At 50.1% G+C, this 135,242-nt stretch overlaps 12 protein-coding genes and 1 non-coding gene across 21 annotated transcripts in view; 5 read left to right on the top strand and 8 right to left on the bottom strand.

The window, feature by feature from the left end:
- Positions 1–8,186: 8,186 nt before the first annotated feature.
- Positions 8,187–19,929, bottom strand: PEX5 (peroxisomal biogenesis factor 5). Of its 4 annotated transcripts, XM_030020373.2 has the most exons (16): positions 19,851–19,929; positions 19,122–19,325; positions 18,548–18,583; positions 18,239–18,371; positions 17,397–17,531; positions 16,169–16,274; positions 14,883–14,973; positions 14,431–14,547; positions 13,954–14,046; positions 13,659–13,778; positions 12,947–13,090; positions 10,720–10,790; positions 10,335–10,550; positions 10,029–10,194; positions 9,676–9,833; positions 8,187–9,308 (listed from the first exon to the last, which is right to left on the bottom strand). In XM_030020373.2, exons 2-16 carry the CDS (start codon positions 19,269–19,271, stop codon positions 9,107–9,109), a joined length of 1,938 nt encoding a protein of 645 aa, XP_029876233.1. In that variant the 5' UTR covers positions 19,272–19,325; positions 19,851–19,929; the 3' UTR covers positions 8,187–9,106. The 4 variants fall into 4 exon arrangements, with proteins under 4 accessions (XP_029876233.1, XP_029876232.1, XP_029876234.1 ...); XM_030020372.2 differs by lacking the exon at positions 19,851–19,929 and having other exon boundaries at positions 19,122–19,408; XM_030020374.2 differs by lacking the exons at positions 13,954–14,046; positions 19,851–19,929 and having other exon boundaries at positions 19,122–19,776.
- Positions 19,930–24,240: 4,311 nt separating this feature from the next.
- LOC115343651 (solute carrier family 25 member 36-like) lies at positions 24,241–33,653 on the top strand. 2 transcript variants are annotated; one of them, XM_030019867.1, is made up of 7 exons: positions 24,241–24,337; positions 29,809–29,985; positions 30,447–30,524; positions 30,844–30,944; positions 31,567–31,633; positions 31,833–32,116; positions 32,216–33,653. In XM_030019867.1, exons 1-7 carry the CDS (start codon positions 24,297–24,299, stop codon positions 32,413–32,415), a joined length of 948 nt encoding a protein of 315 aa, XP_029875727.1. In that variant the 5' UTR covers positions 24,241–24,296; the 3' UTR covers positions 32,416–33,653. The 2 variants fall into 2 exon arrangements, with proteins under 2 accessions (XP_029875727.1, XP_029875726.1); XM_030019866.2 differs by lacking the exon at positions 24,241–24,337 and adding an exon at positions 25,034–25,147.
- Positions 33,654–33,716: 63 nt separating this feature from the next.
- Positions 33,717–49,293, bottom strand: CLSTN3 (calsyntenin 3). Its single transcript, XM_030019865.1, has 18 exons — positions 49,080–49,293; positions 46,241–46,363; positions 45,078–45,273; positions 44,383–44,591; positions 43,921–44,070; positions 43,072–43,257; positions 42,340–42,609; positions 41,937–42,049; positions 41,691–41,853; positions 40,522–40,578; positions 39,579–39,736; positions 39,248–39,396; positions 38,550–38,776; positions 37,264–37,434; positions 36,513–36,658; positions 36,258–36,393; positions 34,508–34,725; positions 33,717–34,423 (listed from the first exon to the last, which is right to left on the bottom strand). Exons 1-18 carry the CDS (start codon positions 49,159–49,161, stop codon positions 34,253–34,255), a joined length of 2,925 nt encoding a protein of 974 aa, XP_029875725.1. The 5' UTR covers positions 49,162–49,293; the 3' UTR covers positions 33,717–34,252.
- Positions 49,294–49,759: 466 nt separating this feature from the next.
- On the top strand, positions 49,760–52,308 carry RBP5 (retinol binding protein 5). The gene is made up of 4 exons (XM_030019868.2): positions 49,760–50,199; positions 50,437–50,615; positions 51,089–51,190; positions 52,146–52,308. The coding sequence occupies exons 1-4, from the start codon at positions 50,127–50,129 to the stop codon at positions 52,197–52,199; spliced, it is 408 nt and encodes a 135-aa protein (XP_029875728.1). The 5' UTR covers positions 49,760–50,126; the 3' UTR covers positions 52,200–52,308.
- A 4,381-nt stretch (positions 52,309–56,689) lies between these two features.
- C1R (complement C1r) lies at positions 56,690–64,244 on the top strand. Its single transcript, XM_030020357.2, has 11 exons — positions 56,690–56,879; positions 57,671–57,899; positions 58,135–58,327; positions 58,509–58,652; positions 58,802–58,998; positions 59,415–59,562; positions 59,643–59,764; positions 60,360–60,438; positions 60,848–60,988; positions 62,645–62,719; positions 62,950–64,244. Exons 1-11 carry the CDS (start codon positions 56,872–56,874, stop codon positions 63,750–63,752), a joined length of 2,139 nt encoding a protein of 712 aa, XP_029876217.1. The 5' UTR covers positions 56,690–56,871; the 3' UTR covers positions 63,753–64,244.
- A 2,784-nt stretch (positions 64,245–67,028) lies between these two features.
- Positions 67,029–76,354, bottom strand: C1S (complement C1s). The gene is made up of 12 exons (XM_030020358.2): positions 76,193–76,354; positions 75,672–75,737; positions 75,038–75,242; positions 73,661–73,838; positions 73,270–73,395; positions 72,406–72,605; positions 72,033–72,186; positions 71,683–71,798; positions 71,371–71,449; positions 70,979–71,116; positions 70,390–70,464; positions 67,029–68,261 (listed from the first exon to the last, which is right to left on the bottom strand). The coding sequence occupies exons 2-12, from the start codon at positions 75,674–75,676 to the stop codon at positions 67,468–67,470; spliced, it is 2,070 nt and encodes a 689-aa protein (XP_029876218.1). The 5' UTR covers positions 75,677–75,737; positions 76,193–76,354; the 3' UTR covers positions 67,029–67,467.
- Positions 76,355–84,788: 8,434 nt separating this feature from the next.
- On the top strand, positions 84,789–99,793 carry LPCAT3 (lysophosphatidylcholine acyltransferase 3). Its single transcript, XM_030019434.1, is given in 14 exon segments — positions 84,789–84,830; positions 84,832–84,985; positions 93,818–93,925; positions 94,042–94,148; positions 94,302–94,395; positions 94,517–94,554; positions 95,613–95,791; positions 96,204–96,312; positions 97,030–97,116; positions 97,434–97,600; positions 98,223–98,370; positions 98,907–99,065; positions 99,184–99,310; positions 99,443–99,793. Coding segments are annotated over 13 exon segments (1,509 nt in total). The 3' UTR covers positions 99,301–99,310; positions 99,443–99,793.
- Positions 99,794–100,019: 226 nt separating this feature from the next.
- On the bottom strand, positions 100,020–102,258 carry EMG1 (EMG1 N1-specific pseudouridine methyltransferase). The gene is made up of 6 exons (XM_030019435.2): positions 102,066–102,258; positions 101,880–101,981; positions 101,422–101,563; positions 100,982–101,040; positions 100,660–100,809; positions 100,020–100,341 (listed from the first exon to the last, which is right to left on the bottom strand). The coding sequence occupies exons 1-6, from the start codon at positions 102,192–102,194 to the stop codon at positions 100,228–100,230; spliced, it is 696 nt and encodes a 231-aa protein (XP_029875295.1). The 5' UTR covers positions 102,195–102,258; the 3' UTR covers positions 100,020–100,227.
- A 155-nt stretch (positions 102,259–102,413) lies between these two features.
- PHB2 (prohibitin 2) lies at positions 102,414–108,571 on the top strand. 2 transcript variants are annotated; one of them, XM_030019440.2, is made up of 10 exons: positions 102,420–102,590; positions 102,674–102,758; positions 102,853–102,932; positions 103,028–103,212; positions 105,069–105,198; positions 105,682–105,785; positions 106,240–106,317; positions 106,876–106,952; positions 107,188–107,193; positions 107,992–108,571. In XM_030019440.2, the coding sequence occupies exons 1-10, from the start codon at positions 102,464–102,466 to the stop codon at positions 108,023–108,025; spliced, it is 906 nt and encodes a 301-aa protein (XP_029875300.1). In that variant the 5' UTR covers positions 102,420–102,463; the 3' UTR covers positions 108,026–108,571. The 2 variants fall into 2 exon arrangements, with proteins under 2 accessions (XP_040980764.1, XP_029875300.1); XM_041124830.1 differs by lacking the exons at positions 106,876–106,952; positions 107,188–107,193; positions 107,992–108,571 and having other exon boundaries at positions 102,414–102,590; positions 105,682–105,915; positions 105,947–106,309.
- Positions 108,572–111,722: 3,151 nt separating this feature from the next.
- PTPN6 (protein tyrosine phosphatase non-receptor type 6) lies at positions 111,723–126,280 on the bottom strand. Of its 4 annotated transcripts, none has more exons than XM_041124917.1 (16): positions 125,901–126,273; positions 125,602–125,699; positions 120,624–120,746; positions 120,122–120,316; positions 117,140–117,362; positions 116,503–116,619; positions 116,218–116,331; positions 115,708–115,804; positions 115,213–115,292; positions 114,972–115,121; positions 114,721–114,852; positions 114,294–114,448; positions 113,929–113,996; positions 113,384–113,535; positions 112,566–112,663; positions 111,723–112,445 (listed from the first exon to the last, which is right to left on the bottom strand). In XM_041124917.1, exons 2-16 carry the CDS (start codon positions 125,613–125,615, stop codon positions 112,337–112,339), a joined length of 1,827 nt encoding a protein of 608 aa, XP_040980851.1. In that variant the 5' UTR covers positions 125,616–125,699; positions 125,901–126,273; the 3' UTR covers positions 111,723–112,336. The 4 variants fall into 4 exon arrangements, with proteins under 4 accessions (XP_040980851.1, XP_029875296.1, XP_029875297.1 ...); XM_030019436.2 differs by having other exon boundaries at positions 125,602–125,702; XM_041124918.1 differs by lacking the exons at positions 111,723–112,445; positions 112,566–112,663 and adding exons at positions 112,670–112,980; positions 113,166–113,217 and having other exon boundaries at positions 125,602–125,702; positions 125,901–126,280.
- A 722-nt stretch (positions 126,281–127,002) lies between these two features.
- On the bottom strand, positions 127,003–127,812 carry C7H12orf57 (chromosome 7 C12orf57 homolog). The gene is made up of 3 exons (XM_030019441.2): positions 127,664–127,812; positions 127,417–127,593; positions 127,003–127,329 (listed from the first exon to the last, which is right to left on the bottom strand). The coding sequence occupies exons 1-3, from the start codon at positions 127,710–127,712 to the stop codon at positions 127,181–127,183; spliced, it is 375 nt and encodes a 124-aa protein (XP_029875301.1). The 5' UTR covers positions 127,713–127,812; the 3' UTR covers positions 127,003–127,180.
- Positions 127,807–127,866, bottom strand: LOC115344191. The gene has a single exon (XR_003924480.1). It is a non-coding gene; the product is annotated as a U7 small nuclear RNA (small nuclear RNA).
- Positions 127,867–128,637: 771 nt separating this feature from the next.
- Positions 128,638–135,242, bottom strand: part of ATN1 (atrophin 1) — a 9,460-nt gene continuing 2,855 nt past the window's right edge. Inside the window, 10 exon segments of the mRNA XM_030020487.2 lie at positions 128,638–129,734; positions 130,302–130,482; positions 130,762–130,905; positions 132,211–132,928; positions 133,040–133,262; positions 133,815–134,338; positions 134,340–134,684; positions 134,686–134,781; positions 134,784–135,122; positions 135,124–135,242. The exon segment at positions 135,124–135,242 is cut by the window's right edge and continues 607 nt beyond it. Of these exon segments, the coding sequence (XP_029876347.1) occupies positions 129,701–129,734; positions 130,302–130,482; positions 130,762–130,905; positions 132,211–132,928; positions 133,040–133,262; positions 133,815–134,338; positions 134,340–134,684; positions 134,686–134,781; positions 134,784–135,122; positions 135,124–135,242 (2,723 nt within the window). The 3' untranslated portion in view covers positions 128,638–129,700.

The raw sequence follows: 135,242 nt of genomic DNA on the forward strand, positions 1-135,242 counted from the left end.
TAGTTGATTCTGGGAAGGGATGTGAGAAGATCAGATCTGCCCAAGTAAGATTAAAAGTCAGACTAAAATTGCAAGACCTGAGCAACAATCAACATTAAAAAAAAGATCTCACTTAAATCTCACTTAAAAAAAAAAGTCTCACTACATGATTAAAAGCATTTAAGTGTTTTTTCGCAGTTATAATTGAATTTATGGAGGCTGTGGGTACCTGAACTTTAATTTACTGATTGATTGAGCACTAGTATAATGACCTTGTGCCTGCTGAAAAAGTACTAACAATAAGCCAGTTAATTTTGCTGACAGAACATAAAGATCCTATGCCCAATATTAATTATTTAAAATATTCTCACTTTCACCCCTTGGAATTTTGTAGCAATGGCTCTCTCCACCCTCTCCCTTTGTAAGGTATGCTTATCCTGCAGCTGTTTTCTCATCACCTGAAAGATGGGTCAAGTTTCTGCAAATCCAGACATCACATCCTCACATACATGTTGCAGCTCTCAGCCCAACACTTAAACATCTTTCTCTTCAACTGCATTTCACAGTAGCTGCCCAAGAAGCCATCGAAAGTTTTTGTGTAAAAAGTGTGCATCTCACCTTGATGGCAGCGTCTCGGATGGGGAGAGCTGACGGCACTTCCTCCAGCCCGGTGCTGCTGTCCGCCAGAGGTGGCTCGCTTGCCTACATTTATAGCTTGCACAGAAGTCTTGTGAAACACCCTCTTCCGAGAAGTGGCCCCTATTACCCTCCGGGATCAAAAACCATTAACTGTTTTGTTTTGGTTTTGGTCTTCCTACAACCAGCCATCTCATTGCTTGGGTTCAAAAGTCCACTGAAAAGAAAACATCTTGATAATCCTTAGAGCTTTGGTTCTTGTTTGTCTTCATTCTCCAGAAGCCAGATGAATCACAGGAATAAAACCACATCAAAGTATTTTGTGATGCATGGGCTGTAGAATTTTTTTTCTTGCTGCAGCTTACATTTTTGCTTACCTGGGAAGCACATCTAATACACAATGTTAGTTTTCCAAAGGGTTTCTATGTGAGATGTCCAGGTGACATTTAAGTAGCTTTTTTTTTTAAATTCACTTTCCCCCTTCTCACCGATGTAGCCATTTGAGCAGCCACAGGGATGCAGAGCTGGTAAAGCAGGGCAGGGAGGCTCTGACAGAGCTGCAGTGGCAATATTTTTGCTTATTTTCATATTGCAGGTTTATTCTGTAATATATTTTCAGACATGTTAATTGGCTATCATGCTGGCAAGCCGTACTACAGTGGGAGGAAACAACAGGATCTTTGTTAGTGCAGAGCAATCCAGATCCTGCAAATACCCGCAGCAGTAAAAAGAAGAAGCTTCTTTTAAAGGCTGATTTTGCCTTGGCCACCTCCGAATTTTGAAATCAAGCAACAGTCTGATGAATGATAACAACTGTGTAAAAAAGGAAACAGCTGCACTGCCAATGGAAGCAAATGAGCGACCACTGAGCTTCACAGGAAGATACAGGTGGGAAGGGACGTCTGGAGGTTTTGATTCCACCGCCCCTTCCTCATAGCTGGGACGAATCTAAACCTGCCTGGGGCTGGTCAGCACCTCGCCCAGGTGACTCCGAACATCTCCAAGGTTGGAAGTTTCCCAGCCTTTCCAGGTGCTGAACCACCCTCAGAGGAAAGCGGTCCCTCCCGTTACCACCAGACGTGAGAAAGCTCACAACAAGGACTCGGAGGAGATTTAGTGGTTATCGGAGCAAACAAATCAAATAACCCACAGGCTCAGTAGCGGTAGATCTCAAATATACCTTGGATATGGGCAGACTGGCCGGGCACTGTGTGCAGACCTCCAAGGGGAACCCAGGAGGCAGGGGCTATGAGCCAGTTCTTCATACACTAGAACTCCCGAGAAAGAAAATACATAGTTGTGCTTACAGCTACAGAGCAGATGCTGCCCTAGGCTGTCGTTGAATGTAATGACCTCGATGGGCAACATCTGACAAGCAGAGCTTCTTTCAAGGTCACTGTTCGGACATGCCCTGCTGTGGGATGCTTCAGGGACCCCTGCTCTGTCAGGTAGGATGCTGCTGGAGAAGCTGGGGAGCTGGGAAGGGAGAGAGCTCACCCCCGCCAAAACAGGCAGCCTGTACACTAGCTCCAGCCAGCTAGAGAAACCCACGACTGAGAATTCTTTAACACCAGATCACAGAACTAAGCTCGCACAAAAATACATGGGGGTTTTTCCACATCGTCCGTTCTTTCGCTGCTCTGCAGAGGCTGGAAGTAGAGCAATTGAAATTTGCATTTGGGGGTTTGGAAGAGAGAAGCAAGACCTCACTTTCTAGCAGCAGCTAGACGTGAAATCAGCCTTGCTCTACTGCCAAATCACACCTTTACGGCACGGTTTCGCGTGTTGCAGTGAGCAAACCCTACAGTTCAGTGCTGCTGGAAAGGGCAAGGCCCCATTCCGCTCCTGAACCATGGTGTCCACCAGGATAGAGAAGGGAGAATGAGCATGCCAGTGGGAGGACTGTTTGCAGAGGGACTAAAACAGCCCAGAATAGGATGGATTTATGCTGTCATTGAACAACATTAAGTCTTCTTACCTTGCTAGTGTATTTTACTGATGAAATTAATTTAGTTGTGTTTCTGAAAAAAAATATTTTTTATATATACATAATACATAATTCATCACAAACTAAACATTCCCATCTTTCTCAGCACCTGCAGACTCAGAAAAGCCCTTTGGACAAATGTATAAGCCATGAAGGCAACACAGAGAGTGAGTCTGAGCGTGGCTCAACTGTCACCAAAGCTGGCAGTGGGGCTTTTCATGGTACCGAGGAAAATCAAAAGGTGATATATGATGGGATGTGTTGACACAAAAGCTTGACAAAGGATCTCTGTATAAACACTCCCAAGCTCACAGAAAAAAATTAGTTCCTGGTTCTAATGACCATCTTTCCTAGTGTTATTGGCATTGGAAACTAAATGGATTTTAATATCGCTCATCTCATTTATATGGTGCTTTATGCACAAGGAAGTAAGCCACTGAACAAAGCAGAATACAGAGTGGGGCTAGGAGTTTGATATTGGAAATATTTATGGCTTGGGGGTTTTATTGTAGGATTAGGGGGTTTTTTCCTTACGGGAAATTATGTTTCCCAAACTTCCCCCCTCCCTGCTTCCTGCAGAAATAGCAGTATCTCAAAATGAGGAAAAGAAAGTGTGTGACAAAAGTGAAAAGAAGAAGAAGAAAACTCAAAGAGGAGAAGGATAAACACCTCTTCCTCTATTGCCCTCAGCAGACAAAAAGCAAAAGAACGATCAAGAGGAATGATGAACATGCAGAGTCTTTGAAAGCATCGAGAACTACATTATGCAAAAAACACTTGAACAATCAAAGACTTATTCTGATTTGGAGCAAAAATTACTAAAAGATTTTTATCTTTTTCATAAAACTGGCTTGCCTTTTTTTTTTTTTTTACAAGACTAAATCATGAGCTTATTTTTTTGTTCTCCTGTAGAATTGTTCCCAAATATGTCAAAACTCTTATGTATTTATTTATTTTTATTTCCCTGTGGTTGGCTTCATCAACATTGCACTGCAGTAGTCTATTTTCCGCTAGATTGCAGGGTGACAAACAATTTCACTTAAAGCTGTGGATGTCACATATGTACCCACTTCACAGTGCTGGAAAAGGTAAAATGGTAAAAAAATCAAATTATCAACAAACTCCTTCCCCACTCTAGACCCTCTTGTGTTCCCACCCTTCTCCACCACAGCGGATACCTTAGTTTGTATCTCAATAATTATGCATCTCTTTTCATTCCTTACTTTAAAATAAGGGGGTTAAAAAAAAATAATAAAACCACATATGAACCGCATCTCCCCAGTTTCTGACTGCTGTTTTGTCTGGTAGTTGTGGACTCAAGGCAGCAGGACACTGGTTTCTTTGTTTTGGAGGGGTTTTTGTGGCTGGAGGGGGTGGTTTTTTGGTTGTTACCCTCTTTGCACTTGTTAGGGCTGGTAGAGTAATTCATCACAAAGACAGAGTCTGTTTCTCACTTTTGGCTCTAAGACTTCTGTTTCTCAAACAAAACAGCCCCCAAAGATACAACATAGGAACATGCAACTGGACCACAGAGCCCCAAGCTGTGAACAGCCCACCCACCAATAAATACACTCACCGCCAAACCCTTGAGGGAAAAAAGATGCCTCCTTTTTTGCCTAGCACTTATCTCACACACACTCCCCTTTTTTTCCTTTTCTCTCTTTCTTCGCCACTGTGTTTGCTGCACTCCCCAATTGCCAGTGCTCAGTAAAGTGGACTGAACAACACTACTTTTTCAGCAAAGACTAAAAAAAGGGACGACAGCACCCTGTCGGACAAGTGCTGCGTATCCACTTGCAGCACTGGGAGTGAGCTCCACAAAAGATGTGCTGGGAAGAGAGGCACAGCAAACACAGACTGACAAAAGCCTCATAAGTCCCACTTGACAAGACACAGAAGCCAGAAAGGAAGGGTAAGAGCTTTTCTAACTGTTATTTCCTTCCCAAAGTCTCCCCTTCCCAGAGAAAGGAAAAGGCAACAAGACTGTCTATGAATAATTGTTTCAGTTCAAAATGTCACAAACCCAACTGGGTTGCTTTCTGTCCCCGTCTTTAATAAATGTGCAAGTGGGTTTCCATGGCATGGTTGCTAAGCTGGACTCCACAAACACAAAGGTCCAGACTAATTAGATGCTTAGTACCAGGAGGAAAAAAAGAAAAAAAAAAAAAAAAAAGGCATGACAGACCACCAAAAGGTCCTAGGTTCACAGCACCACATTGGGCTGGGAAAGCCTCTCCAGCTCCCAAGAGTCACATGTTCAGAAAAGGCATCCAGCATTTTGTTCCTCTCCTGTTTTATTAGCAGGTTGTGCTCCTAAACCTTTTAGTGGCCTGGTCCAGGCAAGTGTGACAGACACGGACCTGCCCTCGACTCAACACTAGGTGTCACTTCTGCTTAAGAAATGCAACAGAGAAATTGAACAGTTTCAAAAAAACCCTACCTCTCAGGCATCAGATTTTCAGGGGATGTCTGTACCTACGACTCTTCCTAAAGTCACGGACAGTTACAGAGTTTTAAAGTTTCACACGTCTCAAATCAGGCATCCAAACGCATCAGAAAATACCATACAATGCTTTGCCATACTAAGCACAAAGGTGACCAGCAAAAGGTTTTAATTCTTATCTTTTGTGGGAGCAAGGAAACACATGCCTACGTGAACAAGGGACTACCATATGGAGAAGCTGCCAGAGTCTGCTCTGACAAAGCGGTCTGTCTTGCTGGCCTGTCTCTGTTGCCGCTTTGCTGCTTTCAGTCCTTCCTCAGTAGCAGACTTGCCTGCCAAAAGATTTCTGAGCATCAGGGACTGACTGAGAGGAGGAGAAAGAGGCATGGTGTTTGGCGTCAGGGCCCCTCAGCAGGCTAGGGCGTGAAGAAAATACTGCCAATAATACGGTAAAAGTAGAAAAGATACAGAAGCATGAGGTACAGAGGTAGGGAAAGGGCTCCCCCTGAGGAGACATGGACTGTACTAGAACCACATTATTTGCTATGTCTCACAGTATCAGAAGCACGAGGCCACAAAGGAAGAGGTAGCAGGCTTAAAACAAAAGAAAATACTTTGGATATCTAAACACAATTCTTCTGTGCATCCACAAGACATCGTAGAGACCAAAAGCACCAACTGGTTTAAAAATCAACAAGACACAGGCAGAGAATAAATTCACCAAAGGGTATTAAACAAGCATACTGATGCAACTTCTGGGTCAGGCAGTCTTTAAAGCAGCAGATTCCTAGAGAATATGAGAGTACCCACTATATGCTTGCCCTTACACTCTTTCCATGAACACCCACTTCAGGTCACCACCCTTAGAGCATTCCTCTAGAGGATTGGCCTGAGCCCTTTCCAGACTGGAAAGACTTCAGCACACACAGGCAAACAGGTAGGAGCCTAGGACCCAAAACAAGAGGTTGGGGGTTGTAACTCAAGAAAACCCAGGATCGTAATGAGGCTCAGCAGCTCAAGATGAGGAAACTGCAGTGGTAAAGGAGAGTATGCAATGGCAGCACACCCACCTTCTTGACCAGTATGGAAGCTAACGAGGAGCGCTGTGGCTAGAGGTGTAAGGATCTCAAAGCACAAATTTTCTTTTGCTGGGATCTCCCAGCTGGGCGTTGACTAAGGCCAACACCAGGAGGCAAGAGATCCTAAGACTTCTTGGGGCCTTAAGCAGCAAATAAGTAAGACACTGAAAGAAGAAATACAGCAGAAACACAGCAAGAAGCGTGGGTGGAAGAACAGGTACTGAACCATCCCCTTTGACCACAGGTCCAGTGCCCTGTGAAAGATCTAGTTTGTGTCCTGTGATGCCCATGGATTTGGTAAAGAACAAAGAAGGGCCTGCTGGGATCCCTCACACGCTTTTAGTAGTGATAAGCCCTGCCACTGTTCTGTAAGTTGGGGAAAGTACAAGAGGAGAAAGTACAGAAAGTGCAAAAATTGCAGAGCACAATCGCTTATAAGGCCCTCAGCTACCTGATCTAGCAAGCATTCAAGTCAGACCTGTTGCAAGCAGGGGGTTGTATTAGGGACCTCCAAACATCCCTCACTGCCTTACCTTTCCGTGAATCTAAAATACTCAGCACCTACTACCCACCCCTGCTGTACAACAGGGCTTGGCAACGGAAGGTGGATGCGGCTGGAAATGCAAACTAGGATCAAGATACTTACAGAGCCCCAGCGCGAGCCTGGTTCGGAGATGGCCAGAGAGGGTTGCAGAGGGCAGGCAAAAGGTGTGAACTGGAACCAGAATGCAGATACAATCAGCCAGCTGCTGTTCCCTGCACCAACACTCCATTCCAAAGACAATTCTTAACAGGACAAGGTTAGACATGGCCTGGACAGAGGCAGCTCAGTCTTCACTCAGCTCTGGCAGACTAAACAGGGACTAGTGTCTAGGTGAAGATCTGGCCTCAGCAAAGGTAGCACAGATGCTGCACAATGATTTAAGTTGGGAGCGAGGGAGGGAAGAAAGTCAGAACGATTTACAGGGAAAGAGGACAAACGGTGACAGCCCACTCTAGCTACAGGGACAGGAAGGGATGTGTGATAGGGAAGGACACCAAGCAAAAAGTCAAGAGATTAAGCCAAATGTCAAGGGAAATTGAGACAACTTGAGGAAGCCAAGGAGAGGAGCACCTGAGGATGAGAAAAAGGGAAGGCCAAGCAGTGGTAACGGGAGTGTGAACAGAGAGGAATGTGGTACAGCAAAGAGGCAAAGGAAATCAGTGGTGAGAGGGTCAGCAGAGACCTAGGGGAGGGAGAACACCTGGGCAGGAGGTGGGGAACAGCATAGGTACTCATGTTTTCTTTTGCTGGGCAGAGAAGAATCTGACAGAAGGACTGAGATCAGTAAAAACCAAAAGGCACATCTCTGACCAGGAGCAGTGAGTGTGAGCAGGATGCAGAAGCAGCATTTCCCTTCCTTTTAGACAGCACAAACAGCAAATTGTTTTGCATGCATGACAGCAATTTCAGAACAGTGCATGTAGGTTTCAGTGCCACAGGGCTGGATGTGAGACACAGGGGAAGCTAGAGCTCAGAAAACATACAGCAAGAACTATTCTCTGCACACACTTTCTGCTCCTGATTGTTACAGTAGCAAGAGAAAAACAAGCCTGTGCAGGTAGAGGTATGAAGAAACAGGTGCCTGGTGGAAGAGGAAAGGTAAGTGCTCCCTGCCGAAGCTCCAGGTCTCGACTACTGCAGCAGTCAGGTTCCTCAAAGAGGTGGTAAATGTAACACAACTTCCCTCACTGCAGATGGCGAGAAAATGAGGAAGAAAAAAAAAAAAAAAAAAAAAAAAGCTTCACTGACCCCTAAACCTAGGCAAAAAACAAAAGAGAGATCTTTGGCACAGGGAAGCTCTTCTGCTGGCTCACAGAACTGAAGCCTGAGGCTACAGCAAAATGAGGTCCTTTAAGCTTCATCTGCATATCAGCTATCAATAAAACAAAACCTGGGTCAAAAGAGAAGACAGAAACTGAGAGAGACTCTGATGTATCTTTTGAAAACCAGTGGGCTAATACCCCCAGAGATCTGTACTACTCACTGCATGCAGCTCCAACAGAGGCACAGAGAAAGACGTCATTTTGGCAATTTTAATTCTCCCCCCTTTATTATACAAAATACTTTACAATTAAAAAACATTTTCCCCAATAGAATCATATACAGATATTTATAATTAACAAGATTCAGTTACACACAAGATGGGGAACTTCTGCACAAAGGAAAACAATGACAGATGATCAAGTGAAAATTAAGACTTGACCCTTTCCCCACCATATGCTGGGAGGGGAGGTTACATTTTAGTCTTTTATTCCTATCACATTCCCTCAAGTCTGAACTCTGGGATCTCCTCTTACCCTAACAGGGTAAGGGCCTCCACCTGTATCCCTAGCATAAGTACAATACTCTGCTCTTAAAAGGTACATGAAGAGACACTGAAAAACTAGCATCTGGCTGTACCGTAACATTACCAGTATTGAGAAAAGAGGACTGCTGGCCCCCCATTTCCCTAGCAACCCACATATACACACATGCAAGCACATACATGGGGGAAGCATGCTCAAAACCCACAATTTTTCACCCTTTCACCAAATGGCAATCCCACCCCACCAAAGCAACCTGCACTCGAGACGCATCCAGCAGGTAGTCTCTGCAGAATGGCTGTCATTAAGTCTCATAGCCAAGCTGGGCATTACTGCAAATGCAGCCTGGCGAGAGGGCTGGGTGTTGCCGTCTTCCCCGCTTTGATCACCTGCCTACCAGCAGAGTGTCAGCCCGTCATGGAGGTGAGAACGTGAACCGCTCAGAGATGCTCAGGCCACAACAGACAGGTAGGGGAAGTTGCACGCTTCAGCGGGAGGTCCTTGAAAAAACAGTTGCCAATGATCTGCCCTACCAGAGCAAAGATATGTATGAACCCTACGGAACATTTCTCTCTCTAAGGAAGGTCACCACTGGGCTGGGCCAACCCTGCACTCGCAGGGGAGCCCATCCCAGAGTCACTGCTGGAGGCCAAATGCCTGAAGCAGTGTGGGAAGATCATGGGCATCAGCTGCCCCGTACAGGTCACTCTGTCCCAGCATGGAGAGGGCCATGCGGAGGGTGCTCCAGATGTTGTCAGACATTGCGCCTTGCTGCCCCCGTGGACCTCGGCTCTTCTGCTGCATGTGCAAAGCCTCTAAGAAGTGCTCCACAGCCTCACTGTCAACATGAGAACACACACATGCTTACTGGAGAAGATGGGGGAGGGAGTATGAGATGTACCATTTGCTTCTAAAGTACTTCCCCTCCAAGAGGGTCTCCTCCTCTCCACCAGATCCTGCCCCGCTCTAGAACCATCAGCAATCCCCCTCTTCCCTCTTAACAGAAACTGAAGTCCAGATGGCCCCTACTCCAACTGCATCCGCATGACACTTTGTTCTCGGGGCAGTCCACACACTCGCTCTGCTCTCCTATGCCAAGGGAAGGCTGCAGGCAGCACGGCACTGCCCTAGCGACCTATTGCAGTCTCTCCCCACAAACACACGCACACTCATGGTCACAGCAGATCTGCCCATCCTATGCTCACCGGTGGGCACCTAAGTTGATGCAACTGATGCCCAAGTTGTAGCGAGAGCGGATGTATCCTGGCTGGAGCTCCAGGGCCCGGCGATACGCAGCCACAGCTTCCTCACTCCGATTCCCATTGGCCAGGGTGGCACCGAGCTTGTTCCATAAAAGATGGTCCTGGAGGAGGGGGCAGACAGAAAGGGCTGAGATAAACTGGATCTTTTTAAGCTTCAAGCCAACCCTCCCTTCCCCATGTGTCTGTTTTATTCCTCCACTCCAAAAATGTACCCCTCATACAAGCAGCACCTCCACCCAAACCTTCACCCATAAACCTCCAGGTACCACCAGCATGCACAGCCTGCCCTTTCTTACATTGGGGCGCACACTGAGTGCGGCACTGAAGCAATCCACAGCCTTCTCGTACTCGCCACTAAGGTTGAAAAGGACACCCAGGCCACACTGAACATCAGGATCCACAGCTGAGGGGTTGCTGCGCACAGCTGCTAAGAACAGCTCTTTCACCTCCATGAACAGCGAGCTGCAAGAACACAGAAGAAGGATATTGGCATACTGTGGAGAGAGCTGGCTTTGGGTTGCTCCCTCTGCTCCTGCCTGGCCCAGTCCCAACCCTCCAAGAAACGTCTCAGCTGAAGGCTGAAATTTGTAACCCTAACTCACTCAGACAGCAGGGAACCTAGGACACGCTTGGAAGGCCCCAGGATTGTCCCCGAGACACTGTCCTCCGGTTCCTTCTCCAGCAGGTGGGCATAGTCCGGTTTATGGCGTAGCCAGTCCCGCAGGGTCTCACATGCCTGTTTCTGCAAGGACTCGTTGGTGAAGCTGACTGCTAAAGCCATAAGTGCCGTGAGGTTCCCAGGCTGCAGTTCCAAGCACCTGCAGGTCAAAGAAAGAAGAGTGAATACGGTATTCAATCAGTCTGGGAGACACCCAGATACAGGCGGTAACACAATCGAGACAGAGCACACCATGCTAGCCATATGGTCCTTGTGGCACTATGCACTAGACAAGGAGCCACGCTCAGAAGCTCTTCCGCAACACTCACTGTCTGAGGGCACTGATTGCCAAAAGCTCCTGTTCATTCTCTGCTTGGGTGGTTCCCAGATATTGCCAGGCCTGGAGAAGATAAAGATGCACCAAGTCAGACTTCTTCACATCCAGAGAAAAAGATCAGCTGATAAACCACAGACACAGAGATTAAATCCACCATATTATCCCACATATTTTTAGAGTGACACCAAATGTATGCAAGTATACACATTAGCCACAGATATAAGTTTATCTCGAAAGACACAGACTTTATGGCACATAGGTCCTCAAGGCCAATAAAACTGGTGTTGTTACAGTGAGAAGTAGTAGTGAATGTCTACCTGGAGATCTATCATCAAGCAACTGTTGGCAGTTTTACACTTTTAAGTCACAGAATCTCCACTTCTAACTGTGGTCAAACTGCAGAGGAAGGAGGGAAGAAAACAGATCTCTCATTTCCTAAGAACAAAATGGCATAGCAGCAGTGCTAATAATAAGGAGCCCCCCAAGGCAGGCAGTTGTGTATACTTGTGCAGTGGTCCACTAGCAAGCAATAATCCTGGGGAGTTGACCATCAGACCTGGAAGTAGCAGCACTGTTATTTTACTGGATCTTCAATCATCACGACACCAGTACATGAAAACCACTTCCATCTCCAGGCTGCTGACATAGGGAATAGTTAATTAAGGCACTAAATCCAAAGTACCTCTTCACTTTATGTTGATAACCACAACCCTTGCTCAAAAATGGGCTAGAGATAGTTAGCGGGATGGTCAGCATGAAGTACCCGCTTTTTGAATATAAGTCACAAAATGCAGCGTCCACTGTCTCAAGGAAGGAAACTGTTTCATTAGCAAAGACCCAGACACGCTGCACAAGACACCACGAGCAAGAGGCAACCTACTGTCTCAAATCTCTAATGCCTCACCATATAGCTAGCTGCAACTCAGCAAGATCTGACCAGTGGTAACTGCACAGCGTTCTGCAGGCAGAAGAGCTGAGATTCAAGGTAAAGTTGTGATTTGGACCAAAGCAAACATGACATTTCTTTCAGAGCAATTGTTCAAGTCTATTTGATCACTGTACCATTTGTGAAGTCTTGACTTCTGTACTTTCTGCAGAGTCGTGGTAGAAGAATTCAGAATGTTTTCAATACAGCTAGCGAGAACTGGCCTAAGATTTCTTCCCCTAAGGTTTCAACTGCCTCTCCATTATGCTCAGCCTGCAGCCCACACTGCCTATGAGAAGACAGTGCCAATACTAAAGGAATATTAGCAACACCTTTTGACCACTTTAAAGCTAAAGTGGATCTCCAAAACCTCTGCTTACTTTTCACCTATTCCCAGTGCCCAAGAAAGTTAGTTGCCTGTATTCCCAGAAGCCAAGAACCTCTGTTCCGACACGTCACTCTCATCTAAGCCTCAGGATTAACAAATCGGGTATTTCCAATCACATACAATTAGCAGGGCTTGAATCAGACACACTGAGAATTCAGCATCCATGGGTCCTTGAGGCAGGCAATCCAGAAACAGACAACATGACTGTATATGCATTCTTCCTCCTGAGAATATCCACATCCTCTGCCTCTGGAGAAAGGCACACACACTATTCCATTTCTCAATCCACCCTGCAGAAATTGAAGTGCTTTATGGAAGTAAGTATTCACTGAATTAGGAGCTGGAAACTTGTCTTCAGTATAAAAATCATTCCCTGGCCCACAGCTTCAAATGAAGACTGTGAAGACACCCAAGCCATCCCTCAACCCTTTTGGGTTACATCTTCTGGCATCTAGACAGAAAACCTAACCAGGACCCCTAGTCTAACAAGCTGCTCAGAATTCGTCTTTAATACAGATATTGAAAACAGTTATCATCTGTCATAAGCATCTGCAAACTTGCAATGTCAATGAAGAATTCCACAGAAGCAACTTAAGAGACAAGAACTCCTTGTCTTGGCTCCATGCACAGTTTCATGTGCTCCAAAGATTTTACACAGCTCTGGGCCAGAGCCTTTGCACTTTTTGTAACTGACATTAGTCATAAACCTCCTTGCCCACAGCTCTCCTGGGGATTCACATACATCAGCTACATACCCAGAGCCACAGAAAAATGACATGTTTTTGTACTCCCGGCACAGCTCCCAACAGTGAAGTGAGTTTTACACACACACCCTGACACCTCACAAGGGAAGGATCCAAGTAGCAGGACACCTGGCCAAGGCCTGTTATCTCTGCTCTCACTCACCTCCATATGATCTGGCTTCTGTTGCACTGCAGCCTCAAAGAGCAAGACAGCATTGGGGAGGTCACCTTCTGCCAAGCGCTTCCGCCCCTCTTCAAATGCATCTGGGTGATCTCTCATGGGATTATCTTCCTCAAACTGGTAACCCTAGCAGGGAGGACAGACAGGTGGCTAATGCTAGGAGACAGGCTTAGGGAGAAAAGCACTCTCTACAGTACAGCACAGTCTAGTCTTCCTCCATCAGAAACACTCAAACTGCAGACCAGCCAGCACCTCGCCCTCTCTGCCAATTTGTAGCAGATCAGAGAACAACGGCTCTTCTTCCTGCTTGCTCTGTGCTGAAAAATTCCCCCAAACCAGACCTGGAATAAGTTGCAACGGAGACTAAACATCTGGTGCAGGTACTATCAGCTTGCGGTTGGGGTGAGGGGCGACAACACTTGCGCACTCATTGCAAAGAATCCCAGCATTAACGGGTATTTGGTGTTGGAGAGGAACTAGACAGCATTTGCAGACAAGCACAAGTGAAAACAGTGTTTGTTTAACCCCTAGCTGATCTGGGATGAGGGTGCAAGTGACAGCAAAAGATCAGTGTGAGAAGGAATCCTAGCAGCATTTGGGGTCTGTGGAGCTCACCTGTGAAGCAGACACACTGCCAGTCTCCTCAAGGCAGTCCATCACAGCGCTAGGGCTGAGAGACCCTGTTCTCTATTACCTTGTCATATGATGAAGAGCTGAGGTCTTCATAATCAGAGAGCCAGGGGTGAGCCTCTGCATCTCTCTTGGCCATCTCCTCCCATTCTGCCTGGAGTTTGTCCCAGAAGTCCACATCTGACTAAAGGGGGAACAGAACGTGACTAGAGTATCTCAACCATAAACTGAGCTCTACAGACACCCCAGAAAACACCCTCGTAAGTGTTTCTAGCCCTCCTGTAGCATGCAAAGGAGAGAGGCAACCCTACCATGGGCTCTCAGTTGGTACCCCAGTCCTCCTCCTCCGTCAGCTTTACCTCCACAGCAGTCTTTGCCTGCTCAAATTCCGTATCAAGAGTTGACACGTTCCCAGATCGCGCAAATTGATCCACCCAGGCATCGGATGCCCCCTGGGAGTTTGGAAACAGAAACACACCTTTCTTTTTAGAATTTGGCAACCTCAGGGCACATCCCAAAACAGCAGGAGGGTCTGTGATGACCCCTCCTCCCATCAGCAAGAACTGATGGCCTGTAAAATGGAAAAGAGTGCACTTGGATATCCCCTTTCTCCCAGGTGCTACGGGAGATGAGAAAACTCACACTGCCCATATACCTTCCCAGCTTCTGGCTAGACTCTGCTAAGAAGAGCCCAACAGCCCCTCCCTCGCCTCCCCCAGCCTAGTCATTATTAGAGCATTGCTGAGAGTTGGACTTGCCATTCTCCCTCGCTCCCAGACTGCGCACTGTGGCAAAAACCTTTCCTCCTTCAGAGCACATAGGGCTGGGGCTCCTACCTGCTGCTGTATAAACTCAGCTGCCCATTGCTCTGCCTGATCTTGGTCTCTGTGGGTCACCTGATTAGCTTCGATCGATACCCTCCCATCTCCGATCTGGCGGACAAACTTTAGGAACTGTGGCAGAGAAATGAAACAAGGGTGGAGCTGGGCAGATGCTTTGTCAACAAGCCCTCTGCCCACGCCTCCCTCCTTCACTAAGAGGACTTCTCTCTGCAAAGTGAGCACAAAAGGCCCAAAAAAGTGGGGAGGACAGGACTTCACCAGAGCCATGTGGTAGAGATGGACAGTATCTGGATTGGATTGTAGGGTTCAACTTCTAGGAATCAGGGAAGAAATGGAAACATGGGACAGGAGGAGGCTTTATTCCTTTACTGTCTTCCCCCTTCTCAATTCCCCACACCCCTTATTCACACTAGGTATCTGTCAGCCCCAGTCAGGGAATTTCTTACCTCAGAATTCTTGAGTTTCGGATCATCCACTTTAGAGAGGAAATCACTAACGGTTTTCTTAAGATCATCCTCAGGTTGATATTCCTCATACCTGTGTTCAGAGGCAGTAAAAGGGAAAGAGAGAGTCTGATACCAGGCAACAGTGAACTCTTTCACTAACAGTGGTCTACACAGTGGGCCAGACAACAATATTGAGTGATAGCACCCCTCCTCAGAGACTCCGGGGTTCTCCTAAGTGATTCAGTACCTTTATTCATCTGTAAAAATTCAAAATTACTACACGGTTAACTGTGCAAGTGACTGAACAAACAGCAGCAGAATTAAACAATTACAGTGACAGCACAGTTCTGCAGAACAGTCTGGATTCCTTTTCAAGCTCACATGCTATCAGACATTGCAAGTTTTAGCACTACCAAAAACAAGGTCATATATCTAGGAACAAAGAAAGTAGGTTGTGCTCATGGAAGAGGAACAGTGTCTTGGAAAAGCATCAACTCCGCAGAAGATTGAGGGCTCACAGCAAGCACATAACTCAATATGTCGTCTGGCTTACAGCAGGATAGGACCAGTTCCAGGTGCTACCACTACATTCAGTCTTGGTGAAGTCTTTGGAACTGGCAGCAATAACTCAGGAGTGTCCATATTTGCAGAAAGGTATCAGAAAAGGCAAGCGTCAGGAGGAAGGAGAATCCAAATGCGCAAAATCTCTTTTAGGGAAAGATCTAAGAAGCCCAAATTGCTTGCTTGTGTTTTGCTTCTTTAATTGAAAAACTTGACTGTAGTCAACAGGCTTACAGAGAAGATCCGTGGTAGTAGACTGTTCTTTAATCTACCACACAAAAACACATTAAAATAATGTCTGGAAGGCTGGAAGTGGTTTGTCAGATAGGGAGAATAAAGTGATGGAAGTTAACAACTAGTAGAGTCTAGTACTCGAGATCTCTAAATCTAAAAAAGCATCTGTTGCGGAAAAAAATTTCTGCTTGATTAGGAGTTCCTGAACTCACTCCTGCAATCACTTTAAGGAGCTTTGCATTAGGCATGAGGTTAAGTTAGCCTACATGAACACTGTATCTTCCTGGAACTAGAATATAGAAAAGCTAGGATCTCTTACAAACTTCAGTCTCCAAGCACTGTTTCCTCCTTTCTCCAAAACTGCCTGAGAACATCAGTCTAGGTTAAATGACTCAAAAGCATTCAGGCCACAGCAGATTTCTATCACCTATCCAAACTTCACCCACCCAAGTGCCTAGCAGCAGTAACTAGTCTTGAGAAGACAGACTCACCATTTATCTGCCAAAGACTGGTCTTCCGATTCCCCAAGCCACAGTTTCTCCTCTGACTGCTCTAGGTATTCTTCTGCCCACTTGGCAGGAGACACAGACAGTGGATCTGCATAGGACATGAGGAAGAATGGGGAGAAGAGTAAGATAGGCAGACCATCACTCAGATTAACTTCAGATTTTGCTCTCTCACAGTTAGCTAACATACAGAGGACACCTCTTCAAAGAAAGATTGTTTACACTTGTTTCTTCTAACTTTGTTTATTCTGATCTAAAAATCAAGCCTTAGGTTCAGACCATGTATTAGTACAGATGCCACTGTGCTGCCAATAACCTTGTGATTTTCTACTTTCATTTCACAACTTATTTGTCTGCTCCATGTGGGATACTATGTAGGTCAGGAAAATTAGCAATGCATTACAAGTCTCTGTCAAAAGCACCACCTACGAAGCACTAGGTTTTCATCAGAACTTTCTCAAACACCTTTGTAAATGCTGACTTATATTCCCATAAGTATAAAGAGTGAAGGTCAAAGAAAGGGACTACCTGGCTCTCTACAGTGGCCGCTCCTGGACAAGAGAAGAGCATCTCTTTAAATCTTACTCATAACTTCCAGATTAGGTCACGAACAGTAACAGGACCCTACGCCAGCCCCAGCTCTATCCACAATGCAGGATGGCTTTTCAGATAAACTAATAGCTTGCTTGAAAGGGAAAGCTTAACCGTTGGGCCAGAAACATTCACTTGGCACATTTCCAAGGTGCAACAGCTCTCCACCTCCACGAAACTGACAAAAAGTATTTGGCCAAAGCACACGAAATATTTGCCTTTGTACCAAAGGCAAATTTAGCCTTAAGAGAGGGAATTAAGGAATATGTAAGCTAGAAGCAGTACCAGACCATCTCCAGAATTTGCATCAGTTGAGTCATAATACTTTTGCAAAAGCAGTTTGAATAGCCTGCTTCTCCTAAATTCTCCAGGTAACCTCAGCTAAAAACAAAAGACCCTTACACCTGAATAAAAGCTTCCACACCACATTGTTCACAATTTGGCTAAGCCATCGCAAAGCAGGGTTCCCCCCCCCCCCCCCCAACCCCGTTAAAGCTGCTGCAGTAAACACTGACTTCTGGGCCCAAAGCATTACTCCAATTTCACATTCAGTAACTCTCCACTACACACAGGCATGTGACTGGGCAACACCTTGACAGTAATTCCAAAAGGGACCCTTCACCTGTCACTTCAGCAATGAACTCCTGTGACCAGTCAGCCTCATTGTAATCGGAGGAGACATCACCAGCACCATCCGCTGCAGCCAAGAATTCCTGGGTCCAGTTTTCAGACAGTGCCAGGGCTGCCACACCTGGAGCTACAAGAAGAAAAAAACAGTAGTGAGGACTGGAGGACTCAAAGGCATCATTTAAGTATCCCAGGCTAGCGCTCATCATCTCTGATCTTTCCCTTTCTCTTTGTTAGTATAAAATCACAGAAAGATTCCACTTGGAAGGAATCTCTGGAGGTTGCTAGTGTTCTCACAGCAGGTTAACACTAAAGCTAGAGATTAGGTTGCTCAGGGCATTCATTAGGTAACTTCTGAACTTGTCCAAGGCTGGCAATTCCCCAGCCTCCCTAGGCACCTATTCCAGTACTGAACCATCCTCCAAGGGAAGAAATGTTTCCTTACATCTAGTCGGTTCCCCTGTCCGCAAGTTGTGTCCATTGCCCCCTGTCCTTTTGCTGTGTATTGCTGCGAAGATCCTGGCCGTGGCTGCTGAAAGACAGCAACTAGACACTCCACCCTTCATGCTCCCTGCCCCTTAGACTCCTCTTTCCCAGGCTGAGCAAACCCAGTTCCCTCAGTCTTTCCTCTTAACACCACATAGTCCAGTCCCTGGACACCTTATTGATCTCCACTGGAATTGTTCCAGTACGTCAGTGTACTGGGAAGCCCAAATCTGGAAACAATACTCCAGATACAATCTCACAAGTGCTGAATAGATGGGAACCACCCTGCTAGGAGCTTAACCATAACACCAAGATCTTTCCCAGCTTTCCACCTACTCTAGCTCCCCTCACCTCGCTGAGGGGCCTGTCGGAAGCTCGACTGTTCAATCTCTTGCATCTCAGCCAACAGATCATCCATCTTAAAGGTCTGGGGCGCACGGGAGAGTAAAGGGGCATTCTGCTCTTGCAGGAACTCTCCAACCAGCTGCCAAAGACAGAGATGGATTACACACATCGCATAGAAGATAAGCAGGCAGAGCCATGGAGCATGACAGAAAGAAATGGGCTTGTCAGAAGGGAAGACTAGTATCAGGTAAGGGGAAAAATAGCAAACAGTGCTGATGAGAAAAGCAGTGAGGAGATGCATCAACCTGTTCTTACCTCATCTTCGGTGGCCACCCCCAGCGGTTTGGATACCTACAGGGAATAGTGGGCAATTACCCCAACAGCTTGGACCCCATACCCCTCTCCACACGCCCCCCGTGACCCAATTAGTTTACAGCTTCCTTGAGCTTAGGCTGTCAGCATTTTCTTGCGTTAGCTGCCTGCTTACGTGGAAGCTAAAGGAGCGGGGATACCCCCGAGCGATACCATCCAACCCCCCTCCCAGCGCTTTCTGGGTTCGGGCCGTGGCAGCAAGGCACACAGCTCACCGCGGCCACCGCCGTCCTCCGAGCGCCCACCAACGCAGCTTCCACGAACGGGCCCTCGCCCCACAACCCCGCAGGACAAATCGGGTGACCCCGGGGCCTCCCTCCCCAGAAACAAAACAAAAAAAAGCAACGCTGCACCTATTCGCACGACAGTCCCCCCCCCCGTACCCGCTCACCTCACACACACACACACACTCCCCCTCAGCCAGCATCCCCCCCCATCCCCTGGCTGACTGACCCAGCGGCGGGCAGGCCCCACACCCAGCCCCAGCTCGGCAAACCGAGCGACCGGCAACACTCACGGCTGCGGCTCCCGGGGCCCCGGGGGGCCAGGCCAGCGGGCCCTGAAGTCCCTCCTGCCGCAAGGCTTTGTCCTGGGTGAAGTGGCCGGCCAGCTTCATGAGGGGGTTGGAGCCCCCGCACTCCGGTTCCACCAGCTCCCTCATGGCCATGGCGCCAGGCAGGGAGGGAGGGAGGGTCGGCGACAAACCCCGCCGGGCCTGCACCTGGCCCCGGGGCGGCACGGACACCGGGGTGAACGCCAGGCGGAGGGACCGGCTACCGGGGACGCCCGGCCCCGTGTCCCGACCCCACTACCACCCGCCAGCCCCCCCCCCCCCCCGCCTTCCCCTGCCGGGGCGGGCGGGGAGGCCGGCCGCGGAGGCCCCGAGCTCGGACCGGAGCCCGCACGGGCGGGGACCGGGCTCAGAGCCCCGCCGCCGCGGCGCCAGCTCCCCCGGCCGGGCACGGCTGCCGTGGCCGGGAAGAGCCTCCGCCCCGGGAGGAGCGGGACACCCACCCCCCCCACCCCCGGCTCCCTCCGCCCGGCCCCGGTTCCCACCCGCCGCGGGCCCGGGAAAGGACACCCGCTCGCCAGGACGGCAAGGCCGCGGCCTCCCCAAGACGCCCCGCGCCCCCGCCAACCGCCCAAGCGGCGGGACCCCCGCCGGGTGCCGGCCGCGGCCCGGGCGGGCGGGCGGAGGGACCGGGAGGGGGCGGCGCGGCGGGGCTCCCCCCGCCCGGCACCGTACCTGGGGCTGCCGGGGCTCACGGGGTTCACGGGGGGGGCGGGGCCAGCTCTTAAAGGGCCAGGCACCCCGCCAACGCCGCACCGGAGCGCCTTAAAGGGCCAGAGTCCGGGCGGGACCCTACCGCCCGGAGGACGGTCCCGGTCCCGGTCCCGGTCCCGGTCCCTCCCGCCGCCGGCGACATGCCGATGCAGCTGGAGCTCCGCCCGGGTGGCTTCAGCTCTGCGGGCGCCGTCCCCGCCCCGGTGGCTGCACGGCGGCCGGGCTCGTCCCGCCTTTCTCCCGCAGCTCCTGGTTCCCCAGCCCGGTAGTTCCCGCGCTGGACCAGCACGGGTGGCGGAGAGGACGGGCTTTGACAGCGCCTGCGGCCCGCCGCGTCGTCCTTCTGCGCGTGTGATTCCAAAGGGAGAGCAAACCGCCTGGAAAACCAGAGCTCATCCGTGTATAGCCTCCGAAAGAGTGGGAAAAGCACAAAGAGGGGGTTGCGTGATGTGTACCGCCTGCTGTGACATTAGGGTGCTAGAAATAAACTGTTTTCAGAATCTAATCCCACCTTCCTTTTCAAAAGGAACATGCTGCTGTGCAGGATCCTCTCCAGACTTCCCATCTATCCAAGAACTGATGTCTGGTGCTGTTTTAGGTACTATTCTTTGGCAGCAAGTCTTCTGGAGCACACTCCTTACAGCTTTCAAATGCATGTGACAGCTACAGCCACTTCTGTGCTAGCAAGTAGCACGGCTCAACAGGAGCAAATCTTTAAAGTGGTAAGAGTTGGGGCTGGAAATCCAACATCCACACCAAACATGTTTGGGGAGCTTTACTTTGGATTGTGTCTTCCCTGGTCCCGTGGACTGCACGCCAATTAGTGGCTGAAATGCATGAGGTGCGCTCCTATGTACGGCTCGCCTGCTAGCTTAGCACCACCTGAAAGGAATCTAGTTTGCACACCGAGACTGTTCTGCAGTACAAACCAAAGCCCAGCAAGCGGGAATTACTGGAAGATTCACTCTGAAAGCGCGCTTCAGACACCCATTCAGGCGCTGATGTGGAAGTGCCCTACATCTGGCAGGCAGCTGCATTAAGATGGCAACAACACTTGAAAAGACGTTTACATAGCCACTCTTACACTTACCGCTCTTACACTCTTGCCACTCTCTTACACATGGACACTGAGGCCGCACACGCTATGTCACGTTGGCACAATACATTCCACACTTCCAGATGTCTGCCTTATGCTATTGTTCCCTACTTGCCTGTAAGTTGTAGTCATCCCAGGACTAAGAGTGCATTTCCAGAATGAAGCCCCTGGAATGACAAACAAGACTCACCCACTATTACCAAATGCCAATCCTGTATACACTCAGTGTGATCAAGGTTTAGTAAGAGCACTTGGAGAAAGAGACAGAGGGAGGAGGCTTTTGGACAGAATCCCGAATTACTTTCAAGAAGGACAGATGGACAATGCTGCTCCTAGGAAAAACAATAGACTGCACAAAGACATGAAGAAGGGGAGTAGGCATTGAGATAAGGCATGGGCACAAATCCAAAAGCCGTCAGAGACTGAGCACTGAAGAAGTCAAGATGAAGCAGGTTTGATTTATAAACATGTGTATCAGGCCCTTGGGGTATGCCCATGACACTAGCCTATGATACCCGTCCAGCCTGGCCTACTGGTTCAGGACAGGGACTCTGAAAGACTGCTCTGTAAAAAAACACCCACAGCCTCCCTTCTTCGGTCTGAGCAGCAAGAACAGGTCCCACAGGGAACGCACCCAGGGTCATCGCTGCTGCCTGCAGGGACAAGGCACGCTAAAGAAAAATGTATCCTCTCTTCTTTTCTCTTCCCCTCTTTCTCTTCTCCTGGGAAGACAGTTGCGTTTCCCTGGCTCTTGGCTGCCTTCAGGCTCACCAAGGCTCTTGCAAAGCAGCGCTCATCACTGAACCAGTTCCAACATTAAGCAATCCTTTGATCTACTGAAAGTGTCGTGCTATTATTTGCACTGGTCTGAAGACAGTGTGTAGGAGGCTTTCAGAAAGCATCTTCCAGGGCTCAGTCACAGTTTGCCATTGCCTAAGAGTGAGGCATGGGTGCCCCTCCACCTGAAGGTAGAGAAAGAGACCTTGCAGAGTGAGGCTTTCTAGGTCTTAGAGCCAGAGCAAAGGAGACAGAAGGAAGAGTCCCTTACAGTCCCGAAAGACTGTAAGACTAAAGGAATCAGAAGTGGCAGTGGTGGCAGAGCATCCAGGACAACCACAGCTATAGCTGTTGGTGGGTAAGTGTAGAAGATTTTAGAAATTTAGGACTGTAAGTATTCTGGTGAAGCCACAAGTATTTCTGTTTGCAGGTGGAAAGCAAAGGGTCTGATCTAAAGTCAGCAGGAAAAGGAGCAAAGTCAACAGAGCCTTGCATGCAAAGTGTAAATATTTTGGCAGTAAGAACTGAAATATCAGGGGGCCTCAATAATTCTCGGAGAGCTGAGAAAAGCAAATTGTACAGTTCCTGAAAAGGCTATTCTGGGCTCTGCATCCTTCAGGCAGTCTGAGTTTGATAGTAGCCAGTACTCTGCTGAAGGTCCTGGGCCCGATGGGGACCAGTGACAAAATGGAGGTCTCTGCCTAGCTATTCCCCATCCTAACTTTGTGAAATTCATTATTTTTTTCCAAGTGCAGAACTTTGCACATGCTTTTATTAAATGGTGTTCCACTCTTTCAGGCCATCTCTCCCATTGATCAAGGTTATTTGAATACTAATTTTGTCTTCCAGATATGTTGCAACCCCTCTCAGGTTAGCGTTGTCTGCAAATTTAATGGGCACACTTTCTAGTCCACTGTATAAATCACTGAAGAAACTATTAATACCACACTGAGAACAGATCTCTGCAGGACTCCTTCTTGATACTTTTTCTCCAGATAGACAGCGTACCATTGAAAACCAAACTTGGAGTTTTCTAATCAGCATCAGACTCTCCTAACAGTGATTTCAGAAGATCCCGTTTCCCATGTATCCTAGCTTGTTTGTAAGACTGTCAGATGAAACAAAACAGAAATCCTTACTGAATTCAAAATATATAACATCTATTGTTACTTCCTTAGCCACAAGGCCTGTTAGTCTACCGTGAAAGATTGCTTTGACTTGATTTCTTTTTTTGGCAAATGGAAAATCAGAGTTGTCTACTTAAAGTTTATTTGTTCCAGTATTACAGGGGGAGGCAGTAAAGTAATGCTGGCTGGCCAGTAATTCCTCAGATCCCCCCCCCCCCCTTTTTTTTTTAAATAGCCAATATATTTGGCCTTTTCCAGTGTTCTGAACCTCTCCATTCTCTAGAGATCTCAAAGATAACTACCAGTGGACCTGACATTGCTTCAGCCAGTTCTCCAACCATCACAGAATGAGTTTTATCAAGCCTAACTGGTCTGAAAGCATTGACTTTTCTTAAGCACTTAGAAATCTAGAATGACGTTTACCCACTTTTCTATTGGTGCTATTTAAGGTATTCACCTAGCCACCATCACAGTGGAGACAAGTGAAAAATACTTGCAACTTCTTGGTATCTTTGGCCGGTTTTCCATTTCACTGACCAGAAGGCCAATACTTTTACTGGTCTTCCCCTCGCTGCCCAGGCACTATTGATGGGCTGATAGTTCTTTTCTTCTCCACCACAGATAAGGTAATTACTCCTTTCCCCTTTGACGTATTTCTGTAGGGTCTTGAAGTCAGTTGCCACATCTCCCCCAATTCCTTCTTCTCTGGACTACACACTGCAATTTTTTCAGTCCTGCCTGGATGGCCCCGGTGAGTCGTTCCCCTCTGTGGGTTCACTCCCCCACATTTGCCCGTTTTGTCCCCAAACCGAACACTCAGTCGCTCGGTTCTGCCAGTGCTGAAGTCACAGCAGTACAGCGTTGATCTGACCACTTATTTCATCCGACTTACAGGCTATCAATCCTTCCAGCCACGCAAACTGGTACGGTGCGTTGCCTTTTTGGCAACAGCGTGACGCTGACGTACGTTGCGCTTTTTTCCAAGGAAGAGGGTATTCTGCGAGCTCCGACACCACCTGAAACTTCGCCTTTTCAAAAGCAACTAGAGGATCTATCTTTTCGGCCCTGACTATTCCCCAGCTTTGACGTCCTGATCCTTCAAACTTCAACAGGAGGGGGTCTAATTTGCTCTGAGGCGTTTGTGGTTTTGTTTTTTTTTTTTTTTTTGTCTGAAACACATTGGCCTGTCTTCATACAAAACCCAAACACCTGAGGAAGCGCCTGCGGTCGCACTGAGCGACGACGAGAGTCCCACAGACCCAGGCTAAGCGCCCGGGCCCCCTCAGAAATGGCGGAGGCGGGCGCAGGCGCCGCCTCCCTCCTCACAGCGCCCTCCTTCCCGCCTGCCGCCGCCTCCCGGGCGCCTCCTCCGGAGCCAATGCGCGGGGCGCGTCAGAGCGCCGGGCCATGGCGCAGCACAGCACCCTGCTCCACCTGCTCGCCGGAGGGTGAGTGGCCCCGAGCGGGGACGGGGACGGGGGGCCGAGGCTTCGCTGGGCCCGTCTTCCCGCTGCCAGGCCGGGGTCTCCCTCCCGGCTCGGCCCCGCCGCGGCCCGCCCCTTGAGGAGCGAGGCCTGCGGCGGCCTGCCCCGCTGCAGCCGGCGGAGAGGAGAGCCTGCCTTGCCCCACGCCAGCCCCAGCCCCGTAACCCTCAGCCGCCCCTTCCTTGCGGTGCCGGCTTCCAACGGAGGGGCAGCGGCGTGGCCCGGCCGGGGTGAACGTGTGGCTCTGCGGGTTGGGAAGAAGGGGAGTCGGGGCGTGGGGGGGGCTCGGCCTGGCGTGTCACCCAGCCTGAGCTCGCCGGGGATGGGGGGGCGAGGGAAGCGGGGTGCTGAACGGGGGAATGAGGGGCACAGCCGGGTCTCCGCAGCGGAGCAAGCGGTGGGGCATCCTTGTCTTCGGGAGGGCAGGCAGCCCTCCGTCGTCCCGTGGCGGAGATTCCCTGCGTGTCTCCTCTGGCTTTGGATAGCGCGGCTGGTGCTGGGGAGGCGGGTGTTTGGAGAGCGGATCCCGGCAGTGCCTCTGAATTCGCAGCGAGACCCTTGAGGGAGTCCCTTCTCGCCCGGCGTTTCACCCTTCCTCTCTTTAAGAAACACTGAAGTCTCAAAACGACGAGCTTTTAAGTTTATGATGTCCTAAAGCAGAAGATATTGTGGTCCTCCGGCCCTTGCTGCGTAACTGCAGGACTCCCTTGCCCAGACAGCCACCGAATCCCTTTCAGAATTCCACCAGACTGTTGGAGTCCGTGTGACAGTGAGGTCTGCGGTATAGCATGTGCAATAAAGCACATCGTTTACTTGCTCTTAATTAGTAAATTTCCAGTTTGCTGCGGCTAATGCAGTTGTTGTGCTGTGTTGATCTTTGCCTATACGTACTTGCCCTCTCTGTTCCCAGTGTTATTTTGTATATGTTATTCTCTTTTGTTAATTTATCCTTTGAACTATATGGTCACTGCATCTTAGCCCTTCTTAATATACTTTTTCACACTTCTTAGCTTTCTTCTTAAGCTTTTCCTCATCCTCATTTTCTGCTTTGGTTCCTGAAAACCTGTGAGAGTTCGGCTAGTGACAGGAGTGTCGCTAGCGGGAGCTTTGTCAGTCTGTACCCTGTCCTCGCCCATTAAGCAATAATCCTTGAATTACAATTAATTAAAACCCAAGAGATGAATAAGAAGTTCAGGTTATTCCTGCAGTATATAGTTAATATTACTGTTTTACCTAATGAAGCAGGTCTCATTGATGAAGGAACAGTTGTTCACTTTATCTTCTAGTATGAGAACTGGGGACCATCAAATGAAACTTGCGAGAGGTTTGTTCAAAACTAATGCAGGAACACAGCTCTTAACACAGTGTGCAGTTAAACTGAGGGACTCGTGGCAACAGGATATTAGAGGGTAAAAGCTTTTTATGCATCCAGCAAGCATTTTAAAAAGATTAATGAAAAAGAATGTATTGAAGGCTCTTAAATGCAATGCAACGTTTCTAGCTGAGGAAATCCCTGAGATGAAAATTGCAGGAAGCTGGGAGAGTGTTCTGGAGAGGAGTATTTCTCCTGATCTTCCGTAGGTGATCTTTATTTGCCTGTGTCCTAGGCAGAATCCTGGTTTAACTGCAGGTGAACAGCATCGCTATCCTTAAATGAAGATCTTTCAGCCATCTCAACTTTTGGCTAGCCTAAGTAAGGGCTAAAATGTGAATTACCAGTAAACCTTGTCACCTCTGTGCATGTTCTCATACCCTTTTCAGATCATTGAAAAAATGTTAATGCTGTTTTTTGTATTTCTCTCAACTAGTCCTCTTTTTTGGCCACCTCAAACTTTCCAGTTTTCCTTTTAAAATGTGAAAGCAAGGTCTACAGGCAAGTACTCTTTTTTAAGGTAAAATTACCTGCCTTCTTCAGTTAGCTCTGTTTGCCACTGCTTTGCTCTGGGAGTACATGTTGTACTGGTTGTCAGCTGCTGCTCTTCATCAGATTTTGCAGGAATTGCTTTTGTTCCTGCTCCTAGAGTAATGAATGACTTCAGGGCTTTGGTTTCATTAAACCGGTCTCTTTAAGCCCAGCACAAGGACCCTTGGTGACTGCTCAGTTCCATGTGTTTTTTCATTATTTGCCAGTCGTTGCAGCTTTGCTCAGTACTGTGTCAATCTTTGTCACCCATGGATTTTATCAAGAGTAAGGTCTTGGCTCCTGTCTGTTGGTGGAAAAACTGAAAATTTTTAGGTCTAGTCTAGAAGTGATTTTCCTAGACTCTTGCTGGACTGCTGCTTCTTGATTCTTTACTGACAACTGGTTTCAGGGCAGGGAAAGACTGGGGCTGGTATTTTTTTTCTTCTTCTTGAGATTTTATGGTCTGATTTCAATCCTTCTCTAGCATCTATGCTACAGACAGAGTGCTAAGGCTCTAAGCGTGTTTTTGTGAGATATCAAGCTCACTTTTTGCAAAACTGAGGTATGTTACATCTTTGTAGTTGCTTTTGTGAATCCAGCTTTTTTTTGGTAAGTTCCATTAAAAAAACCCAACAATATAGGCCCCACCTGCCCCCAACATTGATTGGTACAAAGTGCCATTTAAGTCTATAGTGATCTGATTCCGTAATTCTCTTCTGGCATGAATCTCAGGTCATATAACTGTGTAACCTTAGCAGCATGAATTATTACAAACACACTTTTTTTTAGTCCTGGTAGACATTAGAACTCTTCTAGGCTAGTATATTTCCCCAGTCCCCTAACATTTCTTAAGCATGAGAACTCTTCTAGGCTAGTATATTTCCCCAGTCCCCTAACATTTCTTAAGCATTTAAATGTGTAGGTATGAAGTCTCCTTAATCAGCTATTTTAAATATCCACGGCCATGAGGGGTTTTGTGCCTGCTGATTTTAAAATGTTTGTTCCGACTGGATTTTGTTCAATTTTGCCTTCATTAGTACTGGACTGAAAAATAGTTAATCTCTTTGTGATGAGAGTATGTAATTTTCCATTTCTCCTGAAACAGAAGAGTTTTGGAGACCTATGCCTTTCATACATTGTGAGCAGCTGTACCATGATGTAGCGCATTGTAAGACATCATAGTTGAGATTTCTTCTGGTTTTGAACAACTGATACACCTTATTTCCTTAGCTTTGTTTAGTCAATGTTTTTTGCTCCCTGAAAAATCTTCCTTAGTCTCACCATTGAGCCATAGTGGCTCAGAAGTCCCCCTTCACCTCGGACTCTCTTACTGCTGATTAAATGACCACCATGCTAAGGAGTAACAATTTCTTTAACTCTTATTATTGCTTTTAAAATTGTTCTCTATTATCTATACATATCAGTAGCTTGAGGAACTTGAACTCAGGAAAATCTTGTATGTACTGGAGACGTGGGTTCAAATTCGTATCCTGACCGTGCTCAGGTAGGGACTTCTTGAAGAAATGAGATACTATGAAAACATTACATAAAGTTGTGCCTCCTTATGCACTGTTAGAGAGAAAAATCTTGAGGATACCAAGCAATTGCTTCTCTAAATGTTGTCCTGTTGTAGTGTTTGCTCAGCTTTTAGATAAGAAGTTGGAACTGCTCTATTCAGACTTCTTAGACATCTGTCACCACTGCACTCAATCTTCTGCACTGGAAACTACACTTCTGGTCAAGAAAACAATGGGCCTGTAAGTCTGGAGCCTGTATCAGGCAAATTAGTAGAAACTACGGTAAAGAGCAAGACTGTTGGTCCCCTGAATGAATACGGTCTATGTTGGAAGAATCAATGTGGCTTTTGTAAAAGGAGGCCCTGCCTCATGTGACTCCTGGATCAATGCGTAGGCTGTCTTGATCAGCTTGTTCATCCAGAGAACCTGAGCCAGGACGTTTACGGCTTTGCACTGTGTTGTCCTCTGAGCCCGAGCTAAGTTCTTTGGTCATGTTCCACCTAATCCCAGACTCCCACTGCTCATCTTATCTCCTGAGGGAAAATGCTGCTGATCAGTTGCTCTGCAAGTCATCACCACTGCGCAAATCCGCAAAGAGCTTGACAAAGAAGCATGAGTGTAATGGAGTAGCGTAACTAGTTGCTAGTTGCTGGTATCATTAGCTGCATAACCTTCTAGCTGCCAGATCTTCCAACTCTTGGACTTCATTGCAATAGGCGTCCAGGCCTCTTTTTTTTTTTTTTTCTTTTTTTTTTCTTTTTTTTTTTTTTTTTTTTTTTTTTTTTTTTTTTTTTTTTTTTTTTTTTTTTTCTTTTTTTTTTCTTTTTTTTTTCTTTTTTTTTTCTTTTTTTTTTTTTTTTTTTTTTTTTTTTTTTTTTTTTTTTTTTTTTTTTTTTTCTTTTTCCCCCCTAACCTGCAGGCAATAATAAATGAAGCCCTAGGAGCAAAGGCTGTCAGAGCAATGTATGTGTACACTAAGCTGTACAGACTTCTTCAAAATAATTCTTCAGAACTCTAGCCATTTGCTTTCCTGTACCGTCAGAGGTAATTCTGTTGATACACTTGATTCTTCCCTGATATCTTGTAGTTCTTTCTCTGGCTTTTCTTTCTTTGGAGCAGAGTGAGCTTTTTTTCAGCCTCCATCTCTTGTGAAACAAAGCGAGTTTGGCTGTAGCAGATATGAACAACTGCTTGTTCATCAAAGCCTCTTGCATGGCTGTTCCATGCAAATTCATCTCAAAACAGTCTTTCAGGTACTGAGCATCCTCTAGAAGAACAGAGTTGTCAGTCAAAGGATCTGAAGGGGCAGGAGCTGAGAACTGAACGTGTCGGTTCTGACTTGTCCCTGAGTGGCAGAAAGGGAAAAAGGAGATACGTGTCCTTTCAGCATTACTGAGGTGTGACTAGAATGATTGATGGTGATGGTTCATGAGTTCCAAAAATAGCTTCTGTCTGCTGAAGGTCAGGGTCCTCTTTCATTAAGCAAGTCAGGCTGGGGGTGAGCCTGGCTGTTGTCAGAAAATACAGATCTCGCTTACAGGGCCTTGCAAACGTGGGGCTGAATGGGTTATGGGTCGAAGACACCGGCAGGCTGAGGGGTGGGAGAGGTCTGTGCTGCCGCTCTCTGAGCCAGTGCTGCTGTGGGGAGGTGTGAGGCACGGGGCCTGGTGATCTCAGCAGAAGGCATTGCAGCGAGGTTGGGCAGCAGAAGTGTTTGCTCTGGGAAATTCTGAATGCAAAGATCAGCAGCTTTGAGCTGAGGGACTGCTGAGCCCCTATGGACTTAGGACTGTTTGTCTCAAATATGGAGTGAGGTTTCAGAGTGAGGCTGCCAGGAGATGTCCCAAGCTAAGCCCTTATTACGTTAATCAGTGTCAGAGCAGGAGGTCATGTGTGACGCAGGCTGGGGGACCCAACCTCCTCTCCTAGAGGGGAGAGGTTGTGGACGAGCAGGGTCAGAATTATTGCCCTCTTCCTGCACAGGGGTCATTCTTACATGTCCTGTTATGCCCTAGATGTGGTGGCACAGCTGGAGCCATCCTGACCTGTCCCCTGGAAGTGGTGAAGACGCGTCTACAGTCATCCCAGCTGACACTGCGGCCTCTGTGCCTCTCGGAGATACATCTGCCAGGGATGAGTGTGAGGCTGATGAACCCCAGCCCACCATCTCCTGGAGTGCTCAAGTTGCTGAGGTGAGTAGGACAGGACGGTGTGCATGTTAGCACCAGGGAGGTGAAGGTTTGGTCATCGGGGGGGGGGGGGGGGGCAGGCGGGGAGAGATGGAAGTAGCATTTGAGGTGAGGCTCTGGAAACCGCAAGTACAGTAGGAAGTTTTGTCAGAGCGCAGGTACATCTACTTCTCACAGTTGATCTGTGCTTTGAACTCTGAGTCTGCAAGGCAGCTTTTGGGACTGTGAGAAATTTCTCAGCTAGTGGTTTGATCAGACCCAGAGTGATGGTGTCAGCAAGAATAGGAAGAAATGACTGAAGGAGAGAGGAGAAGCGGTTGGAGAGAAAATGGGGCAGAAAAAGCATAAACATGGGAGGTGAGGAGAGGGTGCTATAAGAAGTACTGAAGAACAAAGAAACAGAAGGAACAGGAGAGCCCCCACTTAGTTAATTTGCTGATTTCTCTGTTCATTTCCTCCTGTAGGGCCATCCTTGAGAAGGAAGGCATGAGATCCCTGTTCCGAGGTCTGGGTCCAAACCTTGTTGGGGTTGCTCCTTCCCGGTGAGTACTGCTCCCTGAGGATAGCTCATGCTGTACTCTTTTTAAAGGACCTCCATGACAGCTATTGCTCCACATTCTGAAAGCAGTCTGGGCCTTGTGCTCGTTGTGCCACTGGACCTCTTCACACAGACATTTTCTGGACCTTGTGATCATAGTTGTAAGATAAGATGATTGCTGTGGGCCTAGTATAAATGGTATCTGATGTCACATTAGACCAGCCTATGCTGGCAGTAAGAAAAGTTGGAGTGAGACCCCACAGCAGTGCTGTCTCTGCTTCTCACAGGTGAGCTGTAACCTCTTTGTATTTCTTTCTAACCAGGGCTATATATTTTGCTGCCTATTCTGGTGTTAAGGAGAGGCTCAATGCTGTCCTTGTACCGGAGTCCAAGAAAGTACACATGCTATCAGCAGCCTGTGCAGGTGAGCCTCTTCTGTCTCAAATCAGAGCCAAGGGGTCCTTCTGTCTGTAAGTGTAAACGGGTTTCATTCCTTCCCCATTGCTGCTCCCATCAGTCTTGCTGTCTCTTCTGAAATTTTCTCCCTCCATATCTGGAGCAGTGAGTTCCTTGGGTAACCAAAACATTTTCTCACTCTTCGTTCTTCTTAGGCTCATCTCTTCAAGTCATGGATCTAGTCTTTACCCCATCAGGAAAAGAGGTCTATTCAGCTGTGAGAGGGAGAAGGCAGTGTGTAATTTAGACCACTCACAGAATCATTTCTCTTGATACATCCCAGTTCTCTTAACAAAATCTTCCACTCTTGCAAGTTTAGCCCATTGTTTCCTGCGTCTGTGTAACACCAGGGCCTGTAGTAGGGTTATGTTGGAGGCAGAGGAGCTAATAACCACCAGACAAAGGCTGGAATGGGGGAGGACGACAATCAAATATTCTGCCCTAGATGTCTCTTCTCCCAAGGTCATTCTCAAACTGCAAATGCCTGCAGCTTGCCAAGCAGAATTCAGACAGCTGATAGATCAGCCCCTCCTCACAAACTGTCAGCGTGATCCTGGTGCTCATGGCTGTCTTCCTCTTCTATTCTCCAGGCGTTACCTCTGCCACACTCACCAACCCTATCTGGTTAGTGAAAACCAGGATGCAGCTGGAAGCCAGGTAAGGCAAACTAGCAATGCAGAACCACTCTGTGTCAAATCGGGACTGGTTTGGGGGTGGGGTTGGGTAGGGGTCTGTGACTTGCCATCAGAACATAGGTCTTCAAGGCGTGCTGGGGAAGAGTCGTACAGTTGTGGTCACAGCAGCGTTTTAGGTCAGTGGAACAGTATGCCGTTTTAACCCTCCCTCCTCTTTACAGGGTGAAGGGGGAGATGGCCAGCAATGCTGTCCAATGTGCCATGCGTGTGTACCGCACTGAAGGCCTTCGTGGATTTTACCGTGGTATCACTGCCTCCTATGCTGGAGTGTCAGAGACCATCATACACTTTGTCATCTATGAAGCACTGAAACAGCAGCTGAGAAACAGCCATCATTCCCTTTCACCACCGCTCACACTTTCACCAAACAGCCATGATTTCTTTGGCCTAATGGGAGCTGCTGCTGTCTCCAAAACATGTGCTTCATGCATTGCATATCCACATGGTGAGTGGGTCCACTCTCCTTCCCTCTGTTCCCCTCGATGGGAGATGCCATGCCTGTAGGATCAATCTGCTAATATTACTTCCCTTTCTGTCTCTCCAGAGGTCATTCGGACACGGTTGCGAGAAGAAGGGTCACGATACCGTTCCCTTATACAGACTCTGCAGCTTGTGGTCCATGAAGAGGGACCCTTGGCTTTATACCGAGGGCTCCTGGCTCACTTGATCCGCCAGATCCCAAACACAGCCATCATGATGGCTACCTATGAACTCATCGTACATTTGGCCTCTTCCACCTTGTAAGCACACTAGCACCTGGCTAAGGCTGCTGTAAAGATTCAGAGACCTCATGGTCCTGAGACAATCTTTTTCCATGCTTCGAGAGGTGGTGCTTTTCATCACATATCAGAACTGGGTCAGGCATAGCATTCTCAGGACAAGACTATTTTGTGCGAAGTTTTTGGCTCCAATGTGCACAGTGTAGCCTTTCTTCTTTTTGGAGACTTGAATTATCCCGGTGCTTTGAGATGTCAGGGCACTGGTTTGACAGTGCCTGCTGTAAGCTCCCTGTGTGAAACAAGGGCATGGAACTTACTGGGAAGGAGACAAAGGAGAAAGCATAAGAGTATCTTAGACAGCCTCAGCATGTTCACTTCTTTTTTGGACCCAGTAACAACCATACATGGGCACAGCTGGACACGAAGGCAGGCTAGAGCCGAGACATCTGAGAGAACTGCAGCAAGCAGAGATCTTGTGCTGAGACCTTTCTTGCCCTCCAAGGGGCTCTTCCATTCACCTACTGTGCTACCTTCCTGCCCCTAAGGAGGATTTCTCAGCCTTGGCTGCCAGCAGATGTCCTATTGCAGAATCTTCCTGTGGCTCTTTAACATGTTGCAGCCACTCTTTTTGTCTTGCAGGGTCTGAATAATCAGACCAAGTAGATGAAGGGAAGAAGCACAACTTGCTATGAAGCACTGTCCTAACAACTCATGCTGCTGGACTCATAGCCATGCTTTGCTAATACCTGTTGTGTTTCCATGATCTCCATTCCCACCAAAGAGAGGAGGACACCTCCTTCCCTCAGAAGTGCTGGGGCTGTTCTGCTACAAGCTGGAACCCCTGGTGTGAAAAATACTTTTTTTTTTTTTTTTTTTTTTTATGCTGGTAAAGAAAGTGGATCGGGTGGAAAGATGGATGAAGCTGAGGATTTGGCCTGTTTCTATTGATGATACACCAAGTGTATGGAAAGAGCCTTATTTTTTTTTTCTGTAATCAAGAATTCAGTTTGCTGCATGTGTTTGTTACACTTGCCTGTGACAGGCTGGGATGCTTTCTGTTCCTCTGTGGGTTCCTAGCCCAGTGTCCTGGGGACGGCTACATTGTGTTTACAAAGACTATTTTGACTCTCAGAAAGGCAGGGGGTAGGGTGTGGGGTGATGTGTTTTTCTTGTTCCAACACATACACTAAAAAATGTAACCCTTCCCCGAGATAAGGCAGTCATTTCAGTAAATACATGCTCTGGACAATCTCCAGTCTCGCACTAAAGGCTACACTGACTGTTTCTTTCCCTGCTTGTGGTGAAAAACTGCAGAAGCCCTGAACATTTTATTTGAAATCCATTTATTTTAAAATCCACTTTGTTTCCTCATCCTTCTTACCTTCATTCATTTAGTTTAGGAGTATCGACAATTTTACAAAGCGACACAAGCTGCAGTGGGGGTTTTTTTGCATGAAACGAGAATAAACCTCAAACGACAACATTGAAAAAATATACAATATATATATATAATATCTGGGGCAGGGTTGTGAGAGACCCCACTCTGAGCCCTATGGCTGGCTCCTCCTTCCAAATTTCTGTTCTTTCCAAGCCCCTCCTTCCTCGTCATGGTTTGAACTGTGCCACTGTCATGTGCAAGTGCCCTAACACATGTTTCTAGAGAGCCAGATGGGGGGTCAATAACGTGGGGAATGTCCACAATGGGAATGGCAGAAGATGAAGGAACATGGGAGGCAGAAATGACAAATGAGGGAGGAGCGCATGTGTACACGGTGGGGGGAAGGAAGAAGTTAAAAGACAGACACCTCCTCCTTCCAGCCATATGTTTTGGGGGAATCCATTGGACTGGTGTTTTAAAGCTCCTAGTAGCGGTGAGAGCCGTCGCTTTTGCCGATGATGTGTCGGTCATCCATGTCATTGCTGTCCGGGGAGTCGGGCGTCTCCGAGTCGGTGCTGTCATCTTCGTCCTCCATCCCCTCGCTAGCTCTGCCCTCGCCGCTTTCTGCTGCCCTGTCCTGGCAGCTCTGGTAGGACTGGGGAGGTGAGAGATGGGGTGAGGGGAAGGATCTGGCCCCCCGGCTGCCCGCCCAGCCCCAGCCACTGTGGCTGCTCCTCACCTCCATGGGGTTGACTATGATGGTGAGGGCCGAGTCATCCCAGAACATGTCGCTCTCTTTGCCTCCGGTGCTTGCGTGCTCCCCTTCAGCAGCCCCAGGGACCTCTTGCCCCACTCCCCGCCGGTGCAGGGAGTGGATGCGCAGGATGCCGAGGATCACCATGAGCGCCAGGAAGCCCACGCACACCACAATGATGACAGTGGCAGCGCTGGGGACCACTTCGGAGAAAGAAAATGAGAAGGTGTGGTTAGAGCCTGCCACAGAAACGGGCGTTTCCAACCCGACCTGCGGGAAGTGGGGGTTCCTGGGCAGCGCTTGGGCTTTTGGTCTAGGCAGGAATGCGTCCTGACTTTTCCGCTCCCCTGGGCACAGGCAGGTCCTGCCTTCAGCTGCTGTATCTTCGCTGGAGGCCTGCCTGGTTTTCCAGGATGCCTGGGTCCAGGCGTGCTCCGATGTCAGCCTGGCCTGTAGACTCTGCACATCTTTGGTTTACAGAAGTCGCCAGAATATGTTGCACAGCAGCCAATTGTATCCCCCTCTTGGGAGGGAGAAATGTGGGCTGCGGAGAGCCTCTAAGGGCGCAAGGATGATTTTCCCAGGGTGTGATTTCTCTGCAAGCAGTAGAGAAAGAAGGAAGCCAAAAGAAGTCTGCTTTGCATATGGGGCAGAGGCGAGGGTTGTGATGGCCTTCTAATTAGTGCCACAGCCAAAGCCTGGCTTCTCCACAGGAGAAAACTTGAAATTCATCTAAGACCCTCAGCCCAACTCCCACTCCTTTGCTCTAGGCCTGTAGGCTGAGCCTGGACTCCCCAGATAACCCCCTTCCCTGCAAAAATCTATCTGGGCCCTCCGTGGATTTGTTCTGGGTGGTTCTGTACAGCCGGGACAACTTTTCCTTTGCTGCTGCCATCGGGCAGAGCTGGGGAAGGGACCGGCCAAGTCTGGGTTTTGGTGGTCCCCCAGCACATCCATAGGCTGTCCCCGCGGTGGCTCAGGGCCGGCTGCAGGACCGGACCAGCTGGGGATCAGCTGCTGCAGGAAGCTGCAGCAAAAGCTAGCACCAAGGGTGCTTTCCACGTTCCCTACAACGGGACCAAAATCAACGCAGGGTCTTCTGTAACAGTCCTAGAGCTCTCACAGCCTAGGAGGAGCCAGTTGGACTGCGGTCACGCTTGTGGCACAGGGCTGCCAGCACAAACCAACAAATCTAATCTCTAGTCTGGTTTTCAAGCTTCTCTCTCCTCTGTTTTGAGGGGCAAGAATCCTCCTCTTGTCTGTGTGGTTCTGTCTCCTACATTTTTCTGCCTTGCTGACCACCACCTAGTCCCATCTCTTTTTTTTAGAGCAGTGGCAGTCTTGATTCTCTTGTTTCTCTCCTGCTCTTGAAGCTTCCTTCTGAAATTACATTACCCCCAAGCCCACACAGCACCTCTGCAAGGTGCACAAATTAAATGGTACCAGCTTACGGTTGTTCTTTTTAGAGCTTCTCAGGTGTAGATTTCAGACTGCTTCTATGTCAAGAAAACAACACAGCAAAAGAGGAGGATTGTTGCGCCAAGCTCTCAAACACGGTTTGACACAGACTGCAGTCCATTTGCTAATGATGAGTGGGACAGGACAGTATAATGAGAACTCGGTAACATGGGTATAGGGAGCCTGAAAGGAATCCTCTGCTATAGGTTCTACCAGGATATCATAAAATCAGCATCCTGACCTAAAGGAATAAACCCAGAAGATAGTGTTAACTTACTTGGGTTGTTAGGGCCGCTTGCCAAACTGTGCCCAGATAGCTCTGGGGGTAAATGATGGCCACGGTGCATGAACTGCTGGGAGCTCAGAATATGGTTAGGATGAGCAGCTCGGTTCATGTTGTGGAGGACATTCACCTGCAGAAAGAGCAGAGCGAGAGAGACTCAGCCCTGTGTTCAAGGTACATTCTACATATTGTGTGCATTCCCGTCCATGCGTGCACAAGCACCTACGTGTGCGTGTATTTATCTCATACCTCAACAGTAAACTCATTGCTGGAGTAGCGTCCGTTCATCTCAGTGCAGGACAGGTGAAACTTCCTTTCATAAAGAGCAGCCCCGTGGTTGATGTGGTATGAGACCTGGCGCAGTATTTCCTCGTAAACTGCAACGCTCTCCACACCTGAGACAAGAAGAGACATTGGTGTGGGGCGAGGAAGCTCCTGCTTCAAAGTCATCTGGCGTCATAACCCCGTAGCAACTAGGAGCTATAGAGGAATCCAAGGCAATGCTGGGTTCATTAATTTTAGGAAGGGAGCAGAAATGGAGCCGGCTGCAAAGGACCTGATGAAATCCCCGCTTGCACTGCTAGAACAAGTGGAAGGGAAGGAAGGATCAAGAGCAGCAGCCCTGTTAAGTTCTGGAGAGTACAACAGCGTTGTACCAGTCCACAGCCTGTGGAGTGTGCTGTGCCCCAGCCACGTCACGCAAAATGCTGCTGGCTCCCGACAACACCAAACCCCAAGGAGTAAGTCAGGAGGAGCGATAGGAGCCTGGGTGAGAGCTCAGACACCATGCCCTAGTACGGCGGGCTGGAGGAGGACTCACCTCCCCAAGGAAACGGCCTGGGACTTCCAAAAGCTGGGAGTTCAACAAACGGTTACACCTCAGAGTCTCACAAAGTACACCGACACATCTCTAACATCGGGTTAAGTGCTTCTCCCAGCGATGGCTGCCAGGCAGTGGGCGAGGCGTAATTAGACCGCTGCGGCCAAGGAGAGGACGTACCTGTGATGGTCAGGTAGGCAGAGGTGTTAACAAGCTCCAGGCCCCGCTGCTGCAGCAGTGCCCCGTCCAGGAGCAGATACTCCCTCTCTGGGTCCAAGTCGTCTCCTACCAACGAGATCTCGCAGCCATCCAGGTTGTGCACAATCTCATCTGACATTCGTGTGTCTGTCACTGAGATGCGAACGGAAAGAAGACAGGGCCAGAAAGCCAGACAGCCGTCAGTGAAGGCAGGAGTTACTCAGAGTGGTACCCACTTACTTAAAAGCGCTCACATCCTATGTAATGACTTCTCTTTCTCTGGCTAGCACTGACCTTGAGTAAAATCAGTCAGTCTAATTACTTGGAGTAGTAATTGGAGGAGTCCCCCCTGGTTCTAATGACATTATTTACGCGCATAATAAAGTCATTTTATTTTGGAACAACATGCTATTATCAGACTGGTTCACGATAACACATCTTGGCTGTAAGGACTCTGTTGACAATGACAATGTGCAAATTGGGAACAACTCTATCACATGTTCCCAGACCCTGAGTGCTTTTGAAAGCTTTCCCCTGCCTCATGACTGCTGGTTACCATGGTTGAGATCTCATCTTCTTTAAAATGACAACCACATTCCATGACTAACTGCTTTCAGCAGGGCTAAGACCAACCTGCTCTATGTCAAGAAACTCATCTTTGTACAAGGAAAGGCAAAGCTGCTAAACAGAAAACTATGAGCAAAAAATCCCATTACCGGAAGAGATATGAAAGAAGTGAAAGGCCATGTGGAGCCCAGAGTGCAGAGAAATAATCTGAGGGTGATGGAGAGAAATTGAGGGACGTGGTATCACAGGGTGTGAGGAAACCGACTGGGGAATTCACAGGAGTAAGTGATGCAGGAAGAGATGGGAGGGGGTGAGAAATAAGGAAAGCAGGAGAGAAGGAAGCAGGAGGAGACTGAGTAAGCGCAGGTGTGGAGAGAGTAACAGGCAGGACATCCATCCAGTGCTGGATTCGATCAGGGGAAATGTAGGTAAAATGTAAAAGGGATTAGGAATGAGCAGCCTGGGAAAGGAGGAGGAGAGAGTGAGGCAAAGGAACTGGGTGGATAGAAAAAGTACAGGGAGGAGCAGAAAGGGATAAGAAGCGATTAGCCTACATTTTGACAGACAATGGGCCTTGCTTCTATATTTGTAAACTCTCTCCTATTTCGGGTGTAATGAGGGACTCTACTTCCTCTGCAGGACAGCAACTCTTGTAGGGCTTTCCACCTTGTCTCTTAGACCTCGCCCCGTACTCCACTCACCGGTACCATGCCAATTCTCATCCTTCTTGGCCTCCACCTGGTGAGAAATAGAGCAGGTGATCTGGAGGTTGGGGAAGAGGGGGACCCCGTCAGGAGCCTCAAAGTCTGATGCAGGATGAGCAAAGTGGGCACTGCCACTCAACAGGATCTGGGGGGCATCAGGCTGTAGCACCACAACGTAACCTTCCACGTCAGGAATGGAGACACAGGACTCTTCACTGAAACACCTGAAGGAGAGCAGTAGAAAGCATCGGTTGGCCCAAGCTTCCACCAGCAGCGTTGTAAAAGAACAACTCCTGCCCATTACTGCCAGTGAAGGGAACATCCTTTTTCCAGTAGTCTTCCTAAAGCTTCCCTAGAGCCTGCTGTGCAAGAGAGAGAAGTGCGGTAGGAATGACGTCACTGGGTTTCAGGTGACTTGGTCACATCCACACACCACAGAGGAAATTAAAACCAGGCCACATGCCGGGAGCACCGTGAGTGAAGGTAGAAGTTCTGCTACCCACAAAGACCCCAGGACCCAGTATTACAGTATCCATTTGGATACTGGTTACTTTAATCCTTCTTTTCAGGAAGACTTGTACCCATTTTGAGACCATCAATTAGAACTAAATACAAGGTGAGGGAGTGTGCTTTTAGTCAACAGAGAGGTAACCCTCTTGCTGAACATAGCCGGAGGTGCCGCTTTGCCCACTCACTTGACACTAGTGGTGAGTCTGAGCGGCCGGACTCCAGGGGTAGCGAAGCGCAGTGAATTCATGTAAGCCACGTGCTGGATTGCATGGTTGAAGGTTTCCACATCGTCACCCTCCAAGGTGAGCAGGGACTGAGAGGGGTTCACGTGAACCTACAGGTGGAAGAGAAGAAAACACTCAGGGTTCCTTGGCAAATGCCAAGAGTCCAGGCTAAGAGAGACACAAAGGAGAATGGTGGGGAGTTGTCTGAGGCGGGGGAACAGGCAAAGTCCTGGGAAGCAAGGCTGGGGAGGAGAGTGGAGGAGACCCATGCAAGCTGGGCAGATGGGCGTACCTTCATCCCTTTGCCCAGACTGTCGAAGTCACTGTAATCAAGCCCCTCACGGCAGGCATATAGGCATTCAATAACCTCCCGGCTCTCCAAGCTACCAGGGCGCACAGTGAAGCCAGCCAAGTAACCATGGAAGTAGTGGTGTATCGACAGAGGATCTCCTGAGGGAAACATGGGAGGTGGAGGGTGTGAGAGACATGGCGAGGAAGAGAGCAAAACCAACAAAAGCAACAGTGTGAGGGACAGACAGATGTTAAGGGAGGTGGAGAGAGACAGAGGGGTGCACGGGGCATGGAAAAGCCAAGACAACAAAAGCAACGGTGTGAGGGACAGACAGATGCTAAGGGAGGTAGAGAGAGACAGAGGGGTGCACGGGACATGGAAAAGAAAGACAACAAGAAGACAGGGGATGCTGAAGTAAGGCGATGACCGTTTTTTGAATTCCAGATGGGGGAAAGCGAGAAAAACAGACCAACAGAAAGACTAGGGCAGTGAACGGTGGGTAGCATAGAGAAGTTTCTGCCAAACTGCTGAATGCCAGATGGAAACAATTTCTTGTCCCCTTCTCGCTCTGCTTCCTGTGAGGGCTTTTAAAAGAAACTATACGTTTCATAGATAGTTAGGGATGAGGTGACATCTCCTGATGTCTGTAATGGCTCTTGTGTTCTTCAGAGACCAACTTTAATGATCAGGCATGAGGACTCTTTCTCCACATGAAAAGCATACTGCATCTCTCAAAGCAGGCTGTAGTCCTCCTATCAGCCTTTTCATGCTCCACAGATATCAGGGTATCAGGGACCAATCTGCCAAATAAGGGTTTTCCTCCCAGGATGGTGGGAGGTGGCAGGACAGGACCGGGGGAGCTGTATGAGGAAGGCACCATGCAAGAAGTGACAGTCATGCACGGTGAAGTGGGGAAGGGGACCGCCTTCTTTCTTTTCCCTACCTTGTACACTATCAGTGGAGTTCTCATTTCCTTTGATTTTCTCTTTGGTTTTCTCCTCTGCAAAAGGAGAACATGCAGAGAAGGAATAAGGCATTGGAAGAGGGTAGTTACAGGGTCAGGCAAGTATCTATACAAGTGCCTGCATGGGCCAGTCCAAAAGAACAGCTCTGGAGTCATGTGCCAAGCAGTGCACCCTTCAACCCTAGAGACAGCACATCACTGGTGAAAGAGGGCAGAGTCCCTCTCAGGAAGGGGACGGTGAGACTGTAGGATGAGTAACCGATACAAGGGAGAAAGTACAGGTTTGGGGTTTTTTTTCTCCTTTCCCAATGATACCTATTTGGGGAATTAATTGATCCCCATTTATGGGACATGGTCCTAGCCATGTTTGCAAAAAGCCAGGTTCTCAACATCCCTTTGAAACTCAGATGGTTCCAGGAGGGTGTCCCAAGCTGATTAATAATTGTTGGTTGCAAAAAGCCAATCGAGAGCACAGAGCTGTGGGAAGATCACTGACCTGGCAGAAGCAGTACTACAGTAAAGATTTGATCTTGCTAGAAATTTGTGCTGGAGTGAAGGCAAGCAGAAGGCAAATTCCTTTAGTTCGGTCCTGCTTCAGTCTTGCAGGAGAACTGAAAGACCTGGGAAATGCAGCCTTACATCTCCACAGAACGGGTTTTAATCTGGTAGGGGCTTAACTATGTTTCTAACCTGATCTTTGTCCTCCAACCCAGTTCCTCTGCTGAACGATTTGTGACTTCTTCATACAGACCCTCAAGACACAGAAATCCCCATCAATACAACCAGCAGCACAAATAGTACTGCCTGCTCTCTGATGAAAAGCTTCGATAGAAACGCCAAAGCCTGAGCGAGGTACAGAGTTTCAACTCTCCTCTGCCTGAAAGCTGGTTATCCATCGCATATTCTACTGCTGTTGTCCATGAAGCTGCCAACGACACTTGTCCCTGAGCTACTATTACCATGGCCTGCTGGCTTGGTCCGTAAGGAAGGAAGGAGCCACATTGGCTTTGGTGCCAAGGAGGCAAGATGGCAGCAATGTGGTTTGCATCATTTAGTACCGGGTGGTGTTTCTTTCACCTCTTCTGGCTCTCCCTCCACTCCCTTGTCTCCCATGTGGGAAGAGCATGGTTCGGGGAGCGGGCGCTCACCGGTCCAGCAGGCTCCAATCATGAGCGAGGGTTCCCGCCGTGGGGGGTGAATGAGGCCGTTGTCGTGGATGAGGGCAGGGTCATAAGAGACGCCATCCACGTAGAGCGTGACAGTGGGGAACTCCAGGTTGAGGGCGTAATGGTGCCATTCGTCGTCGCAGACCTAGGGCAGACAGCAGAGGAGGGGATCAGCAAAGGGCAGAAGGAGAAGGGACGTGGGGAAGAGGCAAACGCTTCCTCCCTCACCTGCTCAAGCTTCCAGAGGAATTTCACAGGCCTTGAACTTTCCAGCAACGGCCAGTAGAGGAAAGCGATCCGGCAGCCGTGCACGGCCAGAGAGTAATGCGAGTAGCCATCCTCTGCCAGGGACAAGCACAGGGAGTTAGGTATCGCACCTCGGAGCGGTCTCGCTAGCCAGAGCCCCGAAGCACACGCTAGCCCGCACGACTGGCACTCGGCACTGCGCGCTCGCAGCGGGCTTGACCGCTCCCAGAAAAAGCGACACCTGAAGAACCTGCGCTCCTAAGGAGGGACCCCTGCCCAGGTCCCGCTCCGGAACACAAAGACATTTCCCCCTGCAGGGACAATCCCTTCTAACTTGTTAGAGGCAGCGGGCAGAAGCGTCCCCACCCCGGGAAAAGCGTCTCACCGCTCTGCACCGTACTGCAGATCACCGTCTCCTCTTCCCGCCTGCCTTTGCCGGGCACCACGGCATGCTTCATCCATACGGACAGGGTGAAGTGGTCACTCAGCCCCTCGTGGGCGTTCGGCCCGTTCGGGACAGGCACCTGGGCAGCCTGGCTGCCATTGAACCAGTAGATGAGGCTGCTGTCCTGGCTGTAGTGCACCGAGAGCCGCGCCGTCCAGTTCGCCGTGGGGCTCGGCACCGGCAGCAGGTCAATCTCTCCTGAGGCAGCACCTACGGAGAAGGGAAGGAGTCAGGAGCGTCAGCACGGGAGAATAAGGAGCCTGAGAACTGGGGAACAGACGAAGAGGGTGCTAGAGGGCTGGTTGTAAGGTCTCAGCGGACAGGGAGAGGAGGAGTTGCCTGTAGGCCTTCTCCTAGCTGGAGAAGGATGGTGACTTTTCCATCTGTGCTGAGGGGAGTCCCACAGACTCTGCGTACCGGGGCAATGCACAGAAACCTCCGGCTTCCCAGCGAGGAAAGCACGGGGAGCCCCTTCTAAATACGGGCAGGGTGCCCGCTGCCCCTCAATGCGGCGTGCGATCGAGGCGTCCTCCCTGACCGCAGCCGACGTGAGGAACGTGTCCCCGGCATCCCTGCCGCGCGAGGCGCGGAGCTACCGCTGGGAACCCCTCCAAGGGAAGGGGCAGGGTGCCGTGCCACAGCCGCCCTCGGCCCAGGAAAGACTCAATTCACCACAGAGTTTGCGTAGCGACTTCTCGGAGTAGTTATCCCGGTCACAGCCCTTGGCCACGTGGTTCGTCTGCAGCTCCACCGTGGCCTGGATGTTCCACAGGGGCTCGTCGCAAGTCTCCAGGTGAATGCTGGGGAAGAGCGCGAGGCTGCCTGCCCCCGGGGTGTACTCAATCCTCTTGTTCCAGCCTAATGAAGAAGAGTGAAAGGGAGGGGTTAGGTCCTGCCAAGGACCCAAGGCCAGAACATTTGGCACGCACACAAGTGGCATCTATGGACTAGCCCAGAAACAGAGATTTTTTGGCCCTTTCCGTGTTGGAAAGACAACTTTATGCAGCTGGCATCAGTGCAAGGGAAGATTTCCTAGAAGCACAGGGTCCAAATTCTCATCTTCTACAGCTAGTACCAGTGTAGCAGCACTCCTTGGATTGTCAGCCTCTCTTATCAGGCAGAGCAGATATTTAGCTGTGTTGATTTCCCCTTAACTCTATTGACTAAGGTGAACCTGTAGGCATACAACACCTCTGGAAAAGCCAAATACGCTCAGGATGAGCAGCCCCAAAACCGATCTACCTTGAATACAGTCTGTGAGCCTTATCAAATAGATAGTAGTTCACGGTAATCCAAGGAAAGATTTTTCCAATGTTATAATTGCCTTTCAGTGGCTTTGCAACAGACTTAGGTGTCTGCTGCATCCCCTTAGGTGGGACTGATGGGTTGGTGCCAGAACTGAATCCTGTATATGGGCATACAAATTTATACATGTATATACAAACATTTGCAATGAGTAGGACCGAGTAGTAGTTCAGCAAAAGCAAAGGGAAGACGTAACTGTGTTTGGAGGTTTCATACCCTGCCAGCTGGGCTTGCAGGTGGGTTTCACCTGGATTTCCACTTCAGCATCATCAGAAGCCCGCTTCTTTCCACAGTCATAGGCTGTCACTGTGAATTTGTAGAGACGATCTCCACTGTACTGCAGCTTCTCCGTGTTCTCGATGTTCCCTGGTTAGGAAGACAAAGAGATCAAGGGAGAGGAAAGACAGTCTCCTCAAAGATGTTCCTTCTAGAAATCACTCTTATTTTTGATCAGCTACAAAAACAACCAAAAAGGGGTTGAGCTCCTGCCCCCCAGTGCCACTCCGTAACAAGCTATAGTATCCCACAAAATGGCTGCTGCATCTCTGCACCAGGAGAGGTAGATCAGCAGCGCTAGAAAATTCATACAGTACAGCTCTGCCAGCAAATGGGACTGGCAGAGAGGGAGCAAAGCAGGAAAGGGGGAGTGACGTGCTCGTGGTAGGTGCGGATTCTTACCGTCATTGTCAATGAGAAAGGGAATATTGGGGGTCAGGATCTCATAGTAGCAGATCTGGCTGTACTGGGGCGAGCAGTCTCCATCAATGGCCTCCACACGCAAGATGCGGTCATACAGCTTTCCCTCAGTCACTGCCACACGATACAACTTTTCCACAAAGACAGGGGCAAACTCATTCACATCGTTTACTCGAACGTGCACCGTGGCCCTGATGCAGAGAGACATCAGTAAGAACGGATCGGCCGATTAGGAGCCGTACACCACCTAAATTTCCGTGTAAGTCACTCCCCTAAAGTGCACCAGTCTGATTTCCAGCCGTCAAAAGCAAGGACAAAGGAAAGAGACCTTGGTTTCAACGCAGCAATGTTGGCACACAGGAGGTGGGACAATGGTTTCCCACCCCAGAGAAAGAGCAAAAGGAATGATAAAGTAATCTGGACCTCCTGCCTATATGCAGCAACATAAAACACCACCCTTAGACACAACTGTCAAGCAGCCCTCATTTCTAGTGTGTTCACTCATGTGACTCAGTCAGTGAACATTTCTCTTTGGGTCTTATTAACATGTTGAGTTATAGTATCAAGGCTAGAGAAAAATACTTCTGGCTAAGGGAAGCGTTCCCACAGCAATTTGCATTTCAGTTGCTGTGACAGATCGCATTTTCTAACATGCAGCAATGATTGCATGGACTTACTTGTGTGATTTCTTGGTATTTGCTCCATCAGGTCCCTCTCCGCAGTCGTAAGCCTGGATGGTGAACGTGTGCTCCTTATGTGCTTCACAATCCACTGGTTCCTTGGCCCGGATCAGCCCCTCACCCGTAGCTTTGTCCAGGATCACGGCTTCAAAAGGTACCCCTGACCCATGGATCCTGAAGCCACAGATTTCACCTGGTACCCACAAAGGCAGAGAGGAAGCGGAGAAAGAAAAGAACTGAGGAGAGCGCGTTATGCCCCCTGGCTTCCCTCTCCCGTATTTTCTTCCTTACTAACTTACGCTCCCCCTTCTCCCTTATTATCACCTCTCATTTCCAGCAGTTTTTGGTTCCCTAAGAGTTCCTCCTGCCCTCTCTCACAGCCATCAATGGTGCAGATTGCCCTCTACTGGAAACTACTCCCACGGCAAGGAGTCTTGACCAGCATCAAGAAAGATCAGAGGTTACAAGGCTCAAGCTCGATTTATTAGTGCTACACAGCCACGGTACTGAGGGAGCACCTTGTTTCTCCTCTGCATCCCTCAGGGAGGCAAAACAGGCCACATATTGCAGATAGACAGCCAAAGCGTGAAGATCCATGATGTCTCATCCACCCACACACGCAGGATGTGCACCGTACTGCAGGGAACTGCAGATAGGGTCACCCGAATCCTAGAGTTCAGCTCACAGGGACCACTTTTCCTCTCCCAAAGCTGAGGGAGGATGCGTGAGGAAGCTCCAGGCACGGCCCAAGCAAGCACCAGGAATACAACCCTCGGAAAGCCTCGTCCGTAGTTTCAGGGATTCGTGCTTACTGTGAGGGGATGTCGCACTGCCAACGAAGTGTGCCCGACCAGCTTTCTCCAGCGCTCACAGACACAGAGCTGTGCATGTGATCTTTGGAAATAGCAGAACTGCGTCAAAAAGTAGCTGGCTCCACCCTCAATTTCTCTCCCTAAGGGAAACAGCTCACGGCATCCTAAATCAAGCTGTGCCCCGACTGCCTCCAGACTTCACTGGGGACCTCCTCCGGAACAAGGTTTGGAGGTGATCGTTTCCTGGAGAGAGCTAGAATCCAGCACAGGGATGAATGTCACCCTGCCTCTGCCTCTTCCGAAGTCTCTCCCTGCCTCCCACCCTTCCCTGAGCTGCCACCCACCTACCTGCATAGCGCAGTGGAGCATCTTTGTCCAGTGCAAATAGCGGTGGGTTCAGCAGGACTGTGTTGTCATTCTCCATGACGATGCCCTGATACTCGGCTTCAATCCAGGGTTTGTGCTTGTTTGCTGAGGTGGATTTGGGGTAAAGGATGGAGCACAGGAACGTGTTAGCCGCCAATGACAGATTCAGTAGGAAAAGAGCAGAATATCATCCAGTAGCAGGTAACAACCACCCCTCCCCACCTCCCTCTCTGGAAATAAAGAAGTCTAAAACAGGCTGGGAGGAAGAAGTTCTCTTTCTTTAGTTCTACTCTACATGGCTCTTGGGAGACCTCGTCAGGAACAATGTGTTCCTTCTGGCCTCCTCATTACTATCTTACAAGAAATATGCGGAGAGGCATCTGGGTGCCCAGGAAAGCTGGAGTGGTTAAAAAAATTGAAATCAAGAGGCAGAAGTAGCCTGATTCTGGAGACAGATTCCAAATGCTAAATCCTTTAGCTCACTCAAGCAATAATTAAAGGATCCAGGATACATCTTCCCTTGGGATGTCCCCAGGGGACAAGTCTTGCACGCGGCCATTATCACTTACGCCTCCCATCCTCTGGACTAAGGGCCCTGATCTACGCACACCTACCCAGGTACACTGTCAGTCAGTCGCCCTACGCGTAGAATAACCTACTCTGAGAGTCCCTTGCTCCTTCCTTCCCCAGTCCATGGCGAGCACCATATTCCCTTGGCCCCTCCTTGCTAATCCCGGTGGCTGGAGCCCAGCCAGGCTTGGCATGGAGGCAGCAGCCAGCAGGAGGCTCTGAAAAATGTCACAGGCCCAGAAATAGCAAATTAATCTTTATCACACAGGCTCCGGGGCAGGGAAAGGGAGAAATAAAGGGTTGGGGGGGAGGGAAGGGGAGGGGAGAGGAGGGGAGAGAGAAGAAAAATCATTGCAAATTAAAAACCCCTCCCCCATGCCCACTCCCTGCCAAATGGGCCTCAGAGATTATATTCCATGGCCTAGTTACAACCCCCCATTCCCAGATAATCCCCCACTCTCCCACCCCCCGGAGACCAAGATTTATTACAGCCCAGTGATACTTTGAGCACAGCATGGCTCAGAACTGGTGGGGAGCAGGACACCGAGCCTTCCCCCTCAAGGGCACTACTTCCAATATGTGAATTCATCCCCTGCAGCACAGCATCCTCTGAAACCACACCGGCATGGCGTGACGTGTTGACTCAAAAGGGCCAGTATCCCTTACAACCAACCGCTCCCGCAAATCAGGGCCGGGGGACGCTGCCGGAGCCGGGCGGTGGGCCAGCAGACAGGGCGAAGGGTCAGGGTGGGGACGCATCAGCGGGGCAGAGCGGGCAGACCCAGCCTGGCGTAGCAGCGAAGAGCGTGGGTTGGCATTTCTCCCTCACCGTATTGATTAAGATTATAAAGCATTGCGTAGGAAATCCAGGGAAGCAGCCATCCTGCTCAGTATGCAGGTGGAATCCTCCCTGTGTGCAAGAGCCCACGTTTCACCCCACCCCTCTGTTGCCCCCGCTGGATTCCACCCTGCGGACGGCTCTTGTCCACGCGCCACACCACCGAGGTGGGAATCCATAGCTACAAATGCCAAATGTGCCCTGTTGCTGGGGTAACAAGCTGGTGGCAGAGAGATAAATCCTTTGCTGCATCCACCTGCAACTTGGGAATCACCAATCTGATTTCTCGGGAAACGAGTTCCTGGAGATTAGAAAAACATTTTGGGAATATTTTTAGGATACAGACTCCCACCATCTTCAAGAAAGCTCCTGTAAATCTAAAATAATTTGCCAAAGGCGGGGGGGGGGGGGGGGGGTAGATGTTTCAGAGTGTAAATTCACAAAGGAGAGAGAAAACCCGGAGCGTAAGGGGCCTTGCCTCGCCACTGGGCCCCTTGGCACCACAGCAGTACGAATAAATCCCCCTGCCAATGTCAGCGTACACAGAGCTCCGCGCTGCACCCACCCCGTAGCCCTACCTCTGCCGAAGCACGGAAGGCACCCTAAGGTGTCACATTCCCTGATGACCCCCAGTCCCTCGCATGTTTTCAGATTCTCCCACCCTGTCAGATTATTGACGCACTGGCTCCCCTCGGACAAATGTCTCACGCCTGCCTCTACAGCCACAGATCTAGAAACCCACATCCTTCTCCATTGCTCTACGTGGCCAAAGAACATCTGCATTCAGAACGTTAACAGCTATAGCATTAGGGTTTTGGGGTTTGTTTTTTTTTTACACATTTGGCACATAAAATACTGTTTTATATAAGCAACCTGCAGAGTTAACACCTAACTGTACAATAATTCCTACTGATGGATTGTAGATGGATGAAGTAGAATTAGGAGATGGAGATAGGGGATGCGTTTTGGAGACCACAGGGGTCTGTGGAGAAGCAACACATTCTCTCCCAGCGGGCTAAGGAAGGGAAGGAAAGCTTAACCCACCCAGCGATAACTGAAACAAAAGCAAGACAAGCGGGTGGAAAAGGGGAAAACGCGAGGGGAATGCCAGAAGGAGAGGAGAGAACGGAGAGGAAACCGGTGGCAGGAGACGGATGGAGAAAGTAGGGAGAGGGGCTGGGATGAGGACGCCCGAAGGGGCAAAGGGAGCCGGAGCCGCCGGGGACCGCGGACGAAAACGTGCCAGACGAAGGCGACGGGCAGCGCGGAGCCGCATCCGCGGGGGCGGGTGGATGAACGGCGGCTCAGCGTGCCCCGACCACCACCACCCCCCCCCCCACGACCACCACCACCACCCCCCGCCCGGCCGCGGGATGCAACCCGGGACGGCACCGGCGGGTCTCCGCCGCTCACCTTTGTTGGAGGCTCCGCCGGGCAGCGCGGCGCAGAGGCAGAGGAGAGGCAGGAGGACGGCGGCGGACCGAGGGTCGCCCATCGCGGCGGCGGCGGGTCCCGGCCCACCGGGGGGCTACTGGAGAGCGGCGGGCCCGGCCCTGCCCACGCTCCCGCTCCCACTCGCGGCGCGGTCCCTCCGCCAGCCCGGCTCCGCTCCGCTCCACGCCCGGCCCCGCCCCGCCACTGCAGCATGACGTCACGGGCGGGGGTCGGCAGCCAGTGGGAGGGGCCGCCGCGCCAGGTGCTGCGGGGGGGGGGCACAGGGGCTGGTTTCCTCCTGGCTGCAATCCGGGCAGGGCACGGAGCTGGGGGGGTCTTCCAAACCGGTGCCCGGTGTTTCGCTCCGGGAAGCATCCTCGCAGCTTGTTGGGGGGGGGGGGGCGGGAGGAACAGGCTGGGGATGGGGGGGGGGTGAAGATGGCGGGGGGGGGGGGGTTGCCCGGGCGAGGGGCTGCAGACCGCAACTGGAGCCCGCCGCCCATCCGCCCCCGGGGTGGGCAGGGAGGAGCTGCCAGCCCCCCGCCGCGTATTCTCGACGGGGCGACCGGGTCCCGGGGGGGGGAACGCGGGTCGGGGCACTGCTCTGAAGAAGCTGGCAGCCACCGGCGTCACGGTGTGAGGAGGGGAAGGGGGGGGGGGAGAGGAGGCGGCGGCGAGGGGGGGGGGTCCGTGCCGCTGGTCGGCCGCCAAGAGCGTAAGACCAGCAGCCCCCCGGGGAGGGCGCAGGGTGAGGAGGTGACCGGCCGCTCTCGCGTCCTCCCCGGTCGAGGCGGAGATGCTGGAAGCAGGGGCAGTCCCGGCCTTTTCCGCATCCCCCCCCCCCCCGCCCCGCCGCTGGGACTCTTACTGCAGCGGGGAGTCCGGAGCCCGGCTGCCCCGCAGACCTCGCCCCACCGCGGGAGAGGGACCGGCCCGCCCGGCGAGCGAGCTCGGTCCCAGCTCCGCGCCTGTCCCGGTCCTCGCTCGCTCTCCTGCTCGCCGTCGGTGCCGGTCCTGTGCCCCGGGATGCCTCCCAACCTCACCGGCTATTACCGCTTCGTCTCCCAGGAGAACATGGACAATTACCTGCGCGCTTTAGGTAACTCCAGCCTCCTCGTCCCGCTCCTTCCTCCCCTTTTTGCTCCCTTCCGTCTCCAAAAATGTCCCATGTCGGGGAAGGGTCTTTCTGTCTGCGGCCGTCACTGTTGCGCTGTGGTGGGAGGGGGGTGTCGTGGCTGGGGCTCCCCGGCCAAAAGAGTGGAGGAGCTCTGCGGGGATGCTGCTAGAGAAGGGACCCAGGTCGTCCAGAGATCTCCCCCTCCCTCTCATCCTCCAGATATCAACGTGGTCCTGCGAAAACTGGTTTGCCTCCTGAAGCCCGATAAAGAGATCATCCACACGGGAGATCACATGGTCATCCGCACGATCACCTCCCTGCGGGACTACGTGATGGATTTTGACCTGGGAGTCCAGTTTGAGGAAGACCTGGGACCCGTGGATGGACGCAAGTGCCAGGTGAGAAGCCCAAGCAGTGCAGTTCGACAGCGGGCTGGGGTGCACTAGAAGTTTAGAGACTTGCTCAGCTTTTGATTCACGAACCAGATGAGAGCCCAGCCCAGAGCTGGCGTGCCCCTGCAGGTCGAGGAATAAGTGGTTCGATGAGTAAATCGCTCACAGCAAAGGGGTTGAGCACCAAACAGCCAGAAACCCAGTACTTTGGCACCCAGAGGGTACTATCCTCTGGAGCAAAGCCCTGAGAAGACAGAACATCAGCCCACTTGGCAGTATTCTGTTGCACTTGGAAGCCAGAGGGTCGTTCACCTCCCCCAAAGAGCATCAGCCCCAAGGAGCCACCAAAGAGTCCCCAGATCAGGGAGTGCGTTTGAAAACATGTCTGAGAGAAACAGTCAGCGTCATCGCTGGAAACCTGTATTACCAGGACCCGATTGTCTTGGCACCATGTCTTCCCTTCTCCTCCTTTTTTTCAGACAACTGTCTCCTGGGAGGGGGATCAGCTGGTGTGTGAGCAGCTAGGAGAGAAGAGGAACCGAGGCTGGAGGCACTGGCTGGAGGGGGACCAGCTGCATCTGGTGAGGAGGGGTCCGGCGCAGCTTGCTAAATCCCAGTCACGGTGGGCTGGGGGGGGACACGCACAGTGCGGGTGCTCCCGGCTCTGAGCCAGCCGTGCAGCTTCCTTCCAGCTCCTCTCAAGACTTCAGCCCTGGCTCCTCCGGGGCAGTCACCGCTTCACACAAACATCCGCCTCCAGGGTTTAAAAGTTAATGCAGCTCAAGAAAGGCAATGGGCCGTTGCCTGTCCTGCAGCCTGACCCGCTGAGGCTTTGGGAGGGTCGGGAAGGTTCCCTGCCCTGCAGCCTGAGACGCTGAGGCTTTGGGAGGGTTGGGAAGGTTCCCTGCCCTGCAGCCTGAGACGCTGAGGCTTTGGGAGGGTTGGAAAGGTTCCCTGTCCTGCAGCCTGACCCGATGAGGCTTTGGGAGGGTCTGGAAGGTTCCCTGCCCTGCAGCCTGATCCAACGAGGCTTTGGGAGGGTCGGGAAGGTTCCCTGTCCTGCAGCCTGATCCAACGAGGCTTTGGGAGGGTCGGGAAGGTTCCCTGCCCTGCAGCCTGATCCAATGAGGCTTTGGGAGGGTCGGGAAGGTTCCCTGCCCTGCAGCCTGATCCAACGAGGCTTTGGGAGGGTCGGGAAGGTTCCCTGCCCTGCAGCCTGATCCAACGAGGCTTTGGGAGGGTCGGGAAGGTTCCCTGCCCTGCAGCCTGATCCAACGAGGCTTTGGGAGGGTCGGGAAGGTTCCCTGTCCTGCAGCCTGACCCAATGAGGCTTTGGGAGGGTCGGGAAGGTTCCCTGCCCTGCAGCCTGACCCCGCTGGGGCTTTGGGAGGGTCGGGAAGGGCTGGCAGCAGCATGTGGCCTGTCGGACTCCAGCCAGCAGCGGGAGGGCAGGCAGGGCTGCGGTGGCGGCAGCTGGGGAGGGAGAGAAGTTGGGGACCCAGCCTAAACCCCTCTTTCGCCTCCCGCTTTCCCCAGCGCATGACCGCTGAAGACGAGGTGTGTGTCCAGGTTTTCCAGAAAGTGAAGTGAGCGCTCCCCCCAGCTCCGGACGGGACCCTCGCTCCCCAGTGTAAACTGCCCCGGATTGAAAAAAAGAAACAAGACCCGAGGGAACCAAGCCCCCCCCCCTCTCCCCCGATCCCTGTCACAGCGTGGTTTCTTCTGCCTCGTCTCTCGGCCGGGCCGGGGGAAGGGGGATGGCCGGGGGGGGGGACCGGGGGGTCGCGGCGGGGCCGGGCCTGCGGGGAGCGGGAGGCGGGGAGAGGAGGCGGCCGGGGCGGGGAGGGCGATGGGCCGTCGGTTGCACGGAGGCTCCTTTCAGAATAAGAGCTGGTAAGGGAGGGGGGGGGCTGCCCCGCGGCCGGCCCGGACCCCCACTCACACGCACAGCTCCCGCGCTCCTCCTGCCCCCCCGCCCCGTGGCGGAGGGTCCCCCTTCTTCGGCAGCCGCCCCCCGCCCGCCCCCAGCCGTCTTCTCCGGGAATGCTACGTTCTTCTCGGGATCCCGGGAGAGAACAGACCTCGTCCTCCAGAGTGAAGGGTTTTCATGGGACGGTGGGCGAGGGAGCCAGCCCCTGAGAGGGTCCCGAGGGTGAGGAAGGGTCAGGTTCTCCTCCCGGTGTGAGAAACCACGGCCACCGCCTCTAGCCCCAGCACTGCTCCTGGCCTTCCTGGAGGCATCTCCCCACAGCTCCTCCCTGCCGTCAGAGACCGAGGGACAGAACCAAAGGAGGTGAGGTCCCCCGAAAAGCCAGACCCGTGCCAAAGACGGAGGTGTCTCTTAATGAAGACACCTGATGGGACGTGCATGAGCCCACAGGCGGGTACTTCTGAAGGACACCTGCGGCTGCCCCCCAACAAGAGGTTGAAGGGCAGGGTACGCAGGAATGCGTAGCTACTGACATTGCTGAGGACCAAGAGGCAGGCAGATTTTGAAAGCCACAGGCCCTTTTCAAGCTGAGAAAATGCAATTGTTTGCTCCAGCTCCTCATCTAAAAAGTAGTATTTTCCAAAGAGCTTCCCTTCAGGGAAGATGCAAAGATGAGTGCCATGAGAAAAGCCTTACTTCAGAACATCTGATAAGCAAGCGGTCGGGGAGCTGCAGCTTTACCTCTCATGTCAACCTCTGGCTCTTCAGGGTTGTCTCTGAGGACATCCCAGGCTGCAGCACTCTGTCAATAGTACAAGAGTACCACTGGGTGGGACACCATTAAACCCAACGAGCAATCATAACCACGCCATCCAGCATGTCATCTCCTCTACACAGACCCCTCCACAACCCATCATTCCTTCTATCATGAGGAGACTCTACATTACCTTTGTTGTATTACGAGGTTGCAAAAGGCAGAGCTTTGACTGACAGCAGCTGAAGCCAGTTCAACTGTTGCCCTCTTCGTACTCTTCCATACAATGAGAGCCCTTCTGAGCTGCTTCTGATCCCCACAACGAAGCTCACTTCACTGTGTCCAGACTGATATCTTCCAGACTGTGGAATCAACAACTAATCAACAAATTCCAGGCCCTGCACCAAAAGCTGGTACAAATTTTCATTTTCTGAGCCTACATTCTGGTTTGATGGTAGACAGCTATTGCCTTCAGGTGGTTAGCCAGACTCTTCCGCCGGCGTGCCAACCATCCACATAATTGTCATGTAAGCCTGTGAGGTGACCTGCCCAGTGGATTGCTTCTGACTGGTTGCCAGCCATCGTATATCCATGACAGCCTCGCGTCTTCAGGAAGCATCTGGTTGTGCCAGAACCATAGATAGGAATCATACCCACTTGATGTGGTCCATGCTTATAATAATCATAAGGGATAGTATTCCAACTTATTCTAGGGCTTCAGTTAGTAACTACCAGCACTAATAATTCACTGTTTCTTCTTTTGTAATCGTGCTATAGGTGTGATGCCTAAGTCAGATAGTGACTTTGCACAACAGTACTATATTGCTGAGACACAAGCCCGTGGGAGTTGAGGATGCTAGCGTAAGGCAGGGGATAAGGTGTGATACTGGGAGGACACTGGTTTTTCCCCTTGCTGAGTGGCTAGTGCTGCAGAACTACATCTCTTCTGGGGTATTACACTTGGCTTTGCTCCTTGATTTCGAAGACACAGAAACAGACTGCCAAGATGCTGCTGCTGCTTACCATCCCATACCAGCGGGAAGAGATGCCCTTAGAGTCCTGAGCCTTCTTTTGGTGTAGGTCATCTTCTCCATATCAGCCAGAGCTGCAGGAGTGGCATGATTTGTCTGAAAAAGTGGTAAGCCATTCGATAGCACAGGCCTGGCTGTGTGAAGCCCAAGCCCTATGGCTAGTGGCAGAGTGTCCCCAAAAGGCTGCGATGGGTAGTCAAACCAAGGGGTTGAAGGTAAGCGTGCCCCAGGAAAGCAGCTCAGTGTTCACAGGTGAGCCTGGGTCTGTGGCCCTGATGTACTGTAGGGTAGGTGGTGGAGCTGTAGAAGGCCCAACAGAGGCATTTCTCTGTCCTCCTTGCTTCAGCTTTGCAGATAAAGTACCCAACTTATCTTCTCCTTCTCAGTGGATGAGAGGGTCTGCACATCAGGGGATGATCTCATGGCTTCTGAGGCTGTAGAGCAGGTTTCTTTCCAAAGATCTCCTGCAACACACTGTATTCAAAGTGGAGTCTCTCTCCGTAAGAGGATGTTGGCATCTTTGACCGTGCTGAAGATCTACAGTTTCTTTACTTTGCTCTGATACTGTCTGGATTTATTGTCCAGTCCTCTTGTAATCCTGCTGAGTCAAGCAGGCAGCAAACAGGTGCTAGTTTTGGCATTCTGTGGTCCTACACGTATTCTGCCCTTAAGCAAAGAAAGGCACGGACATCCTCCCGAGGTAAAAATGGTACCAGGTATTTCCTGGCTCCTACCTAACGTGAAGAAGAGGATTGCACAGAGCATCTGAAGGGGAATGCCACCAGTGGAAGCACTGGAGCAGGACTGAGGGCATAGCTGACTTGTCGAAATCTGGTGGGTCTATGGGACCTGTATTAGAGGTGGGCTGCTCCAGTTAGGCATATCCCCAGGTAACCACCCTTGCTTTACCAGCTGAAGTACTCTCTTAGTAGCCCACATGGTGTTATCAGGGCGGGGGGGAGGAAATGAAGACACAGGAGATGTGCCTTGAAAGTGCCACAGAACTCACAGTAGTGATCCCTGGATAGAAGATTCCTTGTCCAGAACACACGGAAATGATCAGCTTCCTTACAAATGATCCTCAATCACCTCTGTCTAGCCGTGCTTTGCCAGGGAACACTCTTCCCACCGGTGATCTGTTCATAACAGATCTCTCAGAGAGTAATTTCCAGTGCTTGCCAGCTACTTTCCAGATGTGGTTTCTGAATAAAAGCTTCCCTTCTGGTGGGACAGTAAGCCAGCAGAACCTGCTCTGGCACGGCACAGCAGTGAGCCTGCCCAAATATGTTTATCATGCAGAGGAGATATTTGGACATCAGGAAGTACTGGGGTAATGTCCCCTGCTTCATCTTAATTCTGATGTGTGTGATGGTGTTATTACAGAGGCACTAATTATATGTTTATGTGATCTTTTTCAGATAATAATTCAAAGATGTTTGATGAGCAGGTTCTCTACTACACTTCCATAAATATCCCAAACATGCTTTCTTCATTCTTTTTAACACTATTTTCATCTTCATTCAACGTGTTTTTGTAGCTGTGAATTATTTCCTAAGATTTCAATGCAAGAAACTTGGTAATTGCTCTGAAGCCACCCATAATTCTAAAGGAAAACACTAAAAGGGTGTTTTACCTCTTACACCAAAGTCTGAAAGCCAAGAAATTTTAAACTTCACGAAGCTGGTGGCACACAATACATGTCCTGGGCACTATGTTGATAAAAGCCTGAAATGTGTTTGTAAGTTGCTCTCTCTTCTCATTTCCCCATTAAACACCGAAGGCCTTCTCTATCTATCTTGTTTCTCCTAGAAATGCTTGCAGAACAAACAACAAGAAGGGGCCTTGAAAAGGGACTTGTTCTCAGAATGCTTTTAATTCTATAGGTTTGTTCATTTTTCTCGATACCTCTTTAACTCGGATGTCTGAGGTTTGTTGCTTTCCCTGAAGAAGCTCCCAGTTCCCACCCCCAAAACCCTCTGCTCTTCAGCAAGCCAGAACCGAGAAAACTTGACTGTTCTGACAGTTTGATATTTTTTTTTAAGTTTAATTTGTTAAGACTAAAATTTCTGGTCTTCTTCTGACACCGGAAAACTGCCAAGAAGGAGTGGGGGAGACTTCCTAAGAGGACATCTTTGGGGGGGGACACACACCAAACTGAGAGCAGCCACCAGCTTAGCAGACCAAACCCTGGGAATGGTCTCCACCAATCTTTTTCCTGCCTTCTCACCCAGAAAAGACAGACCGCCTTTGCCTGGCTAGGATGTACCAAGCCCCCCCCAGTCCCCCCAGTCCCCCCAGTGTGGGTTTGCGTGGCCGAGGGAACCGGCAGCAGAGGGCAGCACGCTCCGGGCTGCCGGAGCCTGGAGCGCTGCCCGGTTGTTTGCAGCCGGGGTTTTTCTCTTCCCTCCCTCCGCCTTTCCCCCCACCTACCTGCCCGGCCCCCCCCCCCCCCCACCACCACCTCCCCGAGGCTCTCCGCTGACCGGAGCTCCGGCCGGGGCAGCGGGGAGGACGGGCAGGGGTTGCCCGTGCCCGGCGGGGGAGCGCATGGACATGTGAGTGGGGGCACTGGGGGGGGACGACGGGACACGGGGGACCCGCAGCCACATCTTTGCGGGGAGGGGACGGGAGGGCGAGACCCTGCCAGGAAGGAGAAGGGGTCACCGGGGCGAAGCTCCCGCTCGTCTGTCCCTCCGTGGACGCTTTGTTAGGGTCGAGGAAGGAGGATCTTCCTGGCTGATGTTTTCGGGAGGTACGGGCGGTGAGGTTGTTCTGGGGGAACACTGAGAGAGGAAGAGGGGAGATCTGCAGAATGAGGGGAAAAAAGAGTGCCAACTTTTGGAGGAGAGAGGGCGAGGCGTGACTGGGTAGAGGACAGCCCAGCAGGCACGGCAGGATTGCTCCTCAGCAAACGGAGCTGGAGCTCTTCAGATCCTCACCAAAGGAACTGGGCAAAGACCCGAAACTGGCAATAACCAGAAATGACCCGCTGGCCCAGAGCCAAAGGGAACTAAACTTCCCCTGGTCCTAAGAGACCCAGCCCCATGACTGCTGGGAACAAGCAGATGTTGCTCACGGAATCCACCCGTGCTCCTTCTAACTATTTCCTGTCTTGATGAATCTTTTTGGCTGGGTCACAATGCCTTGCTGGAACCTGGGCAGTGCTGGTGTCTTCATTTCAGCTGTCCTCCTTGGTCCCGAGTGACCCAAGGCAGACGTTGGACCTGCAGCTAGACCTCCCGTGTTTGGATTCCATTAAACAGTGCACAAGTCACTTGTGAAGTCTCCCCTGATTTTGGATGACCTAATTTTGTGCAATGTCATAGTTTACTTGCCGTGTTCACAGGCACGTTCCTTTTCTCCCGTGGGCCTTCCTCTTTTTTGGAGTGATCAGTTCCAGCCCTGTCCCAAGAAAGCTTTTTGGGGAGATCAGATCCCCCGGTTACCCCAAGCCGTATCCCAACAATAACATCAGCACCTGGGATATCCACGTCCCAAAAGGCTATGTGGTGAAACTGACCTTCAAATATTTTGACCTGGAGCCATCAGAGTCCTGCTTCTATGACTATGTTAAGGTATGTGCATAGATACCTGGGCCAAGGGGTGGCTGGAAATGGGAATCTAGTGGCCACCACATACAGTGGCTTTTCATTCACCAGGCCTCCTCTCATGCTTCCCGCAAAGGAAAGGGAAGGAGTTAAAGATAGAAATGGGTGGAGCAGGTTCTGGCAACTCACAGCTGGGTAATAGTGATGCATGGAGCAGACTGAATCTTATGAGGCTACAGTGATTTCCCCTTAACCTTGACAGATCAAAGCGGACAAGAAGAACTTGGGCCGATACTGTGGCCAGCTTGGGTCAACCACAGGCAATCACCCAGGAACAAAGGAGTTTGTGTCTAAGGGGAACAGGATGCACCTGGAGTTTCACTCCGATTTCTCCAATGAAGACAATGGCACAGTGATTCCCTACAGGGGCTTCCTGGCCTATTACCGAGCTGTGGGTGAGTAGGCAATACCCTCAGCATGCAGAAAGAAGCCTGTGTGGCTCCAACCAATTTTCCCCCTTGTCAGGCAAATAAAGAGAAGCTGTAAGCAAGGATATGGATCTCTGTGTACTTTCAGCGTACAGCAGAGAGGTTTAACACTTTCCTCCCCTTGTCCCTGCATCTGCTATGTCTTCAGATCTTGATGAATGTGACCCTAACAATGCTGCTGAGGAAGATGAAAGGCCTCAGTGCCAGCACTTCTGCCACAACTATGTGGGTGGCTACTTCTGTTCTTGCCGGGCTGGCTACCAGCTTCAGAGTGACCACCACTCCTGCAAAGGTAAATTGGAATTTTGAAAGATCAGAGGGTTCCAGGGAAGGAGCCCTTCAGCCAGGAAGGGTGGGAGAAGTGACTTGGGGAGCAGTTGACAGGGCTGCAGACAACACAGCTCCACAATGTGACCTCTACTTTCTTCCTCTACACCACAGTGGAGTGCAGCAGTGAGTTGTTCACAGAGGCATCTGGGTACGTGAGCAGCCCTGAGTACCCCCAGCCTTATCCTGAAGACCTCCGGTGTAACTACAGCATCCGTTTGCAAAAGGGCCTGTCTATCATCCTCAAGTTCTTGGAACCCTTTGAGATTGAAGAACACCAGCAAGTCCGCTGTCCTTATGACCAGCTCAAGGTACTGGAGATTAGCAAACTCTGCTTCCAACCCTGCTGCCAGACATGGACGGGAATTGTGGGGACACCACTATTTGGATGAGAAATACGGGATCAGTACAAGGAGAATGCCTCAGCATGAAGGACTGAGCATTTCCCTTGTCCCTCCCTCAGTATGCTTAATTACAATTGTCCTGAGGTCAGAGGCTCCGGGTCACAGGCCCCTGTGAGTGAAGCCAAAAAAATCATCCCTCTTCCAGTTTTATCTCCCTTTGATTTAATCTCAGGATGTACTGATGGGTCAGCCAGCCAGCCCTGTTCACCATCATAGGCACTGTGGCAAACCTGGTCTGGATTGAAACAGGGATACTGAGGCAGAGAGGCATGTGTGGTTTTGATGTGTGTTTCTGTCCCTGTGATGCATGTTTTCCTCATCAGATCCAAGCACCAGGGAGAGAGATTGGTGAATTCTGTGGCAAGGAGTCACCTGGCAGCATTGAAACCAACAGCAATGAGGTGGACATACTCTTCCTCACCGATGAGTCAGGGTACAGCCGTGGCTGGAAGATCCACTACACCTCGGAGAGTAAGATGTTTCTTCTCCAGAGGCTACTGCAGCCTATCTACACCATTTGTTAATACCAACTTTGTCCCATTCTCCAACAGAAATACGGTGCCCACAGCCTGTCCCACAGGATCAGTTTACCATCATCAGAGACCTGCAGCCTGTGTATCAATTTCAGGACTATTTCATTGTCAGCTGCAAGACTGGGTATAACTTGATAAAGGTGAGATCCCTTCTCCACTCCCTTCAGCCATATTCTGGCTTCTCTTCAGTTTCTGTAAGTCTTTCACCTTTCAGTAAAATTTTCTTTAGAGATTTCACTCATGGCAACCTCTTGCAATTCCTGTTTCTTCCTTGCTTCTTTCGGCTTTCTTCCAGTGGTTTCGCCTTTCCTAGCTCCCTTCCTTATGCAGTTACTCTTTCACAAAGCCCTGGTAGAAGATGAGAGACAAAGATCCCAGGAGGCATTGGTAAACAAGAATATCTCTTTGGAAGGATATGAAATCAGACTTGAAGCAGAAGATGTTACCTGCCTCCCTTGCCATCCTATTGCCAGGACTGGGTAGCGCCCCAGACTTGTCACAGTTTTATGGTTGCTGGCTGCTGATATCTTGGCCTGCTGTGAAGAATTTGTAGCCTGTGGCAAACACAGGATAGAGGGAAGGCAGCAAAGGGAGAGGACAGCAGTTGGAACAGACTGCAGAGGGGCAACTATTGGACAGCAGTGAAAAGACGGGCAGACAGAATAATATTCTAATGTGGGGAAGGGAATGTAAGGTTCTGTACAACCAATAGAGATGTTTTTCTTTCCCATGCAGGACAACCAAAAGCTGCTGTCCTTCACGGCTGTCTGCCAGGCTGATGGGACATGGCATCAATCCATGCCACACTGTGAAAGTGAGTGATCTGAGAACGGGGGTCATGACCCCTGCCATGGCTTTCCCCCTCCAAGAACATGGGGAGTTCAGCCTCTTCGACTCAATTTGTCTGTGGCTACAGACTCATGGATATGCTGGTTGGAAGGACCTGTGGAGGTCCACTGTTGACTTTCATTACATTTTTCCACTTGTGAAAACTTAAATGTTTTTCCTCCCTTACCAAAATGCATGAAATACCACTATAAATTTGCTATAATGTTGTAATATCTAAAAGCAAAAGATCCCAGTCTGGGATCCATTATGGAACAACCTCTCTCTGCCTGCTGTACTAACTGGTCCTTCACATCATGGCCACAATCCAAGTCAAGCCTAAACCTGCAGGCAGTAAGGCTGTCTTTAATTCATCTCTTTTTTTTGCTTATTTGTAGTTGTGAACTGTGGCAACCCTGCAGACCTGACCAATGGGGCATTCAGCTATGTTAACAAACCCGCAAACAACAACTACCAGTCAGTGATCACATACCGATGCAATGAGCCATATTATCACATTGTCACGGGAACAGGCGGTGGTGAGTCCTAATCCCACACAGACATTGAAATCTGTGCGTGAGAAGTCCTCTCAGATTTCCAGTTAGAATTGTCTCTGCTCCCCAGGCTTAGGGCTCATGCTTTCCTCCTGTGAAAGGTCTCCGATCTTTCCTTGGCTCTCCAGCATAGCTCCTGAGGCTCGTTGTCTCAGCCTGTTCCCACCCTGCTTCATTCTCAGAGTCCAGCGCATCCCTCCTCCACGCTCTCCTTAACTTTTGCAGACTTATTCTCTCCTCTGTAGTCACAATTTATTCTTCTCTAGTGGATTTCATTCTTTCACTGAAATTTGAGGCATGGTGTTGGGAATCACCAAAATCCTGAAACTTCACCACACCAGTCCAGGTTGCTGCAGGTGCAAATAAATAAACTCACACTCCAATCCACTGTAATGCTGTTTACCTCTTTGGACTATTGTTCAGCAGCAGAGACATCTGAGGGCTAATTAATATACATACAGAAAAATCTATTTTTATGCAGCAGGTCAGAAAAACTAAGGCAACACTGAGAACCATTCACATGCCTTCTTTTTGCACCTGAGACATGATTTGATGACACAGGAGCTTTGGTTACAAGAACAGTGTAAGGAGTTCATGATTTCCTTGCCTTGGCTGCTCATTTAGCTTCCACTAAAAGATGTAGATTTTTAAGCTGAATCAGTTCCTGGATATGGTTGCCAGCATGGACGCACAGTTGTGCAGCATGCCTGAGAGAGGTGACATGCTAGCATTGGGACCAGGAGCAAGCAGCTAAGGAGTTCTTTAAGTTGGTACTGACGTTGAATTTGATCATTCTTGCATCTGAGTTTAACTCCTTCATAAAGAGTCAGAGCTCAATCTAATCAGAAAAAAATCAGGAGTAAGTAAATATCAGCACCAGCCAAATTCTGATGGGGAGTCATGGTGACTTAGTCAATTTTGAAAGAGAATAGCAAACACTTTCTTGGAAGCATTTACTACAGTGTAAGATAAATTGTATATAAATTATTTTTAGTCACCAGCACAAACTTTCTTAGAAGAGCAAGAATGTTGGAGGTAGTGGAGTTTGTGTTGAGAGGTGACATGCAAGTTAGCTGACCTGTGATATAGCCTCAGAAATAGATACTGAACATGTACAGTAACTGACTCATCTTTTTCCTGTTTCTGGAGCAAACCACCTTATCCTGCTCTCTGCAAACTACAGAGACCAGAAACTTGAATCTAGAGTCCATGTCTATACTTGTTCTCTCCCTTCTTTGGGCTAAATAAGGTCAAACAGTGCTCTGTAAGCATGTGGACTGAGTGAATTAAAACTTCACTTATTGCTCTTCAGGCTTTTCTTCTACAGAAGCAGTGCCTGAGCTTTACTGGTCCCCTGGAACTGAGGTGTTTCGAGGTGTACACGCTATCCCAGATGGAGACATTCCAGACTATACCACAGGCAGCTTTACCTGGGAAAGGCTGCCTTTGGGATGGAAGGGCTGAGTGCGGCATGTGGGACACCTTGGAGAGAGGAACCCCTTGAAAATATCTTCTTCTCTTCTCTTCTCTTCTCTTCTCTTCTCTTCTCTTCTCTTCTCTTCTCTTCTCTTCTCTTCTCTTCTTTCTTCCCACCCCAAGCCTGCAAGCCTGGGTCTCATTCACTTCCCTCTCATCCTACAGACACATTCACCTGCTCCCCTGAGGGAACCTGGGTGGGTCGAGACGGCCAGACGAGGATTCCTGCCTGCTTGCCAGGTCAGTAAAAAACTGACTTTGTCTGGTGTTCACCAATTCATGCTTGCAGTCAGTACAAAGCCGGGACAACATGCGAGGAGAGGAGTGAGGATGATGGTATCAGTGAGGGAGGACAGGGAAATCTATCCAGGAAGGCAAAAATAAGGTGAAATCGAATAGTGATGGTGTAGGACAGAGAGAGACAAGCCAGGTGACAGAGGGTGTCATGATCTCCTTCCATTTCTCCACAGTGTGCGGGAAGCCGGTCAGACCCATTACCGAAGTCCAGCGGATCTTGGGCGGCAAGTCGGCAGGGACAGGCAATTTCCCTTGGCAGGCTCTGACGGGCATCCACGGACGAGGGGGTGGTGCGCTCCTGGGCGATCGCTGGATCCTGACCGCTGCCCACACCATCTTCCCCAAAGAGGCAGGAGGGAACAATGTAAGCCTGGACCAGCTAGCAGAGGAGGCTAACATTTTCCTTGGCCACACCAAGGTAGAAGAGCTCCACAAGATGGGTAACCACCCTCTACGTAGGATCTTTATCCATCCAGATTACAACCCTAAAGATGAGCACAACTTCAATGGGGACATAGCCCTGCTGGAGCTGAAACACCCAGTAACCCTGGGCCCTACAGTGCTGCCCATCTGTCTCCCCGATACTACCAACACCACGTTCTACATGGATGGGCGCAAGGGCTACGTGAGCGGCTTTGGTGTGGAAAAAAACTTTATTTCAAATGAGTTGAAGTATGTGAGCCTACCAGTGATTGCTCAAGAGAAGTGTCAGAGGTGGCTGGATGGTAAGAAGAGAGATGTACCTATGATCTTCACTGAGAACATGTTCTGTGCTGGCTTCCTCACAGTCAAACAGGATACCTGTCAGGGAGACAGCGGGAGTGTCTTCACCGTGTTAGACACAGAAAGCGGTCGCTGGGTGGCTACCGGTATTGTTTCTTGGGGTATCGGCTGTGCCGAAGGTTACGGCTTCTACACCAAGATCCTCAACTATGTGGACTGGATCAAAGGGATAGTGGGGGAGGATAGGCTCTAAATGTTGCTGCCCTACTAGCTGAAGAATCACTGATAGCATATAAATTTCCAGACAGAGCAGATCATATCTAAAGCTTTTGATGATGTCCCAAAGGCTTTTCAAACACGCAGACCATGTAACCTTCATCCTGAGCACTTCTGAAAGCCGCCATACTGTTTGGTGAATTCTTGGTGGTACCATCAAAACTTACCAGAGCCGCTGTTCTATTGGCAGCTTGTGGGACGCCTTTGTGGATATTCTAGTTCTTCCAAATCTTATTACTGGATGAAGCCTTAATAATATCAGGAAATCTCATGACAGCAAACATGTTATTGTTCAAAGTGCTGACGAGATCGTTGGACTACTGCAGTCTACTTTTGTACTCTATTGTGTGGGAAGGTTGTGGGGCAGCAGACTTTCTTGAAGGATGTGGTACTTCGTGCTGAGTACAGTGTGCATATGCCCACTGGCATCAGTGAGATTCTATGAATATTAAAATCATTGCTGGAGAAACCAGGTGTGTTATGTTTTTCTGTCTTTGTTTTTAACAACTTCTAAATAATCCCCATCACTGAAAGCAACTTACGGACTTTATATAGGGATTGCTCTACCTACCACTAAAGTGTTTCCAGTTCTGCAATGGCACATGGCAGTTGCTCACCTGTCACAGAACTACGGTTAGATTACCCAGTCTGAAACTCCAGGTGGCTTCAAGGGAGGCAAAAACAAGCTGTCTGTGTGATGCCACATTCAAAAGACAGGGAAGACACCAGCCAATCTCATGGAGAAAAGAGCCCAGGAACCTTTACTGATCAGAATTTGAGGATGGATTTTCTTTGTGTACTATATGAACTAAAGCTTTGACTGCAGGACAGCAGCTCTAAAATGATGCTGACTCAGGGAGAAGATGACCCCTCTTGTGTTGTGGGTATTCTCTGGAGTTGTCTCCTGACTAGTTTTGCTCCTGCAGAACAACCTACCTTTTTCTTGGGGGGGGGGGTTACTGAGAGAACTGAAGTCTGCAAGAGCTTGACAGGGAACTCGGGGCGGGAGGGGTAAGGTTATAGTTGCCTTCTTGCACTGTTTTCTGTGAGATCCAGCTCCAGATCTTCTCAGGTCTCAGTATCTGTCATTTGCTTCTGAGATAATATACCCTGGGGAGTGATCTGTGAAATTGCACATCTGATATAAATTCATCCATGATCTCCAGGGGTCAGAATTCTGTTGATTTTTCCCATTTGTATGGGCAAGAGAGGAGCATGAGAGGCAAGAAAAGCATGGAAAAACAAGGTGTCCAGTTGTACAGGAGCAATGGATAAACCCTGGTCCGGGGGAGGGAAGGGAGAATAAGGCATACGTAACTGGGGGGGTATTCCAGGTAAAGACCAGGGAATTTCTGGGATGCTCAGTGAGTACAGGTGACAAGAACAACAACACACCTAACTCTTCAGTCCTTGTAGAAATTGGGAAAAATTACTGAGAAGCCATCTTAAAAGAATCTCCCGCTTTGCAGGAGACTAGAAACTTTGGGAAACTGAGGCATGGAGAATAGAAGATTTGCCCAAAATCCCTATAGGAATCTGTGACCCTCCTAGGACTGGCAATCCCAGCTAAGTAAGTATCTTTCTTGTCTCCTACTCCTGGACCATTCAGCCATATTTCTGTTTCTCTTCTCCTCTGCTGTCCTGAATTGATTTCAGCAGCTTGTCTTCCTGTCCTTTTCCAGAAAGACTGGAGTTAATCAGTGAGCTAGTGAGTAATCATGCGACACTGCTTGCCTGAGTGGCTTTGTGGTCATAGAAGCAAAGGAAATGTCTTACCTTAGTTTGAAGGTCACTTTTTCAGAATTTAAAATGGATTAATTTTCCCCAAATTGTACTTTGTTGAGCAGCTGCTGCTGCTGAAGTACCGATCTCATACCAAAGCAGAAGCTTCCTAATAGCAAGACATAGCAGTCTGTAAGATTTCCGGTGGCTTTTGCTCATGATTACCCCAGATGTTTGGGCATGTCTGAATGATTTATGAAATTCTAATACATACAGTGAAGTTATAAAATATTGTTACAATGGCACAACTGCATCATTATTGTTTCTTTGCCAGCATATAGTCACCTCTTTGCACAAGAGGAACATGGGCTAAGACTGCAGCCTGGACTAGTTACCAGGGATGGACACCTCCCTTGCACTCCAAAAGATGAAAGCTGAGATGAGTCCACCTACTTAGCAACAAGAAGGAATGACTATAAAACTTCATACTAGATTAAAGTTGGCACATACAGATAGAAAAGTGAAAAGCATTCAACATCCTGTGGGTCACAGTTCCTCAGCAGTGTAGTATAAGATCCTTGTTTACCAGCCCAACACCAAAATAACCTTTCACTTGTTACACAAAATTGAAGGTGCTTGAGCTGAGTGCAGGAATCTATATGAAATCTCCCAAGATCTGCACACATCTTCCTCACCATTTCCTAGACTCTCAGAAAACCTTAGGCTGGAAGAGGAGGTCTCTAGTCCAATACACTGCTGACAGCAGGACTAACTTCAGAGCTTCAGGGCCTTGCCTGGGCAAGTTATGAAGATGTCCAGGGATTATGGCACTTGTTCCAGTGCTGACCCACACCCTGGGAAAAAGCCCAATTGGAAATTCCTTTATTGCAATTCGTGTCTATTGTCTCTTGTCCTGTCACTCTTCACCTTTCTGCAGAGTCTTGCTCTGTATACTCTCTAGTTCTCCTTTAGGTATCTGAATACAGCAGTTAGATCCCCCTCTTAGCTTCCTCCTTTTCAAGCTGAACAAACTCAGCTTCCTCCATCTTTCATCATATGCCATCTGCACCAGTTCCCTGACCATCTTAGTGGAAGGATATCTGTGAGTGATATAGGACTTTCTGGAGCACAAGACACCCCTAACGCACATCAGGTAATCTTCTCCCACAACACCACCTTCCCTAAATCAAGCGAGCTTTATTTCTTACCTAACACAATAAAGTTTGAAAAATAAAGCCCTGAGGACAGGTGAATGAAAAGATTTTGAAGATGTCTCTCCTGGTCAGCTTGATTCAGAAGTCTGAAGTCCTCATTGCTGGTAATGGTTGGTCAATGAGATGCAACAATCTCAGAACTTCATAAAGGCTCTTAGGTAGAGAGGTGAGGTAGCACAAGTTACAGCTTGACAAAAGCTGGCAGAACAGTGGGTCAAAATGTGACTAGACACTTGATTTAGGGAGTTTCAGGGAGAACTAGGTCTAGACTGAGAAGAAGAAAGGCAATACACACACAATAGCACATTGCACAAAAGGCAATTTGGATATTCTTTAATGCTGTTAGGTATTCTGAACAGTACAGGAAATAATATAAATCAGAAGCCAGGCTCTGAACATACCCTGGGAACCAACCATTATTCTGTCTTGTCTTCATTGAAATCTTCCTGTCAGGTCGGGCATGGCTAGGTCTTCTCCAAACGGGAAAAAATGAGATAGAAAAAAATGAGAGGAAGCAGAAGGAGCCTCTTTATCCAGAATAGCATCTTCCTCTTATGCTGCTGTGAGTGGAAGAAAGAGAATTTCCCCTCCCAGACACAACGACAGTGGGAGGAACAGATTTATATTGCTGACTCTCCACTCAGCACAGACACAATGAGTAGGCCCGTTACATACACAGAGTGAACAGGATCACAGCCAGCCTGAACATGTAACCATCACATTTAGAAAGGGTGACTGTGCAGAAAGGAGAAATTGCTAATCCTGCCAAGTTTCTTCACTCTCATGCTTGCTCATGGTCTCTGTAATCCAGTCCAAATAACGCACTACCTTGGTGTAAAGACCAAAGGTACCACATCTTGGTCCCCAGGAGATCAGCCCGGCCACATAGTACCGCCCGTCATCACGAGGATCTTGGATAGCGTAGGCTCCACCGCTATCCCCCTTACAGCTGTCCTTGTCACCACCAGCACAGATCATATTGTCAGTGAATCGGTAAGCACTGGAATCAGCGGAGCCCTCTGGTTTCACAGATCGGCACTTATCCATGTCCACCACGGGAATCTGTGCCTTCCAAAGATAAATAGGCAGTCTTCCTTTCTCTCTCTGGCCCCAGCCAGCAATGTAGCCCAGAGTCCCTTCTTGCAGCTCATACTCGGATGATTTACCAGGAAGACAGAGGGGTGAGATGTCTGGGCCCATCTTCACAGGTTCCCTCAGCTTCAGTAGTGCAATATCATTATCAAAATCGGTCCTGGTTTCTATGGGCTGCTTCTTCCAATCAGGATGGATGAATGAAGCCTCTGAGACCAACCGCTTGCCCTCCTTGTACAGGGTGTTTTTACCAACATTGATTACCCCAGCATACATGTTGGGGTTGTCGTATCCCTCCAGCACATGAGCTGCAGTCATTACCCATCTTTCAGAGATGAGTACGCCACCTCCTCTTGGGTAATCGAAATACACCTGCCAGGGAAAGTTGCCCTTTTCTGCACGGGTGCCTCCAAAAATCTTTGCTTTCTCTTTGATGGGATTACTAGGCACCCCACAGACTGGGAAGAAAAGAAAACAAGAGGAACCAGATGAGAGAATTAGCAGTTACAAATAGGGGGTTCTTTGGTACTGCTAAAAAGCCCGTAGTCCCCTCCTTCATGTGTCCTCTAAATCATTTTTGATTCTGAATAACCGATGTTTATCTTCTGTGTCATAGAGTTTGCAACTAGTATTTACAGAGAAATTCAAGAAAATTCAAGCAAAACTACTATCAACATTCAATTTAGGCTGAAAATACTCATTCTCAAATTCTTGTTCTGGAAAGCAGTTGTCACTGTTGGGTATGTCAAAGCTCACAATTTAATTGCATTCTAGTTAGCATTTTTCCTTTGCTGAATTATGTCCTGTAGGTGAAGGTATTGTCTTTGAAAAAGACAAGAATTTGCCTAAGTTCTTAGAAATATGACACTGCTATTTAAAATGATTTTTTTTTTTTTTTTTGTGAACTCCAGATCGTCTCAGGTTAAGTGTTCAGTTTTGTCACTGATGTTTTACCATTTTTCCTCTCCATTCTCTTAGTATGTAAAATCTTAAGCAGTGGGTTAATGGAGATCTTATCTGTGGGTCTTATGGGTGCAGAGGTGCTCCCTGCTCCTTGAGTAAAATGTTCTGTAAGGTTTCATAGAATGTGAGCACTAAGAGCATAAATAAGGTTGGTCATTCTGACATAGCTAGGAAATTGATTTCTTATCACATTGCCTTGTTTACATTGAACCCTTAGTCATACAGTCAGAGATTAAGGAACTACAGCCGGTAGGTAGCTTCCAATTCAAATGAAGCAGAGTTTGTTAAAAAATTTCATGTAATCATAGAAAGATTTAGGCTGGGAGGTACCTCTCAATCTCTCTACTTCAACCTGTTCATCCCTAACTGCCCTTCCCCCTGCCCTCCTAACTGCAAAGCCAGGTTGCTCAGGGACATTGACAGGTGACTTCTGATCAACTCCAAGTGTGGTGATTAGCCAGCCTCTCCGGACGACAGTTCCAGTGCTCTGGGGGAGCATTTTTCCTTAAATACAATCAGAATTTCCTTTGTTGCAACTTGTGTCCATTGCCTGTCTTTGTCTTTCATTGCTGTGTCCCACTAAGAGTTTGGCTCCATATTCTACAAAGAATTTAGTATCTACAAAGTTACTACTTTCTCTTGGGTAGTAAATTCCCTGAGCTTTATCTTACAATTTGCCTTTTGCACTGTGCACTGGTAGAGTCCAAGTCACTGGCTGAGCTGGCCCTTAAGAGGGTTGAATCATTTTCAGCTGGATCCTGTACTTTGCCAATGAGGATTTGGGTGTTTGGAGTAGTGAACAGGCATCATGTACAACTAGCCCTAGGCATGCTGCCTCCTCTGAGAGGGTAAGCTGAACAGCATACAGAATACATAGGATTTAAAATTCTCTCTATCAGCTGGAAATTAAGACCCAGCCATAACTTTCAGCAGTCAGGAGCAGGAGTAGTACCCATGCACTTCCCTCCTCAGTATCTCCCAAGGACACGAAGAGAGGATGAGAAAGTCCTTGACAGGGATCTTGCTTGACCTTTCAGACCCAGTAAGTGCAGCTGAATACTGAAGGACACATTAAAACTTAAGGGTTTAGGCTATGACTTCCAGTGAGAGCAGTGAAAGACCTTTCCCTATAGTGCTGCATCTGTAGTGCCCGGTAGACAGCTGGGCACTACCCCCAAGAGAGGTTTGAAGAGAAGCTACAGCTCTCAGTGTAGCTTGGTAGGGACCAAAGACAGAAAGGTCCAGCATTGTCAGACATTGCTTTTTGACCTGTCTGTCTTTTTGCTACCTGCAATGCAGACAGAGATCTAAAGCACTGAACAACTTGAGAATGTGTACCCTTGAAGGTAGAGAAACTGCTGCAGAAACACACACTGATACTTGAAGAGGTCCTGTTTTACCAGTTGTCTTGTTATGTTGCCCACTTTTGTTTCCAGTTTCTTTCTGCTGCCTCATCTGACCTTTCTTTGGGGCCCACAGCTTTCAGAAATACCCTGTCCAATGTGATTCAAAGAACACAGAAAGGATCAACTGTACTTTTGGGCTTAACAGTTTTAAAAGAGAGAGATGAAAGAAGCAGTGGACTTCATATGCCACGTGTACATATACAGTTTTTGGTAGTACCTGGGACACATTTTGGTAGATTTGTTCCCATCTCTTTGTTGACCCATTCTCCACTGGCTGAGCACTGATACACCGCTTGGAAAACACAAGAAAAAAGAGTGTCATAAGGATACAATCAAGATGAAGAGAGGGTAAGTAGCATTACTGTATAAGATGATGTATTAACCTTCTCATTTCCAAAGCAAGCAGAGCTTGGTAAACATTGCTGAGATCTCCCTAGAAGCACACAACCCCACCAGGGTGCTTCTGCCCCTGTTTTGGAGGGACCTCATCTAATGGATTTCTTGAGTCCTTTACTTCTCCACCAGAAATGTGTGCTATATGTGACAAAAATCTCCACGGTTCACACACCCGCCAAATGGAGAGAGGACTTGCTAATGCATTTAAGGTCAACAGCCCAAGTACAGACGTTACTAGTGTATTAAACACAAAAGCGACACAAAACTACTGCCTGCAACCCCACCACCAATAAGAACTTTTTCCCAGTCTTGACCTGATGGGATATAATCCCAGCCCCGTGATGATGCCAGTACCATTTCTTAGACCTTTGATCAAAGAAATATGTTTGTGTAGCAGAGGCAATGCTTACCATCTCCTTTGGTTTTCAGGGTATAGTAAGGTGCATCACATTGATACCGGAAAGCAGCTTTGTACAGAGGCTCATGAAGTTCAGAGACATATATGGCTTGGGCATTGTCAATAGCAATGGGATCACCGCAGTTCACAGCTGTAGAGAAGAAACAAAAATGATCAAATATAATCAAAGGGGCAGCCTCACCCAACGATATGATTATTCTGTATGATGGGGGACCACTCAGCTCCTCCGGTCCCCGTACAGTCATCAGCGCTCACTTCCTCTGTCCCTTCAGCATGCTCACATCCCAGTCCTTCAGCATTCTCCTAATGTGGAGATATAGTGGGTCTAGAGCCTGAAGGCTCCATTCCAGTCTGCTTGCCACAATACAGAGACAGGTCACTTACGAACACAGCTGAAATGGGAGTTGCTCCATTCACCGTTGTCCTGACAGCTGGAACGAAAACTCCTGATGCTGTCTCGTTGCTAGGGAAAAGAACACATGATCCATGTAAGTCGCTGACCATGAAATATATCTGACACAGGCACTCCAGCGAAGGGTCCTCAAAATGCTGTGGTGGCTGGAAGAGGTTTCCACTTACTACAGCTGTGGTGAAAACATGTGAGTCCCCAAAGGTGCTCAGGACACCTGATGGGAAACGGCATCAGGAAGCTGCTGAGGGGGCCAGAGAGGATATATGCTTTTTAAAGTAACTTACCCTCACAATTTCATAGCCTTCCACACAGGTCACATTCACACTGTCCTTTAAGATATACCTCTCCTTCTTTGGGTCAAGAACAGAGTTGGGGATGACACTCAGGGGACAGGTTACCGCTTTGAAGAGATAGGTGGAAATCAGTGATTAACTGGTTCAATATTTACTCTCCTTCCAGCTCCCAACTTCTTTCTCCCCGGTGACTATTTTCCCTAGTAAACAGGCATCCTCTGTTTACTCAATACCAGCAGCTGTGAACATGTTAATGTGCTGTGGTACCATGAATCTGACCTGGGACAAACTCTCTCCCTAAATCAGCAGCAGAGGGAACGCTTTCCCAAGTGTTTACTCACGATCCCCATAGTAGCGTATTTTCCAGCCTTTGTGCTGAACTGCATGGTTTGTCTGGAAGATTATGTCAAGAATGTTGTTCCTAGTTTTGATTTCAGGAGGACCTGGGAATTTGCTGCCACAATAGGGACCAAAATGCTGCTTTCCAGAGACAAGCTGGGAAAATAACAAACAAGAAGAAATGAGAAATACCAAATGTATTCAGAGGGATATTCAAATATATATTCAGTATATACATATTCAAATGTATTCCCAAGAACTTCAAAAGGCAACAGAGTTGAAAATAAAGTTAACCAGTCAGAGAGTCTTCTGAATATGAGGAGATTGAGGGGAGATCCAGAGTATCCTCACTCCCTCCCTAAACCCCACACTTACTGTTAAGCTGTCGTGGCAACTCCCTCCTGAATCGGCTGGTTCCACATCGAAGTCCCCACTGCTTATGGTCAACGCCACAAAGAAGCCTGGCCTCAGAGCCACTCGGTACTCACACCGCGAGTTCTCTGGGTACTGGTTGGGGTAGTTGGGGCTGGCAATCTCCCCTGATGGCTCAGTGAAGACATTTCCACTGCAGTTCACTAGGATCAAGGAAGGAACACAGGTAGGATTCAGAAAGGAAATGGTCCGTGTACGAAGCTGACAAGCTTTCCGTCTTCGACTACATCTCCAGTCCCCCCAGTCACCTGCATTAACCATGTCACAACATTGCATCTTTCCAAGAAACGGAACCAGGGCCACTCTCTATCCAGGGACTTTAACTTCTAGTGGCTTTTCTTTTTACCTTCCACCTGCGATTTAGGCCCTCTTCTCTCATGCTTATGTCCTCATATTATACTGCTTCCAATATGCATCATTTGTGACTTTGCAATTTTTTGATTCAAGCCAAGCAGCCCCTTGGCTATTTTTGTTTCTTTATTGAACTGCCCTGTTTGGTCAGAAATTTAAAGATTCACAGATAGCAGTATGCTAAGAAGGGTCCCCGTCACAGTCTTTAAAGAATGGCATTTAGTAGTTTCTTAATTCTCTTGACACACAAAAAAAAGAATGTTAAGAATATGTTAATAGAAATTCCCAAAATCATGGTCTACTGCCAGTTCATATTTGCACTGGGATGTTTTTTTCCTCAACGTACACCTGTCACAACTGGTTGAGAAGGTTGATAGAGAAGGTCTTCCACATACAATATCCCACTTGGCATAAATTAACTCTTCCTCTCGAGCACAGCTCATGTAGATCTCTTACCTCCACATGTTTTCTGATCCTCATAGAGGAAATAATCTGGTGGACAGGTACAGAAGTAACCTCCAATATAATTATTACAGTAATGACTGCAAGGTTCATCCACAAAATCCGTGCACTCATCCAAGTCTGCAAGTGTGAAAAGATGAATCAGCCAAGATTAGGAGAGGGCCCTAAGGGCAGGAGGAAGGTGAGAAAGGGAAGCAAGCACTGGTGGACAACAAGGAAAAGCTATCTGTAAGACAGCATTTATATTGGCCATATAGGAAAGCAGTCCTGTCTGCTGGGATCTCTTTTAAATAAGGCATTCTCGTAAGGAAATCCCTTCTGTCAGCTTCCTCCCCGCCCCAGCCTGGACACTACAGAGAATCAGAGGAGGCTGTTGTAACCTTACCCACTGCAACATAGTAGGCTGCAAAACCAGTGAAACGCTCCTCATTGGAAAAGTCTGATTGGAAGCTCATAGTGAGGGTGTTAGAAGGGACAAGAAATTCCTCCACAATTGAGGAGCCAGGGGCACGAGGTTTCTTCCGCCCACAAAGCACGCCTTCAACACGGCCATCAGACAGGATCTGCAGAAGAATGCAGAGAGGTCTTATCTCATTACAGGAATACGTGTAATTACCAACTCTTGAGTCTTTCAGCTTATAGGTGGCTAACCAAAGGCCCCTAAGTTGCATGCATTTCTCACAACATTCCAGTAGATCTCCCAGGGCACCGCTATGTCACACAGCTAGCAGGAGGGACCAAGGCTGCTGCGTCATCCACCGAGCTGGCCAAGGGTGGAACACAGCCGGCCAAGGTACAGCTGAACAGAGCCCCTAGACAACCAGTTTCACGACATTTGGAAGACGCTTGAGGAGCGTTCCCTCCTGCTGACTTCCCAGCTGTGAAATACCTGTCTTAATTTCTCACATACAAATTAATCCAGAAAGCTTTCTGTTAACATCCTTTCCTCAGGCCCCTTTGGACAAAAAATCAACACTGTGGTTCAAAATGGCAAAACCAATCACTGACGGTCTGCAGAGCAGTCTAGCAAGTTCATCAGTTTGTTGCAAAAGGTCCTTCTCCAAGGTGTCTTTCTGGTGCTGCACCTGGTCTTATTCACCCATAGCTATTGCAGGATAGGATGGTCTTGTTCCTGCCTGTTTGTGTGGAAATGCTGGATCTTTCGTGCCTTGTGGGACGACACGGAGCAGAGCTAGTGGGTCTCTAAGTTTTAAGAAACCTGTGAGGCATAGATCATAGAAAACTGTGGTGCAATGGACCACAGCACTTTGAGTGCCCACTATTCATGCACAGATCTCTTGATTGTTTTTAACCTCCATCATTTCCAATTAATTTCTGATTGCATTAAATTATCTGTGTCCACTCATGGATTAATTCTGAATAATTTCAGGGACAGAAAAGCAATGCCCTAAGAAAATGGTCCTTTTATACCTACAGTTCACTGGCTAAGAATATGCCTTGCAATAGAGAGGTGCCAGTGATGGCTAAGAAGGCTTTTCCTATGAATATAGGAGAAACACGGGGAGGGGGGCATAGATGGGACACTCAGTTGGCATACAATGCTCATGAGGTTATGAGGCAAACTCAAATCAATTTAGTGACTGCTAGTGCAGATACACTCAGTCGTTTGGGCTTCTTGGAGCTCAGAACAGGAAGGATGTGCCCATCTTCTCTTTCAGCCCTGAGCTTTGTACGCAGCTTTGCTGTTCTGTGCTCTAAGCTGCCTTTTTGCCTTTTTCTCACTTGAGGACGGGGACAGTACCTTCACAAAGTCATACTGGCAGTTCTGCGATGGTTCAAGATCCATATGTGTGAAATAAAGGCGAATGCCATATCCTGAAGGGACCTGGATTTCCCAAGACTCCTGCACATCATTGGGATACACCTGAGGATAATTGGGTGACAAGATCTCACCATACATGGAGTCTGCATCAGCCCAGACAGGGAGACAGAAGAAGATAAGGTACCTGAGAAAAGAGGAAGGAAGATGACATTGCAGTAGTCTTCTCTGTCTGCATACGCACGCACTCCCCAGTGAAAAAGCTAGTCTTTGGCTGTACATAGCATGCAGCATAGCTCCTGGCTTTGGAGATTTAATGACCAACCCTGTGGCTGTGTGGGCCTTGCCTTTCTCCTGTAGCCTTTCACACAGAAGGAGTACAACCTCAGTCATGCTCTCTGCTCCTCTCCAGCTCTCTAAGAGCTGGTAATGTGGCAGGGGTTGAACACAAGGGTCTTAAGTGCTATTCCCTACTTCAGTGCCTGGCTCTGGAGCCTACTAGGGCTATAGATACATTCAGATTTGAGAACCAGTACAGTACTACAGGAAAAACACCTCATTTATAAAATGAAATTATTAATAAACCTGAGTTCCCTTTGGAGATTCAATAACTCACCACATCTGGAAAAAAGCAGATCTTCCTTTCTGAAAACTTTCAGGAATTGGACTTTGGAGTTACGGTCTGGGACAAAAAACAGTGTGAATGATTAATGTTGCCTCTGCTGCTGCATGTCTGCTAGGCAGGTCAAAGACCGTAAAACCCCAGCTTGTGGAGAATACGTCAATGTTTTGCCTCAAAAGCAAGTTTATATCTCTGTTCCTTCCTGCATACAGCAACCCCAAGCATTCAAGAAGGGATGCTAGGCTCCATACCAACAAAATGGAGAGATGATCTCTGTCTTGGTACTCACGTTCTCCCCTTACGAGCATCAGCGTCTCTAAACACCATGCCGGTGCACAGCAAATTAAGACAGAAAGCACCTCCCCCCCGGGGTACCCAATCCCTTCTTCCCAGCACCTCAAAAATCATGCTAAGACCCTGGGGCTGGGGAGCAGCTTGTCCTGACTCTTCTAGCTGTCAGACAGCGATGCTCAGGAATATTTTCCTTTCTCATTTCTAATGCTTGCAATATTTACCTTCTCTCCCTAGTTCGTGTCTGGTTTTCTTCTCTCTTCCCTTCTCTTTTCTCTCTTTCTCTTTTATTCTTCCTGTACACACCCTCCTCGGAACCAGGCTGGGGTCTGGGGAAGGAAGCTTCAATTCCCAGTATCGCAGCACCCTCTATCTGCGGGATGCGGCTTCCCAGCCTCCCCGCTGGGGTGAGATGCTCGGCTCGCCGGCTCTGGGCAGGAAGGGGAATTTCCAGAGCAAATTGCACAATCCTGTTGGCTCATGCTGCACGGAGGGGAGCACGCATATCTGGTCTGTATTAGGCGTTTTCGGGAAATCAGGTGACTTTGGGGAAAAGGGAGGGCAACAGTGTTTTCGGCTGCCCCCCCCCTCCTCCTCTTCCCCCTGCCTTTTAAAAGTTAGGAACAAAATCCTAAGGGTGTAGAAAAGGGAGAGTCCACGTGAGAATGGGTCCAATGCTTTTGGATGGCAAAAAATTGTTTGATCATTCTGTCCAGAGACCACTTTGCTGGAGTCCACCCTGTTACCGCAACTTGGTGGCCACAGGGCTGCTGCCACTGCTCCTCATCTGATGCTTCAGAGACCCTTTTTTAGGGGAAAAAAAAGGAAAAGATAGTGGCCTATTCAAAGCTGTGCCTCTCTGAGGCTACCAGCAGGAGTAAGAGTGCATTGTTTTGCTGGGTTTTGTTATGGGAACACTCTGGTAAGTAAGAACTTGACTAAAAACTCATAACTACCTCTTTATTTACCAAGTGAACTTCATGTAAGAGCAACTGTTCATCAGACTTAGCCCTGGAGCAAGTTAGATCTAGGACCCTTACGGAAAGGAGTTTCAAGACTTATGCCAGACTTAATCCAGCCAGTGCCCACAAGCCAAGACCAAAATACCACCGTACAAGCTAAAAGACCTGTCGCTAATACTCTAAAAAAACCCTTCTCATCATAAACCAGCTACACTGGGACAGGACTATAAATGAAAATGTAAAACTCCATTACAACCTCTACCCTTTACAATCAGCACAGCACACTCCATAGCTTGTTTTTTGCCAGGAAAAAAATTATTCAAGTTTCAACAGGCCATAGGCAAAGTGTGTTAGCAAAGCCCAGCTGAAAGGTTCCTTTATATTGTCAGGGGAGAGAAACACCTACAGATGAATCATTACTGACTTCATTGTAGTCAGGATAAAGGCTTTACTTGAAGAACATGCCTAGTCTGTTTTCTTTGTCAAACTGAGAATGGATAGAGAAGAAAACAGCATGTCATCTCACTTCTGATGTCTCCTGGGAGCACAGCTTGATGTTTCTAACTGCAATTTTGAGAACCAGGAAAACAATGATGAAAGATACACAACATATCATGGGGAGATGTTTTCTCCTCTAAACTGGGCAAAGTAAAGACCCTGCCAGTGACTGTTCAAGTCACAATCATATTTTAAAATGGGCATGGCAGAAGTAAAATGAGTGTGGGCTGATATATTATGCATGTCATTTCATCGCAAGGGAATTGTATATTTTCATAGAAACCTGACTCAACTTGGCTGTAGCAGTGGTAAATTAATATGTGTGTGAATGTTCATAATTCTTTAGAAGACATATGCCTATTAATTAAGAAAAAGATTGCTGAAGTTAGTTAAATAAAAAGGTAGCTGCTTTTTATCTGGGCATGTATCTGCATAATGCTAACTATTTATGCAGAAGACCTGTGATATTGAGGTATATACTTACATTGAATACACATACAGCATTTGATTGCATTGGCCTAGACCTGTATTGTTTTTACAATTCATAAGATGAACCAGCTAGGTAATATATTTTACAATTCACTGAAACTATGTCAGAAATTATATTAAAATAATAATTTAAAAGAGGCAAAATCATGCCATTAAGGGTAATAAATGATAACGTTAAGTTTGCCAATGCAATATAATTCTGCTCAGAGGCACACACATTCTCTTAAATTCCTAAATTACATGACCACATACTACTTTTCCCAAATTGCATAAGACAAACCTTTTCTTAAGATGACTCAGAGCTGCGTAGCTGTAACCTTTCTGCCAGATGTTATGAAGAGTAGTAGTGTTCCAGTTTTCATAAAATTACCACCTAAAACAGGCTTGACGGGCTTTTCTTCCCCCAGGAAGTTGGGAGAAAAAAAGCTTTTCCCAAGTTCTTAAGAAAAGCCACACTTTCCCATCTGGAAACACTGAGTCAGTGCATGAAGCAAAGGGAGTAAATACCAAAAGAGAAAACATAACATTAACTAGGTGAAATCCATCAGCAGGTAATCAAGGATATAAAAGTAGCAAGTAAAATATCTTTGATTTACCAAGACCTTGGCAGTAATTTGCCGATTTCCCTTCTGCCAATAAGAGGATTCAGTGGGTTTCTTGCATGCTCACTTCCCCGCCTCGCTCTTAAGACCCAGGCAGGTTTTGTTGCCAGGGATTAAATTCAGAGCCTTGGGTAAGCCCCAGGAAAACCTGCCTGTGCGCTGGCTCAGACCTGCTCGGTATAACCCTCCGATTTCCACCTCTGCGTACTGTACCGGGGGGATTTCCACCAGAGTCTGTTCACCTCTTTTACTCCCCTCCAGCACCGAGTCTGAACGCAAAGCTCCTGCAGCCTCCCAGTAAAACCTGGGACTCGGGACCGTTCTCCTCCATGCCCCGTACCACACCGAGATACCTGCTGCCTTCTGGACTCCCTTCCCCTACACCCAGGGGTGCAGCTTCAAGCGGCTGAGACTGTTAAGCACAGACGATGCCTGCCCAGGCGTTGCACCACGTTCCCTACAGACCAGAAGCCCTACCATCTTGTTTACACCCCAGGCCTTTTCCCGCCGGGTGAGGGGCTCTGACTCACTGCTGGAGATACCCTGCCGTGGGATAACCGGCGTGGGTTCTGCCACAGCCTTCCTAGGGATGTCCATCCTCACCGCACGCGCGGCATTGCTGGCGGTGAACCAGTGGCTGAAGAGCAACGGTTTAGTGTTTTCGTCCATTAGAGTAAAACATTCCTAAGTCCTTTGGCTTACTTTAAACCACAGGACTGTAAACTGCAGCGGCGGAGCAGCTGCTGTGAGAGGAATCATAGAATCATTTAGGTTGGAAAAGACCTTTAAGATCGTCGAGTCCAACTGTCAACCATGCCCACTAAACCATGTCCTGAAGTGCCTTGTCTACGTGCTTTTTGAATACCTCCAGGGATGGTGACTCAACCGCTTCCCTGGGCAGCCTGTTCCAATGCCTGACAACCCTTTCAGTAAAGAAATTTTTCCTAATATCCAATCTAAACCTCCCCTGCTGCAACGTGAGGCCATTTCCTCTTGTCCTATCGCTTGTTACTTGGGAGAAGAGGCAGACGCCCACCTCGCTAAAACCTCCTTCCAGGTAGTTGTAGAGACCGATGAGGTCTCCCCTCAGCCTCCTTTTCTCCAGACTAAACAGCCCCAGTTCTTCTCATAAGACTTGTGCTCCAGACCCTTCACCAGCTTCGTTGCCCTTCTCTGGACGCACTCCAGCACCTCAATGTCTCTCCTGTAGCGAGGGGCCCAAAACTGAACACAGGACTCGAGGTGCGGCCTCACTGGTGCTGAGTACAGGGGGACAATCGCCTCCCTGCTCCTGCTGGCCACACTATTTCTGACACAAGCCAGGATGCCGTTGGCCTTCTTGGCCACCTGGGCACAGGCTGGCTCATCTTCGGCCGGCTGTCCACCAGCACCCCCAGGTCTTTTTCTGCCGGGCAGCTTTCCAGCCGCTCTTCCCCAAGCCCGTCGCGCTGCCTGGGGTTGTTGTGACCCAAGCGCAGGACCCGGCACTTGGCAAGGTGACATTTCTGCAGCGGGACCGGTAACTTCCAGAAGACGGCTAGCCCCGGCCAGCGGGACCGAACAAGACGCTCGAGCTCTCTCCGGCGCGCCGGCCGCTCCTGCCACGCCGCCAAGCGACGAGGGCTCCATCAGCCGCAGGGACGGGCGAGGGTCTCCTGCCTGTTCCCCCCACCCCACACACGCACACAATCCGCTCCCCAAGCCTGAAGCGAAGGGCAGAGGCCCAGCTCGCCGCCGCCGAGGGCCGCCCGCCGCAACCAGGCCCGGCGGTACCGAGAGGCGGCAGCAGAGACCGGCCGGCTGCCCGTCCCGGCGACAAAATGGATGTCAGCGGGGTGGTGTGCCTGCTGCTGCGCTCCCTGAGACCCCCCCCCACACACACACAGCCCCCTCTCCCCCGGCCCCGTGTGTGCCGGTCACCCAGCGTGAACGGGGGACACGAACTGCAACCCCCGAATATTCGTGGAGGCGGGGGGGGGCCGGGGGAACGGAGCCAGCGGTGGCTGAAAAACAGCCCCTGACACCACATTTATTTGTGCGGTCATTTCCACACCGAAAAGGCGAACCGCTTTCAAGCAGACCATTCCCTCCCTGTCGCGGTCCCGGTTTCTCCGACTCTCTCTGGTTTGTCATTCACCCGTTCCCGGCCTTTTTTCCCCACTGGCACCAAGGCCTCCTATCCATCCTTCTAATGAAAACTTATTTTCATGTGTTCCCCTGCCTGTTATTCCAAGCCGTCACCCTTCTCCCTCCCTACTCCATCTCTCGCTAGTGGCTATTTCTCCCCCCACCCTCTCTCTGTGCTCCTCCCTTGACACAGCGATTCCCAGCTGCAGACTTCAGTCGGATTTAATTTCATTCCGACCCTTGCTTTTCCAGTGTCTTCCTCCTCCCCATCAGCGTTCAACCCCAAACTGCAGTCCCACCCACCCCCCAGGTAGCCACCTTGCCCCCCGTAGCCCGCTCCTGTCCCGTGGCCGTTTCAATCGGGACAGGCTCCTGCGCCCGCCTCGGGGAAGAGGCTCGGGCAAGGCAGGGCACAAGATTCCTGTTTCAGAATGTTTCCAGAAATGGTCCTGGAAGGAAAGTCCTGCAAGAGCTCTTGAAGAACCAGCTGGGGTCTTGTGCAGCTGTGGTCTGTGGGAAAGCTGCATGAAGCACTTGAACACAGTCGATAAAAATGACTTTGCAGAAGCTTCAGCAGCTACGTTCCCATATTGCCACACTGAGCTTATGTGAACTTCACATTTCACACTAATACCTGTGTAATGTCATGAAACCACGGTATATCTTCAGGACAGATTTTTGGTTACACACCCTCCTCCCAAGCATAGCACTGCCCTGATTATTAAAAAAATAATAATAATGAAAAATAATGGTACTCATCATGATCCGAGTCTCAAAAACAGCTACTGTGGTGTGACCCGAAGTGGCTATCTAGCATTTAATCTAAACAGGTCAGATATAGCAACATTTCAAGCAACTGAAAACAGAATCTCGCAATGGAAACTGTTGGGCAATCTCAGGAGCAGATGCTGCTTCTGAAACCCTTCTCTGACAACAGTAAATTACAGAATGAAGTAAGTCTAAAAGTTCATATGCCCTCTGCTTCACTATACACGTAGCTAACTGACCACAGGTGTATTTAAATACTATGGTATTTTTTTTAATTTGTATTACAAATAGTAGCCATTTCAAATAAGTTACTCTTTGCACAAAAGGAGTGTGTCACGGGTTTGTTTCCTGAGCTGTTCCAGAACACAAAGGACCTAGACCAGAATTTTGTCCAACCCAGCATGCAGCCTCTAACTCTCCCTTTTTCTGCAATCTCAGGTCAGAGTTGTGGACAGACTGCTGGAGGTCTACGGGAGGACACCACTTGAGAGAGACTGTGGTCCGAAGCCATTTTTGCTGCCACAGATGTGGCCTCCGAAACCAGACGGAGCACTTTGCCTTTTCAAAAGCAGAAGGAGTCTGCATCTGCCAGGAGACAGAGGTCTACTGGGGCAGGAGATGTACCGGCGCGTGTGGAAAGATAAGCTCAATGCTGTAAGCCCTCAGAGCTCCACAGTGGCCGCAGCAGCAGTGGCGTGGTTGGTGCCAGGTTATGGTCTGACCCTCAAAACAAGGCCATTACCCACAGAATCTAAGTAATCCTCCAGGCATGATCCAAATTTTTATAGAACGGGGATGAGAAGGGAAGGATGAGGGGAGGGGAAGCCAGATGTGGAGGTTTAAGGAAGGAGGCAAGCATATGGTGATATTTCCCTGGTATATTCTCCCATTTTTGGCTATCTAAAAGTGTAGAATTACTGAGCCAGAAGTTGTATCTGTATCTTACACGTCCTCAGCGGATCTTTCTTACATAAATGTTCTCATCACTTTTTAACTTGTTCATGGGCTTTTAATAGAATTATAACAACGATCCCCTGTCAGACAACAGCATAGTTAAGCAGGATAGAGACTTTAAGAGGCTATAACCCCGGAAGTGTTAAATCCGTGGGATAATTTAATTGTATCAAACATGGGAGGAAGCTTGATTATGGAGTGGATTCCTTCAGCTGTGATGCTAACAGGCCTCGCTCTCCAATCTGGCTCTCCATTTTCATGGAACTTCTACGAACATAGAAGTTTGAGATGCCCATTCCTTGTCAAACATGACTGGGGGAGGGACAGAGAGTCAGCATGCTCACATAGGCCTCATTTACTTAGGAAACCGGCCTAAACACCGTAAACACACAATTAAACATGGAAATGAGACCATTGCTTCTCGCGGTTTCACTGTGGACCTCTGAAGTGACTCTGGTTCAATTCTTCCTCAGCCCCACATTAAGCCACATCTTACGTCGGGTGCATTTGTTTTTCTGAACTTCGTGAGGCTTCTGTCAAACCATTCCTTCATTCTTTTCATTCCTTATCTATTCTATTCTCTGCACTCTCTCCGTCTTCTGCTGCACTGCCCAATGTGAAGTTAAACTCCTCTTTCAAGACTATTTCCTCTTCTTTCTCTGGATCTGTGCTTTTGCCACTATGGGGCAGGGAAAGGAAGACAGGAGAAAAACCACATCATTTAAAGTGAGACCCACGCCCACCAAGGCCTGTTTCCAGCAGGTGAGCCCACCCCACAGCCGCTCCATAACTTCATGGTCGGAGCTGCACCTAAGGCAGAGTAATCCTACGTGCCAGCACAGGCTGGGAGACAACGGGCTAAGGAGCAGCTCAGCAGAAAAGATCCTGGGGATCCTGGCACACCAGCCCATGAGGCACCCTTGTAGCAGTGAAAGCTAACAGCACACTGGGTGGCGCAAATGACAGCAACAGTCAACGGGTAGAGAGGAGTGATTATTTCCCTCTGTATGGCACAGATAAAGTTGTATTCGGTACGCTGTGTCTGTTAACGGGCTCCCCAGCGCAAGAGAGGTCTGAACAAACTGCAAAAAGCCCAGTGGAGGACCACTGGATAGGTGACTAGAGCATTGATACTGAGGAATCTGGATTTGTTTAGCCTGGAAAAGAGAAGGGCAAGGGGAGGCAAGGTTTTTAGCCTGGTCTCCTAAGTAAATGAGGTCTAGGTGGGCATGTTGCCAGTCAGTCCTTCTCCCAGTCAGATTTGACAAGGAATGGCATCGAATAGGTGCTACTGCCTAAAGGGTGGTTGTAAAGAGGATGGAGTCAGACCCTTCCCAGGACAAGAGGCAATGGGCATAACTTGCAACAGAGGCAATTCGGAGTATAATCTGGACAAAAATACTTCCCCCAAAGCATGATTCAGCACCAGCTCAGGTGCTCAGCAAGGCTGGGAGCTCTCCACCCATGAAATGTACAGCAGTTGCCTGGGCAATGCCCTGAGCGACCTGATCCAGCTTTGGAGTCCTGCTTGTGAGCAGGGGTTTGGATCAGAGACCTCCAGAGGTCCCTTTTCATATAAACCTTTGTGTGAGTCTGTGTTTGTCCCTCCAGCTAAGTTTGGGCAATACCGTCCACCTGAATGACACAGCAGGAAACCGCTAACGCAGGTAAAGGGGAAAGGATCACATCCACCGCAGCTGAAGCTTTTGCTGAGGAGGAGAACTTGGGGTGCGCTCATGGACGTCTGCATGAAGGGGCACACCGAGGAGCAGGTCCTCCAGCGGATGAGTTACGAGGAGCCTGTGCAGGCAGAGCCGCCCAGTGACTACGAAGAGGGTGAGGGACAAGGTGCCGCTGTAATGCCCGGTATGGGAAGCGGGTCCCTCCGGGGCCACAAGAGCCAAGCACCCACAGTCTGTCCGTCCTCCAGCAGCCACTGGGGAGGCTCAGTAGCGTGCCTTGTCCCCAGTCGGCAGAGCAGCGCCCCAGGGCGAGCCCGAGGCCAAGACCCAGAGCTAGACTTAGACCTAGACCCAGACCCAGACCCAGGGTCTGCCCCTGTCCCAGTCCCAGTCCCCGTCCCCGTCCCCGTCCCGCGTCCCCCTCCCCGCGCGCCTCGTGCCCGCGAATAACCCCTGCCCCGCCCCTACCCCTACCCCTCCCTGCCCGGCTCTCTCCTGTCCCGCCACAGCCAATGGGGAGGCGGGCTCCGCCTCGCCTGCTTGGCCCCGCCCCCCCGCCGCCGGGACCGAGCCCCGCCCTCGGAAGCGCTTTCTCCAATCATTGGCTAGCGGGGACAGCCCCGCGGCACCGCCCACTCGCGGGGTAACCTTTGCCTTAGTGAGCGCAGGGCCCTGCCCCGCTGCCACCGGCTGTCCAATCGGAGGCGCCGGCGGGGCGTGGCCGGCGCGGCGCAGCCAATGGGCGCGGAGGGGGCCGCGAGCGGTGCGGGGGCCGCGGTGGCTGGTGCCGCTGCCGGGTTCGAGGAGCGACCGGCCGGCGGGGCGGCCGGGGGAGAAGATGGCGGTGGCGGGGTCCGGCTGGGGCCTGGCCCAGCTGGCCGAGGCCCTGGGCTCGTCGGAGCAAGCGCTGCGCCTCATCGTCTCCATCCTGATGGGTAAGGGAGGGCAGAGGGCGCGGCGGTCGGGGGCGGGGGGGGGTGACGGGTCTGGCGCCCAGGGCAGGGCGCCGCGCCCGCCGTGGGGCCGAGCGACCCCGCCGTGCCGGGCCGTGCCGCGCCGCGCTGCGTGGGGGCCGGGGCCGGGGGAGCCCCACCTGTGTCACCGCCGCCGTGCCAGGCCACGTGTGCGCGGGGAACCGGCGGGCGAGACCCTCCTCCCCCCCCTCCCGCCGCCGCCGCCTGCCGCCGCCACCGGCCCCGGCCCCGGCCGGTGGAGACCCGCCGGTTCTCCCGGTGGAGAGGGGACGGGGAACCCGCTCGGAAGCGGGGCGGGCGAACCGGTGGGTTTCCTTCCCCGCAGGAAGTCGGGGTGCGGTCCGCGCAGGCTGCCGGGGAAAGGGGTTGCAGGGCACCCCGCGTCCCGGGGCGGGAGAGCCCGGCTGGGAGAGGCGGGGAGCCGGTTCTCGGTGTGCTGCGAAGGGAGGCCGGGTTCGGGTCGGTGTCCCGAGCAGCGTTTTGGGTGCGAGAACTTTGTTTGCGGTCGTTCCGCTGGCTCTGCGTGGGTGCCAGGTGCTGCGTGTGCATCAAATTCCCCACCAGCGTGTGCCCGGGGGGGTGTACGCTCCGGAAAAAATCTCCGCAGCCCCTCTGAGATGTTGCCCTGTCCGAGGGCAGGGAGGTCTCTGCCACGAGACGTCCTTGGTGTCCGCAGCCCCCGTGGAGCTAACTGCGCGGGAGTGGGATGTCACCACGGGGACTGCCAGGTGGGGTGAGCGAAGCCTGCGAGCTGAGCGACCAGGAGAACGGGGATGTTCGCGCTGCGCTCCACCTGCAACGCGAAGCGTATCGCAAAACACGTGCTGCTTAACGCTTATCTGAACGTGAGATGGTTCGGTCTCGTGTCAAACGGTTAAGGCAGGGCTAGAGTTACGATGTGGGCTAACAATTGAGGGGGAGGTCGTAGCTCCCAAAACGTTAGTTCAAGTGTATGTATCCGTGCTGTCTACACAAATCTCTGTAGATGCCCAATGAAACTTTGGTTTTTGAAAGCCTTAGTGGTGTAGGCACCTAGCAGAAAGGAAATACAAGCTTTTCTCAAGAGTATTTGAAGTGATACAGCTGCTGCTGTGTGATCTGTCAAAATAAAGTTGCTTTGGCTAACTAGAAGTATAATTTTTATAAAGAGATGCAGGAGAAGTGGTGTCCCTTCATAACTGTGGTCTGGACCAGACTTATATCTGCCTGATTTAATTTACAACGTGTAAGATCAAACTGAACCAAAACATTCTTCACATCAAGGGTAGATATAGGGGACAGAACTGAGTATCATTTTGAACTTAACTTAGAATTTGGTTAAACCAAACTTCTTCTATCAAGAAAAAAAGAAGTGACAGGAAACATATACAGGACACGCACATAAGTCAGCCTGAATTAATCTAGCAGCTCCCCACAGCTGAACAGGAAAAGTCCTGCTCCTTTCTCCCACGTCTGTCTCTGATACTTTTAACTGTCATCTGACTGAATTTACATGCCTGGCAGAAGCCTAAACCAGAAAAAGCAGATAGTGTACTACCAGGTTAGTCAACTGAACCAGCCAAGGGACTAGTCTAACAAGTGCTGATGCAGAAGAGGTGTTAGAAAGCGTGTGTGGAGGCAGACACCTACAGTAGAGCGATGCCTTTGCAGAATGCACCTTGAACATACTCTCAGAGTTCCTTCTTGCTTCTTACTAGCAGTAAGCTAGAACATGACATTGGAAGACTGTTTTCCTGCTCAGTGTCTTATGGGTGAGCAAAACCACTTCCTTGAAATGAACAGCAGGTAATTACCATCTTAATGATAAGAAGAGATGCCCACTGCAGTCAATAGATTCGTTAAGTGTGAGATTCGTGTGTCTCGTTACAAATGTTCCATGTACAGTGTTGACACTAAGCCTCTGAGAGGTAGGCCACTATCTATTTTGCATAAAGTCTTAGTGGATCTTTATAATTTGTATTGAAAGTCTGGGGATCAGGGACTGGGAACCCATTTGCATCTGTTTCCCCTGCATACCTAAAATGTATACCAAACCATTTCCCCGTCCTTTCTCCCTAGCTCAGTATCTCTTAACTACATGCAGTTGAAGGCGTAACTTCAGACAGAAGGCTTAAAGGCATGCAAAACAGCCTCACCTATAGTTTGGTACTCTTGCAGGTCATGTAGATTGAACCACTCATGCAGAGGGGATAGACTCCAGCTTTCCTGCTTAATGGATGGGTGGTAAAGCATTATACCATTACATTAAAAGGAAGGGCCAAGCACCACTCCAGAGCAACATGAGAGGAGAGTGAGAATTGTTGCTTAACCCAGCACTAGCAAAGAAATGTTCATTTAATTGCAGCTTAGCTTACAATTGTTTTAATGGGACTGAAAGCCTTAAGCCTGTTGGTAATGCAGCTAGCGCTGATGACCACCTCACAGGATGGCATGGGGTATAAATGAAAGGCATTTCTAAAAGCTGGAAATGGCATTAGGACAGGCAAGGTATGGCTTTTCCTTCACTTCCTCCATTTCAGGTGTTTTCATAGATTCAGTAAGAAAATTATTTTTGTTGGCTGCAGCCAATACTGCTGAATTATTTCAGAACAAGACCATGAGGATGAAGCGCGGTACTCTGTTCCAAAGATGGATTAAAAAGTTGTTGCTTATTTCTCCCTCTGTGATGCAGTTTACCATCTACACTGTGCAGTTCTACTGCGACAGCGGTTTCTAGCGTTTCACTGTTCAGGAGATCACCAGAAACTGGTAGAAATGGCCCTCTGAAAAAGAGGAAGAATCACTAACAACTTTGCACTTCTTACATTAATTTCCGGAGAAAGCTGAATTATGTTGAAAAAATAGTCTGAATGGACTCTCTTGATTCAGAACAAGAGTGTTCACTTAGTCATGATCTGAAATAACCGAAAGAGGTCATTGAAAACTGTTAACATTCTGCCACTACTGAAAAAAATTTAAATACAGGGGAGAATGGGAGAAGGAGAAAGGAGGAAGGAAGACCAACCAAGAACAAAAATTGGAGCAGTCCTAAAGGGCATCATGTTTTCTCAGTGAACAAGTGAAGATTGTAACAGCACATTGCTGAGCAAACTATGGGGATTTTAGTCACAGCTTTGTATTTAAATCAGAGACGCCTTTTATCCATCCTGCAATTTTGAAGCAAAGAATACAACTAGAATAGAGTCCATTACTCAGATTGTACAAGATTGAAAACTTACTTCACGCTTCCCATATGTGAAAATCTGCATAAACAAGAAGAATTTAGGCTGCAATTTGGCAATATTATCAACAGCAGCAATACTTGAAGCATCGTTCTGGACCCTGTCATTTAAAAAAATTGCAGTATGTCTGGTACGCTAATGTCTGTCAATCACATGAAAATGTCTTTTGAGAGATGTATTCTACCTTGCATTCTTCAGTAGGTCCAGGGCCCAGTGTTCCCCCAGGAGAAACTCTGTCTTTAGGTCAGCATGGAGGACACCAGCGGTCTCGGCTCCGTACCTGCAGAGTTGCTTTCCAGTTGCCCGAGTAAGCGGTCTGAACCGATGCTGTCCTAGCCTCTCGGTGGAGAAGGGGAGGGAGCCCCTCCAGCCGGGCGAGGGAGAGAAGAGGGTTTCTGTGCTGTTGCTCTCGTCCTCCCATGAGAGGAGACGTTTCTCTCCTGCTGTCACCGCTGAAAGTGTAAGCCAGGGTACAGGAGGCCTCGTGGCACTGTGTATTTAAGACTTTAGGTTGATCTTATTTCTTGCATGGCTGTATGATCCCAAAGAATTAAAGATATTTATCTGGCCATACTATTACACAGTGGCTTGCAAGCTGCCTGGTACGTTCTGCTGCATAATATGGAGGGGGGCCAACATACTGTTTACAGCCCTGAGCCAGAACTGACCCTGCTGATCTGCCCAGACCTGCCAGGAAAAGCACTGGGGAAGTGTTCCCTCATCTACAGACATAGCGGTGACCTGCAGAAAGTAACACGTTCCTACTGAATAGGTGCCAGAAACCAGCAGCTTTGCTGGCAAGTGGTCTTATCTCCTCCTCTTCCACCTCCCACCAATTTGTTTTACATCCTCTGCTTATTCCTGCTCTCTGCACCCTGAAGATTTTTAGGCTCAGTGAAATTCTCCCTGTGGTCACCCACAGCTGATGACTTACCCCAGATCAAGTCCCCAGCTGGTCAGCCAAACAGGAACCTTACTGAAGGGGAGGCAAACAACTGGTTTTAATGGGTAAGAGATGGGAGAAGTTGTAAGAGGCAGCACCATCCTGTCACGGGGGCTAAAACCAGCCCTGTCACAGAGTGCTCGTGTGCTGCCTTGTTTGAACTCTTAACTTCAAATACATCTTATTCCTGAAATAATAAAAAATGAGAGAGCGAGCTGGGTAATGCTACACACTGACTGTGTCTACATTAGCAAGTAAAATGGTACAGTAGGAGCAGATCTGTAGAGCAGACTTGTTTGTGTGCATTTGGTGGGTTTGGGGCATTTACTTTGGATTTGCTTCAGTCCGGTCATAGGGACTGAGCACCCATTGGAGTGCATTTTCAGTTCAGTTCAGTTTCATCTGAAAAGAATCCTGTTCACATGCTTTGAGACAGTTCTGCTATGCAAACGAAAGCACTGTAAGTGGACTTTAAAAGTACACTCCTGAGCTGAATTAAAGTAGTCAGGTATATGCACCCAGTGTTAAACAAGGCGTGGGACTTTTGCAGTATTATAGACAGAAAAAGAGAATACCTTTGAAGTCAAAATACTAGGTAAGGCTTATATTTTAACACGTCTTCTTCCTGTTGTCCCCTTCCTTTTAGTTTTAGCATTCTTATAAGAAAATGGAGACAATTGATCTGCTAGATCTTAACAAAGGTGGAGTTAACTGATCAGCAAAAGGGAGAAGAAGAAAAATAGCCTGATCTGCTCTCTTGAAGATGAAACAGAGCTAACGCATATAAAAGGGGAAACAAAGGGAGCAGAGATGAAAAGAATGTTTCAGGTGTTCTTATTTGCAGCTTTATCTCTGGAAAAAGACAGGCATCTTAATCACCCATTCCAGAAGATGGCAAACTTGACAGTGCTATTTTTGCTTGGAATTAGTAGAACTTTTCTCCTGCCTAATCCAACCTCTTGAATATTTACTTCTTTTGCTCAGTTAGATTCTTGTATCTGTGGACGACCTGGGCATTGTGCAATGGCCCATTCCTCTCCCAAATGGCTGTGGCCAAGAAGCTGACCTTGTCCTTTCCTTCCAGCACCGGGGTTCTCTTAGCCAGAGATCATCCTCTTGTTCCTGTGAAGTTAAAAAAAAAAAAGGGAGGAATTTATCAGCAGCAGCACGTCTTGGCTAATTTGTCCCTTTTCTATCAATTGCTAATTCTCTTCTATAGGAAGTCTAGAGGCAAAAATCAACTCTGCGTGCAGACTGCTTTTCAACTCCATGGTGCATAGAGAAGGAGAATTACTTCGGATCAGGGGGTGACCTTCTGTTTTCTCCAGGAGTACTGCAGCCGTTTTCCTGCCTCGGTCCGCTCTGCCTGCGGGAGCTGGGAAAGAGGAGTTCGGCAGAGCGGGAGCTGCTGCGCAGGGTCCCTCGGCAGCGGGGCGCGGGGACTCCGGTCCTGTTGCTTCTGCGTGGCAAAAGCAAAGCAGCGCGGCATCCTGACAGACAGCGAGCTTGCCAGGAGGCAGCGATAACTTCAAAACCTGCTCTCCTGCTTTTGCTGTGCTAATTCAGGCTGCTTCGGGAACACCGTAGTGGGGCGGGAGTACTGCCGTTGTTATCGGTAGGAACAGCTCATTATTTAATAGATAGTTTACGAGTGTTCGGAAGTGCACAGGCCACAGCGGAATGGCCAATGATATCCAGTAGCCACTGCCATTTGGGGGTTAAAGGTTTTATCTGCAGCCTGGAACCGGCCCAGTTGTAAAACTGAGAAAATTACCCGGTGTGCTGCAAAACTGTAACTAAACTGCAGTCCAGAGTACTAGCAAGCTGCTCAGGCTATCAGAAGAATTCAAGCTGAGGCTGTGACTTTTGAACTGGAACAGCACCCACGTAGTGCAAGACCAGGATTTAAATTTGTGGCTTTCTAAAAACATATATGCTGTGCATATTAGTAGCTCTCTATTTGCAAGGGCTCGTTATTCCTTTTCCTTCAGAGCAGCATTACCCAAACCACAATATGATCTCCTGTGTAGAGCTAAAAAGGAGTATGCCTGACAAGCGAGACAGGCCTTTGAAAGAGTAGGAACACTAGCTGGGAATGGAAGAAAATAGATAAAATTTCTGGCTTTTAGAAGTTTGAGGTACATTATAGTATTCAGTCATAATTTAATTCTGTCTATGGAAATGGCTAGAGCCAAAAAACAGATATTTTTTTTCCGATGAAAATGGAACGTTTTGCAAGATTGTACTGATATTTGAGAGAGTGGGAAATCTTTGAAAATGTGGTTTTAAAACCGTATGTGTGGACGAACAGCAATAAATTGTGCTTTGCCTGTACTTCTGATCTGATTTTTCTCCCCTTGCTCAAAAGGGGGAAACATTTTTCCGCAGTAAACCTCAGTATTTTAACTTTTGATCTAAACTGAAGGTAACACTTTATATTTTTTTACCACTTTCCATTTCACAAAGACAGTTGTTAATATGTTTATTAAACTGCAGCAGGAAAATTGGCACGTGAAAAAAGAAGACCCATCTGTACGTTTCTGAGTAGAAGACTGGTAGACAATACTAATTTTTTTTAATTTTTTTTTTAAATCATGTGAATTGTCTTTGAGTTACTCCTGTATCCCCAGAGAGCCCGTGTGATGAACTCTCTTTGCCAGTTCCCTCTTTACCCCTCAGCTGCTGTTCAGGGAAGCGATGGGGAAAATGGGACGGAAGGGCATGCTGGCAAACGAGAAGGCGGCAGCGTAAGGGAAAGGGACGGTTTGGGAAAGGCATTTTCTAGGGGAATTTGGAGCCGCTGTTGCGGCAGGGAAGAGCAAGCCGGATGAGCAGGAGCGAGGTTGCCGGGCTCTGCGGGCGAAGAGCCGTGGTATGTGGGGCTGGCCGGCCGCGCAGACCGAGAAAGCAGCCTGTGGCGTGGAAACCGGCACAGGACACAAAAGGAGGAAGGAACAGGAACGAGGAGGCAGGGAGGACCAAAAGCGGGGTGGGAAGAGGCTGAGGAAATGGGGAGCAGCAGCTCGGTTTCGAGAAGCAGCAGGTACACATCAGTAGAGCATGCCGCCGCCCGGCATCTCGAAGGGAGCCCCAAAGTCCCAAACTCTGGGACTCCCTCCCGAGGGCTGTGGGGGGACGGAGAGGACCTTAAAACGGCTCCAGTCGCACCTCAGCCTGTCAGCACTGACAGACTGCAAGACATGTATTTTACAAAACGTGACAGGGTTTCTCATTTCTTCTCACAGTAGTGACTGGATTTGGCCTTGCTTATTGGAAACCTTCCATCCATCAAACACTTCTTGGCAAAATGTGCATTTCATCACTTTTTATTACTGCTCCATATAAAACATGACTACCTACTGCTACTATTACTCCATTAGTGCAAGTAGCAGAGATCTATCCACTGCTACAGATTTCAGCTAGGCTAATAAGCAGTGTGGATGCCAGTATTGTGGTATGTGATGAATTTCCTTTTTTTTTTTGGTACAAGAGATTTGTTTTGTTTTGGTTTTAATCAGGCTAAAAGAACACAAGCTTGCAAAGTAAAGCAATAAGTTACGAAATGCCAGAATTAAAGTTGCTTCTGCTATCCCAGTTCAGCTGGTTGTGCACATGCCTTTAGAAACACTAATTGCGTGAACAGACTTCACGTACTCATGAGATGGACAATGGCTCCTGTGTCAATAAGTATTAAAACGTAATATATTTATTGTCTAGTATGTGGCAATGTTTATTGCGTGCTACGTGAACCTCACCTAGACGACAGAATTTAATTTACTCACGGGTTTCTGTATGACACTTCTCACCGTACTACCAGAGTGCTTCGTAAATGTTTGCTTCTCACTAGAGCCACAGATGAATAATCTGGAGGCATTCCTAAATTAGACTAGAGCTAACACAGAAAATGCAAGGAAAAATCTCCTTCCACTTATCTTAGCTGCTCCATATGAAATGCTTCTGACTTTGATTTTTTCAAAAATACTACAGGCATAGTTCCAGTGGATTTTAGTTACAGCTTTGTGTGCCCAGTAGTTCACAAATCAGATGCAAATCTGAAGCTGGAGAGTTAGAAAAGGAAGAGTATACTACTGGAGGTCACTTGAGGAACTCTGGGATTAAAGCTGGTCAGCATCGTGTAAGGACTCATTGAGGTGGGAGGGGGGATTGAATTTTTTAGCACAATGTAATGGTATTAACCATAAAATCACCCTCCCTTTTTTTTCTCAAATCTAGCTTCTTGCCACGTTCACCGTATTTGTCACAGAATTTGGAAATGAATCAGAGACTAAAGTCTGATTCATGTATTTCAGCATTATCCATCTCATGTATTGAATGAGGCCAGAAACTGTAATCCTGGAATTTCTTGCACTTCAGTATCAACTTTGATATAATTATGTTCCTGTTAAAGTATTTTCTTCTGTATAATGTACAGAGTAATTCATCTGGCATCTATCTCCCGAGATGGAAATACAGTATCAGGAATGTACACTGTGACCTGTGTTGATGATGTGTCTATGTAAAGTACATGTTCCTAATAACATGTTCATGAAAGCTATTATCTGGACCATTCCAAATGCTTGTCTACACTAATTTACAACTCTCTCATCTTTTTTTTTCTCCTCTACTCAGGATATCCTTTTGCCTTGTTCCAGCGCTATTTCCTCTTCCAGAAGGAGACCTACCTCATTCATCTCTACAATGTGTTCACAGGACTCTCAATTGCTTACTTCAATTTTGGTAAGATGAGTTTGGGAAGAGAGAGCTGCCTTGCCCAGGGCGTGCTGTGGTTTGGGAGGTCCTGTAGTGGGCAAATGTCATTTCTACTTCACCTCTCTCTCTTTCCCGTCCCACAGGGATGCAGTTCTTTCATTCCCTGCTATGTGTCCTAATCCAGTTCCTCATACTGAGACTAATGGGTCGCACAATCACTGCCGTCTTCACCACGTTCTTCTTTCAGATGGTAAAACTCTCTTTCTTACTGCATCGGTTTGTAGAAAGGAGCCCTCTGTTCAGTTTTGCACTTCCCAGTAGCAACTGTGGGTGGAAAAGTGGAGACAGATCAAAACCAGCTGGAAGAATTAGTTTGAATAACACAAACAATGATTTCTTTCAGACATACCTTATGGCTGGATATTACTTCACAGCCACAGAGCATTATGACATCAAGTGGACAATGCCACATTGTGTCTTGACGCTCAAGTTGATTGGTGAGTGACACCTCCCTCCTATCTCTTGCACTCTGCAAGCTGTGCCTCAGGGAAGAGGGGACTGCTTGTTCAGCCCGACCAGCCCATCCCAGGGCTTCAGATAATTGTTTCTCACCTCTAGGTCTGGCCATCGACTACTATGATGGAGGGAAAGATCCGGTGAGTAAGACACCATTTCTCCTTCATTCCTCCTCCCTTCTTCCGTGCCATTCCAGTGAGCTAGAGGTCAAAAAATCAACTTCAAAGGATGCGAGTTAGCAAGCTGCGCTCATCGTTTGGTAAAAGCCATAGCTGAGAGGGGAGCCTCTCGTGAGTGTCTGAGGGCACTGAATTCTGGAATGGAATTTGGAACAGACAGTAGTGATTAGAGATGGACAGAAGTTGTTTCAATCATGTTGGAATATTATTCTGCCCCTTTCCAAATTCCCCACCATCTCCTTCCCCCAAATGTGTTGCTTTAGGTTCCCAATCCCCAATGCTCTGTCTTGTGGGTAGTGTACCTTTAACCTGCAGACCATCAGCACTGGATCTTGGTTCCCGTCTTCTTTTCCTTTGTTTAGTCTTACCATATCCTTGTGAATGGTTGACCTTTACCATTTATTCGGGCTCTGTTTTTAGAGCAGATGAAACTGAGAGAAGTTCCACAGCACAATGTGTAGGAGAGGGCAGAACACTTGCTACAGTCTCTTAATCCTACTTCAAGTATCTGCATTCCCCCTCTCCTGTTTGGGGCCTCACTGAGTCTTTAGCATCCATGGAATCACTGCTGACTGCAAGAAAACAAGCTTGAGCTGAAATTTACCGAGCTGAAGTTTCAAGTATTTAAAGACAATGAATTCTTCCATCAAGAAGTAGGAATTGTAGAACAATAAGGTCTTGGGAGAGTGCAGGCGATTGCAGTCAGGGACTGGAATAGGTCAGATACAGTGCCTACTATGCTGGCGGGGATGCATGTCAATAGATCCCTTCCATGTTTTGAGCTTATTTGGGAACAGAGATCTGTGCAACTGGTCTCAACCATTAGATCTTACTGCTATTTAGAGGGGCTGGGGATAGAGAGGGCTGGGGAGAGGAGTGGACGTGAAGTAAGAAGTGGAAAGTTCCATGTACATGGAGAGCAAGAACTGAGCCCGTTAAGGAGGTAGGCTGAGGACACAACATCCAGAGCTAGTGAGAGATCCCCTAGGATGATGTTAATGCCACTCCCTTTGGTGCAGGAGTTCCTGACCCCTGAGCAGCGGCGATTTGCTGTCCGGGGAGTTCCTACCTTGCTGGAGGTCTCAGGATTCTCCTATTTCTATGGTGCCTTCATGGTGGGGCCTCAGTTCTCCATGACAGACTATCAGAAACTGGCAAGGTGTGAGATGACTGACGTTCAAGGCCAGAGACCCAATAGGTAATGAGCCACTTAGCTCCTCACCTTCCTAAGATCCCAGAATGCTGAATCCTCCACACGCTCCCTGCAGCAGAGTGCCTTCTTACCTGGACACTAAAGCACTGTGACCAAAAGTGATTTATAAGACAAGGCAGTCTTTCAAAAGTCACTCACAACTCTCTGCTTAATGTCCTAGCATTGTTCCAGGGCATGAACGTCAACAAACCATTTGACATCTTTAGTACAGACTCGGTCCCAACCTGGTGATGTTAGCATCCCAGCTTCCAAACGGTGGCATCTGCTGCAGTGGAACGTGGTGACTCCCTATCGCTATCTCCCCTACCTCCTCTTCTCCACTTCTGTTTTTAAAATTCTGAGTTTGATGGTCCCTTTCCAAGGGTTTTCTTTGACCTTTGTATTTTTTCTTTCTCAGTTTTGTGCCTGCTCTCAAGCGCCTGAGTTTGGGTCTCTTGTTTCTAGTAACCTATACCTTGTCAAGCCTGTACGTCTCTGATGAATACCTCATCTCAGATGACTATATGGTATGTATTCATCTGGCAGTTCTGGGGTGTGCAAGAATTTCACTTCTCTGGTGGGCACTGGATCTACAAGAGTGGATCTTTTTTTTTTAGTTTTGTCTCAATTTAAAAATAAGATGAGGCAGCAACTAGTGATGAGCCTTTCCACAACTGATTTGGCTTTACTGCCTGTCCTGTGGATTCCATTTGAAGCAGAACGGGAATGTGTTAAGCTGAACTGAACCAAATGAAAACTTCTACAAATAAAGAATTAATTGTAGATGCTACTGTTGTTTTTGGAAACCTAACATCTGTATTTTGTGACCTTTTAATGACCTTCCATTTAAGCATTACATGCAAAGAACTTCACTAGAGTAACTTGCAAGGCTTATAAGAATCTTTGAGGTTCTTAGAAAACTCTTAACAAGTAATTCCTACCTGCAGATGATCAGTGTTTCTGCATCAGTGTGAATAAATGAGGGTGTAAATTCCGCAATGATTATGCTAATCCCAGAGTCTTTCTAAAGTACCCATTTCAGTACAGCCAAGTGTTACCAAAGGAAGGGGAATGATGTGTAAATTTGCATAAGCCAATAGTCTGGCAGTCCAGTCCATATAGCAGTCTCAAGACATACATCAAATTAAAATGAAAGACAGTGATGAGAGCTCATCTACCTTGTCTCATTATTGCCACTCAACTCTGGTTTTTATTTTTATTCTCTTTCACTCTTATCTCTGCAGGAGAAGCCTTTCTGGTTCCGTTGTGGTTACATATTGATCTGGGGCAAAATTATACTCTACAAATACGTAACTTGCTGGCTTGTTACGGTGAGTCTAGATGTCATTCCAGAAACAAAAGACAAATGAACAAAGGTTGCACCTTTGCAGCTACTTAGCATGCTCTTGGACTTAGTGCTAAAAAGGATCAGTGCAAGTCAGTTTAGCTTGCTTTAAGTTACCAAAGGCTAGCAAACCAAAAAGCAGACAGTTTTTAATCCATTTGTTCCGTCTGCAGTGGTGCTTCCCACTCAACACCGTGAGAGAGCTTCCCTAGCTCTGCCTTTCCAAAAAAAAAAAAAAAAAGGGGGGGGGGGGGGGGGGCGCTATGTTTTCCTCTCATCTTTCTTGTGAATCTTTTTCCATAGGAAGGTGTCTGCATCCTTGTTGGTCTGGGGTACAACGGGAAGGACCAGAGTGGAAAGCCTCTGTGGGATGCCTGTGCCAACATGAAGGTCTGGCTGTATGAGACAACACCTTTGTTCACAGGGACCATTGCTTCTTTCAACATCAACACCAACGCTTGGGTGGCCCGGTGAGCAGGACAAAATTCCCCTTCTGTAATGTGTCAGTAACATCTGTGTCAACAGAACCAAGACCCTAGGCTGACAGGGAGCATCAGAGGAAGAATCTGCCATTTTTCCCTTCTTACACTCTTTCTTCCACATTTTGCTGCTGTACCATTTGAAACAGGTTACTGGGTTAGGTAGATCTTTTCATTCAATCTAAAAGGGCAGTTCATTAATACAGGCAAGCAGTTGATGGCAGCAGGAGGGCAGAGGCTAGAACGGGACTACAGCGAGCCCTTTGGCCTGCCTGGTCGAACAGCCACAGAGCTGCTCTAACAGCTGGTTCCCGCATCACGCCTCCTGATGCTCCTTATGCGATGACTTAACTGGGTTTTGGTTTGGCACTTGCTGGGACACACAACTGAATTGTAAAATACCGTTTCTGGGTGTGTTGTCAGATGAACCACTTCTCCCCATTGGCTGGGATTTAAGACAAGGTACATTTTGCCCTGGTAAGGAGAGCGGTCTTGCCGTTTCTGTCACCACAGGGTGTGCAAAGGCGTACGGTCCCCTGGGCCCTGCATCTCTGACACGGAGAGGGGAGGACAAACAATAAACTAGAAGCACTTTGTTTCTTTTCTGCTCTAGCTACATCTTCAAGCGTCTGAAGTTCCTGGGTAACAAACTGCTGTCACAGGCACTGGCCCTGTTCTTCCTGGCCATTTGGCACGGGCTGCACTCTGGCTACCTGGTGTGCTTTCAAATGGAGTTGCTTATAGTCATCGTTGAAAGACAGGTGCGCTTTGTCTGACTTACCAGAACGGGGTGGCCTGCGTTAAGCCTTTCCCCATGAGTCTGGAAACTGCCACGCTGAAGGCTTTACTTGGATTAAATACAAAAAATAGCTATTCACTTTGGAATTGGTTTTCAAACATGATACAGTTCTGTTCTCAGGAGTTCAGTAGGTTGCTGACTTCTGCATGGGCAAGCCATAGATTTATTGCAGAAGCTGACAGGAAGAAAAGTGGAGAACTTGGCATATGGGTACAGGGCAACTGAAGTGCTTGGCAGCTGGAAAGGTTGGAGGACAAGCACATGAGCTGAATGCCTCTGCTAAATCTCCCAGTACTGAGAGAACAATATTCCATATTTAAAATGGTTTTATTTTAATTAACACTTTGAGCAGAATGGGGTACTTGGCTACTTTTTATAGACTAACTGCTTACTAAAATTCATTTTACGCAGCTGGATAGATAACTTTGGCCCCAGAGCCTGCATATATAGCCACGGGACATCCAACTGACAAGAATTCTGTGTTTTTCTTTAAATTAGGTCATAAACCTTGTTCGGGACAGTCCTCCCCTAAGCACTCTGGCCTCCATCACTGCCTTGCGGCCCATCTTCTACGTCCTGCAGCAGACTAACCACTGGATGTTTATGGGTTACTCTCTGGTGCCATTTTGCCTTTTCACCTGGGACAAATGGATGAAGGTATTTAGTGGCCACAAACAGACAACCCGTGCAACCAACCCTTTTCCCTCCATCCCCTCTCGTATGTTCTTGGCTCAAAGCTGCTTGCTGATCCTCAACCCTGCCTTTCTCTTTACAGGTGTACAGGTCTATTTATTTCTTCGGCCATGTGTTGTTCCTCACCTTATTATTGGTGTTGCCTTACATTCGCAGATTAGTTGTGCCACGAAAAGAAAAGCTAAAAAAAGCAGAATAACAGCCAAAAGGTAAGGCTGTACTAGGTAGCGAGAATCCCACACTTGGAGTAGGAGGTGAAGTGAGGCAGTAATGCTACACCCCAAGGTGAAAGCCAAACATAAAATCAACCAAAACAAATCTAACCCTTTTCTCTTTTTCAGATTGTACCACCTGTGCATTTGTAGGAGTTGATTTAACACTCCGGAAGCAAAGCATCACCTGCCAAGTTTGCTGTGTTGAAGTACGACTTTTTTTTCAACGCGAGGAGGGGGAAAGAGGAAGCCCAGGGTCAGAGACCCGAAAGGAGGGGAACGGAGTAAGCCTCCTTCCAGATCCTCCACCTTCTGTATGTTGCCTTATCTCTCTGCCGCCCTCCGGTGGACACTCGTGTCTCTCTGCTGATAACCAGGCGATTGTAAAACACTCGAGGCAGGCACTGTATCGGATCGGAGCCACCTTCTGACTTTTCTACGTTTGTCATCCGAGATAAAAATTGCTCCTGGTCTTTTTCATATCGGCTTCAGCTCCTTTCCTCTCGGGTGCCTCGGTGCGGGAGTGTGAACTGTCGCGCCCCCACTGAGCAAGGTGATTCTTCAGGACTGAGCAGCATCAGCTGCAGGGCAAGCAGGGTATACCTAAGAATTTCAGTTCCATGACAGATTTGGGCTGAGTCCCTGCTATAAAGGGATCAAGCCTGCTCACGCATGGAACATGAGAAAGTAAAATACACAAGCACACTTACCAAAAGGGACCTTTAATAGGAGGAAAAAGGGTCCGCAGGGCAGTCCATTTAAAGTCTCATTGCTCCAGAAGCTACAAGGACAAAATTGAAGCCTTTTCCCTTCCAGGAGCCCAAAGTTGCACTAGGTCCACACCTAAGTAAAAGAGCCTTTCCAGAATGTGGAATCACTGTAAAGTCCACCATGACAGCAGTAGCAGCCGAAGCTCATACTACTCCCCAGACTTCCTCAAAGGCAGTAGTAATTTTGGCACATGTCAGGGCAGCAGAGAGGGGATAGTTGCTGATGGAGACCATCTTTTCTGTATAGTCAACATTAACCTGGGGAAGGAGAGAAAAATTAAGCTGCAAGGTCACTTAGGTCCATCTATCTCCATTGGTCAGAGAGGCACAGCATTTCTCCAGCAGACAACTGCTAGCCCTCACTAGTGTCCTCTCTTGGGAGGGAGAAAAGTCCCAAGTGTTGCAGCATTGGGCCTTTTTTAACAAGCTTACCTGGGGGGGGGGGGGGGGGGGAAGGGATGAGGAGGACCAAGCCAAAAAAAGAGCAGCAGAAAAAAACCCCCATACTCAGAACAAGACTGAAGTCTATGCCAATAAAGATTTTTACAGCTCCAAATAAGGGATACATGCACTTACCGAACCGTGGGCAAAAGCTCCCACAACAATGGCAACTGGCTCCGCTGTAGGAACCAGTTCACGCAGATCTGACACCTTTGGAACTGCAAAAGAGGTACCTATCTTCATACAGCCCACAGGGAGATGATCGCTGACTGGATTTTTAATCACCTACAGAAAGCAGAAAGTTAATAGGGATGTAGAGGTAAAAGACGCTGTCACATAGTTAAGTCCATTGTCCGTACAAAAAAAAAAAAAACAACACACCAAACCCACTCCTACATCGCTAACTGCAAAGGAGGAATATTGCGACATTACCCGTGAACAGTCAAAGAATGTTTACCTTCAACAATTTCTGAGGCCCATCAGCTGCTCGAACGCTGAGCTTATGCAGCAACTGAACTGACGAGAGAAGAAGATTACTTAAGCTGTCTGTTCTTTTGTTGGAGAAATCCTATCCTCTACCTAGCGATCAGAGCTGAAGTAGACAAAAAGTCCATCTTTAGCGTTCCCGGCATCATCTAAAGCAGTCCCAAGAAATACTGATCAGCGAGTTACTTTGCTGCTAGCACAGTCTCATGCAGGCACTCCCCACTGTGCTAAGGAACATATATTTGGACTATGCATCCTGGAACTCACAAAACCACACTCTCATTTCTCTGCTCTTTTCTCACTTTCACATTTTTAAGGTTGGTGCAACTTTTTAACTCTTCCCAAAGTCCTTCCACTCCTAACCACCCTCCTGCCTTATTTTGTGGCTGGTACAAAGTTTGAATCACTTACCCATGAGACCACAGAATCGATCAAAAGTTCTTGGGATTCTGGTTTGGGGATTAACTTCAATTAGGACATTCTTCTGGGTATGGATATAAACCTGCAGGAGACCAGCCCGATTCAGTGGGCTGTCCATAAGCATCAGGAGACTCTGAAATAGAAAAAACACACAGTAAGTGGAAATAGAAAAGGCACAAAACAGAGGACTCTTGGAAGAGTTGAGGGTTAGGCCCCACGAAGGCAGAAGGGAGCGATGCTAAGACAGAAAGGGGTTCATCTGACGACGTGAGTTCTACTGTAACACCGAGAGAAAGCAATCCCGTACCGAAATAAAGACTAAACCTACATGCCACAAGCATAGCGGGCAGGGCCGCACTCGCCCCCGTGCCAGGGGCACAAGCAGACCCCCCCCGCAGACCCAAGAGGGGTTCTCCTCAAGCCGACCGCCGGCCTGCTGCCGCCGGTACCTGGTGGGTGATGTCGGGCCGCACCTCCCCGGGGTCCCGGCCGTTCCGCAGCAGCAGCGCCTTGTGCTTGTCGCAGTTGAGGAGCTCGAACGTCTTCCCCACCTACGGCCAAAGCACGGACAAGTGGAGAAGGCCGCCCGCGGCCGCCTTCGGCCAGGACCGGGCCGGACCCCCCGCCGCCCGCACCTTCACGGTCTCCAGACTCGCCCCCTCCAGCACCACCAAGAGCCGCCGCTGCCCGCGGGGCCGCTTCGCCTCCAGCGAAGCCTCTTCAGCTGCCGCCTCCTCTTCACGAGGCCGCCTGGGCGCCGCCATCTTGTTATCGCCGCACCGGGCAGACGTCACCGGAAGCACCGCCCCCTCCCCCTAGGACCCCCGCCGCGGCCACCCAAGATGGCGCCTGCGGCGCGCCCGTTATCTGCCTCCGGCCGGACCCACTTCCGGAGCGCAGCGCGGCCGCGCCGGAAGGCGGTGCCGGGGGAGGCGGTGCCTCCCGCGCCGCGGTTTCCCGCCGGAACGGCTTTGGCGGCGGCGGCAGCAGCTTCCGGTGTCCTTCCCGGCGGGAGGCGCGGCGCGGCGCGGCCATGGCGCAGAACCTGAAGGACCTGGCGGGGCGGCTGCCGGCCGGGCCGCGGGGCGTCGGGACCGCCCTCAAGTTGCTGCTGGGCGCCGGCGCCTTGGCCTACGGCGTCCGCGAGTCCGTCTTCATCGGTGAGTCTGTCCGTCCCGTTCCCTCAGCCTCCCGCCCGGTTCCTCCGCCTCCCCGCGCTGACCGCGCTCCTTCTCCCCCGCAGTGGAAGGCGGCCAGCGGGCCATCTTCTTCAACCGCATCGGCGGCGTCCAGCAGGACACCATCCTCGCTGAGGGGCTGCACTTCAGGTAAGGCCCAGCTCCCCGCCCCCCGCGCCGAGACCGGCCTCGGCCCCGGCCCCGGCGGCTGCCCGCGCCGTAACCCTCCTCCCGCCCCTCGCAGGATCCCCTGGTTCCAGTACCCCATCATCTACGATATTCGAGCCCGGCCACGGAAAATCTCCTCCCCGACCGGCTCCAAAGGTGAGAGCGGCCCCGCGGGCCAGAGGACGAGGCCTGGAGGGGGCAGAAGTCCAGCCGCTCCGCCGGCCCTGCTCATCTCTCTGCCTCCTCTTCAGACTTGCAGATGGTGAACATTTCCCTGCGCGTTCTCACGCGCCCCAACGCTGCAGAGCTGCCCAGCATGTACCAGCGCCTGGGCCTGGACTACGAGGAGCGAGTCCTGCCTTCCATCGTTAATGAAGTCCTCAAGAGCGTGGTAGCCAAGTTTAACGCTTCACAGCTCATCACTCAGAGAGCCCAGGTAAACTCTTCTGGAGGAGTCTTGGGCTTAGGTTACAAAGAAATGACTGAACTGTGGATATGGGGAATGTTGTAACAGGTAAGGGATATGTATGTTGGGCCGGTAGATGGTGCATCCAAATGGAAAGGGCGTGGAACTGTATCCTGCTTCCAGTGTGATTCCAGTAGAGATACAAACACTAAGGCTGTATCACTAGCTCCTGAGAGGGAGACTGGATTCGTTGGTATATAGAGTGCAAGACCACACCATAAAGTAATGATGGGGGAGGGAGAGCTGATTCACATCATAGTCCGCAGGTAACAGTAGAATTGGCTTTTAAAAAAATTATTATCTGGCCCTACGTGGGCCTCAGAAGAGCTGTCAGAGCAAATTGAACAGTTTTAAGGGATCTGAAAAGTGAAGTGGATGAGCAGTTAACAAAGCAGTAAACTTTCAGTAACGGATGCTACAGAAGGGTAGCAAATATTTCTGTTTAGGAAAAGGTTAGAGGGTAATCCTGGGGGGTTGCAAAATAATGGAAATATTTAGCTTAAAAAAGCTTATATCTGAAAGTTTGTGTTCTGATAATTTGATTGCCAGGGATTCTGAGAATATCCATCACCTATCGTAGCTGAGGGAGAGAGAAGTTGCTGGTCTTCTTTTAAAAGGCTTTAGAGGAGATCCTGCATGAGACTGCTAAAGAGGATAAGTTGTCAGCCGAAATACAAAGCATCTCTTAACTAGTTCCTGATCCGTGACAAAAAAAGCCAAGAGTAGAACTGAGTGTCCAGGTCTTGTTGTGAGAACTCATCCATAGCAGGGACTTCAGGGTTCTGTGCTAGGCCACATGGTCTGCGCTGAAGGGACTTGTTAATGCTTTCTTATAAAGAGAATGAGTGGAAAGGGAGGATGGGACAGCAAAGAAACAATGTCTGCAAGGGACTTAGGTTTATCAGAAGCAAAGACGACTGCTAAGTATCTCTGAAATATCTGAACAAACTGCATTGAATTTGCCTTCTTGTCATATATTCATCCAGTGTTTGTTACTAAAAAGTGATGTGTATTGAAGCGGTTGATAATCAGAAGAAAATGAAGTGACTTTACGTAGTTATGCACTCGCAGTTCACACAGTAAAGGTTTCTGGCATCATTTTAGAACTTTGCTCACAAATGGCTGCAATAAAAGTAAAAGCAAATGCTAGACTGGTCAGGCATGTAGTACTGTAGCAATAATTTCTATTTAAGTCAGTATTTGGTGCAGGACTTGTCAGCCTGCCTAAGGAAGGTACTGGCAAGTTGAAGGTAGAATAAATCAAAATATCTACCGACAACACTCACCCAGAGAGACTAAAAAAAGTGGAGTGGCCACACTAGACAAGTAGCCACAGTAATTGAGAGACATGATACGTGGTAAAAATAATTATGTGGTAATTTTCTTTTCTGTGTCCGAGTACAAATATGAGGAGACAGTGAAACTGCAAACAGTGACAAATTCAAGGTGGAGAAGGAAATACTACCTGCCAAAACATGTGGGAACTGTGGAACTAGATGTGGTAGGACGTGAAAGCAAAAAAAAACTTTCAAGAAGGTTTTTTATCTTTGCAATATTAATTCTATAGTATAGTTAAATAATAAGTATAAATAAGCTGTAATATACTTCTGAAAATGTGTAGCTATGGTTATGCAGCGTTATTTAGAGGCAACAGATTTAGAGATGAGATGGTATTAATGTCCACGGCTCAGGGCTTGTTTTAGGTAATGTCTCTCTCAGGCCTGATGTGAATGAACTGTGAAGAGCAGTTGTGCTTCACTTTTGCAGTGCACAGAAGTGAGAAACAGCCTGTGTTTGGTACGCTTTTTGCTGTATTTGTGTTTCAGGTGTCTCTGCTCATTAGGCGAGAACTGACAGAGCGAGCCAAGGATTTCAGCCTCATCCTGGATGATGTGGCTATTACAGAGCTTAGTTTCAGTCGTGAATACACAGCAGCAGTGGAGGCTAAGCAAGTGGGTGAGTTCAATGAGCCTGAAAAGGGTGGATTGCCTTTTTCTTCTCACCAAGTGATTAAACAAGGAAACAGAATTGGGGCTAGCGTGCCACTGCTTTCACATCGATACAGCCACAGAGTTATAAATCTCAGCCTCCTTAATAATGGAGCTAAACAGGTTATTTTACAAGTATTATCAGAAAACTTGGGGTCATAGCTAATGAGATGGACCATCAGAGGGACTGAGTTCCCAAGACTAGGGTTCCTCTTCAGAGTGGGACTCTTGTCACTTACCGCGGGGATTGTGTGTAGAGGGTCTGGATGCTGTTGATTTTATTTAAGAAAAAATAAAGTACACTCAAGATACATTTGGTACTTGTGGATATGGCCCCAGAATGCTATCTGTTCTTTCGGAAGCAGATCCCCCAGGCCTCAGCTCTATGGTTCTGGTGGAGGGCTCAGAAGATGGGATCTGCTTCCAATGCTTTTGGCCATTCTCTCTGCAGCCCAGCAGGAGGCACAGCGCGCCCAGTTTCTGGTGGAGAAGGCCAAGCAGGAGCAGAAGCAGAAGATTGTTCAGGCAGAAGGGGAAGCTACAGCTGCCAAGATGATATCCTGCTTTGGGAGATTTTGTGGGATGTGGCTTGTGAGCTTGACAGTCCTTAGAATCTGTCACATTGGGCTCACCCTTAGGAGACTGTTAACAGATGATAGCTTCAAATAGGTCACTGTCGTTTATTCCTCGCCCCCCCCCCCCCCCCCCCCCCCCCCCCCCCCCAGTTGGCTGGAGTGAGATTTTGTCTGAGGTTACAGGTCAGAGCAGAGAAGGCCATGAGCCTTCACTCCCTGTTGCAAGGTTTAACTTTTATTGGCTGCATGTGACCATAATCCATAACATTGTTCTTGATTTGGGAAAGTAAAAATATGCCTGCCTAAAGGCCCAAGTTACTGGGATAGAGATTGCTTTTTCCCCTGAGATATTTGATAATATGGCTTAGGAATAATTCCTTGAGGGTAGGCAGCTTCTGTTAGCAGGCTTTTCCTTAACTTTTGCTGCCCTGTACCTCGGTGAAGCTCTCAGCAGGAACCCAGGCTACATCAAGCTACGTAAGATCCGAGCTGCTCAAAACATCTCAAAAACGGTGAGCATTGGGGCACAGTTTCCTTTGTCCTTTTGCAGTCCTTGTGCTGTCCTCCCAGCCCAGTGGCCATATGATGAATTTAAGGCGAATGTGACCTGCCCTGTCCTGATCTTTGTTCCCACCCAGCCCTTCTCTGCTCACATGGAGCTTAAGGTTTAGCTTGCAATGATCGGCAGTTAGATGTGAGGCTAGGAGTTCATGCCCACCATATGACAAGGCCAGATCCACATCAGATTCCATCACCCACACTCAGCTGCAGCCACCAAAAGCTCCTGGTATCCTGCAGGCTGAGAAAGGGGAACAGATGAGCGTGGGTTCAAAGGTCGTTCCGACAGAGAGACAGAATGAGCACTTCTTTTAGAAAGTCTGATGGCACTGGGATGGGAAGTCAGGAAGTTACAGAGTTGTTTTGGGGAATTGCATTGATTTAACTGAGATCTTAAGGGAACAAAGCAAGAGTGCTGTATCTGGAGGGGGAGATAGGTTCTTTATTAGTGGTATTCCTCCATGTGCATTTATACTCCTTCATGGCATCTCTGTAATGGATTTCTTTTTCAGATTGCTGGCTCACAAAACCGTGTGTATCTCACAGCAGATAACTTGGTACTGAACCTGCAGGATGAGGGCTTCACCAGGTAAAGGGGCCAGATGGCTGGATTTATCTGCACCCTACCTGTGAAGCTGGTCCCCTTTCTGGAGCTCTCTCAGGATCTTTTCTCTGAGAGGAGGCTGATGCCAGAGGACACAGCCAAGTAGGGAGCAGTCTTACTTACTGTGGAAATTGAGATTATTTTTTTTTTTTAAATCTAATCTTGTTTTTCTTCCTCCCCCTGCCCCTCCCCCCACCTCACTGCATCTCCTGACACACAGAGGAAGGTAAGGCATTGTTTATTTTGATCCTTTTATTAGTACTTGGAACAAGGATGTTGATGTTTGCCTGGGGTGTTTCTGGCTTGGGCCTTTCTGGCCACAGGAACTTTATTCCATCTCTACCTCAGTTCCCATTTGTGATGTGAAGCTTTAAGCCTTCCTTGCAGGGGCCACACAAACTTCTACATCAAGTAGGAGATACTCAGTAATTGGAGCTCCATGTGTGTCCCATGAGGAACCTTGCGTGGGGAAGGCAGGAATAACTGAGGAGCGTCCTCTGATCTGTCCTGCATATACAGGGCATCCTGCATTTACGGCAAAGAGGGCTGTAAGAAGGCAGTTAGATGATCGCAGGAATTTGTGTTGGTTTGGGGTAAAGATCTCTAGGAAGGATGCTTTTGTTACTCTCCAAAAGTAAATTGGGTAGAAAACCCAGTTCCCCGCTGGCAGGAGTTTGGTGGCTTTGCCTAATCTGTCCAGTGTTTACTGGACAAGGCAGCGCCAGCTGAGCTAATAGCATGCAACTAAAAGCTTAGATTTCTTAGAATCAAGAAAGGAAGCGAAAGCTGGTTTCTTTTCTGTGGGATCTCTCATTGTAACATTCTCCTTCGTTACCTCTGACCAGATTCTGTCTTACTCATCCTGGAAGGCTGAAGGGACTTTGAAAAAAGTACCTAGTAGGAAGGACTTGGAAGTCCGGGTCCTTTGAGTGTGACACCCCACACCCCCAAGTCTGTAGTGAGGGTCTGGTTCAGCTTCGCTTGTGCTTTCTGGACTGATGACTCACTTCTGTCTCCCTTTCAGTGACAGTCTCCTACTCAAACAAGGGAAGAAATGAAAGAAGCCAAAGCCTCCTAGAACCAGCGGCGCTGACCAGCAGAAGATACGAGTGAGGAGCTTTGAACTCCCTCCACTAGCATTGTTTGCCCTCACTTTGAAGTTGTTAAGCCAGTAGCCAGATTTGGTTCCCGTGCCCCTGCTCCATCTGTGGTGATCCAGTTATGCGACTGGGCTCTGCCTCTAGGCAGCTGTAATTCCTTCCTCACCCCACCAGTTAAATTTGGGGAGGGGGCAAGGGGGCTTACTGGTATTAACCTATGTGGATATAGTAATTCACCTCTAATCTTCACTAATCTTTAGATTTCTGTAGGGTAAAATCAGAATTCTTTTTTACCCAAGCAAGGGAGTTCTGCTGCCATCAGCACCAGGCTTTTTTCTTAGTAAATTTTGTTTCTCTTTCACTCTTGATCCCAAGAGAACCTAGGACTGCATTAAGGAAAATGTCATTCATTGGGTGCCTGTCACTGGTGGAATATCTATTTGTGTCACTGTCTGCTCAGTGATTCTTTCCAACATTTGTAAAAATTAAAAACCCCCAAATTTATACTGTGTCTAAGTGTGCTTAGTGCCTGAAAAAGAGGTTATTTTGCATAGGGAGAGGTGGAACAGAGCTTTTACTTGGTTGAAGACAGGATCAGGATGTTGTGGGGAAAGGAGCAAGAGAAATAACCCTCCTGTTCACTGAGAGATCACAGGGTGGGGAGAGAAATGAGCAGGTGTGGACGCTCATAGAGCTGCATGGGTGACCAGGGCCAGTTTCTTAGCTGCCTATAGGTGCTAGAGATGAGTGTAGGTTTACCTGCTTCTCCATGTCACAGCAGCATGTCTGTACTCTGTCCTGACCACCTTAGTTTCCCCCCCTGCTGCTTTCCTGGCCAAAAGTATGGGAGAAATCTTCCACTGACTAAACTCTCTTCTGTGCTTGGGTTTCAAAGGCAAAATCTTGTCTGCTTCATGGGTGAGCTTTTTCCCTGTCTCACTGGGCTGCCTTATACTAGGGTTAGGACTTGGAGATTTCACAGAGTGGTAGAATATCCTGAGTTGGAAGGGACCCACAACCATCATCGAGTTGCACACAGGGCAACCTGAAAGCTAAACCATGGATAAGAGTGTTTTTTAAACACGTCTTGAACAGAGGCAGGCTTGGGGCTGTAACCACTTCCCTGGGGAGCTTGTGACTGGCCACCAGCTAGATGTTACCCCATTTACTACAACTCTCTGAGCCTGACCCTTCAGCCGATTGTTCACCCATTGTATTGTGTGCATGTCTAGCTGTGTGCCGGACGCTGTCCAGAAGGATACTGTGAGAGACCGTATCAAAAGCTTTGCTAAAATCCAAAAAAAACCCCACATCTGCTGCCTTCCCTTTGTCCACTATGCAGGTAACCTTGTCATGAAAGATTACTTAGTAAGGCATGAGTTTCCCTTCATGAATGCATGCTGGCTTTGACTAATGACTGTGTTTTCTTTCAAGTCTTTTTCAATAACTCCCAGAATAATCTTCTCCATAACTTTACCAGGCACCAGAGTGAAACCAACAGGCCTGTCATTACCAGGGTCGTCTTTCTTGCCCTTCTTGAAAACCGGGACAACACTTGCCAGCTTCCAGTCAGCTGAGACTTCTCCAGATTCCCAAAACCATTGATAAATAACTGAGAGAGGTCTTGCGATAACATCAGCCAACCCTTCAGTACCCTGGCATGAATCCCGTTGGGCCCCATAGACTTGTGTGCATTCGGTTGCAGCAGCAAATCCTGTACAAGTTCAAAGTGAGCTGAGAGTTTATCACTCCCGCAGTTGTGGTCCTCCAGCCCAGGGCTCCAGGCATCCCCAGGCCCATCATCGGTGTTAAATACAGCAGAGAAGGCGGCATTAAATGTCTCTGCTTTATGTTCATCCCTATTTGGGGATGAGGTGACCAACCTCATCAAGTAACAGACCAAAGTTTTCTTTAGTCTTGCTTTTGCTGTTAACATACTTAAAAAAAGCCTTTCTTGTTATCCACCACAGTACCAGCCAGCTTCAACTCCAGCTGAGCTTGGGCCGTACAAATTTTCTCCCTATAGTGGCGAATAGCATGTCTGTAGTCCTCCTGTGTAGCCTGTCATTGCTTCCAAAGCTGGTGGCTCCCAGGCAGGTACGTCACCTTGCAGGCACGTTGGCCATTGCCACTGTATTACAAGCTACATGGAACAGAGTTCAAGGTACGTCTCATTCCTTCTCTTTTCTACCCCTTCCCCCATCTGGATTTGCGCTCTAAACTGAGAGGAGAGAGCCTGGTGCCAAGATCCCCACGCCAAAGCAGGGGATGATTACAGCTGGACTTTCAAAGTGCTTAGTGTGGTCCCGTGTCAGACAGCTGATAGTGATGGATTGTGCAGTTATCTTCCCACACGGGGCCTAGATGTGGCTCAGACCGGACAAAATTCCCTGTCCCACATTTCCAAGTGTTCTTGGTCTGGAGCTTAGGTCACTTTGTGACCTAGCTGAGACTTTTCCCCAAGTGGGACTGAGCTCTTCCTGACATCAGCTCTAACCAGCTCCTAGTCCAGGACACCTGAGCCATCTTTTTCTTTGAGAAGCAAATGCCCACAGCCTAAGCAGTACCTGTACCTGTAAATTAAGGATTCCTCAGCACGTTGTCTGTGATCTAAGCCAGCTGCCACAGAAGGGCTCAGGTCTTCACTCTCAGCAGTCTCCCAGATAGTTCCTGGGTACAGTTCACAGGCTGGGGCCTAGTTTTAACTGGCAAAACTTTTAAAAACTCTGCTGAGTCCCATTCTAACACCACCACGGATAGGCTCCAGTGCTCAGGAATGCTCTCTGGCATTCACAGAATGCTATAAATAGTGGTGGGAAGGGACCTTTGGAAGTCTTTCTTTAGTCCAGGCTACTGCTGCAAGTGGCACTACTGTCAGCACTAGATAGCTCAGCTGTGGCTTTGTCCATTCAAGTATTGAAAACCTGCAAGGACAGAGTTCCCCCTCTGAGCATCTGTTTGAATGCTGTCTGATAAAACCAGCCTTAGTGTTCAACCTGAACCGCCCAAGCTGCAATTTGGGAACGCTGTCTCTGGTTTTATTACCTGCCACTACCATCATCTTACCAGCCCTCTGTGTAGTTGTCGATGAGTAGCTGACCCCTCAGCCTCCTCTTGACCATACTAAACAATCCAGCTCCTTAGCCCCTCCTTGGAGGTCACTGACTAATATCTGAGAAGCCACAATGTGGCCATGCGCTGGTCTACCTTCTCCACAAAGATGAAGTTTCATTTCTACCAAGCAATATCTAGGAAGGAGCAGTCAGGCAGTACACTGTTTGCTGAAGCAGCCTTTATGACTTACCTTCCAGCTCAGGTTGGATACTACCAAAGACTGATGACAAAATGACTAATGATTTGGGGGCATGAGGACGACTTTTCCAAATACCAACATTTAAATGTAAAAGCCTGCATCTGCGTTTGTCACAGCTAACTTTCTGTGCTCAAACTTATCTGACAACTACCAAGACTCAAGCCTCACAGCAAGGAGCCACTGTAATTGGTCACGGCTTCTGTTCAGGAGTCTGAGGGCTGCAGGAAGCGATGAAAATTAAGCTAGAGCCATTCTTGTAAGTCTCTGCAGGGCTGCAAGTGAAGCCAGGAGTACAGCTATACTCAAAGAGAAATTACAGACAAAAACTTTTGGGACTCAGCATTCAAACAAATACAATTTTATTTACAAACAAAGGAGAAAATATGGCCATCACATCAAATTCTGCTATATTTACAGCATCCAATCAAAGGATCAAACAGAAAAGGGATTGTAGGGCAGAGGGTTGGTATTAAGGAAAGAGGAAGTTTCCTGTTGAATTGCAGAGGAGCTGAGCTGAAATGGGCCAAAACCTCCATACTTTAAAAGCTGAGGCTTCAGGGAACACTAACAGGCTAAACTCTAACTCACAGCGGTGGGCAGAGATGTAGCTCCTGTAAAGAGCTTCCTTAGCTCTTCCTCGAGAAGTTTGCTGAAGCTGACAGAGCAGAGGTGAGTTTGGGCCCTGCTGCTCAGAGACGACGGGTAAGAAGGGGCGTGATATTTTCCTGTTAATGAATGATGAAGGGGCAGCAGGAGACTTCACTGGCCTGCACAGGCAAGGGACAATGAAGTCGGTCAGCTGAGCTGGAAAGCAGTCTGGTTCAGGGCACTGAAAGAGAAGGGGAAGGCCTAGTTCCAGTCCAAGAGCGAGGAATGCGAGACAGGCCAGCCTGGATGTGAGCTCCAGTCCTGCACACCAGGTTCAAAACCCCCATAGGGCTACCTGCAATGTCTGCTTATTTTTTCTTTAGTGAGCCTTTCAGCTTCTTCTCCGAGGAGTGCTGTTTCCGCACCTTCTCCTCCTTTTTCCCCAAGTTCTCATAAACTGTTGACTCCTCTTTCTGCCTGTAAAACCGGGGAAAAACAAGGGAAAAAATGAGCAAGAGGAAAAAGCCAGCCAAGCCCTCAGGGAGACTATTGCCAGAGGCAGGCATAGCTGGGCTTCTGGTTTAGGTGAGCTCTTACTTGGAGGATTTTCGTGAAGCCTTGGCGTGCACATTCCTCACTGCAGGGGGGTAGGCAATATTCCCATACTCAGACTCGTTCGGCTTGCCTTTCTGAGACTACAGGAGAGAAAAAAACAAGCTGAGAAGAGTGTGGTCTGGGAGAAGCATGTGAGACATCATGGAAGAGTTCTGACTGTTTAACCATGCTTCATGCTAGGATCTCAGTGGAGGCTGGGGGATTGCTGAAGTCCTCCGGCTCAGTGCACTCTGCCTGCTGCTGTCGCAGGGGTGAGCAGCAGGGATGCAAATGCATCCTTGTGCAGGGGTGAACAGTGGGGCAACAAATTTCTGGAGGCAATGGAATGCCTGAGAGTGCCGCGTGTCAGCTGAAGAATATTAAACAGATAGCAGCAGCTACTGAATGCTGCCAGAGGCTACAAGGAGAGATAAAAGATGCCACTCATCAGCTAGTAGGAGAAAATCCTGCAACTGCAGAATCAGGATGGGAAAGACAAAGAGGAAAGGAGAGGGCAAAGTCCTTGCCTGTCCGAGATTCAGCTTGTAACAAAACAGCACTTGGTGGAGATGTTACATAGAATATAACTGCATTAAAACTTACTGCTGTTTAGCAGTTCAGAAGGGTTTGGTGCTTGAGCTGCTAATGTTGACCCCTGAATTTTAAAGAGAGGAACAGGGACTCAAATCTTGGTGCACCATCGTAGTCTATGTAGGTCCCAGTGCTAGCTTGAAGCTTGGGAGACAGGGCACTTGGACTCAGAGCCAGGACCATGCAGGGCCTAGACTCACAGGACAGGACAGTAAGGTCCCCTTTCTCACCTGGATAACTTCCAGCTTTTTCTTGGTTGTCTCTATGAACTGGCAGATGGCCATGTAGATGAACTTGTACTGGGCCTCCGTCTGCACCATTCCTGAGCGCTGGGCCCTCACCATCTGGATGGTCTTCTGGATGTCAATGTCACAGTCCAGCCCTAGCAAGGGGCACCAGAAAAGCTTATGGACATGCTCACTGCCCCCCTCTCCCACTTCTCCACCAAAAGCAGCCACAGCGGAGGTCAGTCAAGAAGTTTCCACCTCCCTCCATACTCTTTACTCCTGTATGGACCTCCTATCCCTCCTTCCTGCTCGGCATCTTTCAGGTCTGGCCCTGAAGGAAGAGCCCAAGCTCGGGGAAGGCTGAAGCCACAGTAAGTGGACGTGGTGCAGAGATCCAGCAGCTGCCACAGAGCAAGGACAGCACAACCTTCTCAGGGCTGTCGCAGGATCTCTCCCACTGATAGTTTTCTTCCCTTTGCAGCTGGACTTAAGGACACAGCCCTACTGGGTAGGCCAGTTCACTTCAAGATACTTAGGGGTCCTCTTACCCTTGGTGGAGATTGCTTCCACTATCATATCAATAACGATGATAGTCCCAGTGCGGCCAATCCCAGCACTGCAAGGAGAGGACAAGCAGAGGTCAGAGCAATACAGCTCCTGAAACAAAAAGCAGCTGCTTCTGGGGAAGGATGCAGCACTTGTAGCAGCTGTTCAGCAATGCCACAAAAGAGTCATGGATTTAACAGGCAGAGAGTTCGGTTTGGGGGCATCGAAGAGGAAAAAGCAAATATCGGGGCTGGCATATGCTTCACTTGCAAGTCCTGGGGAACAGCTGGTGCAGCAGGACAGACTTTCTATACCTCACCCTAGATAAGGGATGGAGAATGCTTTAAACCCCAGCCTCTGTACTAACCTGCAATGCACCAGAATAGGCCCTGCATCTGGGATACTCTCTTGCTTCTGGTTTATTTGGTCGAGGAAGCTGAGCACTCCTCCTGGCTCGCTGGGTACACCGTGGTCAGGCCAGCTCAGGTACTGGTAGTGCCAGATGTCACGCACAGCCTTACCCTGATAATAACAAAACAACCGACTGGTAAAACTGCAACCCAGTCCTATCCCTGGCCTCTGTCCCGTGGAGAGGTGGGACTGAAGCCAGAGGGAATCTCTGTCTCCCGCACACTTCTTGGTGATTGCACCAGTGTGATTCCAGCCCAAACCAGGTGGGAAGAGCAACCCCAACAATGGTACAACAGCAGCATCACCGCAGTTCCCAGCCTTCGAACGCACAGCGACTGTTAGACCCATGGGCTCAATGACAGCCCTCGACCAGGCACACTCACATTATCCATCGGACACACACAGAGGTGCCGGAGTTTGTACTCCAATGCATCGTGCTCCCCAGCGTTCTCCACAAGGTAGGGACCGTATTCCTTCATGCTGCCCACCTCTGGCCAGTAAGGCACACATTTGTTCTGTGTGGGGAGAAAGGGCAGGGTGAGGACGGGCGGAAGGCAGGAAAGAGAGAAAAAGCAGAGCAGCAGTTGAAGGGGAAAAGAGGGCAGCCCCGAGACACCTACAAACATCTACTTACCCGCCCTTTTTCTACCTCCCGTGTAGTCATCACAATAATGCGCGTGTTCTCCTGCCACACCATTTGCCAGAAGTCATTGACTGTGGCATCCAGGCAACCCTGGCTAGCGATGTAGGTCTTGGTGCACTCATCTGGGCTGATCAGGTTGTTCTGCGTGTGGACAGGGGAAGATCAGGAGGGCTGCAAGAGCAGGCAGGCCTTCCCCCATTTTGGGCACACAGCCATCTTTCAAGAGCCTCACCTTGACATAGTTGGCGTTGATATAGTCAGATCCAGGTATATTTGGGTCCCTTCCTTGGAGGATGACTCTGGAGTGATCAACTGGGGATGCAGCGAAAGAATAAAGAGAGCAATGAGATACTCTGTGCCCAGCCCCGTGAAGCTCCTTCACTACCCCATGCCACCTCACTCATGCTACCCAGTGCATGCAGCATGCCCCATATTTTCACCCCTCCTTCTCTGGGGTCAGATCAATCTCACCCCGTCCTCCCATCTCTCTACCCCTATGATGGAGCATCAGAAGCTAATGAGTCTGATGCAACCCTCCCTCCTTCCTTCAAGGACATGAAAAGGCTGTGACCTCTCTCATCAGCTCTTAAATCCTCAATGCTGCACACCTCGTAACCCACTCTGGAGGACAAAGCATGCTGAGGCTGGGCCAGGGATGACTTGGACAGCTTGTCATTGCCTGTCTGTGTCTATTTGGGTTTTTTTATAGCGGAGAAGAAAGACTCACAGGGCAAGATGTTCTTGTATCGGTTCTTGCTCTTGTTTTCAGGTCTCTGACCCTCATGACGGTCAAACAGCTGCTTGGCTTCCTGTTTTTGCAGACTCTGAGAGCAGAAGAAAGAACAGTCGTGGCAAGGTCACAATGGATGGTAGGGGAGGTGGGCACTCAGAGGAACAGCGGTGACTCTGGGGACACATGGGCATGCCTGGGGGGGAGCAGAGAAGTGAAAAGCAAACCTAGACTTGAAAAGTCCAAGGTTCATGGCCTTACTGTCTTGGTGACTCGTTCTCCCAAGCATGAAAAGGCACATTTCTACCTCACTGGGTTCACTTAAAGATGACACTCGCTCCCCAGAGGAACAGGTTCCAAACAGAGACTTCTTTCAGAGAAAAATTGACCAGAATTTACAAGACACCTGAGAAGTTTTGTGTCCAGAAAGAAATCAAGGATGGAGAATGAGGTGGTGCACAAGAATTTTCCAAAAAGCCAGAATAATGTCCCCCAGCACTTTCTTACATCAAATTCCTCCCAGAATCCAGCCTTGGACGTCTCCTCAGACAGACATTTCTTGTTCAGTTCCTGCACTCTATTCTCAATGTCAGCAGCATTCACCCTCGTAGCGTAGTAGGGCTGGGGATGGGAAAACACAGTGGGTTGGCATGAGAGAGAGAGAGACGCTGCTGGAGAGCAAAATCTTATCTGTGTACTGTGGAGAAAAGGAGGAGAGGGACACAAAGCAGAAACAAACAGCAAGCAGGTCCTTCCAAGGGATCATTAAGAAACAGAGGAAATGGGATTCACCTGCTTCAGGTACACAAAGGAGCCAGACACCTCCTCAATTCCAGTCTTCTTGAAGTGCTCCACCAGATCTGCCAAGCTGTCAAACATTTCAGCACCTCCAACTGTGTAGCGTCCATTCTAAATAGAGGAAGAATCTGTAACATTCCACTCACAACATTCCTATAGACAAAGCTGACAACGCTCAGGGAAAAGTTAACGCTGGGGTGCAAAGCCACAGGCACCACCCTGTGCCATCTAGAAAAGCATTTTCTCTGACAGGGAGGTCAAACAGTAGTTTGCCCTGCGAACACTAAGTTCAAAGCATGGTGAACTGACTCCTGTTCTCAGTGGATGGAAGCCCAGAGAAGGTATATTGCCCTCAGCTCTCATTTAAGGTCAGTTGCTTTCTGTCCTTGAAATCTCCCTCCACTCCCTGCATCATCCCACATGAAAGAAGCAGAACCTGTGACAGCCAGGCTGGTAACATCCTTCAGACTAAGTGTGGAGGCCTTTGCAGGTGCCCCTCCTCCTCCAAGAGCTTTTAAGTCTTTTGATGAACGTGCTGGTGGTAATCAAACTGACAGGGCCCATGCTTTTGAGGGCATGACCAGCAGAGACCTCTTCCACTCCCTTTCCTTTTGCTCTCCCAACTGCTCACCTCACACATGATCTTGATGTGCGTGACTTTGAGCCGGGCCCCAGAGGCACTGGTTGCCCCAGCTGGTGGAGCATCAGCCCCAGGTTTAGGCTGGTCAGTGAGGACAGACAAGACAAAATCCCCAGGTTTGCTGAGGCTCTCCCGCACCAAGAAGGTCCAAGGGGTGGCTTTGGCCTGGAGAAGTGACTCAGCTGCAGAGCCTGACAGATGCCCATGATACCACCTAGGAAAAAACAAGAGAGGGTCAGAAGAGAGGTGGAGATGCAGGTAAGTGGGTGCCCTTGAGCTGACGAGTGAAGGACAGCAACACTGGGGAAGGGACGAAGAAAGGACGGGGGAGACAGAGAAGAGGGAAAGAGAGAGGGAAGGAAACCAAGGGAGGAGCGGGATCTTGGGAAAAGCAGATGACACACAAAGAAGTAGAGAGCTGGCAGGAAAAGGAAAGGGCAAGGGATGAGGTGGAGGTAGAAGGGACCCGGGGAGCAGAATGCTGGTACCAGAAGACACAGTGGGAAAGCACCAAGTGTGATCCAGTTGCGTGATACACACCAGCACGGGTAAACAATGCTTGCTGGCTTGAAGACCAGTTGGGGGAAGGTGGTTCATGGTTTTCAGCACCTGCCAGCATTATTGGGATTCTAGCCTTACTGCTGCAAGGTGCTTTGGAAACTCAAACACCAGGGAAACAAAAATAAACCCCCAGTGAGTCAGAAACTCTCCTATCAGATTTAGCAGCACCGAGATGGCTGTGTTGCGATCAGATCCCCTCCCAGCAACCCCTTTTTCTCAAACTCCATCACCACTTCAATCAAAGGATAATTCCCATTCTCTGAGCACATCACACTGCAGCTATTGGCCTAGCCATGGGAGTGAGCACCAGGAGCCACCCGAAACCCATATTCTGCTCCTGGTATTTATCACTGTTGTTGATCCATGTGCACGTTTTCTGTCCTCAATGCAAACACCCAGTCGGCAGCTCCTTCTCTCCTCTCAGCACAAGGTGAGGAGCATCCCCATTTGACCGAGGTGCTCTCTGCCTTGCTGCAGGACTGGCCCCAGGGCGCAGAGGGACACAAGCGTGGTGCAAAGGACGGGGCTGCTGCCAAGCCCCTTCCCACCTATGAAGGTCTCCGGGGGGGGGTAGGGGTGTCTGCCTGGTGGGGTCTCACTGCACTGTGGTGTGGGTGCAAGGGATGGTCACCAGAAGCAGGCTGGGAGGTGGGACAACCCTGGCATCTCCTCTTACTGCAGGGCTCTTGGCCCTGCAGAAACTCCAGAGGTGTCCCCGGTTGCCTCTGTGCAGATCCTCTAGTTCCTAATGCCTGTCCCAAGCTCCACGGTCTCTCTGGACCACACCAGAAGGTCCTGGGGGGCACTGCTGAGCTGCCAAGAAGAGATACAGAAGGCCACGTCCACTGCAGCTCTGTCCCGCTTCCACAGAGCTGCCTCAGCAGCTGGAGACGCATCTCCCCCCGGTTTTGGCCATCTCCCCCCGGTGAAGAGCATTTCAAAAGCAGGTAGCTGTTGCATCAGACTGACTTGCAACGCCCCCCCCCCCTGCTCCAGCTCACTGCGGGTACCACAACGAGCCCCAGCCACGCTCCGTACGTCACTCTGCACGCTGCCATCGAGGCCAGGCTGACCAGCCGGCGTGGTTAGAGCTGTGGGAGCGGGTTTGCTGCCCCCAGAGCAGCTAACAGTGGAGGCCTGGGGTGGTACTGGTGTCTGTGGTGAACTTCACGTTGTTAAGGCTATCTGTTCCCAAGAGCCGAAATGGCGTCCAGGAGGCCATGAGAAGCGGCTGGGGCATTCGTTCACCCCTGCATCTGGCCAGAGCAACACGTTCCTCTACACAACAACCGAGGAGCCATTTTGACAGCAAGACGTGGCAGACATTGTGCCTTGGCAAGTAACTTCTCTTGACCCTCACCTCACGCGCTGCAAGAAGTAGCCGGTGACTGTCATTGCACGGCAGTCACCAATTTCCGAACCTCCTCCCACAGAAGCGTTCGGCCGCCACGTGCCAGCGCTCCGATGCCCCCCAGGGAATGGTTGACCCCTCCTGCTCATCGAAGAGGTCTCCGGGCCTCCCCTCGACAGGTAGGAAGGGGTTAATGGGCCCCGTTCCCCCCCTCCCTTCCCCCAGTAGAGCCCAGCTCTTCAAAGCCACGTGATGGAAAATCACTTGGGGAGAGAGTGAGAGGAGCTTTCGTAAGAGCCTGGGGGGGGGGCAGAAGTTTCCAACCGCAGGGAGGAAGGGAGGAAACTGCAGGGCCACAACCCAACGGCCTTGAGCGGAGAGGACAGCAGGCGGGCGGGCGCTGGCCCCCCTCCGCAGCCCGACCCCGGAGCAAACGGGGCAGAACGCGGGCGAATTCGCCCAGGGCATCTTTGCTCCCCGTCTCCAGGTGCCCAAGGAGGACCTGTCCGCCCCGGAGCGCGGCGGGACCGTTCCCCGAGCTGCATCAAAGAGCCTGAAAGCACAAAGCGGGGGCAAAACCACCTGATTTGATTTAGGAACTTGGTGTCAGAGACGTATGCAAAGCGGGGGCAGGAAGGAGACTAAGCAGGCTAGGAATAGCAGGGGAACATGGTCCTGCTCTCAGCTGCGTAAGTCACCCAGGCCCAGACCAACCGAGGAGGTTTGGGGCAAGGCTGAGGGCTTCCACATGCCACTCTACGGACCGCTGCAGACCATAGCGAACGCCACAACCTTTGCTTTTAGGAACAGTATATAAATAGCAAAGGCAACAGGAAACCAGAAGTAAAAATAGAGCCCTGTTAGGTCTGCTGTGATGGGTCAAGGTACGTCCACCTATTCCTGGGGATGCTGCCCCCATGGAAGCATGGGAGGCTACGGGAGGCAGAGGAGACACTTTTTGCAGGGTTTTGCCCCGGGGATGCAGGCAGAGCAGAAAGAAGGCCACAAAACACAGAGGAGGTCTCATCACAGACACACCGGCTGCTTTGCTTTCGCCGTACCTCTCTGTAGTGGGGTCAGAACAGTTGAGCGGGTATCGCAAGTCGATGATGGTTCCATCTTTGTCCTGCAGTGAGCCCTGTTGCTGTGTGTAGTACTCCACCAGTTCTGATAAGGTGGCAAACTTCTCCCCTCCATACAGGTCATAGAAATCCCCAGTATTCTGGATGCGGATGTGGGTTACCTGATCACCAACCCTGTGGGATGATGCACAGAGCAGTCCAGTGAGGCAGTTGGAAAAGAGGCAGAAAATGTTCTGCGTTACCTCCTGCCATGGAACCACAGCAAACCATCCCAGTGAAAGGAGATGACTAGAAAGAGAAGCTCCTGGGGCAACCTGAAGGAGGGTCCAGAAGATGCTGGGAAGCTCAAGTACTTTTACAGCTTGGAAAGAACTCAAAAGAATAAGGACAGGATGAAGAAGACACCGCAGGACACCTGAGGCTCTAAGCATTCTGCTTATGTAAATCTGGAAAGACAGAAGTTGGGGCCCAAGTTACTTACCGGACTGAAAGAGAAAAATCCCCCTGATTCTTCCGACTGGGTCTGGCCAGAAAGCTCCCATGGACACCTCGTCCTTTCAGTAAGGCTTCAGCTTCCAGCCCACTCAGGTCACGGTGAAACCACCTAGCAGATGAGATAAAAACAAGACCAAGTGAATAAAAAAGGTCAGGCACCATTGTGGAGACTCATACAGTGAAGAATGGTCCCTGGTCAGCATCCCTAGAGATACCCATACGGGTGACAGCCAGCAGCAGCATCCCTTCCTACCCGATACCTCCCCCAGCCTATGAAAGGTTTCCATTGAGATATGGCTTCCAGGATGATCCTCCCCTCTGATCTGTCCTACTTTCCTTGTCTCCCTCCTTACGCCCAAGCACTTCTCAGCCCCTCTTACCTCACCATCGTGGAGGGCGAAAGGAGAGGGGGCCAAGCGGCTACCACCAAAGCAACTCAAAAAACGCAGAGGAAAAATCAGTTTGCTCTGGCGAGAAAAGGGAAGTCGGAGGTCTTTGCTGGAGCACCCAACGCCAAGCTGTTTCTGCGCCTCTCGGGAGCTGGCCATGTATCTCTCCGGGCGTCTACCGTCAGTCCATTCAGACCCTCTCCATCCACCTGCTTCTGGAGATGTGCCTCGGTCTCGGGCCCCCTGCGCGGTGCTGTTGGGCGCCGGCAGGCGCGAGCCGGCGCGCAGCCGGGCACGCGCAGCTCCGGGAACAGGAAACGCTCTGAGCCATCGGCTCCCCAGCCCCGAGCTGCTTTGCACACACTTCTGCTTCTCCTTTTGCGTCTTTCCTCCCCATCCCCCCTGTTACTCTCGGGTCCCTGTCTTTTTTCCACACCAGGGTTGACTCTACGAGTGCATCTTGGGTCCCGGCGGTGCTCACAAAACTCAGTTCTGCACGTCCTCTCTTCCCCTTCTTCCCCAAAAGACATGGGTGCTCCCCACCCCCAAGCCCTCGCCGCGGTGCCGAGGGGACCGAACCAGAGCTGCCTGGGGTCACCCACGCACCTGCGAGGCTGAAGCGGGCAGCACGTGCTAGCGTGCGTTGAGCAGTGAAGCACCCTGCTAGAGCTTGGCTCTGCTGGGCTGCCCTCGGCTACCCGGCTGAAACCTCCACACTCCTCGCTGACGAACCTTCTGGGCGGGTAAATATCCTACGTGCTCTGTACAGCCGCGGGGGGAATCTGCGCAAACCCAGAGCTGCAGACTTCGAGGTCCAGGCCAGCACTCCAAGCAGAGCGTCGCCTTCCTGAACACAGCCTGCTGGGGGATGTGACTGTCAGGGGCAGTGGTAGCTCAAAAGGGATGGCGTGGGAGGTTGGAGCTGCCCAAAAAAGCAGGCAGACAGCAGGACAGACAGCTACTGCCTACACTGGGCCCAACACAGCACCAAGACAGCTTAGCCTAGGACCTTCAAGATCCCAGTACAGAATACAGAGGCCAAAGCTGTCAACCTGGACAACTACATACAAAGAAGGAAAACTAACCATTTCCAGCTACCTAGCCATTTCCAGCTACAGCCCATGCCTGCCCTTTTCCACAGCACTGGTTTCAAGGTCTGTAGGTCTCATGAAAGAATGGGAGCTAAGCAGTGGCCAAAGAGGGCAATCCCGCTGGCCAAGGAGCCTGACTTTTCCCTGGGGCCATCTCAGCTACCCTGTGTGGTGGTGAAGGCAGCAGGCACAGCAAGAGACTTGCTCATTTCAAGTAGTAGCAGCTGCAGACTTCCCTGTACATCACCGGACTGGGAAATCCTGCAAAAAGCTGAACAGGCTGCTAGCAACAACTGAGAAAAAACTTGTGGCCAAGACAGAAACTAACAGCAAAGGGAAGTACAGGAGAGACAAGCGGGAAGCTAAACTTCATTGCTAGAAAGGCAACACAAGCACCTACAGCAGCTTCCTTTGAAACACTTCTGGTTTCACACACATGATGAGCCGGGATGTGGTGAGCGGCAGGGATCCAGCTGTACTGACTTAAAACTGATGTTAAAAAAAGGGAGACTTTAAAGGCGTGGAGACCTGTGGCTCAGGGGAACAACTTCTACACAAAGTTGTAGAAGTTGCACCTAAAAGACTGCACCTAAATCAGAGCCAGCCTAGCACTGGCACAGGAAAGAAATATTGTTTAGTGGTAGGAGAGAAATGGCAGGAACTTCTGGGCGGAAGTCCCAAAAGAGAATTCCTGATATCAAAGCAATATTAGATTATGTAGGGTCGATAAGAAGCCATGGCAGACAAAAAAAATAAAACCGAGGCATCCCTACACCTTATGAACTGGCTGAAGGAGAGAATCTGTCTGAGGAAGAGACCATTAGTGAGACACAGGTGAACAGGGAAAGAACACGGTAGCAAAGAGCCCAGATCAGAACAGAAAGGCTGAGTTAGCACTAAACACGTGTAGTAATTCAGTATCCTCCAGTAGGACAAGCCACAGGGTGCAGTGTAACCCACATGTCAGTATTTGTGTGGATACAAAGCCCAAGTCACATAATTTACAGGATGAATTTATACTTCTGGTTGCTTCCAGCTCAGGAAAGGACTGGATGCACATAGCTGCTTTGGGTCTTTGATGTGGGCCATCTAATTAAAACCTACCAGGGAGGAGCTCCTTCTGGTAAGGGAGGGAAATATCACCGTAGAGAAGCAATTGGTTGGTATCTTTGAGGTTGCTCTCCCAAACGGCTGCAGCATGGAACAACAGACTATAATTGAGCCGCTAAAATACTTTCTTAATACAATTAACAGGTCAGGACATTTCAGCAAAGAGAGTACTCTTATGCTGTTGTTTGGCTTTCAGTACACCACAGGTGGTGGAACCTCATCTTGTAAATCCTTTGTGGACCCAAGCCACAGCTAGCACAGGAACAAATTTAGAGGACAAGATAAATGAAATAGCTAATTGAAAGACACCCACATCTGGACTGCTGTAAAAAAGACACTGAGAAAGCGGACAGAATCCAGCATAAGGCCACTAAGGCAGTGAAGAGCCTGGAGCACAGCAGAGATGGTGGAAGCTGGGTTTGTTCAGCTTGGAGAAAATATGCTTCAGGAGGGATTTAACAGCTGTCTGAGACTACCTAAAGGGGGACTAGCGGTTTTAGAGACAATGAGACAGATTCTTCTTTGTGGGACACAGCAAAAGGACAAGAGGCAACAGGCATAACTTGGAGCAAGGCACATTCTGATTAGGTATCAGGAAAAATGGTTGTTGTAACGAAAGAAAAATCAATGATTGATTCCTATTCACCCCCTCCAAGCTGCTCATGATACGGACCTGTAATGTCCATAGCCCTCTTCAGCTCTTTGCCAGGCTGAAGACTCCAACCCTATTAAGGTGTTCTTCGTACCGAACTATTCTACACCTCTGGTCATCTTTGCTGTCCCTCTCTGAGATGTTTCCAACTCTGGTGTATTGTTTTGGAGCTAAGAGTGAAGGGTGGCACAGAACTGCAGTGTTCAAGATGCTGGTGAGTCATGGACATACACAGAGCCAGTGATGGTTTCTGCTATTTGTTCACCACAACTGAGCATTAAGCTAATTGCACAGACTTATATATGATCACAGTCTTCCTCCAGAGAGGTTACGATTAGTTCACAGTTTGTTGTTTTATATGTAAATTTTGAATTATTTTTCTGCATGAACATTGTTTTACATATGCCTAGACAGAATTGCATCTGCTGTTCTATTGGCCACACATTCACTATCATAAGGTCCTTCTGCAATTATTCATGGTCAACTCCCACTCTATTATTCTGAGTAAGTTTCTACCATCAGCCAATTTTCTCACCTCACCAAGCTCTGTTCCCAGGTCATTTGGGAATATACTGAACAGCGTGTATTTCAGGTTAGGCCCCTGTGATCTGACTACTGATGTCTTCCCTTTGCTATAAAAACTGGATGTGTATTCTCACCTTTCATTTCCTATTTTCTACTAATTCTTTACCCAAGAAAAACTTCATCTTCTTTCTTATGCCATGACTTTAGTTTTATTTAAAGACTTTGATGAGAAAATCTTGTCAAATCATTTTTTGGAAGTCCAAGGAAACTGTATCAGCCAGACCTGACTGACTTACCCACGAGCTTGCTAAGTCCCTCAAAAAACTCCAGTTTTACAAGATAGGATTTGCCTTTACAAAAGCAGATGCTGACTCCTTCTTTAATATCACACTCATTGCTTTCTCCATTACACTGTCTACCTTCTTGCCCAGGTATCAACTTTACTGTTCTGTGCTACCCTTGCATTTGGGGGGGTCTCACCTGGAGCCCTTTTTGAGAATCAGCACTGCATTTGTTACTTCTAATTCTCAGCACTGAGATGATTTTAGACAGGACGTTTTGCTGTTCTGCACAGAACTGTGTTATAGTTCAGCTGTTAGTGCAGAGCAACAGCCATCTGGGCTTGGGAACGGGCAGATGGACCATCTTCCCGTGACTTGCCCAAGCCAGATGCTCTCTGTCAGGCCACGGGACCCCAGGACAGTGCTGGACCACCGTGGTTGCCCAGATCCTTACCACAGAGTAATGCTAGTGCAAATCCCATTTCCTTACACCATGCCACTGCCGTCTCCAGAGCAGAGCACCTGTTTGGACTGATGCTGAAGATTTTATGTCCTGATGTTCCATAAAGGGCTAGAAAGACTGTAGCGAATCAAGAAACAACCAGGATTTAAAAGGTCAGCCGCCTGACCTCTCTGTATAAAAACATTCAGAGATGCTGCAGCTGCGGGGCTGGCAGACTAACTGTAGCGGACTCGGCACCGCAAACCCTGCCCGCTCGTTATCAAAGTGAAAAGGAGCAAGGTTAACAGCAATAGCAATCTAAACCACCGTGAACTCCAGTCCTCCAGCTATCCTGTAGCTCCTATTAGAAAGTGGGGTTTTTCCCTTCTGTGCCCAATTCCTACCATCAGTATTTTTATTTTTCTCACCAACAAGTCTTGTTTTCTTCCCCTAACTAGCATTCACAGCACTCACCCACAGGATGGCATCAGGATATCGACTCTCAGATCCCCACTGATGGGGGACTGACAGCAGCCGGTGGAAGAAGTACCACAGTCCTTAACCAGCAGGTCCTACTGAAGGAAATAAAGCAATATTGGAATTATCAAGACAGCATCTCGAGACGGACTTGGGAGAGGGAGCAAAGAACCTTGACAGAGGAGGGGTGGACTCGCACCCTCCGGACAGGGCTGGATGCTCACGGCGGTGAGTGCCACGGCTCTGGAGGAGCAGCGGGCAGCGCCTGGGGGGCTGCAGCCCCTCCTGTGACTCACCTGTGTCTGATCCGCACGGGCACAGTCCCGAACTCCGCCTGTTCCTAGGCGGACTAAGAAGAAGGTAGCTCCAGGTCAGGCAAACCGCAGGCCTCAAGCGGAGGGCTTCATTTTCACCATTTGCAAAGCACTTCCTGGGCTGTAGTTAATGAATAATTAGAGGGGTGGGGGAAGGCCAAGGCCAAGCTGGGAGAGGTAGATGGAGACGGAAGGGACTGACTGCTCTTCCTGCCTCCTATCCACTGAGCTCACGCCCTCGCTGGCTACATTCCTGCCTGGTTTGTAACCGAAAGGCACCGGACGCAGCTCTCTCACACCTGGCTCGCAGCTCCCCGCTCTCCCAGGCCTGGCTTCTTCACCCCCAGCCCTGCCACCCCGGCCCCCATCGCCCTCCCGGAAGACCTCAACGCTTCCAAGGGCAACAGGCACGCAAGGCAGGACATATCCGACGTCCCTTCATTTGAATCAAGTCGAAAACACAAAGCGTTAACACTGGAACGAGGCTGCTCCCCTAGCTTCGTCTCTCTTCAGTCCCAAAAGACTCAAGATACAATTTTATGTTGTTTACGTTGTTCTAATCCAGGCTGCAGCCAAACAGGGCAAGCCCAGCCCTCCCACACCGTGCCGCTCCCTGCTGCCTTTTTCGTTAGGGCTAACGTGTTTGATTGCACATTCAGCCAGAAAACAACGCAGCCCCGGGCACTGGCGGTAGGCGTGAGTTAGCTGCACCGACCCTGCTGGGGACAGGCGTCTCAGCAGCATTTACAGCACTTGCTGAACAGCACTAGATCGTGTTTAGGGACACATTTCCTGGCGTGTTTCGAAGAGCACGTTTGTAAACGCTTGCTCTTAGACAGGGCTTAGCACCTCTGAACTGTTAAAAAAAGTCACTTTTGGTATCAAGTCCTAGGGCTTCCCACTAAGGCTTGCATAAACAATTACCTTTTTGCAGAACTTGGTACATCCTGGGCCTCTCCAAACACTAGCCTGGGTTTCATACCAGGCATGAGGTGAGCACTGCTGTGACTGCCTCTGCACCAGGGAGAAACATCTGTGCCCGAGGAGCACTGCTGAGCTCACATTCATTCACAAAACGAGGGCATTTTCGAGACATTTTTTATTCACGAGCAGACACACAAGCAGGCACAAAGCATCCCATTCCTTTCAGGTCAGCCGTCTCCCTTGTTCCAAGGGCTCCACTCCCGCGGCTGACAGAACCCACACCTTGGAAGGAGGCCACCAGCCAGAGCACCACGACCCGGCAGGAGAGGTCCACGGTCTCAGGAGGTTGCCACTCCGCCAGTCCCGGCCCCGTGCGGCGGCAGCGTCATGGGCGGCAGGAACATGGCCTTGAGCTTGCCCGACATGCTGGCGATCTCCGGGTCCTGCGACTCGTAGGACTTGATCAACCGGGCGAACTTCAGGACCCCTGCAAGAAAAGGGGTGGGAAGGAAGCACCCGCCCGCCCGCCCGCCCGCCCGCCGCCCGCCGCCCCCTCGGCGGGGGAACAACCCACCTTCGCCGTCGTTGCTGAAGCCGTAGGCTTTGATCACGTCCTGCTGGATCTGGGTGGCGACGGGCAGGAGGAACTGCAGCATCTTGCCCATGTCGTTGCAGGCGTTGTCCCGAGCCTCCTCCATGCGCTGCGCGTTCTCGGGGGCCCCGAAGGCCTTGATCACCTCCGCCAGCACCGCTGCGGGAACACCGGCACATGCCGCCAGCCCGCCCGGCACCCGCGGCCGCCCAGCCCTCCCCTCACTCACCCTTCGCCTGCTCGGCGGTCAGCGCCGCCGCCTGCGCGGAGGCCGCCATGGGGCCCCGGCCGCTCCCACCCTATACCCCCCTCGCACGCATGCGCGGCCACGCCTCCCACGGCCCCGCCTTCCCTGCCATTGACACGACTTGGTGAGGCTTCCCGCGCGGCGGGAAACCTACTGGACAAATACTAAAAGAGCTGAAATCACTGCAGAAAATGCGGCCCGCGCCGGGCCCCACCCGCGCCGCCACGCCCCTGGGTGAGGGCGAGGGCCACCGACGCCGTTTCCACTCCGGCTCGCCTACTTGCGTGGCTCTCCAGCCTGCCACCCCTCACCCCCTGCCGGTAGCGGCGGCGGCGGGGCGGAAAACGGCGTCCTGCCTCCCCGTTCGGGCGGTATGCAGATCAGCCGCTTCCTATTGGTGCCGCGGCGCGCACGCCCCGCCCCTCGGATGGGTGGGCGGGCTCTCCGGTGCCGCCGCCGCCGCCGCCGTCAGGCTGCGGGCCCGTTCCTGTCCCGCCGCGCCCGGCCCCGGGCAGTGCCCGCCTGTTGGCGGGCCGCCCCCCAGCCCGATCCCCCGGGGGCCGTACGGGCCTGCTCACCGGCTCCTCCGCGGCGTCTCCTCAGGCGGAGCCCGCTCCCAGCGGCGGGCACCGGCTTCCCAGCCCCGGTGTTCACTCCCCCCCCCCGCCGCCATTGCCTGGAGAGTGCGCGTTTCTGCCCGCTCCCGCGGCCGGCCGCTCGCCACCGCCCCACACGGCCGGGTCCCCGTCCTGGCCCCGGTAAAAAGAAATGAACACAATGGAGTCTTGTTTCTGGAAGGGTTTTTTTGTTTGTTTGTTTGGCTTTTTTTTTTTTTTTTTTCCTTTTTTAAGAGCTTCATATATATATTTATATATATAAATTATTAGAATGTGTGTTGGGGCTTGGGAGTGCGTGGGGAACTTTGTTGGGGTGTTTTTCGATAGCTGGGTTGTTGGTTGGTTTTTCTTTTCCTTTTAATGGTTAAGTAAATATATATACGGGGACCAATCGAGAGATACAACTGTGAAATCAGACACGCACGCGGGGGCAAGGGAGTCACAAGTTGCTACATAAAACTGCCACGTCTAATAGGATGTGCATGAGTTAAAGTACATCAATTAGAATGGGTGAGGGGAAAGGGGCAGCCGCCATCTTAAAAGACAGTCCCAGGACGCAGTATCGCTCGGCCACATCAGCTCTCCCCGCGGGGCTCAAAGGGGTCATGGTGGCGATTGCAGTCTTGAAAAGAGTCTCCTGGTGCTTTGCACCTTCGTGGCCGTGCCCGTTCCCGTCAGCCGTGGGAAAGCACAGCCACCATCTTGCAAACAGTCTTGCGGTGCTTTGCACCCCGATGGCTGGGACCCGTCCCTCTGCAGGCAGGAGCGGCCGCTTTTGGAAGGGGTCCCGTAATGCTTTGTTTGCATCTGAAGGGATGTTGGAGAATGGGAAGCCTCTCTGGCTAATCTGAAAAAGTTCCACGTTGCTTTTCTGTATCGCTAAGCAGTATCTTACACCTAAAGGGGGGTGGGGTGGGAGGAGGCATCTTGAAAAAAGGCTCTCTTGGGTTTTGAGTTACTTCTTGGCCGCACCTCCTCCTCGCAGAAGCAGAAAAGGCAGCAGAATCATGTACGTGAAGTCCTGTAATGCTCTGCGCTTTCTATTTAATGCAACGGTTCCCCCAAAACAAAGGATGGAGCTGCTGCCACCCTGAATTTGCATCAGTCTTTGTATTTTGAGCTCTGTGCAATGCCGATTCTGTTTTCTTCAGAGCTCTGCTGAAATCACGTACCGATCGTTTCATGTCCGTTAGTGGTGTTTCAGTCCCTCCCCATTTTCTCTCCTCCACTTTCTGCTCCCAGGAAGCCATCCTGTACTTTTCGTCCATCTTCTCTTGCACTCTACTGCATGGTGGGATCAGGATGTGTCACTCTGCAGCTTCCCCTCCCCCAGGATTTGGTTGATTGATTGCTCCTCTTGAGAGAAAGACATGATGATGTCACGTTGACAGTAGAAGTCCATTTAAAGGGGTTTGTCACTTTCTTTCTTCAGGTGGCTAGGATAAAGAAGAACAGCAAGGCGATTGTGAGAGAGAGAGAAAGGCAATTTAGTATCTCCCACTGCCTTTTGTTAGTCTAGACCCACAGGACACTGCTGGCTGGGAAAGTTTTGCAAATCCTTCAAGTAGGAGATGCTATCGAAAAGGTGCGACATCGCACCTCTCTCTTTCCCAGCGTGCCTCCCCACGCGCTTCTGAAAAGCCTCGTCTTGGCAAAAGCATCCAACCCTTGCGAACGTTCGGTATTTTGGCAGGGGTATCAGTCAGTCGTAACTGGACTAGCACGTGTGAAACACGCAAGTTCGCCCCAGAGGAGAGGAGCTGAGGCGCCACGTGAGATTAGCCACCCAACAGCCGCTTGCCAAGAACGACCTTCCCGGTGGCCAACCCACAGCCGTGCCCCGGTGGCAAGGCATCCCTGCTCCCAGGTGTGGGCACGGGCCGCGTCCCCCACTTCAGGGGCAACGCTTCCCTGTCCCCGCCGCCTCCGCCACCTCCGCGGTGTACTTGCGAGGACAGAGCGGTCTGCTCGCCCCGCGCCGCGGAGAGAGCGGGTCCGGGCACCTGTAGTAATCCTCCTGCGTCGGGAGCGGCACGCCGTGCAGAGGGTGGTGGGCGTGAAGCCACTGCTGCTGTTCCAGAGCCAGGCGTTGCAGCTCGGCCGACTGCGCGTGCATGGCCTGCAGCTGATGCGCCGCTGACATGGGCGCGGAGAGAGAGCCCGGCAGGTCCCTGTAGGGTGCGGCTGCAGCCGAAGACGAAACAGAGAACAAGTCAACCTAACAGCTCCATCCTCACCCACGGCCCCATAGCTCGGTCGAGACCCTACTGCGCTGCCTTTCCCAGCCCTGCCCACGCGCAGGGCTTGCTCGTCCCCCGACAGCGTAAGGCCTGTCCTACGCCGCGCCAGAGCTCTGTTTAACAGACCTCGGTTTGGTCCTGTGACCCCTCGTGACCACCCTGCCCCGTGGAGCTCTGCTGATGCTCTTCAGAGGAGACCAGCAGTCCCCGTGAGCATCCTTACCAAAGAGCTGGTGGCGCAGCACTTCGTTCTCATGTAGAGGGTGAGGCAGGAGAGGGTTGGGGATGGTTCCAGCTGGATATGGTATCCGGGTGAGGTGGGATCCCGAGGCGAGTGGGTCAATAAGAGGGTGAACAGAAGCTGAGGCTGGGAAGAAAAGATATGACAAGATAATTGTCCCGTGCTTTGTAAGAGGTAACACGGAGAAAGGCGCAAGGCACAACAAAACAGACGTGGAGAGGGTTGGGGTGCGTTAGGGATGGAATGATTTCAAGGCTAGACAACGCAGCACCGTGTCCTTCTGAGCGTTACTCTTTTTGCCTGCACTGAATTTCACGTGAACCAGTCCGGCATAGCTCTGTCCCTGCACTCCTCAGGGAAACAGTACTGCTCCTTAAAGTCGATTCTGCAAGGACTTGCTCTGCAATGACGCCTGTACCAGTATCGTGCCTCTGTCTGCCACCCTGGCTGTCATTCATGTGCATACTCGTATTGGGTGCTTCCATTTCCAGGTCTCATCCAGCACGGATGCTCAGTGCCAGGCACTCAAGTTTGCAAGTACTATCTAAGGCTGAAATGCAAGTTACTATTTGTATGAAAACTGCTCTTTCCAGTGGTTTGGACTCACTGCCAGAGCGCTGGCTGGAGGTGCCCAGCTACGGAGCGCGGGGGAATGGACATTCATTGGTACCTGAGGCCATCTCTGAGTAGCTGCGGCTGCTTAGAGTGGGCGTCTGTCTGTGACTCCACCACCAGATCCCACTGACCGCTCACAGTACCTGAGCAGGCACAGCACTTTTTCCTATTGTATTGTAGTTTGGGCTTTTCTTCCCTGAGATTTTCATCCCTAAACGTCTTCTTTTTACTTTGCTTTCCTGTAGGATGTGGAAATGGAAGGGACCACCACGCAATTCTGAAGGACAGCGGCATCCAGTTCCTTACAATTAGCCCATCTTCTCTCCCATCCCATCCCACCATCTGCAGCAAGAGCCGTAGGAGCAAACTAGTGAACCAACATTTCATGTTGGTTCTAAGGATACTGTCGAAACCGTTGTTAGCAGGGCTCCCGCTGCCTCTGCAGACCACAGCGTGAGGGATGCAGTCCACAGCACCACCACCCTGGTAGCCCGTGGGACCCCAGCACCCACATTGCGTCCCCAGAGATCCAGAACTAAAGGACGTGCTGCAAACAACTCTGCTCGCCACTAAGCAGCAAACTCACAGACACCCCGATATTTGCAACAGCTGCGTCTTTGGTGGGATGGGAGCGAGGGCAAAGCCGAATGACCACGACGTTGACCTCTTCTGGCTGAAGAGGTGGATCTGGGGCCCCAAAGTCTGGTCTCGGCAGCTTCTGGGCTTCCCCGGGGCCAGAGGGAGGGAGCGCAAGGAGGGCGTAGTAGGAGGGAGAGCAGGGCTTTCTGCAGGGCACCACCACCACAGGGTCCTTACCTGCATGTATGGCATCCTGCTGGTGGAGATGGAGGTGGGAGTGGATGTGGGAATGCTGATGATGATGAGGTGTCACGTTGAGCATCTGCAGCCGGGCCAGAGGGTCATTGCTGAGAGCAGCCACCCGCTCGGCGTGCTGGCGCTCAGCCGCCAAGCGCTCGGCGTAGGACATGTCGGGACGAAGGGTCGGGCCGGCTGCCAGCGCCAGCCGCTCCCGCTCCAAGTGGCCCAGCCCGGGGTGGAAGGGAAAAGCGGGATGAAGGCCGGGGGCCGTCTGCAGACTCAGCCCGCCGTGGCGTGGGAACGGATCCATGGCAGCGGCTGGCACGGCGTGGAGCTGCTCTAACTCGGCCGGCTTGACTTCAAAGCCGGGCTTGAGACGTTCACGCAGGTCCCGGTCCCTCAGGTCTCGTTCGCGGGCTTCCCGTTCCCTCAGCTCTCGCTCCCGCGTCGCTGGATCGCTGCTGTAGATGGCCGGCACGTTGTACCCCAGCAAGCCTGGGTCGACCGCACCCAGCGGCACGTAGAAAGGGTGGTTGCGGTTGCTGGGGGACATGACGTGGGGCCGCGCGTATTCGCTGAGGGTGCGCAGAGCCGGGGTGTCGGGACCCAGGTACGGGGGAACAGTCGCTACGGCACTGCCCTGCTCGAAGGAGGGGCGGTGGGGAACCGGCCCGAGGGACGAGCACTCAACCGGCCGGCCCTCCTGGGCCATCTTCTGCAAGAGAGCGGAGAGACCGGTGTCAGGGTCCCGGCGGGGAACGGCCGAGGGGGTCCGCGAGCATCCCCCCCCCCGGCTGCCCTGCGGCAGTGGGACCCCCGGACCTACCACGCTCCTCTCCAGCTCCCGCTCCTTTTCCCGCTCCCGCTCCTTCTCCCGCTCCCGTTCCCGTTCCCGCTCCTTCTCTTCCCGCGCCTTCTGCTCAGCCTCTCGCCGCACTTTCTCCACCAAGTCTGCCCTTTTCTTGGCCAGCTTGGAGCCGTCGAGGGGCACAAAGTACAGGTCCGTGCGGGAGCAGGAGTTGAAGCCGCGGTCCAGGTGTTTGTTGAATCTGGGGGCGAGAGGCGAAGTCTGTCAGCACAGGAGGGGGCTGGAAGGCAGGGACAGGGATGGGGACAGGGACGGGGACAGGGACGGGGACAGGGACGGGGACAGGATCGGGGACAGGGATGGGGACAGGGACGGGGACAGGGATGGAGACAGGGACGGGGACAGGGACCGGGATGGAGACAGGGACGGGGACAGGGACGGGGACCGGGATGGAGACAGGGACGGGGACAGGGATGGGGACAGGGACAGGAACAGGGACGGGGACAGGGACGGGAACAGGGACGGGGACAGGGAAGGGGACAGGGAAGGGGACAGGGACAGGGATGGAGACAGGGACGGAGACAGGGACGGGGACCGGGATGGAGACGGGGACAGGGACAGGGATGGGGACAAGGGCAGGCAAAGCCGAGCCGGGCGCTGTGGGAAAGAGCATCACAGAAAAGGCGAAAGGGCGCAGCTGCACCCCACGCTCGGGGTGACCCCCCCCCCGTTCCCTGCCCCATGCATCCCTCCCCAGCCTGGGGACACCCCTGGACCCCCCCTCCCGCCTCACCTGGCTGACTGGCTGGCATGGCTCGGCACATCCACCACCTTGGGGGGCGGCGAGGGGCTGCGAGCAGGCGGCACGGGGCTCTCGGGGGGCTCGTACTCCTCCGACGGCTCCTGCTTGATCTGCGCGGCGCTGAGGGGGAGCGGGGGCGGCGGGGGGGCCGGGGCAGCCATACTGCCCGGCAGGGGCGGCGGGGCAGAAGGAGCGGGCGAGGGGGCTTTGTAGCCCCCCGCCACAGGCGAAGAGGCCACCCGGTAGCCGGGAGGGGTGGCTGCCCGGAAAGGGGCGGCCGAAGAAGCGGGGGGCGAGCCCGGTTTGTAGGGGGCCGGGGGCTGGAAAGTGGGGATGGGGGAAGCCGCCCGCTTCCCGTAAGGGGCCACGGCCGAGGGGGGTACCGGGGGCGAGACCGTCTTGTAGGGGGCCGTGGAGGGGGAGGCCATGGTGGCGATGACGGTGGAGAGGGTGGTGGCAGCAGAAGTGACCGGAGGGCCGGCGCCGTGGGCAGGGGACGGGGGCGGGGGGGGGGGGGAAGGTGTAGGTGGCAGGGCTCTGCCCGGGGGGGTGAGCGCACATGCCGGGGTAGCTTCCCTGGGAAGAGGCGGCAGAGGAGGAGGAGGAGGAGGAGGAGGAGGAGGAAGAGGAAGAGGAGGAAGAGGAGGAGGAGGAGGAAGAGGGGGTGGCGGTGGCGGCGGGGGGGGCCTGGCTGTAAGCCGCCTGGCTGTGGGGGGGGTAGAGGCGCAGCCCGTAGGTGGCATGGGAGGGGTGATGGCTGCTCGGCTCCAGCCCGTGGGGGTAACCCCCGGGGGGCTGCGGGGGAGCCGCGGCCGCCGGGGAGACCCCCCCGCCGCTCCCGTGGCCGTGGTGATGCTGCTGCTGGGGGGGGCTGCTGGTGATGGGGGGGCTGGCCGGGGAAGGGGGCGGCGGGGTGGGAGCCGGCGTTGCCCAGCGGACGGCTGTAGGGGGGGGGGGTCCCTGGCTCCAGACGGGCTGGGAGGGCAGGGAGGGCTGGGTGTACTTGGGGGGCTGGCTGGAGACGGAGAGGCCGCTGGGAGGGGGGAAGGAATGGCCGTAGGAGGCACTGTAACTGGGCAGGGGCTGGGCTGGGGCGGGCTGGGGGTACTGGGCGGAGGAACTGGAGGGCGGCAGCGGCGGCGGGGCGTAGGGGTAGCGGGAGGGGGCCAGGGCCGGCGCCTTGTCCGGCCCCATCCCGTGGGGCGAGGGAAGGTGGCCGCTCAGGGCCTGCCCCACCATCCCCGGGGAGCCGGAGGCGGCCGCCGCGTTGTTGAGGGGCCGCAGGGCCGGGGGGGGGGGGCAGGTTGGCGGAGACGGGGGGGAAGGAAGGGGCCGAAGACGGCGGGGCGGCCGGCGGGTTGGCCGGGGGCGTCTTTTGAGGGGGGAGCCCCCCGACCACCGACGCCAGCGAGATGGGGG

The sequence above is a fragment of the Aquila chrysaetos genome, chromosome 7, assembly GCF_900496995.4.
Source record: "Aquila chrysaetos chrysaetos chromosome 7, bAquChr1.4, whole genome shotgun sequence".
Classification (NCBI taxonomy): Eukaryota; Metazoa; Chordata; class Aves; order Accipitriformes; family Accipitridae; genus Aquila; species Aquila chrysaetos.

What these genes read in the sequence shown, in the direction of transcription:
- PEX5 (XM_030020373.2), bottom strand. Translation starts at nt 19,271, where the DNA reads ATGGCCATGAGGGAGCTGGTGGAACCGGAGTGCGGGGGCTCCAACCCC. An exon ending in GCTCTTCATCATATGACAAG is followed by an intron (nt 13,091 to 13,658) that starts GTAATAGAGAAC and finishes CCTCCCTGCTAG; the next exon opens with GGTTACCAGTTTGAGGAAGA. An exon ending in AGAAGCCAGATCATATGGAG is followed by an intron (nt 10,791 to 12,946) that starts GTGAGTGAGAGC and finishes TATCTTCTCCAG; the next exon opens with GCCTGGCAATATCTGGGAAC.
- LOC115343651 (XM_030019867.1), top strand. Translation starts at nt 24,297, where the DNA reads ATGGCGCAGCACAGCACCCTGCTCCACCTGCTCGCCGGAGG. An exon ending in CTCCACCTGCTCGCCGGAGG is followed by an intron (nt 24,338 to 29,808) that starts GTGAGTGGCCCC and finishes GTTATGCCCTAG; the next exon opens with ATGTGGTGGCACAGCTGGAG. An exon ending in ATGCATTGCATATCCACATG is followed by an intron (nt 32,117 to 32,215) that starts GTGAGTGGGTCC and finishes CTGTCTCTCCAG; the next exon opens with AGGTCATTCGGACACGGTTG.
- CLSTN3 (XM_030019865.1), bottom strand. Translation starts at nt 49,161, where the DNA reads ATGGGCGACCCTCGGTCCGCCGCCGTCCTCCTGCCTCTCCTCTGCCTC. An exon ending in TGCTCCACTGCGCTATGCAG is followed by an intron (nt 45,274 to 46,240) that starts GTAGGTGGGTGG and finishes TGTGGGTACCAG; the next exon opens with GTGAAATCTGTGGCTTCAGG. An exon ending in TGAGAATTGGCATGGTACCG is followed by an intron (nt 37,435 to 38,549) that starts GTGAGTGGAGTA and finishes TTCGCATCTCAG; the next exon opens with TGACAGACACACGAATGTCA.
- RBP5 (XM_030019868.2), top strand. Translation starts at nt 50,127, where the DNA reads ATGCCTCCCAACCTCACCGGCTATTACCGCTTCGTCTCCCAGGAGAAC. An exon ending in TGGATGGACGCAAGTGCCAG is followed by an intron (nt 50,616 to 51,088) that starts GTGAGAAGCCCA and finishes CCTTTTTTTCAG; the next exon opens with ACAACTGTCTCCTGGGAGGG. An exon ending in AGGGGGACCAGCTGCATCTG is followed by an intron (nt 51,191 to 52,145) that starts GTGAGGAGGGGT and finishes CGCTTTCCCCAG; the next exon opens with CGCATGACCGCTGAAGACGA.
- C1R (XM_030020357.2), top strand. An exon ending in GTCCTTATGACCAGCTCAAG is followed by an intron (nt 58,999 to 59,414) that starts GTACTGGAGATT and finishes TTTCCTCATCAG; the next exon opens with ATCCAAGCACCAGGGAGAGA. An exon ending in ATCCATGCCACACTGTGAAA is followed by an intron (nt 60,439 to 60,847) that starts GTGAGTGATCTG and finishes GCTTATTTGTAG; the next exon opens with TTGTGAACTGTGGCAACCCT.
- C1S (XM_030020358.2), bottom strand. An exon ending in GCCAGTATGACTTTGTGAAG is followed by an intron (nt 73,839 to 75,037) that starts GTACTGTCCCCG and finishes ATTCTTCTGCAG; the next exon opens with ATCCTGTCTGATGGCCGTGT. An exon ending in AAGGCTATGAAATTGTGAGG is followed by an intron (nt 71,450 to 71,682) that starts GTAAGTTACTTT and finishes TCTTTTCCCTAG; the next exon opens with CAACGAGACAGCATCAGGAG.
- EMG1 (XM_030019435.2), bottom strand. Translation starts at nt 102,194, where the DNA reads ATGGCGGCGCCCAGGCGGCCTCGTGAAGAGGAGGCGGCAGCTGAAGAG. An exon ending in GGCCCGACATCACCCACCAG is followed by an intron (nt 101,564 to 101,879) that starts GTACCGGCGGCA and finishes TTTCTATTTCAG; the next exon opens with AGTCTCCTGATGCTTATGGA. An exon ending in GGCCTCAGAAATTGTTGAAG is followed by an intron (nt 100,810 to 100,981) that starts GTAAACATTCTT and finishes TGCTTTCTGTAG; the next exon opens with GTGATTAAAAATCCAGTCAG.
- PHB2 (XM_030019440.2), top strand. Translation starts at nt 102,464, where the DNA reads ATGGCGCAGAACCTGAAGGACCTGGCGGGGCGGCTGCCGGCCGGGCCG. An exon ending in GCTGAGGGGCTGCACTTCAG is followed by an intron (nt 102,759 to 102,852) that starts GTAAGGCCCAGC and finishes CGCCCCTCGCAG; the next exon opens with GATCCCCTGGTTCCAGTACC. An exon ending in CTCAAAACATCTCAAAAACG is followed by an intron (nt 106,318 to 106,875) that starts GTGAGCATTGGG and finishes TTTCTTTTTCAG; the next exon opens with ATTGCTGGCTCACAAAACCG.
- PTPN6 (XM_041124917.1), bottom strand. An exon ending in GATTCTGGGAGGAATTTGAT is followed by an intron (nt 115,805 to 116,217) that starts GTAAGAAAGTGC and finishes TTCTGCTCTCAG; the next exon opens with AGTCTGCAAAAACAGGAAGC. An exon ending in GTGTGTGTCCGATGGATAAT is followed by an intron (nt 114,449 to 114,720) that starts GTGAGTGTGCCT and finishes TGTTATTATCAG; the next exon opens with GGTAAGGCTGTGCGTGACAT.
- C7H12orf57 (XM_030019441.2), bottom strand. Translation starts at nt 127,712, where the DNA reads ATGGCGGCCTCCGCGCAGGCGGCGGCGCTGACCGCCGAGCAGGCGAAG. An exon ending in GACCGCCGAGCAGGCGAAGG is followed by an intron (nt 127,594 to 127,663) that starts GTGAGTGAGGGG and finishes GTGTTCCCGCAG; the next exon opens with CGGTGCTGGCGGAGGTGATC. An exon ending in CTTCAGCAACGACGGCGAAG is followed by an intron (nt 127,330 to 127,416) that starts GTGGGTTGTTCC and finishes CTTTTCTTGCAG; the next exon opens with GGGTCCTGAAGTTCGCCCGG.